This window comes from Eurosta solidaginis, chromosome 1 (genome assembly GCF_040869045.1).
Source record: "Eurosta solidaginis isolate ZX-2024a chromosome 1, ASM4086904v1, whole genome shotgun sequence".
Taxonomy (NCBI): Eukaryota; Metazoa; Arthropoda; class Insecta; order Diptera; family Tephritidae; genus Eurosta; species Eurosta solidaginis.
Window position 1 is genome coordinate 273,718,351 of NC_090319.1, and position 121,896 is coordinate 273,840,246.

Genomic DNA, 121,896 nt, shown 5'->3' on the forward strand with positions numbered 1-121,896 from the left:
AGGCTTCACCATGGCTATAGCATTGCCAGCACAATTCAAACATAAAGTATCACGTTTTTGTTAACGTTTTTAACGTTAACGAAATCTTTTCGTTTCGGTTAAAAACGAGATACATTTTATCTTGATAATTTCTTTATCGATAATATTTCGAAGTGTTTCAACGGAAACGGTGGAAATTTTTTAATAAACGATTTGCTTAACGTTAAGGTGCATCCCTGATGTGATTTTTTATATTTATAAACTATATAAATACATTAACGTCTATTCATAGTCGTGCCCTTTCCGAAACTTTGCTTTGAAGTTCTTATTTTTCCTGCGCTGGTAATGTTGCTCATCAGTTTGCAGTCATATTAGTTTGGTAGGTATAGTAACATCAGACGTAGGGAAATTAGGAAGCATGTCAGGAGTATCACCAGAATCCAAAGAAGCATGGTGATTCATTTCGTCACCTCCGTTTTCTTCCATATCCGGATTCATTCCATACTAGTCATTATAAATAGCTTGTAGATGCCACATAGGTGTAACCATACCCTCAAGATATTTCCGTTCAAATCTTGTGGTGTACACGTAAACTTGTATTTGTTCTAAATTATTCACCACATTCTAAACATAGAAAAGATGTATTAAGTGTTTGCGTAAATACCATTGTGATTACAATATGGACAAACATTCAATTCTAAACTATTCGTTGTTACATCAATTGTTTCAGCGTGTTGTACACGTAAATGAAAATTCATACTTGAATGTATTTTTGTCTTCCAATCGCATAATTTACATTTTAAATAATGACTATTAGGCATATGAGAAATCTCATGGTCCAATAATTTGTTGAAGCTTGGTGTAGCTGCTTGAATATCACAAAATTTACATTTTGCACCACGTTCGTTATATTTAAATTGTAAATGTTCTGGTTTCTCTACACGATGCATAAAGTTTAGATGCTTTTTCCAACAATGTGCTGAATTTAATTGAAATACATACATTGGGCATTTTCTCATTATAAATTTTCCATAAATATACTGAGCCTCTTTATGTAGGCTCTTTTCTTAACATCTAATTCTGGCCGTACCGGATATGACAGTTTTGCTTCAGGTTATAATCCACACTCATACTATTTTCAGATTCTGTTTCATAATTTTCATCATTTTCAACATTGGACTTTGCATCAACATCATTATCATCATCGTCATTTTTTGATAACTCTGTTTTAAGCTTCATATTTATCAAAGGTTCATCTTCCTTAGTATTAGAATTAGAAACATTGTCATCTTCGGTTAAGTTTTTATCAAGTTTAGCTTTTTTCTTAGGTTTAAATTCTTTACTATCCGTACTAGAATTAATACCATCAACATTTTTCGTGGTCTGTTTGAGTTTTTAAATTTGCCAATGGTTCGCCTTTATCAGAGTTAGAATCAGAATGCCCTTGGCCATCTTCACCGTGTTGCAAAGTAGGCGACACATGTTGGTGTTGATGTTTGCGCATATTGCGGATATGTTGGTGGTTCACTAGTCATTAATTGTTTAGAAGTTTCAACTTGTTGCGTTTGTTGTTGTTGTTGCTGGCTGATGATGTGGTGTTAACGTTTGTTGTACAATTTATTCGGGTGATTGCACATATTGTTGGTGTGTTATAGTGCTGGAAAACCTTTCGATATTGAAAGTCCTTGATTAGTGTAATCCCCACGTAGTGAACTACTCCTGTGACCGCGTCCGCGGTAACTATTACATCTGAAGGCGCTTAAGTTACAGGCATAGCTGACATCGCTTATATAACAGGTTGACTCTAAAGTAAAAACCAAAACAAAATATTAGAATCAGTGTTTATGAATAACATATTTAAAATAAGCTCTTACAACAACGTGATCGGTGGCTACATCCCCGTGAAAGTAATGTGGGTGTTCCTCCTTGTATAAACGTAGATACTGGATGTGCTCAACCGTGCAGTTTTCTTCTAATTTGAGCAAATGTATGTTCTTACAGCCACAGCTGGAATATTTCGGATATTTCTATCCTCACATCATCAAAATCAAATTACCTAGAATGAAAAAGAAACTCATATCAGTAAGAATAGATTAAAAGTTTTTAATATAAGCCGAAAAGTGTTATGGAACAGGGCTCCACACAAAGCTCTTTTCCAAAGGCACAAGAGAAATTTCAGATAACTAGAATCAGGACCTGGTAAATAACTTCAAAGGCGATTTAGTCGCCACTACTTCGTATGCGCATTTCTCTACGCTCCCTTTCGGCATGCATCATCAATTTCGTCATTACCATAAAGGCCATCTTGCTCACAGCAATCCAACAATCTATTTGTCCGCAAATTCGGGGAACTAAATTCCTAATGGAAGGTTCCTCTCCAAAAACTCTGTTTACAGACAGTCTTTCGCCGTGAAAACGAGGGCAGTGAAATATTACATGTTCTGCGCTTTCCAATTCGGACGGACAGCTTGGACAGAAAGGATCCTCCTCTATCCCACGCTTATGTAGATATTCCTTCAAGCCACCGTGCCCGCTCAATATCTGTGTGAGATGGTAATTTAGTTTGCCGTGTTTTCGCTCGTACCATTCCGCTATATTCCGGACTAGCATGAAGGTTCAGCGCTCTTTTCTCGAATCTTCCCGCCGTTCTTGCCACCTAACTATTGTTCGTGACCTTGCGCTTTTCTTAGCATCTTCAGATGGTCGGCTGAACCCAATGCCATACAGATCGGCCATTTCACCTGAGAGTAGATCTACTGGGATTTTCCTGGATAAAACATGGATCGCGTCGTCGGAACAGCACATGCTATTCGTATAGCAGTAATGCGGTAGGCTGCTAGTATATCTTTTTGGTGGACCATTTTAGATCTGTGCCATACTGGTGCTGCATATAATATTATAGAGCTGGTTACGTTGGATAATCGCTGACGGGTAGCTTCGCTTGGGCCGCCGATGTTGGGCACTATTCGCGTTAGGGTTCCACTAACTCTAGAAACTTTGTCCCCCACCGCCCTGAAGTGCTCCCTAAAAGTTAGTTTTGAGTCAATGATTACTCCTAGATATTTCAAGGAGGGCTTTGAATTTATTTGAAAATCTCCTATGGTTAGGACCAACTCATCCACACTCCGCTTTGAGCTCGTCAGAACCACTTCTGTCTTATTGCTAGCCATCTCCAGCCCCGTGTTCGTCAACCATTCCGTTATTCTTCCCATGGCGTCATTACATAATGCTTGGAGCAGATCAAGTTTCTTGGCCACTGCTACTACGACAATATCACCTGCATAGCCGACAATTTCCGTGCCTCCGGGAAGGTCGATTTGTAGCACCCCGCCATACACCGCATTCCAAAGAGTTGGACCTAGAACAGATCCCTATCTAATCTATCTATCTATCAAATTATTCGGAGCAGGTACGGAACTTGTCTTGGGACACCCAAAGTGCACCCACGCTTCTCATGGCTCCAGGGGGTTAGCGGCTTCCTAGAACTTAAGCCACTTGCTGCTTCTAGATCTGACATCTGTCAGCTGGAGTCTTAGCCCGGCAAGCGCAGGGCACGAGCACAGAATGAAATCGATCGTTTCCTCCTCCAACTCGCACTTCCTACATCTGCTATCACTCACCAAGCCTAATTTAAAGGCATGTGACGCCAGAAGGCAGTGTCCAGTAAGAATACCCGTCATGAGTCTAGTCTACAGTTTAATGATAATAAAAATATAAGAATCAGTGTTTATGAATAACATATTTTAATTAATCTCTTACAACAACCTGATCGGTGGCTACATCGCCATGTAGGTAGTGTGGTGTTCCACCTTGTATAAACGTAGGTACTGTATGTGCTCAACCGTGCAAATTGACATTAGCAGTAACATTATTTACATAAACATAGCTTGGTATTTGTGCAGGCCTCAATATAGCATACATTGGTCCAGTTCGGTGTGCACCAGCCACTGGTACAAACACTTTTGTATGCATAGCTTTCATATAGGATGTATGTCCAGCAGTGCTCCGGTTGTGCCAATATGTAATGGGCTGCTCCGTCTCTTGGTACGGCTGTATAGGTATAGGCGGGGGGATTGGAGCCAGAGTTTTCGGACCCAGAACAAAAATATCAGTAACTCTAAAAGCACATCCGAGCATTTTCGAGCGGAAGTATTCGCCATAAGTTAGTGTGCAAAGCTGCTGGAATGCTATCCAGTGCTACCACGGTTAGGGAATTTAACATCTACTCTGATAGCCAATCGGCTATCAAGGCCTTGAGCTCAACTACAGTGCGATCGAGGGTGGTCTGGGAGTGCCTGACCTCGCTTGCGATTGCATCGAATTATTTTACAATTAAGATTATCTGGGTCCCGGGCCATAGTGATATCCCGGGTAACTGTCAAGCGGATCTCTTAGCCCGCATCGGTACAACTGAACCGGATGAAGATGGCTGTAGGGACTTCGGGATCCCGCTGGCCACCTGTGGATTGCTCCTCCATAGCTGGGCCTCGAATCAGCTCAGCAAACGTTGGGCGGATACCACGTCTTGCAGGGTAGCAAGATCTTTCTGGCCGAAAGTGGATGGCAGGAGGTCTGCTGAAATAATTGGGTTCACTAAGGCTCACCTATCAATGGTCATTGGGGTTTTGACAGGGCACTGTCCCATGGGTATCCATGCGGTACGTCTCAATATACTGGAAACTCCATCCTGCTGCAGCTGTATGGAGGATGATGAGGTGGAATCACCAAATCACTTTATGCTTGATTGTCCAGCTTTTGCCAGAATTAGGCGAAAGTACTTCGGTCGCGACTCACTTGGATCTCCCGAGGATATATCCAAAGTTGAGATCGGTATCATTCGGAGCTTTATCGTTGCTACCCAACGATTCTCTAAGTAGCTGGATCTAGGTCACCGTTATTTTTGGTGTATGTGGTATCACAACGGACCTTCGTGTTGTCCAAGTGAGCTATCCTTATCAGGGCAGCTACCACCTAACCTATCCTATCCTAGTGTGCAAAGCTGAACCTTCAGCGCTGATACCCCAATGAAACAATTGCCATACTCAGTCAGGCAGTCAGGTTCCACTAAAGGCACTTGCGGCGTTCGAAATAAAGTCAGCACTTGTCCTTCAGTGCGTAGAAAAGCTGAATCAATTAGGAGCACACAACGTAGTACTGTTGGCCTGGGTCCTAGGCCACAGGGGAGTGGAGGGCAATGAGCAGGCGGACTCCATGTTTAATTTGTTGCGTCTCTCCCACAAATTGTCAACCCCCCAGCAGATCCTTGCAGCGGGTCTGCGCCATACTCTCCTCTTCCGGGAAGGTATCGACCCCAATCCGGGTCCTTCTCCTGACCCCAGTACTGAGAAATGGGTTTGCTGCGTTTGCCGGAAAAGAATCTTTTTAGGACGGTCATATATATAAGGGCCTGAAATATTTGAATGAACTTCCTAATCATATAAAAAGTAGTAATAACTTCAATACTTTTAAAAAAAGTTTATTGGAGCATTGTAAAAACCTTCCAATAAGATAGTTTTTTTTCTTTTATTTTTTTACATGATATACCGATACTGGAGCGCGAAAAGGGAATGGTAATAATGGTAGCAGCAAAATACAATGCATCCGGCCCTAAGGAAAAGAAAATCGGACGCCACCTGTAACTCCAGACAGTTCCAACAACTAATTTCGCTGGAATTCGGTATTTCCAGCTGATATTTACTGTTGCTGATCGGAATCATTCGCATTCCGACAGCATAAATATAACAATAAAATTATATAATGTGTAACAAAAATAACGAAAATAAGGCCAAATAAAAGTTGGAGCAAGGGGGATTGGAAACACGTCCTTTTCAACCTCCCGTTATATGTTGAGCTGTGCTAATCGGAATCTTCATGCATTCCGACAGCGTCTTTACTAAACAAAGATGAGGGGTGATTGGATACACTTATTTTCAATTTCCAACATCCAAAGACATGTTTAGCTGCATTGATCGGAGACTAATACATTCCGAAAGCTTAAAATACACATATAATTGAAAAATATAAGTTCCAAATTTTGTTGCCTTAAGCTGGGAGCACTGGAGGATTGGAAACGCGTCCTTTCCGACCTTCCTTAAATGACTGGCTCCCAGACTCGTCCCTTTGTCACGCTAGTAAATATGCTGATCGGAATCACATGGCATTCCAACAGCATATTCAATAGTAATAAGTGATTATAACAATGAATTGCACTTAGTAGTTTAAGTTTTAGGCCTAAACAGCCGTAATAATAAATAAATTAAATTAAAAAAATAAATACTCTTGTCAGTGTTTCACGTGCAAGGGATGGTTGCATCGGACAGGTTGCTCTGGGCTAGATTCCTCGTAACGTTTATAAATCTTTTGTGGCTCTTGTTGTTCACGGCCTCATTACATTGAGGAAATACGGCACCTGAGAAAACAGCCGTATGAAGCTAAAAATCACAAGCATGTCTTCAGTGAACTCCACAAACAGGCGTCGGACCTCTATGCCGGTGATTCCTGTACTCAAAGAACAAAACTAGCAGAGGAGGAACGCACTCTCCCTAGGGAAACGAGAGTAGTCACTCTAGCTCAACTTCGAGCTGGATAACGTAACAGGTTAAACTCTTACCTATCCAGAATCAACCCCGACATACAAAATATTGTCCTGCTTGTAATGTGTCCCCACATGTCACCAACCATCTCTTTAACTGTATTGTGCAACCAACGCCTCTAACACTCCTCTCATTATGGCCCACCCCTGTTGAAACAGAAAGTTTCTTTGGACTCCCGTTAGAGGACATTGATGACAATTTGTGATCGGTCGCACCTATTGGATGGGGCGAAGCACTGCTACTACAACAACAGCAGGCGGACAACACGGAAAGAGAGGCAGCAACTGCATGGCCCATCGATCCCGAGCTGTTCCTGCCAGTTGGCCCACAGGGGCATTTATTAGCAGAAGGGAGGGAAAAGAGAGAACACTGGCGCAATATGCTTGGCCTATGTCAATCTAAGTTAATGTTAGGGGGTTACAGCACAACTCGATATAGGGCATTAATAGGCCTCTCAAAAAGATAACCTAAAAACCCCAACGGCTATTCTTACAAGACACTGTAGACTGAACAGTCACATGCAAAAACTGGGTATAGTATCGAACAACACATACCGATTTTGTGATGGATCAGCAGACGGTGGACCATATCCTTCTAGATTGCGGCGCAATTTCAAGACGTAGGGCTAAGTTTATGGGCTCACCATGGCCAGAGCATTCCCACATTTAATCCCTCAAGCAAAGAACACTGCTGGGGTTCATCAAGGAAGTCGGCTAGGATGAGGTGCTGTGAAGGAGATGTGCAAGTCACTGTGCAATCCTCAATAAATGATCTATCTATCTACGTTCCGGTAACGAGCACCATTGTGGTACTAGCCCCTCCATCTCGGGAACTATTGATATGACTACATTAAACCTTCTAGGGATTGAATATTAATAATGCCGGCAATGCGAAAGTCTGCTAAAATGCACCATTCTCCATGGAATGCTCGATATATAACTTTCCACGTTTTGAAACAGTGATGAAAAGAGCAAAATTTACAATAATTTTAACTGGCTGTGGGTAGTAAGGTGTTGATGTCCTCTCTTAACGCAATGTAATGACAACTGCGATGCAGGGAAAATGACAAAAATCTTGCAAATCTACTGATAGTAATTAATTTTTCCTCCCCTTCTATGCAGTTATATGCATACATACATATGTATTTTTCTCTCCAAATGCTAATTAAAAAAATTAATTGGTTTGCACATGAACTTCGAACTCTGTCGTATTTGCATTCTTCAGATGATTATCAACAAAAGCATGACAAATTATCACTAAAAAATTCATACATGTTGCTTATATATTTAATATGGTAGCCAATTTACTTACCCTTTCTGGTGCGATGATTTCTGAACAATCGGGCCTGACTAGACGCGATTTTTTTTGCCTTAAGAGAGCGTGCTTAACGCGAACCCTATCATGTTTTGGCACAACTTTGGTGATGCAAAAAATCAAAGACATTTCTGCTTCTAATGCTTCTAGGATAGCAGCAGCAGCTCCCGGTGGCACCACATAAATAACAGTTGCATGCCGATCAGTTGCCTTTTTTGCTCCGGCTACCTATTCAATTTTTATTCACATTACATTATCTACTATTGCAAATTTTAATCACTACAAATCAATATAAATTACCGAAGCAAATACTGGCAAACCAAGATGCGTAGTTCCACCCTTTTTTAGGGAAATACATCCAACCAGTTTGGTACCGTATTCCAAAGCATGTTGCTTGTAAAGTACCTTGTTTTTGTAGATTTCCTTTGATTTTGGCATATTCTGAGCTGAACCGCAACCCGGCGGAGATGCTATCTATTAGAATAATATAACATTTTTTTTATTATTTAAAAATGCACATACGTATGAATGAAAATCAGAAAGTAAATAATGTTGTTGTTGTTGTAGCGATAAGGACACTCCCCGTTATCGACTTTGGTGGTCTTTTGCCGGATGCAGATCGGGTACGTTCCGGGAACCATTAAGGTAGTAGCCCGACCATATCGGGAGCGATTTAGTTGACATAAAACCTTGTAGGCCATCCCGCCGATTCTATACAAGTTAATATGGTAACGATTTAAAAGACGATGCACCACCCAATTTTTATCAAAAATTATCAAACGTGGAATCAAAAGGCGGTCCTCGAGCTCCGTTTTTATTATTATTTGATATTTTTAAATTAGGTGGTGTACCGTCTTGTAAAACTTTACCCTTAATATTATTTTGGGCGAAGGCCGCCAACGCAAAAAGATGGTCTCTGCAGCAATATTCTTAATTTCCGTCACATGTCACTACTCAAATTAACTTAATGTTATTTTGGGTGAAGGTCGCCAACGCAAAAAGGTGTTCTCTGCAACAAAATTTTTAATTTCCGTCACATGTCACAACTAAAAGCACAAGATATTTTTCGTTGTAAATAATTTATATTTTTTTTGCGTTTCAATGTTTTCCGGAATAATTAATGAACTGTCATTTCGATGACAGCATGAAACGTCGATGTGTTAGTGGAGAGCGAAAAAAGCTTTGAATGTGTGGGTGAACTGGTTACCTCCGTCTTGTAGGGCAGCGTTTCTTGTAGGGCATTTAGTTTTTGGTTTCTCGCCAAATCCATAACCTAAAAATATTTGAATTGGCGAATTTAATAACATTTTGTAGATTTTATTCATTGTTTTGGATACGTTATGACTAAGAGACTTTTTTTGTGGAATATGTTTGTAATTTTTTGGGGTTTTCTTTATTTTTATGAAATATTCACGATTTTTAGGATAAGGCACCATTAATCATCACATTGGAAATGGTTATGTATATGGCTATGGTTACGACTCTGGCGTTAGGGTTAAGGAAGTTTAATTGGCCCTTTAACCCTGGCGTTAGGGTTAAGGCAGTTTAATTGGCTCTTTAACCCTAACGCCATAGTCGTAACCATACCCATATCCATATACATCTCCAATGTGATCGATTAATGGTGCCTTAATCTAAAATCGTGAAAATTTCATAAAAATAAAGAAAACGCAAAAAATTACAACGTATTCCACAAAAAATAAGTCTTTTAGTCATAACGTATCCAAAACAATGGATAAGATCCACAAAAAGTTATTAAATTCACCAACCAAAATATTTTTAGGTTACGGATATGGCGAGAAACCAAAAACCAATTGGTTGGCTATGACATGGTTATGGCGTTAGCGTTATGGTATGGCACCATTAATTGATTACATTGATTTCCATAAGGTAGGTTCTATCAGCTGTTTTATCTGGTTATGGTTTTATGGTTATAAGTCACCATTAATTGGCCCTTTAATCGATTACAATGATTTCCATAAAGTAGGTTCTATCAGCTGTTATATCTGGTTATGGTTTTATGGTTATAAGTCACCATTAAATGGCCCTTTAATCGATTACATTGGTTTCCATAAGGTAGGTTCGATCAGCTGTTTTATCTGGTTATGGTTTTATGGTTATAAGTCACCATTAATTACACCTTTAAATGACGCATATGCCGAAAATACACAAAATGTTTTGGTCTTCGCTTCGCTTTGTTCCACTCTGCAATACGAGTAATGTCTGGTTTTTCAGTGCGAGTTTAAACTACAGTTAAAGTTGACTAGAGTTTAACCATGTCACTTCGTTTGATAACTTAAAATTTTGCTATTCATCTCAGCTTAAGCGGTCGAAGTGGCAGGGTTAAATTCTAGTCAATTTTAACTCTAGTTTAAGCTCGCACTGAGAAACGGGAAATTTAACATTGAAAATGAGATACTGTGAGCTAATGCGAGTGAAACCTTCAAAATATCAGCGAAGCAGCAAGCGCTCTATGCTAAGCGAAGCAACACGGGAGAGTGCTCATCATGTATTCCGCATTACATAGAACGCTTTTGCTAAATCTTAAGCTTTGACAAATCATGTGTTAAAAATTTCATTGCTTTTTTCTTTGCTTTACTTTCCTCCAACTGAACAAAGCGGTGTATGTAAACTCGAAATTATCAACAAGGTTTTGCCAGGAGGTTCGACTTTGATAGTACATTTCAATTCTCACACTTACTGAATACCACTCTAGAATCCGTAAGAACTATTTCTCCAACAAAATTATGAAATTTGAAATTAGAAATTTTAAATGTTGAGTTACGTTTACATAAAATTGAATCTTTGATTGTACATAACGCAAAATTTGTTTGTGCTTTTATCACGTCATGATATGTTTAAAATAAATTAACTTTCTGGTTCGCTTAACATTCCACAAACTATGTGCAGCGAGATAGACCGTAGAAAATTATATAAAAAAGCTGTAACTATATTTCACTATGACTATGCGCCAATGTGTGAAAGTAGGAGCACTGGGTAAAAGCTTTCTATGTAAAGTCGACCTAAGATCACGTTTACGCATGCACCAACCAATAATGAATCCTCAATAGACAATCTACGCGTGAACACATGTTCCATCCCCAGGAACTAGATAGAACAAGAAATCAGCCTTAAATAGAACCATGGCTCAATTATATGGTTGGCTCATCAACGTTTTCCGGTATTGTCTTTACGTGTGAGTGGACGTGCGGTATCATCCCCGACTCAACGTCAATTTGTTCGGGCTTTTTTGCGTTGAGTGGAAAAGTAAAATAGGCCTCAAAGTTGGCTGCTTTGCTTCCCTCGTGCATTTTGGCGGAGTTAGGAGATGCAATGCCTCCCTGACCTGGAGTTAGGGCGGTTTTATGCACTCCTAATAGGAATCAGTGACATTTGGAAACTGTCGTAGTGCCAATGAAAAACATAACCTTATTTTTATATACTAAACAAAATGTTACGGGATATTGTATAAAATTTCCAAATTTATGAATATTCAACCTAGATTATGAAGGATATTATTCCTTTCTTAAATGAAAGACGTGTTACTTTATTAAATGTTCAACCGGAAGTGACTCTTCCTCTTTTCTTTTATTGCTCATCCTCATCATTTGTCAAGTTGGCTGTGGTTATCGATACTTATTACCTATGAATGTAATACAATATTAGCTTTTGTTAGAGCTACCATATGTTTATAGTACGTTTACAATTTGCTATCTTTACAACTTGGCCAATCCTGTTGACGGATCGACCTCGATCAAAGAAGATTTTAAGAAACTAGTCAATCCGCAGGGGATCATGCGCTGGTTTGTCAGTACACCCTCCGGGTACTTGCCGCTATCGCCTTATACGGTGAGCTTCAATCACCCCGTCGTAAGGTAGTTGAGTTAGCTGGCAATTATTTATGTCTCTAATGACATATCTATCGTTTCCTAATATTTTATGGACCACATAGGGGCCCTTATATTGTGGTATAAGTTTCTTATTACTCCGGACTGTTGTATCGACATTACTCATGACAACGTAGTCACCTATACTGTAGTCCCGGAATGGCCATTGCCGAAGCGTTTGTTATCATATTCCTGCTTAGCTTGGATGGAATTCGATGCGTTTTTGCGTATCTTTTCTAAATCCCGTCCGTCATCTGGACAGATTTTGTTCTGAAAGAATTCAGTGAATTCGTCTACGATGACTCCTCTCTGCTCAACACCGAACAAAAGTCGACTGGGTGTATCCCGGCAGGTGCTATGGGTTGAGTTGCTTATAGCATACTCAACTTCAAGTAGTCTTTTAACCCAGTCATCGTGGCTTATTTCGTTTGTTAACTTCCCTAACATGGATTTTAATATTCTGTTTACTTTTTTTTTAGCGTCAACTACTACTAAAATATGTTTTTGTTTTGATCTAATCGACGGTAGTGGTGCGAAATGGTCTTTGTGGATAGTGTCGAATGGTAGTGGAGTTTTAGGGGTGGTATGTAAGGTTCTTTCCCTAGCTTGCGGAGGTGTAGCCTACATGATGCATTTTAGGCAGTTTCTGATGAATTTTTCTGTTTTCGTTCGCATGTTCGGAAACTAGTAATATAGGCATAGTTTATTGAGGGTTTTCTCAATTGATATATGACCCAACTTCTCATGTATCAGTTGTATAACATTATTCTCCATTTCGTAAGGTACGTACAGTGTTCTCTTGCCATCTGAATTTTTCTTATATATAAGTCCGTCCACTAAATCGTAGTCTTTCAAATCTTCAATTTCTATGCGACTTCTTATTGATTAAATTACTTTGTCGCGCTCTTGGGCAATCTGTAGTTGGAACTCAACGTCGTCTGCATTTATAGCATGGGCAATTTTTCGTCTGCTAAGCGCGTCAACATGGCTCATGGAAAATCCCCGTCTATGCTTTATCTTGTAATTATAATTTTCAAGCTCAAGAGCACATCTAGCGATTCGTGGGTTTAGTTGTTTTTTTTTCCAGAGTCATTGTCAGTGAACTGCAGTCGGTAACGATTGTGAAGGGTATACCCTCCAAGTATCGTCTAAATCTTCTTAGTGCGTATATTATAGATAAGGTTTCCAGCTCGAACCTATGGTACTTTTATTTGGCGCTAGAAGCAATCTTGGAAAAGTATGAAATAGGGTGAAACTTCTTGTCATCTTGATGTTGCAGCAAGACAGAGCCAAAACCTACGCTGTTAGCATCACAATGAAGTTCTGTTTCCCATTCTGGATGATATATAGCCAGGACTGTGCTTTTTACTAACCTAGATTTAAGCTCGTCAAAGGCATCGATGCATTTTTTGTCAAAGTCAAAGTTTGAATTTCTTCTAAGCAGGTTTTTCAATGGTTTGACAATCTGAGAGAAGGACGGCACAAAGCGACGGAAGTATGAAAATAAGCCAATACATGATTGCAGTTGTTTTGGATTTGTAAGTATTGGGAAATTCTGTATGCTTCTTATATGGGAGCCATTTGGTAATATTCCCGTACGAGTCACAGTATACCCTAAGTAGTACATTTCATGGTACCCGAATTTGCATTTCTCTACATTGAGTTTCAAATTCCGTAGAGCGTGTCGTTCTAGTACAGAATTCAATAAGTCTTTGTGCTCTTCGAATTTTTCAGTTGCAAGAAGAATATCGTCCATGTAGATGATGATCTTTTTATCGTCAATCATATCTCGAAAAATGCTATTTATGAAACGTTGGAATACTGCGAGCGAGTTTTTCAGGCCAAAAGGCATTTTTAGATACTCGTATTGGCCATTTGGAGTCACGAATGCGGTGAGCTTGATTGACTCAGGGGCCATCTGCACCTGGTGGAATCCGCTCTTCAGATCGAGTAGCGAGAAGAACTTCTTTTTCTCCAAGTAGTCGATGCAGTCGTCTATCAGGGGTAATGGGTAGTTATCCCTCACGGTTACTTTATTTAATGCACGATAGTCCACACACACCCGTATTTTGCCGTTCTTCTTTTTGACTAGAACAATAGTCGATGCGTACGGCGAGTCACTGGGTCTTATTATCCCCTCGGGATAATGAAAGGGAACATCACTAGTCAAATGTATCTTCATTTCATAGTTCAGTGGCTCAGGTATTAAGTTATTGTTAAGGTAAATATCGTCAATGATTCGTATTAACTCATCCCGCTGACATTTGGGCAGCTTGGTGTCTATGTCAACGTCTTTAGCATCGTGAGAAATGTCGATGTTGAAAATACCGGGCACTTCAAAAGCAGTGGAGTCAGTTGGCTCCTGAGGTTTATACGAATTTTGTTTACTTTGGTGGAGTTCGTCGACAGGATGTATCGGTATAACGGCAGAGTGTACATCGGAACTAATTGTGGGTTGAGCTATCAGACTTTACTAGGTTCATAAATACCTCTTATTTCTAATTTAATATTGAAAGTATACAGACAGTCACGTCCCAAAATAACTTGTACGTTCATATTCTCATTTGGTATAATATTTAATTCAATTTCGTTTAATTTATTTAAAAACCGTATTTTACATTTCACTTTTTTTATAATTAAATTATTTCCTTCAATGCCTTTATAATTGGATATTACTCCATCGGAATGCTCTCCTACCAACTCTTTTGGGACAAGTGACGCCTTTATAAATCTAACCGGACTGCCGGTGTCAAATAAAGAAAGTGCCTTATCACATATTGTTTCCTTAGCCAACTTAAATGTTATACTTACAAAATTAAATGCACTAATTGCGTCTCCCTCTAGGTCTGCTTCGTCTGCAACAAATGCCACGTCATCCCGTGGTTTCAAAACTTTAGCCGGGTTCGGACAAAAACGATGTTCATGGCCCATGTGCCAACAGCGGAAACATGCTCCATCTGGGCGTAATGGATACGGGCAGTTGGGCTTTATGTGCCCACGTCGCGAGCAATTAAAACATAGCGTCGAATCTACCTTCGGTTTCGTTGTTCGTTGTCCAGTGTATATTGTTGATTGTTGTTTTAAGTTTGCTGTGATGGGCTGCTTGGAAGTAATTCCAATGACGTTGGTCGCAGTAAATTTTTGTTGGTAGCGACTACCAATGTCTTCAATTCGTCAAGGGTGCGTGCCGTCATCAAGAGTTGAATGTTCGGAACCGAGTTCCCCATACCGTCGATGATGAAATCTATTAGCTCAGTTTCGGCAATATTCGCACGCTTTGCCAAAGCCTGTATGTGTAGTATATAGCAGTGAATTGGCTCGTCTTTTCTCTTCCACTTCCTATAAATTTCCTGCCGGGTGATTGCTTTGTCAAATTCGGCAGTCAGCGCCTTCTTTAGGGTGTCGTAATTTAGTGCAGTTGTTGTTGATAGAAAGACTCGTGCTGTCCCTGTTAGCGAACTGCGGAGAGCCAGAAGCTTGAACCTATCGTCCGCTCCTAAGGAATCCATAATTTCCTCGAAATAACGTAAGAAATTAAGTACTGAGGATGACACGTCATCTCCGTTGAATTTAGGGAGAGCGTGCTCGTTATCTCCAAAGTCTAGAATTTGCTTATTCTTGATAGGGACCCGACCTTCAAGATCTTCGATTCTCTTGATTAGTGTCAAAATTTCAAGCCTCTTCTTTAATGCTACGACCTCTTTGTCTAGGTCGCCAATGCTTGGTATGGCTCGTTGGCCTCTAGCACTGTTGATGGTAGTGCCTGTAGCTGCTGTAGCGGCATTTTCGGGGGTATTATTGATATTGGCGGCATCGGCAGTAAGAGTGGCGTTGGTAATACTAGAGTCGGCAATGGCAGTATTAACATCTGCTATATTGGTGGCATCGGCAGCATTAGCGTCTACTATATTCCCGGCATCGGCAGTGAGAGTGGCGTTAGTAATACTAGGATCGGCAACGGCGGTATTGGCACCTGATATATTGGCGGCATCGGCAGCATTATTGGCATCAACATCGAAGGCATCGCTAGTTTCGTCAGAATCTGTAGCGTTTCCAGGGGCAGAGGCTATTATATTTGCTCCAACTCCCACTACGCTCTGCAATAAGTTGCGCAACTGTTGCGTCGTGGCTGATGGGGGAAATTCCACCCCGGCTTCTTGTAATGCATTCGTCAATTTTTGTTTTGGGTTGCCCATTTTAGTTGTACAATAAATATAAATTTTTCCAAATGGGTATGTGGTTGAACCACACACCTGAGTTATAAAATTTCCAAATTTATGAATATTCAACGTGGATTATGAGGGATATTATTCCTTTCTTAAATGAAAGACGTGTTACTCTGTTAAATGTCATCCGGAAGTGACTCTTCCTCTTTTCTTTTATTGCTCATGCTCTTCATTTGTCAAGTTGGCTGTGGTTATCGATACTTATTATCTATGAATGTAATACAATATTTAGCTTTTGTTAGAGCTACCATATGTTTATAGTACGTTTACAATTTGCTATCTTTACAATTGTAACATAAACTTACGGAATATCTGGCGTGGCGCCATAAAAATCAAACGTGTTTTAGAGCCTTCCGCGATTTACAACCAGATTGACTGAATTTTGTGTGTGTTAGTGCAGTCGGGTGGCTTCGCGACACACGTATTTGTTGTCAGCTACACGTTAATGAAAATCAAAAATTTTTGATTTTTTCATTTGACGCTTGCTTATTTGATAGTCGCGGGGTGTGATTGACAAAACGCAGTGTTGTATTTAGTTTGTGTCGACATTCAAAATGAACAAGTGCGCGGAAGAACAGCAATTCATATTAAAATTTATTGAAAATGATCAATGTTTAACAGCTTTATGCAATGTAAAGCTTTTATTATTATTTAATAAAATTTTTATTAATTTTTTTATTATTTAATAAAACTGCTGTAGTTGCAAGTAAAAAAAATTCGTCATCCGATGACGGCATATTCACGTCCGAACGCTACGGTTTCTCAATGCAAATGTTGATTGATGGCTTTTTATTTGATAGTCGCAGGGCAAGCGTCAAATACCCGACACGCACACATACAAAAATTCAGTCAATCTGGTTGTAAATCGCGGAAGGCTTTTACATACGAACTTGACTTTTACCCATAACGGGATAGTGGAAAAAACATGGCAACAATCCATATATTGGATTTTCAAATATATATTAATAATTTTATGCCTGGCGTGGTGCCAGGAGAAAAAAAAAAACAAAAAATTAACATTTCTGCAAATAACGGAATTGAATAAGTGAATTTGGACAACCTGGGAGTATAAGGGGCTCTTTTAAGCACCTTGCCATACGACGCTTGCGAATGCAGTGTCAATTAAAACCAAAAAAGAAAACGAAACGAACAGAACTGCTTTACGGATCAGAAATTGAACCAGATAAATATCAGGATCACAACGTTGTTGTTGCATTTGTATGTTAAATTTCTATCCGTATCTGGTTCACGCGTCATTGGAACGTCACTGAACACATAACTTAACTGAACACATAACTAATGAAATTTTCAACAATTTTCCCTCTCTAATTTTGTTGTCGAAAAATTAATTGAGAATAATCGAAATCGGTCTGCAAACTGCATTACCGGTGTGGCAGTTTGTTTTAACCCAACACACCCTGACAAAGTTGAGATAGTCATAACGCCTCAGTCATAGGCATATATTTTCTTAACCATATGTTGGCATTAGTTATTGGTGAATTAACGTACAAAATTTGACGATTTCATTAAAAAAAAATTCAAAAAATATTATGAAATTGCGCAATTAATAAGTCTTTGATACAATGAACTAAAGAAACAATAAAGTATTTAAGAAATTATGGAGAGCGAAAAACCAAAGTCCAATTGTTTGGTTCTGGTTTCGTTATGGCGCGTGAAATATCTAATGTGAGGCGTAGCATAACCTTATTAAGGTTCAGTTGGTCTTATATATGACTATAAATATAAGTTTGAAGCGTCCAACGCTTTTATTTAATTGTTTGAACGCCCTAGATTGATGAAAAGTGCGAGGCTTGTACCTAAGACCTACCTAATTATTTTCTAGCTTTTAGTATTACTATTACTTCATGTAAGTATTGTTTTCAATAAAACCGTTCAACTAAAAAAATTTGTTTAAATTATTTTATTTTCAAGTTTTTAGTCTATTTAATTGCCTATTATTTCACATTCTATTTAGTTCATTTAGTGACTCATTCTAACATTGACTCTTTCCTGACAATTTCTTACAATCTAAGTCCTCAATACATAATCCTTCCAAAGACCTTACACGACTCTGTGCCACGTATGCTTGTACCTCCTCGAACTCCAAAATATTTTAATGTCACATCTACCGGACTATATGTAATCTTTTTTTGAATATCTCGATCCTTGTGCCACCTAGCGGCGATTTTTTCATAGGTTTCTTTTATTCTTGTATGTATTATGTGTTCCAAATATGAGCCCAATCCGACCACAAATACGATTTTTTTGAATATCTGGATCCTTGAGACACCTAGCGGCGGTTTTTTCATAGGTCACTTTCTATTCATGTGTGTATTATGTGTTCCAAATATGAATGTATACGATTTTTTTAAATATTTCGATCCATGCGCCACCTATCCGAGTTTTTATCTTATTATTGCATTGTCATCGGGTTCTGAACCATATTTCAAGTTTCAAGCTTGTAGCTTATCGGGAAGTTACTTAAATTTCAATTACAAAATTCAGCCAGCCAGCCAGCCAGCCAGCCTGTCATGTCAAGCTAAATAAAACCGTTTAAAAAGTTTTTCTCGACAGTGATTTGGCAAACACTCTGAGTGTAGTTCTGCCATGAAAAGCTCCTCAGCGAAAGCTCTTCTACAACAAAAAATAGAGAAGACGGTAAACTTCAAAGAAGACGTAAATAATATTGTAACGAATTTGCTTCCAAATCCTCTTATTTGCAATCCTCTGCTAAGTTCGAATCACTAAACTGTTGAATAAATAACTCCAATTTGTAATAATGCAAAATGGCCTTTATTAAAGTACTTCACAATAACACTCAAACTGTGCAACGAATAGCTTGCATAATAACCAAAGTGATTGATAGCTCAAATGAAACTCTACTATTCAAAATAATACTGCTCTTTCTCGCTAGATAGCGCCTTAGTCGAAACTGCTTGACAACTCAAATCAAACTGAATTCCAGCGCCTCTACAATTGCCGCCTTTTATACTCTTGGATTTCAACGTTCGCATCTTCTAGGCGCTTCCAGAATCTACTAGTCCAGCAGCTCTCAAACTTCTCAGCTGTAACTACAATTGCACAATTTTATAGCTTTTCTCATTGCATACTTTCAGGAGTATCTCAGATATATGCATGTGTTTGTGCATTGACACTCCGCTGCTCGTATTCGTACATGGTACATATGTGTAGACGCAATTATTGTTTCGTTTATGTAGATACATAGTGATTGATCTATGGATGTGAATTCACGTCACTGCTTAGCATCGGCTTAGAGACGATAGCATCGATCAGTGCTGCTAACATTCGTTACACTGCCCCCCACCTAAGTCTGATCGTCCCGATCAGACAAATCTCCCGATCTAAACGTCGCTTGCAACTCCAAATGTACCACTCTTCTACTCCGTTGTTTCTCAATGATTTGTATGCGGTAGATGGTATCACTGATCTTCTTCACAACCTTGTACGGGCCTTCCCAACTGCACCGAAATTTGGCTGGAACACCTTTCCGCCGGTGAGGGTTGTTTAACAGTACCAAATCTCCCGCCAAGAAACCTTCCGAATTAAAGTTCTTGTCATGCCAGTGTTTCATCTTACTACTCATTACCCTGGGCCGTTCCTTCACACTCTGTTGTTTGGCCAATGAACTACTTCGTAGAGCTTGCGCTTGACGGATTTGCTTTGCATAATCAGTATCGTTCCGACGCTTCACAACAGTAGTGTTCCTTGGCTTGAAACCACCCTTGCATTCTTTCTGCGAAATCCTTTCTTTCGTTTTAGTACGTCCGTTAGGACTTTTAAATGCCAGTGTTTCTCTCACAGGTACCTTCGGTTTTGATTTGTTGGCCCATTTGTTCCATCAACCTTTACCTTTGAATTTCGTGGCCTTCGTCGAGTCTTCTCCACCAGTACCCGATTACTGCTGAACCTTTTTTCCAAACTAAAGTTAAGTGGTATGTCCTGGTTCTTATAGCGCATAATTTTTCTCTGCATATCGATCCTGATGTCATGGTCAACCAAGAAGTCCACTCCCAATATGACTTCATCAACGATCTCCGCCACAACGAATTTGTGTAAAACCATGACCTTCCCAATTAGGACTTCACATATCACTTCTCCCTGGACTTGGTTATACTCGCCTGTGACCGTACGCAACCTTGCTCCACGTAATGACTTTACTCTCCTGTAGACCAAATCAGATTGAATCAAGGAATGAGATGCGCCCGTATCTACAGTCAGTACATGTTCTTTGCCATCCACATTCCCTCTGACGGTAAGACTGCTCGATTTTCTACCAATTTGCAACACAGATATCACAGGGCAATCAATAGCTGGATCTAGCTCTCGATCTCTACCTCTTACTCGCTCTTGCTCATCTCCTCCAGCTTTGCGTTTACGGCCACCCACATTGTTGGAACTACTAGGATCAAGATCGCAATGACGGGCAATGTGACCGGACTTCACGCATTTGAAATATTTGATAACTTTTTCACTCCGCTTTTGCGATCCTTTCAGCGCCTCCAATATTGCGTCTACCCACTCTGGCCTTTCTACCTCCACACGGCGTGCTTTGTAAACTGGCTTACACAGAAGCAATGCTGTTTCTTGAGTCAGTGCATGGGATACCGTTTCTGCGAATGTAGGTTTTGGGTTTGCATATGTCGCTCGCTTCGTTTCTACGTCCCGTATGCCATTTATAAAACTCTGGATTTTTACCCTCTCGGTGTACTCCACGGGTGCGTCCGCATTTGCCAAATAGCCAACCTTTCAACATCCGAGGCAAACTCCTACAAAGTCTCATTCGCTCTTTGTTGACGGTTTTGCAACTCAATTTGGAATATCTGTTTTCTATGCTCGCTTCCATAACATCTCTCGACAGCGGCCATCAATGCTTCATAACTGTTCCGTTCGTACTCTGGAATCGTCAGTAAGATTTCCGCTGCAGTTCAGCAACTTTATCTTCCACATTCCAGTTGTTCACTGATGCGGTCTTCTCAAACTGCAGCTTGAAGACCTGGAAAGGAACAGAACCGTCAAATGATGGTGTTTTTACCTGAAAGAGCTGGGCGGTTTAGTTGTAACTGCTCCATACGACCTTTTAATGCTTCTATTTCGGCATAAATTTTGTCCTCGAGTTGTAAAATTTTTGCATCCTGCTCTTCCAGTTTCACAAAGAGCTGCGATGATACCTGTTCCGAAATTTGTGCCGACATTTCAGATATACGAGCCTCTTGCGCTTCCAGTTGAGATGCCAAATATGTCTTCTGTTCTTCCAATTGTGATGTTATACGGGTTTCCTGCGATTCCAGTTGGGATACCATATACGTCTTCTGTTCTTCTAGTTGAGATGTTATATCTGTCTTTTGCGATTCCAGTTGAGAAGCCACTGTCGATGTTTGAGCAGATATTGCAGCCAAAATCATGTTCAAGTCTGTGCTCGTAACTGTCTGCGTAACTGTCTCTTCCATTTTTGTTGTTTCCTCGCCTTCAAGATGAAAGTCATACTCTTCCACGTCAATTCCTTCTAATTCATTGCCTGTCGTAGTCGTGCCTGAAGTTCGAGTTTAATTCCGGTTGTATTCAATCCACGGCTCTCCAACTCCTTCTTCAGTTGCTGGATCTTCAATTCACTGAACTTTGCCATGACCTTGTTGTCCTCTGGAATTTATTCAACAATTCCTCTTCTGACACCCATTGTAACGAATTTGCTTGCAAATCCTCTTATTTGCAATCCTCTGCTAAGTTCGAAGCACTAAACTGTTGAATAAATAACTCCAATTTGTAATAATGCAAAATGGCCTTTATTAAAGTACTTCACAATAACACTCAAACTGTGCAACGAATATCTAGCTTAATAACCAAACTGATTGATAGCTCAAATGAAACTCTACTCTTCCAAATAATACTGCTCTTGCTCGCTAGATAGCGTCTTAGTCGAAACTGCTTGACAACTCAAATCAAACTGAATTCCAGCGCCTCTACAATTGCCGCCTTTTATACTCTTGGATTTCAACATTCGCATCTTCTAGGCGCTTCCAGAATCTACTAGTCCAGCAGCTCTCAAACTTCTCAGCTGTAACTACAATTGCACAATTTTATAGCTTTTCTCATTGCATACTTTCAGGAGTATCTCAGATATATGCATGGGTTTGTGCATTGACTCTCCGCTGCTCGTATACGTACATGGTACATATGTGTATACGCAATTATTGTTTCGTTTATGTAGATACATAGTGATTGATCTATGGATGTGAATTCACGTCACTGCTTAGCATCGGCTTAGAGACGATAGCATCGCTCAGTGCTGCTAACATTCCTTACAATATAAACGGCGCATACACAACTGCTATCAAATGCAATGGACGCAGTCGAAAATTTTAATTGAACTAGTTTGTATATGTATTTATGTTGTTGAATGAACGTTTTTGTTAATAAATGTTACATGTAAAAAGGAAACATTTTATGTTAAAAGTAAACGTTTTATGTTAAATGTTCCCAGCCAGCATTTTTTGAAAATTTTGATCAAAAAATATTCAAATATCATACCCTAAGATGATTAAAAACGTTCAAATTTAAAAGCATTTTCTGTTCGAATATTAGCGTATCGTCGGGAGAAAAATGTACCATAAATGTGATTATTCTTGAATAATCATTTATGATTCATGTTTCGAAACGCTTTTTATTCATATTTGATTTCATTGTAAAATTGAGCTTTAATTGTTTTAGAGTAATATTTGACTGCTTTTCACAGCCATTTTCTGATCATATTCGTGAATATATTTCAATCGTTTTGGTTTAGATTTTTGACTCATTTTTGAATGCGATTATGATGCATTTATTCTTCATATCTCATTCAAAATAAGATACTACATAATAATCTTATTTCATCAGGGGAATAAAGCATGCGGAAGTGAGCTATTTGAACCACAGGTCACTCGCAAACAAACTTGACCGATATTCACCTGCGACTACAACATCCAACATCAGCTATGATCGTCAATATCTTAAAATACGATACGGTACGGGATGTTGAAGACATATCCAGGTACATATGTATGTCAAGAGAGTTTCACTTACCTGGTCAAATAGCTCACAACTTTTGTATTGTCCAACTATTATGTATTATCTGGGAAGCCGAAGGTGAGAAATGGTTGGAGAAATCTTCGGGCATGAGCAGCATTTGCATTAAATTGTCTTAATAATAAAAATTTAATATACATACATATTTTTTCTGAACTTCATGATTGAAAAAATGTGTGTATGTGAAAAAAATAAGTTTTTCAATGAAAAGTAAAATTTTAACAAGTATAAAACTCATTATTCAGTTAACAAATATAGTCAGAAAAGATTCAGAAAGGTGAATTAAAAATGATTATAAATGTTTGATCACCTAAAGTAAATACATTTGATTCAAATATGATTCCAAAATGTGATTGAAAAACTATATTCAGTTTTTGTTCATCGAAAGGTAAGCATATTTGATTATTCTTTTTGTTGACTTTTATGAAATATTAAAATTTAATCATCAAAGGACTTCAAAAATGATTCCAAAACGTGATCGAAAAATGATTTTCAGTTTTTGCTCATCAAAGGTATTCATATTTGATTATTTCTTTTGTTCAATTGTATGATAACTCATTATTTAGTCAGAAAGAAGAATCAAATTGTATTTATATGTAGGGAAATTGAAAATTTAATCATCTAAATGCCGTGTGGGTTACATCTAAAAGCCTTCCGCGACTTACAACCGGATTGACTGAATTTTGTGTGTGTTAGTGCAGTCGGGTGGCTTCGTGACACACGTATTTGTTGTCGGCTACACGTTGATGAAAATGAAAAATTTTTGATTTTTGCATTTGACGCTAGCTTATTTATAGTCGCGGGGTGTGATTGACAAAACGCAGTGTTGTATTTAGTTTGTGTCGATATTCAAAATGAACAAGTGCGCGGATGAACAGCAATTCATATTAAAATTTATTGCAAATTATCAATGTTTAGCAGCTTTATGGAATGTAAAGCTTTTATTATTATTTAATAAAATTTTTATTAATTTTTTTATTATTTAATAAAACTGCTGTAGTTGCAAGTAAAAAATAGTCGTCATCCAATGACGGCATATTCACGTCCGAACGCTACGGTTTCTCAATGCAAATGTTGATTGATGGCTTTTTATTTGATAGTCGCGGCGCAGGCGTCAAATACTTGACACGCACACATACAAAAATTCAGTCAATCTGGTTGTAAATCGCGGAAGGCTTTAAAGACAAAATTGCAGTTCAAATGTTATTGTATTATGTTAAATTTAAGTGAACTTTTGGAAAATATGTTATTGCTTGATGTTAGTTATTAATAACTTTTTAATGTTTGTTTTTTCGTTTTATGTTTTATTAGAATAAACCAGACTCCCTGATGAAGATGTTATAAAAAACATCGAAACGCGTAGGAAAATAAGAAAAAACAAAAGTTTTTGTCTTTTTATTTATCGGCCGAAAAGCTCCTTTTGGAAAAATTAATGAAAGCTCTTCTGCCTTGCCGTTCGGAGTCGGCATAACATTTTTAAGAAAAATTAAAACGAGCACGATGCAAATTAGAAGAGAAGCTCGGCCCAAATATTTTTGGAGGTATATCGCGCTTTGCATATATATTTTCTTTTGCTTTAACCGGCTCTATAATATAAGAACCTATCCAAAAAGATATACTAGCAGCCTACCGAAGTACTGCTGTACAAATAGCAGGTGCTCATCGAACAGTCTCCGACGACGCGATCCTTGTTCCATCTCGGAAAATCCCAGTAGATCCGCTGTCAACGGAAAAGGCCGATCTGTATGGCTTTTGGAATCGGGCGACTATCTGAAGACGGCAAGAAAAACGCAAGATCACCATCAATAGCTAGGTGGGAAGAATCGAAGAGCGGGCGCGAGACCTTAACGTTAGTTCGCAATATAAAGTAATGGTATGAGCGGAAGCAAGTTGTACTAAACTAGTAGTACTTTGTTTTTGGTGAAATTGTCATTGTCCCCCCAAAAGTCAAGTGGCTAACTAACGTCACACTAAATGGAACTGCCTCGATTTTTTGTATCATGATGTCAAGGACATTTTGGTATGGCAACATTGACCAGTTACATTGATTTCCATAAGGTTGGTGGATAGCTGTTTTATATAGTTTTGAAAGTTTGCCAGGTGTGCAAAGTTACGAGTTGCGCAGTAATGTTGGAAACAAATTAAGAAGAAATTATTTATATGATTTAATATTATTCGTTTTTATGGAATACTTTATTGAAACGATGTTGTTCAATAGACAGTTTCAATAAGAAAAAAATAAAAAAAGAATTACAAAATAATCTACAAAAGGAATGTGTGTGTTCAGTGTTACTCCGTTCACAAAAACAGTGCTGCCGAATGTTTTGATTCCTTTGTTTGTTACAATGTATTTTTCAACACTCCCACTCATTGTTGCAAACAAAATGAAAGTTATGATGTTAACTCTATTGAGCTACAGAGATATTTATGTCGATTCTTGTTCAACGGCTTAGTTGGAATGTCTGCTACTTGTTCATGGGTGCTAACATATTCTAAGCCGAAGTGACCACCTTGATACTTTTCTATGATGAAATGGTATTGCACGTCAATATGTTTAGTTCGTTTGTGGAACACCGGATTCTTAACTTAATCCGATTTTAATAACAATTCAGTCAAGAGTCCTTTTAACCAAACTAATTCTTTCACAGCTTGACATGCCGCGACATACTCGGACTCTGTCGAAGAAGTTGAAACATATTGTTGTCTCATTGATGCCCAACTAATGACACCAGAACCAATCTTAAAAACATAACCACTAGTTGACCTTCTTGTTTCACGATCTCCAGCATATTCAGCATCACTATATCCGATTAGATTTAACTGACTATCACTTTTTTAAAGGATACCAACTTGAATTGTTCCCTTTACATACTTCAGGATGCGCTTGACTGCATTTAAATGGGCCAAAGTTGGTTTGTCGAGGTAACGACTTACAACCCCAATAGCATAGCTTATATCCGGCCGCGTTCCAGTTGCCAGATACATCAGGCTTCCTACTGCTTCTCGATATGGATATTCTATGTCTCGTTCATCATTGACGAAGTCGCCAAGATTCTGATTATGATCTATCGGTGTTGACACAGGATTACATTCCATCATACCGAAACGATTTAGAATTTTCTTGGCATGGGCACCTTGATGTATGTATATTGATCCGTCTTGCAGCCGTTGAACCTCTAGCCCCAAAAAACGATTGACATCCGATACTTTTATCTTAAAATTTTCTTGTAAATGTAAAATGATTGCGTCGATTTCACCATTGTCGTTGGTAACTATCAGCCCATCGTCCACATAAATTGCAATAATTGTCATTGAAGAGTTTTTGCAACGAGTAAATACACATGCATCGAAATTGCTAACCTTGAAGTTGTATTTACGAAGAAAGGACGTAAATTCCCCATTCCAGCACCGTGACTTGCATACGCGGTCACTGCCGTCGTTATAACCAACCGGTTGTTTCATAAAAATATTTTCTTTTAGGTTTCCGTACAAAAATGCAGTTTTAACGTCAAACTGTTTTAATTGCATTTTGTTCATTGCTGCCAGAGATAAGATTGTGCGAATCGATGTGTATTTGGCTATAGGGCTGAATGTCTCCTCATAGTCTACACCATATTGTTGGGTAAAGCCACGAATTACCAAACGAGCTTTAAACCTTTCAATCGAACCATCTGTTTTCTCTTTAACTTTAAGTACCCATCGATTGTCGATAACCCTTTGATTTTCGGGTGGGTCGACTAAATCCCAAGTATTATTCTTGATTAGCGAATTGTATTCTTCATCCATGGCATGCTTCCACTGCTCTACATTTGATGATTTCACAGCATCTTCATATGTTACTGGCTCAATTACGGTCGCACAACATGCAGTCTCAATCAAACGATCTGGGCGCTTGACTCCTAGTTGCAAATCACACCGTTCGTTGTTTCTTTGGCCTACGCTTTCCTCTCACGCATCTTCAAAATGCTCTTCATCGCTTGCAACAGTTTTACTGCTCGATTTTTGATGCTGAACAATTACCTCGTCTTCACTATTGGAGCTGTCCTGAATAATGAAATTTTTGGACTCAACTTCTTTAAAACGAACATTGCAGCTGAGAAAAATCTTCTGGTTTTCTCGATCATATAACCGAAAATTCTTGATAGTGGGCTCAAACCCAACCAAATGAACCTTCTTTGCCTTTGGATCCCACTTTTTACGACCTTTTTGCACCGGGATTTGGACAAAACATTCAGATCCAAAAACTTTAATGTGGCCCAAGTGTGGTTTTCGACCAAACCACTTTTCGTATGGCGTACTTGCCAATACACTTACTATTTGTTGCACGATTCAACAAATATGTTGCAGTTCGTACTGTCTCAGGCCATAAAACTTAGGCAAACCGCTAGCAATCAGCATGGTTCTCGCACTTTCTTGAATGGTTCTATTTTCTCGCTCAACTCGACCAGTCTGTTCTGGCGTATATTGTGTGATATATTCAATTTGGATACCTTCATCGCTGAATAATCTTTTGAATTTTTTATTAATAAATTCCGTCCCATTGTCAAAACGAACGAATTTAATCTGAGCACCATTCATATTGCGTACCATGGGAATAAAAGATTTCAGGCACTCGTAGACCTCATCTTTGGTCTTCAACAAATACGTAAAGCGAAATGTTGTTGCCTTATCCTTGGTCAAAAGAAAATAATTATACACACCGATTCCACTCACTTCCATGGGACCGCACACGTCCATGTGTAAATACTCGCCAGCAACTAAAGAACACGCCCTTTGAGTTAGCCTTTTATGTGTTGACCTGGTCATTTTTCCAAATTGACAATCTTCACAGAAAGAATTTGCATTGTCCGACAACTTCATACCGATTACTAAATCGTCTCTACACATCCTTTTGATTGATTCAGCATTTATGTGACCCATACGACGATGCCAATGTTCAACTGATACAGCCGCTACATTAGCATATTCATCTATGCGCAAACGAGAATCCACTCGGAGCTTATTCATTTCGTTAAGCTTAACAGTTGCAACAATTCTCTTTGCTTTATCGATTATTTTGCAACCATATTTGTCGATTATTACACTTGAACCCTTCTCAGTCAACAATGCAGTTGAAAATAAATTTTCTTTTAGCTTTGGTACGTATAAAACATTTTCCAGGCGACGCGGCTCCCACTGATTGTTTACTCTTGCATCAAGTAAGATGGTACCAATTCCGCGAATTTCTAAACTAAAACGATCGGCCAACTTGACCGTTTTCTTTCCGGTATATTTTTTTAACTCCGTTAACCATTCACGACGAGAAGTCATATGACTTGATGCTCCGCAATCTTATTTACTTACTTAATTGGCGCTTAACCGTCTAAACGGTTATGTCCGTCCAACAAGGCGGCCAGTCGCTCCTTCGCTCCGCCAACCGGCGCCAACTGGTCACACCAAGGGAGTTTAAAACGTTTTCCACCTGGTCGTTCTAACGGAGTGGGGGCCGCCCTCTACCTCTGCTTCCATAGGCGGGTTCCGATAGAAACACTTTCTTGGCCGGAGCGTCATCTTTCATTTGTATAAGATGGCCTAGCCAGCGCAGCCGCTGCGTTTTAATTCGCTGGACTATGTTGATGTCTGCGTATAGCTCGTACAGCTCATCATTAAATCTTCTTCGGTACTCGCCATCGCCAACGCGTAGAGGTCCATAAATCTTTCGAAAAACTTTTCTCTCGAACACTCCCAAAGCCGCTTCATCTGCTGTTGTCATGGTCCATGCTTCTGCCCCATATAGCAGGACGGGTACGATAAGTGAGTTGTAGAGTATGATTTTCTTTCGCCGAGAGAGGACTTTACTTTTCAATTGCCTACCTAGTCCAAAGTAGCATTTATTGGCAAGATCGATTCCTCGCTGGATTTCAGTGCCGATGTTGTTCATAGTGCTGATGCTGGTTCCCAAATAAACGAAGTCGTTTACTATTTCGAAATTATGGCTGCCAACAGTAGCGTGGTTTGTCCTCATTCACCATCAAACCCATCTTTACCGCTTCTTTTTCCAGTTTGGAGTAAGCAGAACTAACAGCGCGGGTGTTTAGGCCGATGATATCAATGTCATCAGCATATGCCAGTGATTGCACGCTTTTATAGTATATTGTTCCAGTGCGGTTAAGTTCTGCAGCTAGTATAATTTTCTCCAGCATCAAATTAAAGAAATCGCACGATAGGGGTCACCCTGTCTGAAACCTGGTTTAGATTCGAACGGCTCGGAGAGGTACTTCCCAATTCTGACTGACTGATGGTGTTCCTCAACGTCATTTTGCACAGCCGTGTAAGTTTTGCGGGGAAACCAAATCCAGACATAGCGGCATATAGGCAGTTCCTTTTCGTGCTGCCGAAGGCGGCTTTAAAGTCGACGAAGAGGTGATGTGTGTCTATTCTTTTTTCACGGGTTGTTTCCAAGATTTGACGCATTGTGAAAATCTGGTCGATGGTAGATTTACCAGGTCTGAAGCAGCACTGATAAGGTTCAATCAGCCGGTTCACGGTGGGCTTCAATCTTTCGCACAATACACTTGAAAGGACCTTATATGGGATATTGAGAAGGCTGATTCTACGATAGTTGGTGCATTTTTCAGTATCCCCTTCTTGTGGACTGGGCAAAGAACACTTGGATTCCAACCGTCGGGCATGCACTCTTCCGCCCATATTTTGCTAAGAAGCTGCTGCATGCGCCCTATCAACTCCTCGCCGCCGTACTTGAATAGCTCCGCAGGCAATCCATCAGCGCCAACGGCCTTGTTGTTTTCAATCTGGTTATTGCTATTCTAACTTCGTCATAATCGGGCGGGGGGACATATATTCCATCATCATCATGTCACAAATGCTGCATCTGATTTGTTTTGTTCACCACTTATTCGGTTTAAATTGTCTTCTTCTAATTGTAATGATGACATTAACGTATCGCGTGTGCGTGTGTGTTTAGTATTATACCAAACAGTTTATAATTGTTAAATTTTACCGGAAGACTACTAATTATACGCACCATTTTTAACGTATCAGACAATTTTTCACCTTGCTGCTCAATTTCAGATGACAATTGATTAACTTTGGCAATGTACCCGACGACTCTTTCATCATCCGCCATTTCGAGTGAAAAGTATTCCTCATAAAGTGTCATTACACGAATCTCGGAGTTCTTTTCATAGACACTGCTTAACTTTTCCATCATTTCCTTAGCTGTGCTGCATGCCAAAACAAGATTTGCACGCTCTGTGTCTATGGATTGAATTATCGCGTTCATTGATTTCCCTTCGTTTCGTTCATATTGATCCTTTAGTTGGGCGGAGGCACCTTGCGCCTTGCGGTTAGTTGAAATTTCCATAGCCTATAATTAGAACCATTTAACTTGTGACCAATGAAATTATTTCCTTCTTTTTGATCTGAAAACAAGTCCATTTTAAAATGAGAAATTCAAATATGAGTACTTTCAAATATAAGACGATAAAGATAATTTTACTTGCAATCCACCATTTCTTTTAATTTAATCGCGGCGATCGAATGTTCTTTGTTGTTGTACCATACACTATAACGGGAAACTGCGACAGGCGATATTGCATAAAAATTGTGAAATATCCCTTGAGCAATAACGAAGTTGACCTCGAATTGACTTTCAACTAGATTTGGTGTGATCTTTTGGTTATACGCCTCTCAAACATTAAATAAATGAAACTTCTTATTATTCCTATTCCCATTTTTTTTGTACGCTACGACGAGACGAATTGATAAAAAAATTATGCACACGTCCAACACTTTTTCGACAACGTGATCTCTATTTACTTAAAGAAATCTTCCTGGGCCCATAACCTGTGCAAAGTTACGAGTTGCGCAGTAATTTTGGACACAAAATAAGAATAAATTATCTATATGATTTAATTATATTCGCTTTTATGGAATACTTTATTGAAACGATGTTGTTCAATAGACAGTTTGAATATGAAAAAAATAAAAAAATAATTACAAAATAATGTACAAAAGGAATGTGTGTGTTCAGTGTTACTCCGTTCACAAAAACAGTGCTGCCGAATGTTTTGATTCCTTTGTTTGTTACAATGTATTTTTCAACGCCAGGTCCTTAAGCTATAAAAAAGCACAGTTTCACTTACTTTCCCGTAGCTCGCACAAATGAACCATTGGAAATGCTTTAACATATAAGCTGTGTTTGTGTAAAAGTCCATCAATAATTATTTATTAATTATCGCGCTACACATTTAATCAGGTCAAATATAATTAGGGATTTACTGTAGAGAAGCATACACAGTGAACGAAATTCATACTATCGAATTATAATTTTATTATTATTTGTTTGAAGTCGACGACCAACATAAATGGTCGACCACATGATATAAAAATATATACATATATATAACTCAAATATATATATACTCAAGAGTTAAAATTTTAATACATTGAAATTTATCCAGCAACATTTTCCATACATTTTTACTCTCAATTAAAGATGATTGTAAGTTTTTACTCGATCTGAAACCAACAAAAACCTGCCAGCTAACTGAAGTGTGTTCTGACTTACTAATTTTTTTGTTAAAACGTTAATATTGTGACGAATATTAGCATCACTAAGCTGTTAGTAAATAATCACACAACAATAAAAACATGAACCAGCCACTCTTATGTACGTGTATACATTAAAGCTAGCAACACTTATGTAGCAGGCGACGAAGAGCTATCTCACACACACAGATGTAGTCATCAGCCGCAGTAGTTACTCACAGATACACACGCATATGGCTATAAACTACAAATATACATGTACTTATATAGCTGGTAACAACCAATCATGAGCTACAACTGTTCGGGTTACTAGACCTTTGGAGAAATATGCAGACGAGGCAACAGAGAGTATAAAAGCAGCGCAAGCTGAGGAATCAGTAATCAGTTTTGATTTAAACATGTTATTGGTTGTGGAGTACAATTGTGAAGTACTACTCTCAAAGTAATCTAAATAAATACCAGTTTACAATACTGAATATTGTGAGTGATTTATTCAACAGTTTAGTGATTGGAACATTAGAAGAAGGTGCATAATATCCAGGATTTCTCTAAAATTCGTTACAATATATATATATTTAGAGATAAAATAATTATTGCGACACATTTTTTTTCTCGATCACATGTCAAAAAAGTAGCACATTCAGCTGAATTCCTACTAGCGAATTTTTATTAGTTGATGAAGTTATAAAAGTTTTAATTTAAATGAAGACAATTTACTTCGAAATTTATTTTGTTGATTTTCTATTCCTCTCCATTTGCAATATATATTGCCAGCGCAGTATATAGCTTTTCTATCCCAATTGTCAACCTCACCTATCCGTGGCGAATCCTGTTTCATTAATGGCCGATGCTCTGTCGACTCCGTACTCCTGATGGATCTACGGGGTGGCAGGGCGGTATGGCCTAGAAGGTTTCATGTGGTCATACCAAATCGTTCCCGAGATGGTCGGGCTAGTACCTTTATGGTGCTTGGTACCGGATATGCATCCGGCAAAGGACCTCGATCCCCAAGGCCTTCGGGGAGTAAACTTATCGCTACAACAACAATAGGAGACCTTGTAAACTGCTAAAATATTTAAAATTTCTACATTACGATTTGTTGTGTTTTTGACCATCCGTTTAAACTCTTTTTGAGTTTTATGAGCTCACAGACCTATTTTAAATAAAAACAAGTAAGGAAGGCTAAGCTCGGGTGTAACCGAATATTCAATTGTACATTTCATTTTATATAAATTACTCTTCTACATAACACGTGGTACCGCCCGTTAAAAAAAATGTCTCCCCATTTTCTCTAACAATAAAACTTGATAAGTGAAATATCATTGATTCAAAACTATTTTTTGCTAAGTTATAGCTTATTATTCTAGTCTACGACACTTTTAAACTTGTTTTATATAAAAGTGGGCGTGGTCTTCAACCGATCGCGTCCATTTTTACTAGAAATATTTTCTGCTATAAGGAAAATATGTGTACCCAATTTTGTTACGATCCGTTAATTTCTCTTCGAGTTATGGCTCCCGAAACATAGAAAATTGCTTAGGCGTAAAAGGGGCGGAGCCACACCCATTTTCAAAAATTTTTGTGTTTTGAAATTTAATGTTATAATTCAATTTAGAAAGTAAATTTCTATTGATACAAAGCTCTTTTTCGCTAAGATATAGCTTATTATTTTCGTCTACGACCCTTTTAAAAATATTTTATATAAAAGTGGGCGTGGCCTTTAACCGATCTCGTCCATTATTTCTAGAAATATTTCCTGCTATAGGGAAAATTTGTTTACCCAATTTTATTACGATCCGTTAAATTTTCTTCGAGTTATGGCTCCCGAAACACAGAAAATTGCTTAGTCGTAAAAGGGGCGATGCCACGCCCATTTTTTTAAATTTGAAGTTTTTCCTATTTATTGTTATAAATCCACTTGGGAAATAAAATACCATTGATATAGAGCTCTTTTTTGCAAAGATATAGCTTATTTTATTCGTCCACGACCCTCTTAAATATCTTTTATATAAAAATGGGCGTGGTCCTTAACCGATTTCGTAAATTTTTCTTCAAAGCATTCCTTATGGTAATCGCAACCTCTCTGCCGAATTTGGTTACGATAGGTTTAACGGTTTTTGATTTATGATTAATATTATTTGTAAAATTGATTTTATCACAAATGGGCGGTGCCACGCCCACAAATTTTTATCAAGAGTCTCAATGTCAGTCCACATGCCAAATTTCAACATTATAGGTGTATTATTTACTAAATTATCAGGTTTTTTGTGTTTTCCAAAGTTTTATATATATAAAAAGTGGGCGTGGTTATCATCCGATATCGCTCATTTTCAATACCAATCTATTCTGGGTCCACATAAGCTAGTGTACCAAATTTGGTGAATATATCTCAATATTTACTCAAGTTATCGTGCTAACGGACGAACGGACGGACGGACGGACATGGCTCAATCAAATTTTTTTTCGATACTGATAATTTTGATACATTAAAGTATATATCTATCTCGAATCCTTTATACCTGTACAAGCAACCGTTATCCAATCAAAGTTAATATACTCTGTGTGCCAGGGCATTTTTTAAGTAATACGAACGTGGCCAAATGGCCACGTAGTAGTCCGCCGTGGCCACGTAGTAATCATAATCTGGCCACAACTAAATTTCGAAAATGCGTGAACAACACCTAACTGAAATAATGTCAGAAATTTTCTGAACATACATGATTTCCCCAAAATGTCAAAAAATATATAACTTGCTAATTCTAATGAAGTTTTTGGTACTAATCGAAGAAATTTATCAACGAATGAATGATAGTTAGAGATGGGAAAGGGGTAAATACCCAAATGGTAAATACACGGTAAATTGGTTATACATGGTAAAAATGGGTAAAGTCCCAAATATTTACCCAAAATAAATACCCACGACGGCCACCGTGGTCTGATGGTAGCGTGCTCCGCCTACCACACCGGATGCCCTGGGTTCAAACCCCGGGCAAAGCAACATCAAACATTTTAGAAATAAGGTTTTTCAATTAGAAGAAATTTTCTCTAAGCGGGGTCGCCCCTCGGCAGTGTTTGGCAAGCGCTCCGGGTGTATTTCTGCCATGAAAAGCTCTCAGTGAAAACTCATCTGCCTTGCAGATGCCGCTCGGAGTCGGCATAAAATCATGTAGGTCCCGTCCGGCCAATTTGTAGGGAAAATCAAGAGGAGCACGACGCAAATTGGAAGAGAAGCTCGGCCTTAGATCTCTTCGGAGGTTATCGCGCCTTACATTTATTTATTTACATATTTTTAAGGGTAAAAATAATCTTTTGGAAAATATGGGAAACCAACACACAAATTCATTCCAAAATGTATCCAATTTGTCCTATATATTTTTGGGTAGTTATCCATTATGCTATCGGTTGAATTAGTTTTAATCTGTAATCCAGCGTTTTTCAAACATTTTGAGTCGAAAAAGGGTCGGAAAAATATCTAAATTGGAGCCTTTACAGCCGGTATGTGCTCATTTGGGAGGCCGAAACCAATGTATTTCCTTCTTGCAATGGTCGTCCTATATGAGCCTATTAACGTAAATCATTTGAGCCTAAAAAAGATGCTTATACAATAGGGCGGGTCGATTTAAAAATCGCTCATTGCTCTGTGAAAATCGTATTCTAGGGATCAAAATAAGGAACTTTGACGAAGGAACCATACCTCTAAAACGAATTCTGATGTCCCCCCTTTGGGTCGAACTTTTGGGTAGGGGCAATTTTAATTCTACCTGCTGTGTCTTGTGGTGGCTTAAAAACAACAACACAAGTAATTTTACGATCTGCAATTGTGTCACAGTGATACCTTCATTTTTTAAAATGGTTGAATAAAAAACCCACACAACTATGTTTACGACATGCAAATGCATCACAGTGATGCCTTGCTTTTAAAAGGGGGTTGTAAAAAAGCTAATAATTTTTTAATTTCTTTTCTATTACTAAGTTAAATTCATTTTTTCATTTACATATGTTCTGACTAAATAAATTTCTAAAGAGAAAAATAAACTCCAAAAAGAAAAAAAAACATAGGCATTTCAAATTGGGATTTTTCAAAATTTGCAAGTTCGGCCCAAAGGGGGGCATCAGAATTCGTTTTAGAGGTATGGTTCCTTCGGCAAAGTTTCTTATTTTGATCCCTAGAATATGATTTTCACAGACCAATGGGCGATTTTTTGCCTCCCCATAAATCGACCCGGCCTATTATACAATAAAAGAATAGGAAGGGTAAAAATAATGTACAAATGTAATTCATTTTGTATTAAAATGAACAGTGATCGTAACAAAGTTTCAAAATTTGTTCCAAACTCGCTGTGACGAACATAAATAGTTGATAAATGATAATTTTTGCATGCAAGATTAGGAGCTTTTAGGCCGTTAAATAAAAGGCAAAAATTAAATTTTCTTTTACCCTCCTACGCGTTTCGACGCTTTTCTGATTCCTATATTGCCCACTTATTTTGGATTCGTTTCGGATTCTTAAATTATGAGCGCCGTGAGCCTGTTTGTTTGGGTAAATATGTGTCCCTTATAAATATTCTCTTACAGTTCTGGAGTTTAATATGGTTAAAAAGCTTCAAAAATGTTATCACCTTAGAGTCTTTTATGACTCCGATTTGATGAAATTATAAACAAACGAAAAATATTAGAATTAGTAAACTAGGCAGCTCCGGAAAAAAACTCTGAAATTTTTCTGCGACAATTTATTCTAAATAAATAATTAACTCAACTAATACTTATTTCATTTCTATCTTATCCTCATGTGAGTTTTATCACATTCTCCCCTATGTTTTCCGCTTCGGATATATGTCAAAAATTCTTCCTAAAAGCCCTGAAGTAGTGTCATTAAAAGGCTCAAAATTAGCAGTATATGACGCCAATAAGGCTCATATATGATATCGGAAGAAGGTCTGTATAAGACTTATGTTAGAGGCAAAATATAAGCATATAGCATTCGCTTCAGGTTCCTAAATGAGTTCCTAACGAGTGCAAACGATCCAAAGTTTGGACTCCTTTCAGACTAATTGTTGACTCCGAGTGTTTGCTGGGTTGTTTGTTTAAAATAAAAACGAAATTTTTTTAATTTCAAATGGCGTATAAATTTAATTGCTGAATTGTAATTCCAAGCAGCCTCGATTCAAACGATTTTTAAATACGCAAAAAAAGATACAAAAAAGGAATATTCCGGGTATTTTCCCGGTATTTACCCATAAAAATGGTAAATACCCGGTAGAATCCCAACTCTAATGATAGTTCATCAAATATACTATCAATGAGGATTTATATGGAAAAGAACATAGGTACTCACGACTTCCGTGACATATATAAATTCTACAAATTCTGCACGTGCTCGAGGGTTTTTTGTCAGCATATAATAAAAAAATTTTGGCCAAGTATGTAATAAGTTGGATATGAAAAATAACTATTCTTGGGATTACTTGTTTTATTGCAAATGTTTTGGTATGAGTGAGTCACAACCACGGTTGCCACAGCATGTTTTTTTTTTTGACCAAAAATGGCAATATTCAAAAGCTGACCGGTATGGTCAGTCATGTCGAGGAGATATTTTTTTTTTGGCCACCTAGTGAAAAATCCTTAAAAAATGCCCTGCTGTGTGCAAAGCACGCTTGAGTATAACAATATATCTTCTGTTTTTAATTTATTTATTCGATATATCGACTTCAGTCTGAATTCATCATCAGGAACCTTCAGCTATATTGCGAAGACATTCGAGCAACATTATCAAGTGGTGGAACGGGCCATCAGTGAATTTCTTAACCAAAAAACAACCATCTTACGTGTTTGACGTTGTGCTCATTTATTTTATTATATCTAATATCTTCAGAAAAGTGATTTTTTACCAAAAAGCATTCATTTATTCGAATTTCTCAAATAATTCGAGGCTTTGAATAATTCGACATTTCGAATATTCGCACACCCCTAATATAAAATTTGGTGGTAAGTAATTCTATACGACAGCATGACATTGTTAATACGCGTCCAAAAATATCGAGAGAGATGCCAAAAGACGCGTATTGACCTCGACAACAATAATGCGAAGGCGGATAAGAAAAAATTTATCTCTGTCCGGAGATATGTATGTGCAGTTGAAGTTGGTGATTATGTGGTGAACATAAGTGTTTTTCGCGGATATAGTGTTGGTCTCCAACCCGGTGTTGGACCCACCCAGGGTAATTTTTTATAAGCGCGGCCAAAGGCCGCCAATACAGAAAGGTGTTCTGCGCAAAAATACTATGGATCCCATCCCCGGTTTCGGAGGGACCCGCGGGCCATTTTTCGGTTTTTCGTTAATATCCTTTGAAAGAGTTAAACTTTTTATTTTCCGCCTTCGGATTATTAATACTGATGTCAAGGCGCGTCTTTTTACACCTCTCTCGATATTTTTGGTAGCGTATTAGCAGTCGACCCCTCAACTACACCATTTTCAGATTAAAATGAGAAACCTTCAATTAAAAATCAGGTTATTCATTTTAAAATGGGAAAATTTCAATTCAAAATCAGGCTTTTCAACTTAAAATGAGAAAGCTTCATTTAAAAACGAGAATTCTCCATTTTAAAATTGGATTGATCACTTGAAAATGAGAAAATATCGAGTCAAAATAAGAAAAACTCAATTAAAAATCAGATTAAGCAATTCAAAATAGGAAACCTTCATTTTAAAATAGGAAATATTCATTTGAACATAGGAATAGTCATTTTAAAATGAGAAAAGAACACTTAAAATTGAGAAACTTTAATTTAAAAATAAGAAAGTTATGTTTTAAAATGAAAATATAATATCGCATGTGCTTAAGTTTTAAATAAAAGCAACTATGCACAACAGCACCTCTTTAATGAAAAATACATAAGGTAGGCAACGAAAAATCAGAGTTACTATGCGAAATATGACAGGAAACGAAAATAATAATATTATTAATCGAGTAAAAGAGGGCAGCAGTAATAACGCAGTTCCAGGACAAGTGTGCTATTTGCGTTGAAAAAATCGATAGAAGAGCAATTTCGCGTATTCTACCATGTAAGCATCTATTTCACGAACATTGCATCCGTTCTCTATTGAACAGGGATGACAAAATGTGCCCAGTTTGTCGCCAAGAAATAGACGGTATGGTCAAAAGCAGACAAGCTAAAATCTTTGTATACCTATATCTATATACATATAATTTTTGAGATACCGAAGAATGTTAGAGAAAAGTTTATAAGAAAAACTCAAAGGAAGACCGAAACAGAGTTGAGACCACTTCTGCACGTGGGGAAGACTGGGTATCCCTCGCAGCACAATTAGGTGTCTCGTACAAAACTGCTGGGGCTGCATAAAGTTTGGACTCACCGAACATGAGACAAGAGATGGCTCCAAACCCAAACTTCTTTCTCGGGAACAAGTCGATGTCATAGTTTCGTGGTTAGGGCAGAACTGCAGAAGTACCCTTACTGCAATTCAGACACGAGTTTCCGCAGAGTTCAACGTGTCCCTCGCTCTTTCTACGATTAGCAATTACCTTGACGGTGAATTGTACACACGAAAAGCTGTACACACAGAGCCAATAACCACGAACAGCAACATTAATAAAGAGAAGCGTGCAGCATTCGTCATTTCATTGAATGGGCATATACAAACAGGGAAGCAGATAGTTTTCATCGACGAAACGAATTTTAATTTATTTTGTCGTCATACCAGAGGCCGCTCAAAAGTAGCACACCGGGCAATTCAGCAACTTCCTGCAGCTAGAGGGCCAAATATTCATCTCGTTGGAGCTATTTCTGCATCTGGTGTTGTTGCAATGGATAGGCAGCGGGGTCCGTTTAGGAAAGAGACTTGCGGCGCATGGATAGCTAATTTCTTACAACGATGGGAAAGGCAGGGCAACAACTTAGCAGACTTATAGCGTTTTCTTTTCTGAAATAAATTGTTGCCTAAGTAAATGGTAAAGCGTTAATAGAGTTACCCCTACCCCAGAAAATTTTCAACATTTATAGTGCATACAAAGAACATTTCAACTCACCATATTCACTCATATCAACAGAGTATATGTGGAACTTAAGAGCGAATTGAGAGTTTCGCAGAGTTGCACTGCCACACCGCCATTTTATACAGGGTAAAAGTGTAACGCTTTTGCGTTGCGAGCCGGCAACAATTTTCACAAAAGAACGAAATACCCCGTAAAGGCGTTGCCTGTTTTTTAGAATAGAACAACAACCTGTAAGGATAAACTAACCTTCACCTCCGTTTAAAATAATATAAGCTATGTGCATGCAGCTTTAGTTGCATTTGACAGGCGCGGGCAGTTGGCAACGCGAATGTCAAATGCAGCTGCGGCTCACGTCACTGACAGAAAAAGACATTTTTGAATAAATTTGCAACCAAAGTGGACGGACGTGTCCGAAGAAAATAAGTGTTTTGGATTTTAATTGCTGTTCAAAAAATATTAAAAAATGTGGCGAAGGTGACCATTCAGGTGCTAACGTTTTCCCAGCACCATCAGTTGAAAAAGGCAACCGTTTGGAGGCGGCGCCCTCCAAGGTGGATATTTGGGCAGGCACACAGCAGTAACAACCTTGTGGGTAAGCAACGCAAGCTAACCAATTTTGAGGTTAGCACACATGGCGACCGTGAGGCTGGAGCCCGGTGTTTCTTTTTTTTTTAATTTTGGCATCGTGGCGAAGCGGCAGTAGTGGTGAGTGGGAAATTTTTTTTTTGGTGTGCGAAGTCAAGTGCGTGGTGTTCTACATAATATTTAATAAAGTAAATAAATTTAATAAAAATTTCTAAATCTACGATTCCTAAAACAAATTTAATAATTTTCTAAATAAAATTTAATAAAAGTACAATATATAATTTTCAAAATAAAATTTTACTAAACTACCATCGATTTTCTAACTAAAATTCAACAAAACTTCAATATAAAATTTTCTAAATAAATTTCTACAAAGCTACGATATAATTTTCTACATTAAAATTTAACTTACAACACAACTTTCTAAACTAAAATCTAACAAATTACGACATATTTCTTTCTAATTAAAATCTAAAAAATTTACTCAAAATTTAACAAATTCTGAAAAACCAACGGGCCTGTACATAACGGCACTCGCACCACGCCACGCATAACGGCACCCAAAAACATATACATACACAATTAAACGTAATTTTCCACCACCACCAACTTTAACACGCAAAGAAGAAAATCAGCAACAACACCAGCAGCGATTCAGGTCTGCCAGCGCAGTGACCAGAAGAAGAAAATAAGTATACATATATGTATTTAAGATGTTGCCTACGGGTGTTTTTCTTACGCTTTATGTATGTATATTAAAACATTTATAAAACTTATAAAATTCGGTGCTTTCGCATTTAAATCAAAAATTTAAAATTTCAAAATTAAAGGAAAAATTAATTTCGCATTTCATATAAATTTTGGATTTTTTTTGATATAACGGTGGTTTGTGAAAAACGAATTGAATTTTTTTATAAGCGGTGGTTCGTTAAAAACCAATTAAAATTTTTTTGATACATGCGGTGGTTCCGTTAAAAACCAATTAAAATTTTTTAAACATGCGGTGGTTCCGTGAAAAACCAAATTGAGATTTTTTGAATAAAGCGGTGCGTCCGTGATTATCCCATTTTTGAGATTTTTTTAACAATTCATACCTATATACTTTTGTGACATTTTAAATTCAATTACTTTTTACAGATTTTTCATACAAATACTGCAGTTTTAATTAATTCTTCCAATAAATAGTTAAATACTCCTTAAGTGACTATTCACCTGCAAATCAGTTCCCTTTTATAAAATTTTTTTCTTCTCTCTTTTTCCTCAACAATTCAACTTCAAATATAAATTCAGACATTCAAATAAGTACTTCATTAATTTCATAGTTTGAACTGAATTATTCGTGCTATTCTGATAACTACATATGTACAACCTTAGAAGTGGCAAGCAGGTGCAAAAAACTTCAGATTCAGAATCCGATTCCGATAAATCAGCCTCAAGCTACGAAAGTTTAACTTCATCCTCGACCGAAAAAGTCACCAAACAGGAAAATAAATTATCGTTGTCAGCAGATTTTCCAGGCTTCGAAAATTCTTCCATTAAAAATTCAACTTCTAATATAGATTCAAATCTTAACGATTCAAATAGTGCAAAACTAACTTCAACTTCTTTTATTTTAAAATCAGATCTTAACGATCCAAATAGTATAAACGTGGCCTCACCTTCTGCTAATTCAGCTCCAGATTTTAACGATCAAATCATGGCAACACTTGAGGAAAAGAAAATTATCATTAACACATGTGCTAATTTTATTAGAGAAAACTACAGTGGTGATCCGCTAGCACTTGATTCTTTTATAGACAAAATTGCATTACTTGAACAATTCGCTACTGCAGATTTAACTGATACTTTTAGAGCGTTCTTAAAATCAAAATTAGAGGGTAAAGCTCGTGAAGCAATACCAACACAAGTAACTTCAGTCAATGAAATTAAAACAGCTCTACGAAATAGGATCAAACCAGACAACTCGAAAGTTGTAGCACGGAGAATTGCAGCGTTGCACGTTAACGGTAACAATTATACAGATTTTGCCAAAAAAGTTGAAGATTTAACTGACTCACTTGAGCGGTCTCTTATTATTGAAGGGATCATTCAAGCGAAAGCTCATGAAATGGCAGTCGAACAAACTGTTAACGTGTGTCGTCTAAATGCAAAATCAAATTTAGTAAAAACCATTTTAGCCTCAACAGTATTTACTGATCCGAAAGACGTAGTAGCAAAATTAATTGTAGAACAAAACAACGAAGTAACTGAACATCAGGTTCTAGCTTTTCGATCACGTGGTAACAGTACATTCAGAAATTCACGTGGTAGTTATCGAGGTTTTTACCCAAACCGCGGTTATACTGCTTATAGAAACAATAATTCATTTGCATACAACAGCAACTATAACGGAAATATATACCAGAATAACAACAGTAATAATACGCGTCCAAATACAAATTCCAATTCAAATAGAAATAATAGTAACAATAGAAGCAACAATTCAAGATCTTCAAACGGTAGAGGTCGAAACGCAAACGTTCGCGCTTTAAACGCCAGCGCTCCCCCGGAGCGAACACTGGGGGAGGACGAACTAAGCCCGTAAGCGAACTTCCCTCAACAATAGGCATCCATTGTTTAAATTTAAATTACTCTGATTTCATAGAATTACAACTTAACGAGTCACAAAATTTTTTTTCTTTCCTAGTAGACACTCAAGCGGACATTTCTTTAATAAAGATATCATGTTTAGACAGAAATATTTCCTTAAATACGAACGACATTATTAACATTACCGGTGTCACTTCTAATTCAGTTTCGACTTTAGGTAAAATTACCGCAAATTTAAATTTTTCAAACTTTTCTATTAAACATACTTTACATGTAGTAAATGAAGACTTTAATATTCCATCCGATGGCATACTGGGTAAAGATTTTCTGAAAATTAACAAATGCATTGTTAATTATGAAAGAAATAGTATTTCCTTTTGGGTAGCTAATGAAAAAGTCGCGATACCAATCCTGCACGGAACAGAAAGCGACAGTTGCATCATTCCTCCAAGATGCGAAATATTCAGACTTTTTGATTTAGGAAATTCGCACGAGCCACTGTTCGTTGACTCGCAGGAAATTGAAAAAGGTGTTTTCACAGCTAGGTGCATTGTTAATTCCAGTAACCCAATAATTAAAGTCATAAATACCACGGATGATATAAAGTATGTGAAGAGAAAAAGTATTCGGACAGAAAACTTTCAAATTATAATGTTTATACAATTAACAAGACAGAAACAGAAGACAAACGTACGAAAAAACTAATTTCGATTTTAAAAAATCAAATACCTCAACATGCTCATAGTAAATTAATTGACCTTTGCATAGATTATGCCAACATTTTCGCTCTTGACACGGACAAAATGACTTTAAATAATTTTTACGAGCAAAAATTAAGACTGACAGACAACGAACCGGTATATGTTAAGAACTATCTATTGCCATACTCTCAACGCGAAGAAATAAATCGCCAAGTAAATAAATTATTAGACAATGATTTGATTGAACCCAGTTATTCCAATTACAATAGTCCTTTGATTGTAGTCCCAAAGAAAGATACTATTGGTCAAAAAGCATATCGTATGTCGTATGTGCGTAGATTTTCGCGCAGTAAAAAAAAACTCATTGCTGATAAATTCCCACTAGCTAGAGTTGACGATATTTTAGACAATCTCGGTAGAGCAAAGTATTTTTCCATATTAGATCTTGTTTCAGGATTTCAGCAAATCCCCTAGCATCCTGACTCTCGTGACATTACGTCTTTCAACACTGACCGTGGCGCATTTAGATGGAATGCTTCCATTCGGTTTAAATATAGCAGGCATGCTTAACCAACGAACCGATATCATTTCGTTACGATAATTAACGTTAATAAACGAAACAAAGTCATTTCGTTTCGTTTATTAACGTTAAAAACGTCAAATTAACGAAATGATTTCGTTTCGTTTTCTGCCATATCAAAACGGAATCAAATCGTTTATGTTCATTATTAATTTCAAACTATACTGGCAAAGCTGATTGATGGCGGAGTCATTAAAGGTGAAAGCAATAGCCAAGCTGATTGCAACTTTTCTCATGAATTTTGACAGTACGAACATTTCTCAGAGTGTTTTTGACATTACCACCAACGAATTACACAAACAAATTATATGGAGTTTGTGTGTGTATGTGCGCTCGTTGTTACCATCTTACGGCTTCACCATGGCTATAGCATTGCCAGCACAATTCAAACATAAAGTATCACGTTTTTGTTAACGTTTTTAACGTTAACGAAAGCTTTTCGTTTCGGTTAAAAACGAGATACAATTTATCTTGATAATTTCTTTATCGATAGTATTTCGAAGTGTTTCAACGGAAACGGAGGAAATTTTTTGATAAACGATTAGCTTAACGTTAAGGTGCATCCCTGAAATATAGCACCAAATTCATTCTCACGAATGATGACTATAGCTTTTTCGGGTATACCACCCAACGTCGCATTTTTGTACGTCGACGATATTATCGTCATAGGTTGTAGTGAAGCACACCACATTAAAAATCTTTCAAAAGTTTTCGATACTTGTAGGTCTTTTAATCTCAAACTTAACCCAAATAAATGCAACTTTTTACGACCAGAAGTTACATTTTTAGGTTACAAATGTTCAGCCAAAGGTTTGTTGCCAGACGAATCTAAAATAAACGCAATTAAAAAGTATACAAAACCCACTGACAAAGACGCGGTACGACGATTCGTCGCGTTTGCAAACTATTACAGACGGTTTATACCTAATTTTGCGTCTCTGGCAGCGCCTCTAAATCGATTAAGCAGAAAAAGAGTTGAATTTGAATGGGATGTAGAGTGCGAAAGAGCATTTTTATATTTGAAAGCAGCGTTACTTTCACCAAAATTACTTCAATACCCAGATTTTACTAAACAATTCATTATTACAGTTGATGTTTCCACAACTGGATGTGGCGCTATTTTAAGTCAAGAACAGCAAGGTAGTGATTTACCAATTTGTTTCGCTTCTGAAGCATTTAATAAAGCAGAGCAGAAAAAACCAATTATAGAGTTGGAACTCTTAGCTATTTATTTCGCAATAAAGCAATTTCGAGTATATGTGTATGTTACCCATTTTATTGTAAAGTCAGATCATAGACCTCTAGTATACTTATTTAATATGAAAGACCCATCTTCAAAACTTTCAAGAATAAGATTAGAGTTGGCAGAATATAACTTTACTATAGTTTACATAAAGGGTAAATCAAACGTTGGTGCTGATGCACTATCGCGCATTACAATCGATGAGATTAAAGAATCGAACAAACAAATTTTAGCAGTACAGGCAAGATCAATGACAAAACGGCAAATCGACAATAACCATCCTATTAAAACAGACAAAAACGACGAAAAACAAGTTACTTTACACGTCTACGACAAATTTTCATTTAATTTTTCGAAAAAAGTTCCACGAATAAGATCTGAAATTACGTACGATAAAAATAATAAAACAAGTTTAAGAATTTTTGCGCATATTAAACATAAGAAACTCGAGTTACTTAGTTTTGAGCTTGTTAACGAAATAATGACTTTAGAGAAATTACTTTCGAGGCTTGAATCAGAAGCCGGAAAACACAAGATTAAGCAGATAGAATGGCCTAAAAACGATATTTTGTTCGAACATTATACTATTACAAATTTCAAAAATATTGGAAATAAAATTTTAAAATCATTAGAAATTATTTTAACAGATCCAGTGGAGACAGTAACAGATGAGGATACATAATTAAAACTTATGAAAATTTACCATAATGATCCCATTTCTGGTTGACATTGCGGAATGAAAAGACTTTACGCAAAATTGCGAACAAAATTTTATTGGAAGAATATGACTCGTGATATATCGAAAAATATCAAAAGTTGTAAGGATTGTCTTTTAAACAAGGTTAAACCTAAAACAAAACAAAAGGAAAACTTGTTTTAACACCAACTCCTTGTAAACAATTTTATATACTAGTAATTGGCACAATAGGACCCCTACCTATGGTAACAAGTTCGCACTTACCATGATTTGCGAAATGACTAAATACCTGGTAACAGTCGCTGTGCCAGACAAATCGGCAAAAACAATCGCTTCAGCAATCTTTGAAGGCTTAATTTTGACATACGACACAATGAATGCCATAAAATCAGATTTAGGTACAGAATTTAAAAATTAATTATTTGAAGAATTAACTAAACTTCTAAATATTGAAAATAATTTTTCAACGGCATACCATCACGAAACTCTTGACACGATTGAACGTAATCATAGAGTTTTTAATGAATACTTACGTGCATATTTGAAAGATACTTTTTCTGTTTGGGATGTTTATTTAAAATACTTTACTTTCCTACACAATACTACGAGTAGCACAGTTTTCGACAACCAATTTTCGCCTTACGAGTTAGTCTTTGGGAAAAAGGCAACTTTGCCTAATGAATTAGGTAAAGAAAAAATTGACCCGATCTATAATGTCGAAAACTTTGCCAAAGAAGTTAAGTTTAGGATGCAGAAAACGCACAAAATGGCACAAAATCTAATTAATAAAAATAAATTACAAAGTAAAAATCTGTATGATAAAACGGCACGACCTTTAATTGTAAAAACCGGAGATAAAGTACTTTTACAGAAAGAACCACAGCATAAACACGAAAATATTTATCTAGGTCCGTTTACTATAACGAAAATTAACGAACCTAACGTAACCATTTTCGATGAAGTTACAAAAAAAGAAAAAGAAGTACACAAAAATCGACTTATAAAAGTAGTGTAACATTTTATACCAACGTAGAAAAATCCAAAATTATATTTTTATTGCTAACATAAATAGCAAGAATTGTTAAATAGCCAAAAAGGCATAACAACTATTAAAACAAAAAAAAAAAAAACCCCCAAACACTAATGCAATGTAATGTTAACGACAATAAATGTATAGAATAATGTCTATGCATTCCAGTAAATTGATTTATGTACAAAATAAAAAAAAAGAAAGAAACATGCATACAGCCAATAAGGCAGAACAAAAATCTATATTTAAAACCATTTTTTAACATGTACTTTATTTTTTCAATATAAATTTAAGAAAATGAAAATTAATAAACAAACTGTATTATATGAGCCCTTGATTTTGAAAGTGGTCTAAGTCATATTTTCCTTGTTTCGAGATAATTAGAGTTTTGCGTTATAAAGGATTGAAAAATATTTTTGCACTATGGAAAATGATTTTTCGACAGTAAAGTAGTGCCAACAAACAAGAATTTATTATGGTTGTGAAATTTATTACCATTTTTAACTGGAAATGTGCTTTTGAAAGGTTGGAAATGACTTAGACCACTTTCAAAATTAACAGAATGACTTTATAAATGACTTATACCAAGGAAACATTTTAATTAGTAATTAACATTTTATTCAAACTCATTTCATTATAACAAAGTAAATTATTTATTATGACATATTTAGGGAAGTGAAGTGTTTGTGAAAAATTGGTGGGATATAGGGTAGTAAATCCATCATATCTTTATGTTTTTCTTTTGTTATTGGTCTAATAGTTGTGTATAATGGAGGCAAATCAATATTTGCATATATTCTAGGTCTTCCTTTTTTAGGTGAGGGGTCTAATATTTTGAATTCGGAATTGTCATCCAAGGAAGTTTTATAAAACATCTTATATGGAGATTTTTTTAGAAATCTGATCCATTGAATTTTAAGCCAAGACACAGCTTCTCCATTGGTGTTTTTCTTTCTATTATTCGTTGAATCTTTAAGTTTTTTTGTCGAAATAAAATTTCTCTGAGCCATTTGTACCACCAAAAATGGGTTTTTCTTTTTACATACTTCTATTAAACTATAATAATGCTCAGGTATGTATAAATAATTTGATTTTTTAATTTTAGTTTCTATTAAACCAAAATCCCGATCATTTGGCAAAAAAGAATGGCCGGATACCATAAATTTATGATCAACAGTTTCAACATTATTATCAGATGACTGAACAATTTTTAACCAAATTAAAGCTATGTTGATGTTACGATTTTGTCCTGTGCAGGCATCACTGTAAGCTATGACATGCTTTTGAGTGGTAATGTCCTGAATGTGCTTTAAGATGCAAGACGCAACTTCCTGTGATCCCCTTGAAGCGATTTTTTCATCCCATACATACATTTTAGCATTTTCATTGTGGAAATTATGAAACCCTAAATTGTATACATACATGTTGCGCTTATAATAAGCTACCGAGACAGAAAGTTTTGGGTAAGAAAGTGCTTTCTGTAGATCAAATGTGAAACCGTAATATTCACTCGGGTTATCTTTTGCTCTTTGTATGTCTTCTGTCAAACTTTTTCTAGCCTGTTCGGCACTGTTAAGATGGGAATCATGAATTTCCATAAGATGCAACTTCTCGTCTTCGTTACTGGATGCTTCTATTTTTAGTTTTAGTGAATCACACTTTTGGCAAGTGTCTTTGCGAGGAGTATGAAAATTTAAGTTGAACTCCGTATTGAAAATTTTCCTGTAAGTCCACTCCTTCACACGTGGTGTATTATTTTCATCACATTTTTCTACATACAGCTCATACATTTTTCGAATATCTAAGTCAGCACTTAAATACTTTCGACCTGAAGTGTGATGTGATCTCGTGTAATGGCTCTCACATGCTGGAAAACTCAGAATATGTTCTCGTACCACTTTAATTTTTTCTTCATCTGTTTTTCTCCATGAACCAGTCATTTTGCCACGTAAATCCATTCCAGGGGATTTAGCATTTAAGGCACGGCTTAATCTTCCGTAAGATATTTTAAAAGTATCCAAAAAAAAAGTTCTACAAACAGAAACTTCTGACATCCGTAAATTTATATGAAACTTATAACTACATTTTCTTATGTATCCTTTGTTATTTCTGGGTCGCCTTTGCTTTATTAACAGTTTTCCAAACAAACCATGCAGAAACAAATTCTGTTTTTCGAAACTTGCTAATTTCCAAAATGCATCAAAATTAGCTTTCCTGTCTTCATATCCAATTGCATTTATACATTGTTTGGAACAAAGGCAATATTTATTTTCGAAAAGTTTGCCACTCACAAGCTTAGACTTTTTTGTTTCATATTCCTCTCCCCTATTTCTCTTAATTTTTCTTAAATTTTGTGCATAATTATGTTGATTTCGGCTCCTCTTTCTTGATTTCATGTTAATTTCTTCCATTTGTAGGGGTTCCGAATTCACTTTTAAAGTATCAGTTGATTCATCTGAAGACGATATTACTCTTATTCGTTTCCATTTCTTGGGAGCATTACTTACACTTCTTCGCAGGATAATGTCTACAATTAACTATATATAGAACATTTTTACATTTTAAGGATTACTTGATCATACCTGAATCGTTATCTGAAGGCATTACAAAATTACTATTTATTTTCCAAAATTTCTCAACAGACTGACTTAGACCACTTTCAAAATAAACAGTTTCTATATTTTGTTTAACAACCAAAAAATTCATTCAATTTTACGAGTTAATTTTCATGGCATACCGCCAATCTCTTCAGATTATGTTATTTTATTATGGTTAGATAACAAGTAGCTGATAAACTCGATTTTTAAAAATTTTGACTTAGACCACTTTCAAAATCAAGGGCTCATATATAAAGAAAACAGACATAAAACAAAACAAAAGAAAAAACCACAAGCAACAATGTAATGTTAGATACTAAAAGTAAGTTTACTTAGCCATAAAATTGGTCCGAACTAACGAATTACTAAAAAGGAAAGTGCACCCTAATATTCGTTCGTTCAGGCGGACGAGAGCTCTTCACAGAACTCGTCCTCCGGGGTCCTAGGGTTCCCCTTTGTGACCTCTTCTAATTCCCAAAAGCATTGTAGCTGCTGATCTATTGTATTGCCCTCTCCTATTGATACCTTCGTAGTAAGGCAAGACACTTTGAGGTGGAAGCTGCCCCAGTGACAATCCACCCAAACACCGTTTCTTGTAACAATAGATTGTTTTGAATACTACGTCTCACTCCTTCCATCATAATTTTGGGGTACACTTCCCCTCCAATTAAAACATATATCGGACCACTTCGCAAAAAGTTCGGATCCGCCAGAGGAACTCTCGGAATCTCATCCAAAATAGATGTAGTTATTGTAGTGGACGGTAAGTTGCCCGTAATTTGTGGTAACACAAGGGCTGTTGCTTCCATAAGTAAATTTGAATCGCGTGGGGAACCTAAGCCAAATGAGCACAACTTCGAGGCACTTGAAGATACCTTTTTGTTTAATCCGGAGATAGTCGCGTTTGTTCTAGAGAAGGGAAGCTTCAGGAGATTTCGTATTCTTTCCGAAATAAAGGACGCTTCTGAAGCTGAGTCAGCTAGGGCTCGTGCACTATACGTAGATCCTAAGTGGTAAATGTGCACCATTGCTGTGCCCAGAAGAGCCGACCCGAAATTTGTTGTCTTGTCTGAAGGTGTCTTGTTTGGAGGTACTTGGGTATCAGGACAAGTGGACTGTATATGAAAGGTTTGGGCAGAAGTGCCCTGATTTGCAACGTTATTGGTTGCCGGGGTAATTTGGTTCACTCTATGAAGAAGGGTGTGGTATCTGCTGTTGCATGTTATGCATGCATGAGTGCTTTTGCAATCTTTTACGGAGTGTCCCCTAGTAAGACAATTGAGGCAATAGCTATGCTTCTTCACGGTGAAATACATGTCATTAACCGACAGTTTCAAACATTTTTTACACTGTCGAAGAACGTGTGCCTGTTTGGGACATAAAACACACTTCGAATGATATACCTTGGTAGCATGCGAATATTTCTTCTGACTATTCGTGGTCTGAGGTGTCGTAGATGTTCGCTGAAGCTGTTGTGCTGACGTTGATGTTGCTGCACCTTTAACGTCCATAATGGATTTAAGAGACCTATGTCGTTGGGTGAGGAAAGCGTCCATTTAACACCACCCCGGTAGTGCTGATTTGTCCAGATGCATTTGTTCCCATAAATTTAGTGTGTTTTCCGGTAGTCGGTTTGAGCACAGGAACACTATCATTGGATCCCAATTTATCACGTTAACCTCGTAAATTTTCAAGGCAGCTAGACACCCGTTGATGCTTCGTTGTAGATCCTTCAAAGCTGCAACACTTTCGCTCCGAATGATTGGTAACGAGAAAAGAAGCTTGATATGGCTGTTTACTAACACGCGTTTATTTTCATATGTTGCCTTGAGGTTAGCCCATGCTAAGTCAAAGCCTTCATTTGTGCGTGGTGATTTTTCCACGATTTCTTTTGCTTCGCCACTGGTCTTTCGAAGTAAATGGCAAAGTTTTTCAACTTTGCTCAAGCGGGGATGGTCTATGTAAATAGCCGTAAATAGATCGCGGAAGCTCGGCCAAGAAACATATTCTCCTTTAAAAACTTCAGTATCGCATGGGGGCTGCAATTGCTTACTGGTGGGATGGTACGAATCTGCCTGATGGCATTTGGTTGACTGAGGTTCTTCCTTAAAATTTTTCATGCATTCCATGATGCGTGTGACACACGAAAGATAGTCTTTAAATGTAGTCGAGTGTTTGGACTTTACTGATCCAATGTCAGCTTCCTCTTTTAGAGATACTAGACATTTTTCATATGCCGCTTTAGCTTTTGCCCATAGGTCTTCAAGTTCATTTTTCATTATTTCCAATTAAGTTTTTGAATGTTCTGCTAACGTGGATGCGTCCCAACTAGCATTGAACTCAACGACTTGATCGGAACACCGAGTGAAAAGATTAAGAGTTGTCGACATGTTTACACAGCCAATATAATTTAATCAACACTGAATAAACCAAATATTTCAGGTAGAGAGATGTGCATACAAATGTTCGCTTATATTCGCAGGGTCTAATCACTTGATGTTGACTAAGGTGTGCATAAGAAGGGTGACCTCAAACTATGTAAATAGTTATGTATACTTGTAGGTATATTTATTTGGTTGCCGAAAAGCGATCGCCACCCCAAGTATATATAAAGATTAGTGGAAAAACATCAAAATATTTCTGTTCAAATTGTCAAAATCTGTGTATTGGTGTTGGTGCGAATGGTATGGAATGGAAACATAAAACTCAGCAGTTTTTGTATGTGTAAGTAAAATGTTGCCAATGTGTTGGTTTCATTTTGAGTTTGCCATCTCCTTTTGACAATCCCTTCAACCATGCAATGACATAAATAAAATCAGCTGATGAGATGAGCCAACCTGTACATAATTACACCATGGGTTGGAATATAGGGAAGTTATGTATCTACCTGGAAGGTTTGCGACCACTTTAAACGAACGCAGTCTCTTTGTATGCAAATTTATATGACTAACCTTTTAAAGCCACCATTGCCCGTGCTAGTTTTTATTGTTTGTTTATTACAGCTACAGTATCTATCACGGCTTAGATTAGGATTTGGGTGATTTAAAAATTCTTGCCGATATTTTTGAAGCTACTTTGCTTGCCTTTTGCACAAATTTTTTTCACTATCTACCTCACAAATAGTTTCACACGCACCTGCTAATAAATTCCGGTATGATTTGGTTGTAATTTTTCATTTTGCTCCTTTTATTTTCGCACGCAATCTCTATAGTCAATGATGATAGATATATCCGTACTCTTCTTGTAGCTCGACGGCTAGCTGGACCAAAATGTGAAGGCGAGACAAAGAAAACTTTCGGTATATGCCGGTTCGAACTCTCAAGAAAAATTATGCTCGATATGCATGGAGAATAGAAAAAAACAAGAAATAACACCGAATTAGTATGATAAAAATTCAATTTCATTTATTCGTGAGACTTGTGTGGTAACGTAGATTACTTGTTTTATAAGAAACAATATAACTCTAACAACGCACTTAAATGGTGTTAAATTGTGATACTAACTTAGATGACCGACACTTCGTTTCAACAATCGCGACGAATGAACCAGTGAGCAAATACTAAACGTAACAGTATATGCCTCATGGCCTTTTATTAGTTCTAATATCGTAAGAGGGACACCGCTTGACTTTCCATAGTTCTGCATCTTTGCAGCGGATAGCTGTGCCAACCGTGAAGCAGCGTTTCCCAAACGTTGAAGGCATTTTGGCTTCAACAGTGGGCGTGGTCCTTAACCGATTTCGTTAAGTTTTCTCCGAAGCATTCCCTATAGTAAAGGCAACCTCTCTGCCGAATTTTGTTACGATAGGTTTAACGATTTTTGATTTATGATTAATAATATATGTAAAATTTATTTTACCACAAGTGGGCGGTGCATGCCCATTTCAAAAATGTTTTTCAAATTTTTATCAAGAGTTTCAATATCAGTCCACACGTCTAATTTCAGCATTCTAGGTTTACTAAATAATCAAGTTTTTTGTGTTTTCCAAAATGTTATATATATAAAAAGTGGGCGTGGTTGTCATCCGATTTCACTCAATATCAAGATATCTCAATATTTACTCAAGCTATCGTGTTAACGGACAGACGGACGGACATGGCTCAAACAAATTTTTTTCGATACTGATGATTTTGATATATTGAAGTCTTAATCTATCTCGATTCATTTATACCTGTACTACCAACCGTTATCCAATCAAAGTTAATATACTCTGTGTGCAAAGCACGCTGAGTATAAAAACAAAGCCCGTAAACAGCATAAAGTATAGTGCCTAGCGCGCAAGAAAACCTCATTACGCCACTTTACTTACTGTAACGTTTACCATTGTATAGAGGATGCATACGAGTATGTGGAGAAACAGTGAATCAGCCAAAGCTAAGAAGTATAACCGCGCTACTGTAATAGTCAAACAATTTTTGGGGTAAACGATAACGAAACCACAAGACGATAATATGCGAAACCGAGAATAATTAAATTATTCGGCAGCCCAAATACTTATTTTTGGATAATATAAAAGAGTGTTCTTGCTAGTGCAAATTATCAGTTCCAAACTTCGGCACAGTTGTGTACATTCAAAATAAACATACAATTTCTATAAAGAAATTCCTAATTTATGCATACAAATAAATACAATGGCTGATAAAAGTAATTTGCTGTTACTCTTCGATCGTCCTACCGAGCCTGTTTTCATGGAGAAAGGACATGCGTCTGTATTCGATGTGCCTGACAAATTTCTCATCGAACGATATCAACCCATCGGTAATGAAGTGCAAAACCGTTTTGGCGAAAAAGCAGAACAACGTATTCCTGTTCGTGATATAGCCATTCCAGATCTTCGCATACCCATGTCACTACCTAGAGATGCTCAATTTTCACTTTTCATACCGGCTCATCGTCGTATTGCAGGACGTTTGATTGATATCTTCATGGGCTTACGTTCCATTGATGATCTACAGAGTGTGGCTGTGTATGCTCGCGATCGGCTGAATCCCTACTTGTTCAATTATGCACTTTCAGTAGCATTGCTGCATCGACGAGATACTAAAGGACTTGATCTGCCATCGTTTGCACAAAACTTTCCCGACAAATTTGTGGACTCGCAAGTCTTCCGCAAAGTACGCGAAGAAGTTACAGTGGTTCCGGAAGGCTCACGTATGCCAATAACTATTCCACGCGATTATACTGCTTCTGATCTGGATCCTGAACATCGTTTATGGTATTTCCGAGAAGATCTTGGTATTAATCTTCACCATTGGCATTGGCATTTGGTGTATCCCTTTGAAGCTGGTGACCGGGCTATTGTGAACAAGGATCGCCGTGGTGAATTATTTTATTATATGCATCAACAAGTGGTCGCCCGGTATAATATGGAACGTTTTAGTAACAACTTGGCTAGAGTTGTTCGGTTTAATAATTTTCGTGAAACCATTCAGGAAGGCTACTTCCCTAAAATGGACTCGTTGGTATCGAGTCGTGCTTGGCCTCCACGATTCGATGATACAAAACTATCAGATTTAAATCGAGAGTTGGATCAAATTAATCTGGATGTGGCGGATTTAGAACGATGGAGGGATCGCATCTTTGAAGCCATATCGCAAGGCTTTGCGACTGATGTAAGTTCAAATGAGACCCGCTTCATAATTTCAGCAAAAAGAGGATTGGTTTTATATCCAAATGCTCATATCTCTCCATCCTTTTTTTTAATTTCAGGAAAGTGGTAATCGTGTTCAACTAGATGCAGTGCGCGGCATAGATGTTTTGGGAAACATGATTGAGTCTTCCATTCTTTCCCCAAACAGAAGCTTATACGGTGATTTCCATAATATGGGACATGTATTCATTTCATACTCTCATGATCCTCAACATCGTCATTTAGAGTCTTTTGGTGTAATGGGTGACTCAGCTACTGCCATGCGTGATCCTGTTTTCTACAGATGGCATGCGTACATTGATGATATATTTCAGGAGCACAAGAGTCGTATCCCACCATACACTTTGCCGGAGCTAAGTTATGAAGGTGTTTCTATAACTGGTGTACAAGTGAGTGCCGAAGGCGGACGCCCGAACGTTCTTAATACCTTCTGGCAACAATCAGATGTAGATCTGTCGCGTGGAATGGACTTTGTGCCACGTGGCAGTGTGTTTGCTCGATTCACCCATCTCCAACATATACCATTCACATACACTATCAACATCAATAACGATGGCGGTGCCCAACGATTTGGTACCGTGCGTATCTTTTTAGGGCCAAAAACAGACGAACGTGGACAAGGAATGCTATTTAAAGATCAACGTTTGATGATGATTGAATTGGACAAGTTCGTAGTGTCTCGTAAGTATTGCTAAATTATTTATGGTATAACTATTATAGCAAAATAAATGTATAGTAAATCCGGGACCAAACACCATTCGACGCCGTTCCACTGAGTCCAGTGTGACAATCCCATTCGAACGCACCTTCCGCAATTTGGATTTCAATCGCCCAGCAGCAGGTAGTCCTAATGAATTAGAGTTCAACTTCTGCGGCTGTGGATGGCCAAATCATATGCTAATTCCGAAAGGCTTGCCTGAAGGTCTTGGCTGTGAATTGTTTGTTATGGTGTCCAACTATGATCAAGATAGGGTAAGCAAAATATTTGTCCTCGGTTTGACTGTATACATAAGTAGTTTTGAATTTGTATCTTATTCTATAGATTGAACAACAATTGGTGGGTAGCTGCAGTGACGCGGCATCTTATTGTGGGGTGCGCGATCGTCTTTATCCTGACCGTCGTCCCATGGGATTCCCATTCGATCGTCTTTCTAGGGCAGGAGCAGACCGGCTTATTAATTTCTTGACTCCAAATATGAGTATCGTTGATGTGGATGTACGTCACGAAAATCGCGTGTTACCAAGAAGTGTCTAATCCGTTTATAAAAGCTGTTGCAATTTTATCCCTCTTTATGAAATATGCATGAGTTCATGCATGCATACATACATACATATATACGCACATATGCATAGCCAAAATAATAAATAAAAATGTGTTTAAAAAAGCATTAACTTTTACTTACTTAATTGGCGCATAATCGTTCAAACAAAGCATAACATGGCCTAGGTAGCCGCTGCTGGACTTTGTTGATATCTGCGTTAAGCTCGTATAGCTCATGGTTAAATATTCTTCGATACTTATTGTGGCCAACACTCCCAGAGCCACAGATGAATAATATATTCAAAAATTTGGCTTTTATTTGGATCGCCGCAAGACATTCGTCCCCAGGCAGGAACGTCAGCACTTGACGACAAAGCCTCTTTCCCACCACGAATCCAACGCCAAAACTGCGCTTATTTCCATGGCCGCTGAAGTAAATGTCACAATTTTTAACTTTTTTCTTCCTTGCTTCGTCCATTACATACTTTGATGAGGACATCCACCAGCCGGGCGCCTGTGCACGAGCGTTTCAAAACTCATCCTCCTTCCATACAAATGCTGTAGCTTTAGAAAATAGGCAATTAGTTATAATCAAATTGTTATAAATTTTTTTTCTCATTTTCAATTGGCGGATTCTCGTTTTCAAATAAAAATGTCTGTTTTTGAAATGTTAGATTCTTATTTTTAAATGGTATATTCTCGTTTTAAAGTGGCTTGTCTTATTTTCAAATAGAGGTTTCCTATTTTCAAATGAAACATTCTTATTTTGAAGTTACTATTCTGATTTTCAAATGAAATTTTCTCACATTAAACTTAAGCTTTCTCATTTTAATTTGTCTATTCTGATTTTCAAATTGAGTTTTCTTATTTCAAGTTGAAGTTTTCTCATTTTAATATGAAAATGGTGTAGGCGTTCCCCGAAACGTTTAAGGGGTGTCGCACATTGGTTAAAATTCACATTTTAATAAACTGAGTCTTCATAGGGGTGGAACCCCTAAGTATTACTACTTTTGGAGCTATGGCTCAAAATTGCGGATTGTGGAATATAGGTTGCAGTCCCTAAAAACTTAAGCTACAGTTACCCACCGACTTATGTAATGCACGTATACGTATGCCGTACGTACACACATTTGAACGAAATTTATGCCCGTAGTGGCAATGAAAAAAATGTTGTCATTGACCTGTTTGAATGCATGCTTATGGAAACATTAACTTTTTCTATTTTAATTTTTGATGTTGTAAAAGGCTGGAATTAGTATTAAATAAGTATAAATAGATTACATATTTATAATCTGCACTTTTACATAATTATTTCGAATTATTTTTACAATTTTTCAAACTTTAATTAGGTGTTTTTGCATAAAACTGCAAACGGTTAAAAATTAGCGCACAAAAGTTTACTAGGCAACTCTGTCTAGTCAGAGAGCGATCAGCTGACACGTTCTTACGGAAAAAATGTTCCGTGCTGCGTAAGATAAGTCGTGTCAGCTGACACGTTTTTTGTACTTACGTTCGTGGGTAACTGCAGCTTAATTTTCGCTCAAACGTGTGTACGTACGGCATACGTATACGTACGTTACACACGTCGGTGCATAACTGCGGCTTTACTCTTTTGACCGAAAATTTGGAGCGATCTAATAATTGTTGGACGAAGGCAAATTACTTGAGAAAAGGTGATCTTATTGTATTTCGGTTCCTTTCAGTTCTGACAGTCTGCTTTGTTGAGTGCAGATTTTATTGTTCAGTCGTTCGCCAGGGCGTATGAGTAACCGGCTTAAAACGAATATTAGCCATCATACAGTGAGTTCTCTAGCTCCGTATCAGCAAATTGAACCAGACTTCTATCTGGATTTATCTGGCTTAAATCGTTGTTGCATTTACATGCAAAATTATTTATCTGGCCCAGGATCTTTGCGACAGGATGATGGCTATTTTTTTTATCTTTGTTATGTCCTAACAGGCCAACCTAATAAAAACGCAATGCGGCAGTTTTTTGTCAAAAATGTCCCATGCACATACAAATTGTATGAGAGCAATCGAAATGAATTGCCTGCGTAAAAAGCTAACTCGATTTCCAATTTTTGTTTTGCGTGACATATCAGTTTGACGTTCTCATACATGTTTCACATTTTCGCAACGCATGCTTATTTCAGTTGAGACAAAAAAAGTCGTTTATGTGCGTGCGTTAAAAAACCGCAGTGCGTTTTTATTAGGTTAGGATGTATAATAAAGCGATTACACCCAAAGAAAACCTCAAACGTAGTGGACTCTATTGGAAGCATCGCAAGGTGAAATATTTGCTTGTGTTTATTAGGGTTTTCGCTTTTTGACCCTTTTTTGTTGTTTTTGTAGCTATAAAGTATAGGTATCGAAAAATCTAAAGTAATTGCCTTTTCGCATATACAAAGAGAGCACAATTGTGCTATGAAGTGCAGACCCCTGCTATAAAGAAGCAAAAACAACAATATCAACCCTTTTTCGTGTCTTCTTGCTTTAACGATTTTGTTGCACGCCATCAACCTAACCCCATGGTGCTACCGGGACGAATGGCAGGGTGCTTTTGACGTTACCTATCTTTTGCTTATACATAAGTGCTATCCGTTGTTGGCATTCCGTCGTTTATATTTCCCCTCATTCCGACCTGCAGTTTTGAAGATACTTGCTTTTTCGCTATTGGGGCCGTTTGTGCTACAGCATCAGACCTACATGTTTTGTCGGTGCGGTTGAGTTACCCAACGGCTCGGGCTCCTTTCGACCTCTTATGAGTGGGCTTATAGTCTTCAGCCGATAGTTGGCTCTTTGTTTCGTCCGAAGCCTCTTCTCGCTCATACCGCTTACAGTAGAGAGGTTTTCTCGATGCAAAGCTCCGACTTTGTCTTCGACTTATTTCCACGGTCTCGCGGGCTCAACCCTAGCGCCTACTCTTCCGATCAACAACGGCTATAAGCGCTTACTGTTACAGAGCTTTCTTACTCATTTTACTTCGTACCCCAGTATTCCAGCATTCTTCTCTGTCCGCAATCGCCTGCAGATCTTTATATATCTTACTTCGGGGAAAGAAGCATCCAATACCCGTAAGAAACAGCATACAAAACTCGTAGGATAACAACAGGGAGCTGTTAGGTAAATTTGTATAAACATATGTACTACGCTTTTAGATAATGATTATATTTTATTATGATGCGATCAAACCCGATCCAACCAGATCCAAAACCTCTGTGTATAGAGAGCCTTTCGCCGAGACAACGAGGACAATGAAATATTACGTGTTCCGCATTTTTCAATTCGGTGGTGCAATGTGGACAGAAAGGACCCTTCTTTATCATATGCGTTTGTAAATACGCCTTGAAGCCACCGCGCCCACTCATTATCTTCGCTGCTAGTATTTCTTTTTGGTTGGTAATTTTGGATAGGTTTTTATATTATAGAGCTGGTTAAAGGAAAAAAATATATAAACAAAGCGCGATATCCTCCAAAAATATTTGGGCCAAGCTTCTCTTCTAATTTGCGTCGTGCTCGTTTTAATTTTTCTTAAAAATTTTTATGCCGACTACGAACGGCGAGGCAGAAGAGCTATCGCTGAGGAGCTTTTCATGGCAGAAATACACTCAGGGTGTTTGCCAAATCACTGCCGAGAAAAACTTTTTAAACGGTTTTATTTAGCTTGACTTGACAGGCTGTTTGGCTGGCTGGCTGGCTGAATTTTTTAATTGAAATTTAAGTAACCTCCCGATAAGCTACAAGCTTGAAACTTGAAATATAGTTCAGAACCCGATGACAATGCAAGATTAAGAAAAAACCCCGATAGGTGGCGCAAGGATCGAGATATTAAAAAAAACCGTATTTGGTTCATATTTGGAACACATAATACACACATGAATAGAAAGTGACCTATGAAAAAAATCGCCGCTAGATGGCGAAAGGATCGAGATATTAAAAAAAATTGTATTTGTGGTCCGATTTGGCTCATATCTGGAACAAATATTACATACAGTCCGGTCGAAGCGACATCAAAATATGTTTTAGTAGACGAGGAGGGACAAGCATACGTGGCGCAGAGTCGAGTAAAGTCTTTGGAAGAATTATGTATTGAGGACTTAGATTGTAACAAATTGTCACGAAAGGGTCCTTGTAATAATGAGTTACTAAATGAACTAAATAGAATGAGAAATAATAGGCTATTAAATAACTCAAAAACTTGAAAAGAAAATATTAAAAAAAAAAATGTTTATGTTAAACGGTTTTATTGAAAACAATACTTACATGGAGTAATAATAATACTAAAAGCTAGGTAGGTAGGCCAGTCATCACACTCCTCATCAATCTATGGCGTTGATCAAACAATTAATAAAAGCGTTGGGCTCGTGAAATTTATAAAAATGTGAGGCGTATCATAACCTTATTAAGGTTCATTTGGTCTTATATATGACTATCAATAGAAATTTGATGCATCCAACGCTTTTATTTAATTGTTTGATCAACGCCATGGATTGATGAGAAGTGTGATGACTAGTACCTAGGACCTACCTAATTATTTTGTACCTAATTGTAAATGTACAAATCTTCTTCTTCGTGGTTTCCAAATGGTTTGTATGCGGTATATGGTATCATTGATCTTCTTCACAACTTTGTACGGGCCTTCCCAACTGCACCGAATTTTGGATGGAACACCTTTCCGCCGGGGAGGGTTGTATAGCAGTACCAAATCTCCCTCCAAGAAACCTTCCGAATTATAGTTCTTGCCGTACTTGTGTTTCATCCTACTACTCATTACTTTGGACCGTTCCCTCACACTCTGTTCTTTGGCCAATGAACTATTTCGCAGAGCTTGCGCTTGACGGATTGGCTTCGCATAACCAGTATCGTTCCCACGTTTCACAACAGTAATGCGCCCTGGCTTGAAACTACCCTCGCATTTCTTCTGGGAAATTCTTTCCTTCGTTTTCGTGCGCCCCTTTGGTTTTGTCAATGCCAGTGTTTCTCTCGCAGGTACTTTTGATTTCGCTTTATTTGGCCCATTCGATCCATTAAAATTTTCCTTTGACTTTCGTGGTCTTTGTCGAGTCTTCTCCACCAGTACTCGATTACTGCTGAACCCTTTCTCCAAACTAAAGTTAAGTGGTATATCCTGGTTCTTATAGCACATATTCCTTCTTTGCATGTCGATCCTGATGTCATGGTCAACTAAGAAGTCCACTCCCAATATGACTTCATCAACGATCTCTGCCACAACGAATTTGTGTAGAACCATGACCTTCCCAATTAAGACTTCACAGATCACTTCTCCCCGAACTTGGTTATACTTGCCACTGACCGTACGCAATCTTGCTCCAGGTAATGGTTTTACTCTCCTGTTGACTAAATCAGATCGGATTAAGGAGTGAGATGCACCCGTATCTACAGTCAGTACATGCTCCTTGCCATCCACCTTTCTGTTGTCGACAACACTGCTCGATTTTCTTCCAATTTGCGAGATAGATATCACAGGACATTCAACAGCTGGAGATATCTCTCGATCTTTACATCTGGCACGCTCTTGCTCATCTCCTCCAGCTTTTCGTTTACGACCACTGAAGTTGGAACTACCAGGACCAAGATCGTGTAAAACGCATTATTTTGTACAGACAAATATGTTTATTTAAATATGTAAATTATTGAAAATGAATATATAGATGATCGAATATTGAAATGTATGCAATTGAGCGTGAATGTATGTATGTATAAGTACAGATGTTGCTGGAAGTGAACGTTGACTATATTTTACGAATTACGGAGCGACGCGTGCTTATGCTTTCGTAGCTAATTACCAACTGACTTGCTAACTGTCTGTGACAGCTCGGCCTTTCCTGATCCCTCGTCCTCACAGGACGATTCATCTTCGTCTTCATCCACGTCTAGCTCCGGACTTGATACACACCAGGGTTTTATATGGTCTGATGATGACATAACGTTGGAATAGCGCCTTTGCGTAACCGTGACATCTGGTAAGTCTTCGACAATATAGCGGTCGTGAGTGAGCACTTTTGATACCATGTATGGGCCCTTGTATGCCGGGTCCAATTTATGCGACTCGCCTGTTGCTGATGGAACGTGATCAATTACTACCAGGTCGCCGACCTCATATTTCGTTGGAGTTGTGTGCTTTTTGTCGTATCTCTCTTTCCACTTATTCCGCTCGGGCATGATTCTATCGACTGCCATATCGCGCTTCACATCTATATCCGACATATCGACCTCGTCATGTATCGCTTGTATCAGTCGGTTGCATGTAACATCTCTAGGATTGAAATAAAATACTAATTCGTTAGGAGTATAGCCGGTTACCTCGTTTTTTTGTGAGTTCAAGCTCCATTGTATCGTTGTGAGATGCGCGTCCCAATTTTTGTTATCCTCGACTGTACATTTGAGTGCTTGCGTTTTGTTGACCCGCTCGGCTTGACCGTTGGCTCTTGGTGTCCTAACCGCCGTCTTAATATGCTGTATGCCTCGCTTATCCACGAATGCTTGGAATTTCGCAGAAGTAAACGCGGTTCCTCGATCGGACGTTAGCTTAATAGGTTGACCGAATATGCCGATTATCTCTTCTAATGCCTTGATGACTGGTTCGGTCTTCGTATTCCGTGTTGGTTTGAGTACGACATACTTGCTGAATCCGCAGACCACTACTAGCACGTACACGAATCCAGATCGACTTTTTGGGAATGGGCCCACATGATCGACGTAAACGTGCCTAAAAGGAATTGGCAAAACATTCGTAATGTGGAGCTGACTCTCCTTTCGTCCACCCTTGACTTTATTGAAACAGCATTCCTCGCATGAAGCTATATACGACTTCACGTATCGTCTCATTCGTTCGAACCAAAAATGTTTTGATATTCGTGCTAGCGTTTTCTCGGGAGCGAAATGTCCAACATCGTCGTGGCTGGCCTTTGTAATGCGCCAACTAACCGCTCGTGGCACCACTAACTTGTATTCCTGACCTACCTTACGGAAAAGTCGATTGTTGCGTATCTCGTAGTCTACCTCGATTTGTTTAGCCACCGATGTATCCACATTTTTAACGCCTTTGAGAACGTCACATATTTGCTGTAACTTTGGATCTTGTGTTTGCATCGCGTATACCCAGTCGTCGCATTTCATATGGGTTACTTGTAAGACTCGTTCGGCTACTGTATCCGGTTTTGATGGAGGCTCGACCGGTGCCCGGCTTAAAGCATCGACGTGTTGAATTTGCGTTCGTGAGCGATGGACGCAATCGAAGTCGAACTTTTGTAAACGAAGCCACCATCTGGCTACGCGTGGACGCAGTGACGTAATACTCTTCGTCGTTGCTACCGCGTTGCAGTCTGTTCGCACCACAAAGTGTGTACCCAGCAGAAATACGCGAAACCTCTCAAGAGACTCGACGATAGCGAGCATCTCCAGCTCGTGGTTCGAATACTGTGCTTCAACGGAACTACACTGTCGGCTGTAGTACTGGACTGGTTTCCACCCGTTGCCTTCTAGCTGTAGCATAACACCAGACAAACCAATTGCGCTGGCATCCGTATGCACTTCATGTTGTTTCGTTATATCAAACATGACCAGTACTGGTTGCGTTGTAAGTGCTTCTTTTAGTTTACAAAATGCCTTTTCGTGATCCATAGTCCACTCGAACGTGATACCCTTTCGTAGAAGTGTAGCTAGTGGTTTAGCAATTACGCCGTAACTCTCAACAAATTTCCGGAAAAATCCGGTGAGTCCCAGAAACTGTCGTACTTCTGTTGGTGTGCATGGTTGTGGGAACTCAGCAATGCATTTTACTTTTTCTTCACCTGGTTTAATGCCCGACGCATCCACCACGTGACCCAGAAACTTTATTTTTGTTGCTAAAAATGTACATTTTGACGGCCTTAACGTGAGCCCTGCTGCTCTGACCGCTCGCAAAAATTCCGAAAGTACTTCAATGCTCTCGTCGACGGCTTTAGTGGCAATGACTACTTCATCCACATAGCTAATGATATGTTTACGGTGCTTTAAATTCCGAATCAGTTTCACAACCATTTCCTGAAATACCATGGGAGCGTTGCGTAGCCGGCGTAAGGAAAGCCGTGTACGGTTTGCTTTCTTCCGTTAGTGGTATCTGATAATACCCGGATGTCATATCGAGCGACGTAAATAAATTATTACCTGCAAGCTTTGAAAGCTGCTCCTCCACCACAGGCATAGGAAAATGTTTTTTCAGTGCCACCGCGTTAAGAGCCCTGTAGTCGACGCACATTCGGTCTTCGCCGTTAGATTTTTGCACCAGGATTACAGGAGCTGCATGTACCGATGAACTGCACCGTATAATACCGTGTTTGAGCAGATTGTCAATAATTTTCGTTAACGTTGAGCGTTGCGACAAGGGCACTTGTTACTTTTTGCCCACTACCGGCTGATCCGTCGAAATAGCTATATCCATCTCTGTTGTTTTGCATCTGCCTAACTTTGCCAAGTCTTCAGCAAAGCAATCGCTATACTCATGCAACAAATTTCCGACTTTCGCGACGATTTCATGAAATTCCCGTCTTCTTATGAACTTGCATCACACCGGCATCAATGCTCAACCTGTAATCGTTTTGTCAAAGTACATCTCTACCCAAAAGAATATCAAATGTCATAAACTTATCTGGAACGATCTGACAGGTGGTCAAGATCGTAATTCCATTGACGATAATCTCTGCGTTGATAGCCTCTGTGCTGCTGATAACCGCACCTCCGAAACCTGTAAGCCGTTTTGCTGAAGTTGTACGCTGCACCCCAGGTGGAACTTTGGACAGTGCAATTAGTGACACATCACTACCTGTGTCGATGGACGCCTTGTATCGGTTGCCAATCCACTCGACCGTTTTTATGACAGGGTTTGGTACACCTTTCGCTTCACTTTGCACCTCTGCTACTGTTGCTTTGTCAACCTTCCATGATTTTGCGTCGTGACCACTTTTGTTTTATTTAATCTTTCGTGAAATTCGATACGAATTCCTGCCAAGACTGAAACACCTGTTGCGAATCCAACCATGTTTTCGCAACGCCTTTGAGGTTGAGCTGTGCCGCCATAAGAATTTCTTTCTCAGACCATCCGTAAATATTTTGCAGTTGCTCTACCTTTTGCACAAATGCCTCTGAATTTATGCTGCCTTTTAGTGGATCGAACGTTGGTAAAATTCCACTTATTTCGAGCACACTGACTGGTCGTTGTAGTGCCGCCGTTGCCTGACGTGGCGCTGCAGTCACTAGTTGTTCCGTAGCTGGTGTCGTTGCCGTCACTGGTTGTTCCGTAGCTGGTGTCGTTGCAGCCCCTAGCTGTTCCGTAGCTGGTGTCGTTGTTCGTTGTGCCTTTTGTGTGGTGGCCAATTCCGTTACCGTTTTCGTGAGTTCCATGAGCATTTGACGTATGTAGCTCATCCACTTGCTGCTGCGTTGCATCTTCGTCGTTAGTTTCCTCCAATTCGTCGGATTCAACTTCATCGGTTCCATATATCTCCCACAATTTGTTGACTTTTGCCGCTTTGTTTCCCGTGATGACTACGCCATGAGTTTGCAGCAATTTATTTAGCTGGTCAATTTTCAGCGAATTTAACTTTACCATCACCATGGCTTTAATTTACGCGTCTGTCCGCTTTCAATGTCACCTTTCAACTTTCCTTATTTTAAAATCTGTACTTTTCTGTTTCAACGTACTTTGTTTTTCTCGAAAAATCTACCACTAGGATGGCGTTCCCGTTTCTATAAATTTAATTTTTTTCATTCGTATCGTTTCCTATTTACTTTATTTTACTCTGCAAAATTAATTGTTTAGCGGCCGATTGCAATGCTAAACCGCTGTGTATTTATTTGCGACTCCGTTCGCTCAAGTTGTTGACACTCACAGTAAAATTTTTATTTTTTTTGTATGTACGTACATATAATTCGTTTTGTCTGCTATCGAGCGTTCACATATGTGCCGGTATGTATGCCGTGTGTATTACATACATATTCGCACAAGCCACTGCTTTAACGGGGGTTGAAAATATTTTCTGCGCTATATACTTTGCGCTGTCGCTATGCATTTATTTATTTCTTTGTTCGTTTGTAGGCGGAATGAATCCTCCTTCTGAACTGTAAAACGCATTATTTTGTACAGACAAATATGTTTATTTAAATATGTAAATTATTGAAAATGAATATATGGATGATCGAATATTGAAATGTAAGCAAATGAGCGTGAATGTATGTATGTATAAGTACAGATGTTGCTGGAAGTTAACGTTGACTATATTTTACGAATTACGGAGCGACGGGTGCTTATGCTTTCGTAGCTAATTACCAACTGACTTGCTAACTGTCTGTGACAATTGCAATGACGTGCAATGTGACCGGGCTTCCCGCATTTGAAGCATTTGATAACTCTTTTACTCCGCTTTTGCGATCCTTTCAGCGCCGCCAATATTGCGTCTACCCACTCTGGCCTTTCTACTTCCACACGGCGTGCTTTGAAAACTGGCTTACACAGAAGCGAAACTGTTTCCTGAATCAGAGCATGTGATACCGTTTCTGTGAATATGGATTTTGGGTTTGCGTATGTCGCTCGCTTCGTTTCCACGTCCGTATGCCATTTATAAAGCTCTGGATTTTTACCCTTTCGGTGTATTCCACGGGTGCGTCCACATTCTCTAAATGTGCCAGCCTTTCAACATCCGACGCAAACTCTTGCAATGTTTCACTAGGCCTCTGGAAGCGGTTCAGTAACTCCATTTGGTATATCTGTCTCCTATGCTCAGTTCTGTATCGTCTCTCTTGAGCGCCCATCAATGCTTCATAACAGTTCCGTTCGCCCTCTGGAATGGTTTGTAAAATCTCAGCAGCAGGCCCTTTCAATGCCATGAGCAGTGTAGCAACTTTATCTTCCGCATTCCAGTTGTTCACTGCTGCGGTCTTCTCACCCTGTAGCTTAAATACCTGGAAAGGAACAGAACAATAAAACGTTGGGGATTTTACCTTCAAAGTAGACGTTGAAGTTATTGGACGGTTCAATTGTAACTCCTGAATACGATATTTTAAAGCATCTATCTCGGCCTCCATTTTATCTTGTCGACCGCGGAACCCTTCCTGAAACTGCGTTAGTTTCTCTTCCATACGTGCTTCCAGTTGTGCAGAGATCTGCGATGATACCTGTGCTGAAATTTGTGTCGACATTTCTGATATACGTGCCTCTTGTGCTTAAATTTTAGATGTTATTTCTGACGACATTTCTGAGATACGTGTCTCCTGTGATTCCAGTTGGGATGCCATATATGTCTTTTGCTCTTCCAGTTGTGATGACATATTTGTGGATATTTGTGACGACATTTCTGAAATGCGTGCCTCCTGTGCTTCCATCTTGGATGTTAAACGTGTCTCCTGTGATTCTACGCCAAAAAAAAAAAGTATCACTATTAATTTAATACACGATGTGCAAAAATGAAACTATAAACGGTATCATTTTTGTGGTATCAATGCAACGATAAATATTATAAAAAGTGTAATTAAAAGTATCAATTTTGTATCTTGACTATTGATTTGCCCAAGGAAAATATTGGTTGTGCGTTGGCATGTATCAAAATGATACCTGTATAAATTTCCTAGTTTCATTATGATAACATTTAATACTAGATTGATTTTAAAACGCATTGCATTTGTATGTAGTCTATTAATTTGACAAATACAAGTATCAAACTAATATTTCGAAAATGTCAATAACATAAGATCATTGATGACGAAAAAAAGATAAGCAAAAATTGCATATTGATGCCTAGATGGCATCGCCTTGATAATAACTTTTTTTTGAGTGTAATTGTGATGACATTTGGTTCAACACTGCTAGTATCGAACTAGTGTCAACACTTGCCAATAGATTCGGAGTCTCTATCTTCTCTTCCACATCAGGATAAAAGACATACTCGTTTACATTAATTCCTTCCAACTCTAATACCTCTCGTAGCCGTGCTTGAAGTTCGATCTTATTGCCTGTTATATTCAATCCACGGTTCTCCAACTCCTTTTTCAGTTGCTGGATCCTTAATTCTCTTAACTTCGCCATGTCCTTGTTGTGCTCTGCAACTCTGGAATTTATTCAACAATTCCTCTTCTGACACCAATTGTAACGAATTTAATGCAAAATGGTCTTTATTAGACTACTTTCAAAATAACACTTCTATTGCTCGACAGATAGCGTGCTTAAATCAAACTGACTTTCGTGCCTCAACTGTTGCTGCTTTTATAGTGTTTGGTTTCCTCGTTGACATATTTCTAGGCGGTTGTATTCTAGAATGTACTAGTTAGTTAGCAGCTATAAAATTACCAACTATAACTACGTTTATAGCTGCTCAAATGCGGGTGTTGTTGTGAGTGTTACTTGCACAAATTATTGCCTACTTTTGAACGCATCTCAGATAAGATATATGCATGTGTTTGTGCGTTTTCTCTCCGCTGCGTGTACGTACATATGTGTAGACAAAATGATTGATTCGTTTATGCAGGTACAAGTGACTGCCTGCTTTATTGTTGTTGTGGCTTCATTTACTAAAAAACATCAGACTAGTGATGTGAGTATCACTTAGTGTCACTAATATTCGTCACAGTATTATTATTACTTCATGTAAGTATTGTTTTCAATAAAACCGTTTAACTTAAACATTTTTTTTTAATTATTATATTTCTACATATATGTAATATTGCTAATAGGAAATGCTCGCACGCAGCTTCAAATCATTTATAATTGAAGTATCAGGTTAAGTGGCCTGCTTCATAGCGGCAAATTAAAAGTGTTCTTCAAAATAATGTACTCCCGTTCAACATATTTGACATTTGCTTAGTTCTAGCTTTGAAAGCTTTTATCTTTTTGCTTTGAAAGCTTTATGTAAAAATTGACAGTAAAAACTGTTGTGGTAAAGATGATGGCAACCAAAGTGTTTCATACTTTCAGGCAGTACGGACGTGTTTACTTAAGCGTGTTTATTTAAAAGTGAAAAGGAAATAACTTAAATAGAAAGGATATACCTAAATATAAGTAAACAAAGTACAGACTTACTTACAAGTTCCGTTTATGTATTCTCGATTTTAAGATATACATTGATACAAACATAAGAACAATACAAGTTAGTAGGGCTTACAAAAATAAAGGCGGATATTCATGCATGTATGTAGCATGTATGCATGTGTGCATGAAGTTGAATAAAACCTTACAAATATATAAAAAACTAACGCAATAATCATCTAATGATGAAAATATTCCTTCAGTTAATGAAAATTACTTAATTTGTGATAAACAAATGTTTATGATTATATCAATTAAAAAAAATATATATATACATCTCAGCTTCAACTTAGCATATTGCAACCAAAAAAAGTTGGTAAAATGTAAATGTATGCATGTAGGTATGTAGTTGGATTAACTCCCCATTCAGGATTTCACATTTGTTGTTTATATATATATATATAAACATGTGCATATTAACATGCATACGAAGGACTGCGGTATATGGGTTTGACTAAAAAATCGCCTTGAACCCTTGCATATGACCTGCAATGCATTTCAAAGAAATATAGTGAAATCGATACTTAAAATTAATATAGCATTATATAAATGTAAATAATAAAGAAATCAATTGATTAGAAATTAAGTACAAAGCTAAGATTAGTAAAACTGCATTACAAAATTAGAAAACAGGCAATTGTTTTCATTCCTTCAATTGCGCAATGATTTCCTTAATTAAAACATTGCTTTTCTGTCTGGTTGCCTTGTATTATTTACCACCATTTCATCCGCCTAAGTCACGTTGCACTATTCGAACAGCTGAAAGATCAATAGATTGCGAGGCAATGCACTGCGACCTATAGGTCGATTTTGCCCTTATCCTCTTCAGAGCACCTCATCCAAGCCAGTCTCACTGAGGATGGTGCTCGGTTTGAAAAGTGTATGTAATTACTTTTTAATTTTAGCGCTCCAAGAATTCTTAGTCTGCCTCTCTCGAAGGAATCGTATTGGAGAGGGATGTGTTCTGCAGTCTGACCATCTCAGTACCTAGTTTGTGAATGTGCCACAATTTAAATTCTAAAGTTGTTTTTTGAGAGGTTAATTTTGGCTGTATTAGTGCCTTTGCCTGCCGGAGTTCTGGAATTCCACGCCAGTGTCATTCCAACAATTTTGTGTGAGAACCTATCGCCATAATATAATGGACTTCGGCCGCTGCCTTCCTGGTCAGCCCGCTCGCTTCCTCGTTTCCATCCACCCCTCTGTGGTGTTATTAGGCCTTAAACGTTTCAAACTCTCCACGCACTGAAGGGTTGTTGATGATGTAATCTCAAATGCCGATAATGCCTCGAGCGCAGCGGTGCACCTCCATTGGCACCGTTAGGCAAGGCCAAGAAAATATAAATATTTGCAATGGTTTGAAATGTTGTTGCTGAAAAGATATTAGGTTGATAATTTTTTTCTCGACTATTTTTGTTGTAAGGGGAAAAAGCTTTATTAACGCTCAAAAGAAAATGCATCAAATTAACGTAAATGATCTCAAGAAATGAATTTTTATTTCAAAGACTGCGTTATTTTTCATGGTTTCATCATTGTCTATTGATTCAAGTAATTATCTTCTCCAGAAAATCTTATTTCGGCTTTACAATGTTACACAATAAATACAACTAAAAGAAGTCAGCATTCATAAATGTATTCATATATTTTTAGCACCAAAAGTCCTTTTGTTGACCCACAGTGCGTTGTTGCTACTAGAGTCCGAACGAAGCTGGGTTTTGAACCGAAACCAAATGTTCGATTTGATCAAACGGCCGACATGTGATGAAAGGAAACCAGCTATGGAATCGTAATATCGAAAACTATTTTCAGCCAAGCGATAAAAATTAGGCTATCGAACTATTTAATAAAATAATATTATATTTTGGATCTAGTGCGTACGCGTTGTCCATAGTTCGCATATTTCATTAATTCGATACACCCTTCCGGAGCTAATGTGATTTAAAAAACAGCATTCGATTACGGAACGTATGTTACGATTCGACCCCAGCTTATTGGTACTTTTTTAATCTGATTTGACACGTCAATTTCTGGCGCAGTAGGACGTTGATATTAAACTACAGAATTATAAAATCAAAATACATTGAGTGTGTGTGTTTGCTTGTATGTATGTCATACTGGCGCCTCTTTGTATTGTTTCGCCATGTTTGAAAACTTTCTTCGAAATTGACGTAAAATTTACCAGCTGATGAATGACAATTAAACATAGTAATAAGAAATAGAAGGTTGTATTGAACCGTTTAATAGAGATGATTTTTCAGTATTATGTACAATCTTTAAACACTTTAATTAGTAATTACAGTAAAACACAGCCAGCTGATTTCTAAGCAAGGGCTGTCAAATAATCGCCATATGCATTTGTCAGAATGACATTTTTTGAGTACATTTGAATATAGAAGGAAACAATATCTTTTGACAAAAAATTAGTTAAAAATTAAATAATGCCCCACTTCGGCGTTTTTGCGGACGAAGACGATTATTTAGCCGAACAAGAAAATACTGCCGCTTAAACGACAACCCGAAATCGAAACCAAACGTTCGAATGGCCTCTAGTTGCTGCTGTTTTTCTTATTTCAAAAATTTTGCTTTAGTTGGAGGAATATCGATTTGTTGTTTGAAAGCTATTTTTAGCTGCCAAAGCGCATAATGTGTTTTAGAGTGTCAATGTGAATGCATGCATGAACTGTAACTACGACGTATTCATATTAGGGTGGGTCATATATTTTTCGACTAAAAGCTATAGTGAAGTTTGTTGTTGTTGTAACTATGAAAACACCCACCACAAAACGCTATTGGTTTAGTTTCAAAGTCAATTTAAGATTTAACAATTTTTCTTAACGTTTATATTTTTCGCATTGACTGACAATTGTTTATGCTTTATGTGCTTATTTATAGCTGAATTCTGTATATAAATACCACCTCAAGTCTTTAAATTTGAGATTTTCCTTTGGAAATTATTTTTGTGACTAAAGCGAAAATCACAAAGAACTCAACAAATCAACAAATTGTATATACTAGCTGAGACAATATATTCATAAGATGAGTAACTTTTATTTGCTATTTCCACGCAATATCAAATTTGCAATTTATATATACTCTGAACCGCCTTTGTATATGTGTATATATTTTTTTAATTTTTTATTTTCTTGTTTTAAATTTAGGGAATGAAATAATAATTTATAAAGTGTATTGGCAAATAATTTTTATACTTTTCAGTAATAGTTTTTGTATGTCTCAAAACTGATTTTCACCCCAAAATGTCTCTAATACTGACTGACACGGCTTACTGAAATGAGCTTTAAAAATATATGCTCACGTCATTTTTAAGCTTTGATTTTATAAGGTCAATGTGTAACATCAGAAACGGCCTTATGCTTGGTTTTCACTAGGTCAAATCCGCGCTAGGCATTTGACGCTGGTGTTATTATGTCAAATAACTGACTTCATTTGAAATGTTTATGTCAAATTTGCCAGGTAATTGCTGTTTTTACTTATTTGTTAATTTAATTGTCACCCTCTATTTGAAACGGATGGTAAACGCATTTGACGTTGTTTGACAAGCCGTTTTGCTTGATATGATCATGCTAGTGAAGACCGAGCATTAAAAATTCGCATGCGTATTCCTTATTAATAGCAACATATTTTCAGGAAAGGATTATTTTTTTCGACTGTAATAAAAGTCATTGCCAAAGGGTTTGTACATCCGAATGTTCGACATAATTAATTAAAAAAAATTTCATTTAAATGACGACCCATCCTAATGATCATACATAGAAACTTATACAATTTTACATAGGGAAGTGTGTATGAGCCTTTATGTGTGTTGTGTATGTGAATGTATTATTGTGCTTTTCAATTGCTGACGTTGGTTATATCCTTTTTTAAACCGTTTATTGCAAGCGCGTAATATGATAATTTTACCTCATCTTAATTGTAAGTGCCATAGTAAGTGCTCTTTGTAGCTTTTGTTAGTCTTGCATATTTGCATAAAGTAGGTAGGTATATGTATATTTGATTTTATTGGGTTAGTTTGCTCATAACTTACGATAAGAAAAGAATAGGAAGTTGTCTGCATATATCTTTGATTTAAATTGATCTCAGTCCACTTTTGGAAAATTTAGTTTTAAAAGTAATTTTGATGAGATTAATGCTCATTTTCATTAAGAAACCTTTACCTTTTTTTAAAGTAAACTTACACTACTCTAAAAAACTAGTTTTGTTAATGATATTTTTTATTTATTTTTATGCAGCCTACTTAGGTCTAAGAAAAGGTGGTTAAAATGATTTTCAATCGTCTGCAAGCAGTTATTTGGTTATTTAGTTGTATTATTGGGCTTAACGCGTATCCAACAATCAATTTGCCGTATTTTTTCGGTAAGTAATATTTTGCACAGTTTTTCGAGGAATTTTTAATTCTTTTTAAATCTTTTTGCACTTAAACTAAATTTTTTTAGTTTTAAACTATTAAAACAAGTTTCGCGAAACAACTTAAAGAAAAACTGATTTTTTGTACAGATTTTCCAGCCAGATTTCATGTTTAAACCACTGTAACTGTGAGGAAGCAGTAGACGCTTTCATAAAACACAACTGTTGATTAGTCGTAGAGTGATAACTTTCTGAACGCACCCCTGAGTAGTAACGATCCATTTGGAATTTTACATCAAATTACTGAGCATACATTTTTTTCACTTTTTATTAAGAATTCATGAGCTTAACACCAGCTTATAATAATTGAATATTCAATTATTATGTTTTTCTAAGAGAAACTGAAACGAAGGAAAGAAACATTTGCTGGCATATTGCGATGGTACCATTTTGAAAACCGCCACTTAATCATCATCAGGCAATTTCGTAATGTTATCAGTGGTTTCACCGAGTTTCTCTTAGAAACACATAATGATTGAATATTCAATTACTATAAACCGGTGTTAGGTTAGGTTGAACTGGCCGATCCATGAGGACCGTAGTGTTACCAGAAGTTTGTTTTAACGACCAAACTAAAAAACCCTATCAAAAACCAAGACCTATGTTATAAAATAACTCCGTCCTGTTGGCAAATACTAGAAGCTTCCTAGGACTTAAGCCCCTTGCTGCTTCTATATCTGACAGCTGTATCACTCCTAATAGCTGGAGTCTTAGCCAGGCAAGCGTGGGGCACGAGCACAGAATGTGCTCGATCGTTTCCTCCTCCAGCCCGCACTTCCTACATCTGCTATCACTGGCCAAGCCTAATTTAAAGGCATGTGACGCCAGAAGGCAGTGTCCAGTCAGAATACCCGTCATGAGTCTACAATCCTCTCTTTTTAATGATACAAGCAACTTTGTTAGTCTAAGGTTGTTAGACCTACACATAACCTTCGACACTTTACAGCCCCGCGCTTGAACCCACGCTTTTCCTGCTTGGTGGATCATGTGCACCTCTCGCCTTCTCTTAATTTCGCCCAGTCTAATTGGGACGTCTACGGAACAAGCTTCAAGGGATGCGCCCTTTTTAGCTAATTCATCCGCTTTTTGATTCCCATCTATTTCCATATGCTCTGGGACCCAATATAGATGTATGCTTCTTCCTGTCCCGATTCTTTCCAAAGGCTGCTTACACTCTAACATGAATTTAGATGCTGTGCTATGCGAGATTATTGCCTTAATTGCTGCTTGACTGTCAATATAATAGTTAACACGATTGCAGCTTGGGCTATTTTCTTTCAGGGTTTCTACTGCTTTGGTTACGGCTACTATTTCCGCTTGGAAAACGCTACAGTAATCCGGCAGCCTGTAGGATCTGTTTATATCCGGATCAGCACAGTATACCGCAGCCCTACTCTTCCACTACTTTGGAACCATCTCTGTACACATGTATCGCCTCGCCCACTATTTGAGCACACTTGCGCCAACCGTCCACCTCTATTGTGGCCTTAATATCGCCTCCAAAGCGCAGTTAGGGAATCAGGTAGTCTGTTCGTCTTGTGGGGTGTGTGTGTAACCCCATTTCGTCTTGTGATTGGTGACGCTGTACTACTATGGCCGGTGTTAAGCTCATAAATTATTATTAATAAGTTTAAATTGAACACACCATTAAAACAAACAAACATAAATATGTAAAACTGAGCCCGAGTTTACAAGGCTTCTCATTCGTAACGAAAAAGAAACTTTACAAAAATAAATCTACATAACACGTAAATTAATAGAGACAAAATGTCTCAATTGTGTTAGTGTAGAAATGAGATAAACTGAACTAAGCAAGGAAACAAATACAAGCAGGATAGCCTAGTGGTTAAGGCAACTGCAATTTCACCGTGTGATTCGCGGTTCGAATCTCGGTGAAACCTTTGATAACATTACGAAATTGCCTGATGATGATTAAGTGGCGGTTTTCGAAATGGTACCATCGCAATATACCAGTAAATGTTTCTTTGCTTCTTTTCAGTTTCTCTTAGAAAAACATAATAATTGAATATTCAATTATTATAAGCCGGTGTAAAGCTCATGAATTCTTAATAATAAGTATAAATTGAACACACCATTAAAACAAACCGACATAAATTGTTTTCTCTACATTCGCTCAACGTATTTATTCGGCTATTTGACAGTTCATTGACATTTTAGGGTGTTGGTTATGAATACAATTTTTCCTCTTATTATTATGGTGAAGTGTTAAAAATAGTTCAAGAAGTCCTTTTTCTTAAAATTCAAGGATAATTGTTTCATTGAACAATAGTAGACAGGCTGGATCATTCGTTCAATTACTGTTCGATTGCTTGAATCATTTGCTCCAAATTTTATTCAAATATTTTGTAAATTGCATTATTTACATATTTCAAAATATGTGACCCGGCCTATGAAAAGGTGGCTTATGACTAAAAAAAAAAAAACGGCTGTTAACAGCTGTTTCTCGCAATTTCTTTTTTGAGTCATAAGCCACCTTTTCATAGGCCGGGCCACATATATGCTTAATTGAGTGCTCGTGTTTTATCCATTACCTAGATTTTAAAAATGTCTAATAATATGTCGTTTGATTTTTTTATAGACTCATTTAAAAAGATTAGGTGGGGCAATCCAATGGCGCGTAATCATAGTCAAAATAAAATAGATTTTAAATTTAGTTGCAGCTTTTTGACATAATTTTCTATGAGCTATCTGTCAAAAAAGCTGAAACTAAATTTAAAACCTATTTTATTTTGACTATGATTATGCGCCAATAAGTTTAAATCGATTTGATTTTCTATGTAAGTTCTAAGTAGCGTCGGCATTTTTGGATGCCATTTATGCTTTCAAACGTTTTTTGGTATGTTGCCATTTATTTGAAAGTAAATACATTTATTTACTTTTTAAATTTTGGAGAAAATCAAGTACGATGCAGATTTTATGTGTAAAGTGAAGCAAAATTAAAGCTAAGTTCATAAGTAAAGCTAATACTATTTTCACACAGACGGCTTATTGAATAATAAAGGCAATTTTCTACATTAAGACGCTTATTGAGCTCAATCTTCCCTACAAAATTCGAATCTATTATTATTTCATTAGTAGCTAATCGAATGCCTAATGAAGTCAAAAGCACAATGCAACTCTGTTGGCAGCGTTCCGCTTCCGTTTCCGCTTCTTAGTTTTAGGTGTGTTCAGTGCTTAAAAATGTCATTTGTCAAAGCAAATGTCATTGTCTGCATGGCGGAACAATACAAGGTGGCCGCATCGAACAGCTGATTATAACCTTTTTTATTTGATTTGATACATCAACTATCGGCGCAGTTCGAAAACAGTATTATACTGTTTTCACACAGAAACTTAATGATCTCATTTCACCTGCTAATGAAATCGTAAATTTTTTGCTTTCACACAGGAGTAACTGCTCGATTAGTATGAAGGATGAGGCAGACAATCATGGCGGAACGATACAAAGTGGGAGCATGGTGACATACCTACAAACAAACAAAATTCCATGTACTTGTAAATTCGATGGACAAATGTCAAAATCGTACTGCGCCGGTAGTTGATGTATCAAATCAAATAAAAAAGGTTATAATCAGCTGTTCGATGCGGCCAACTTGTATTGTTCCGCCATGCAGACAATGACATTTGCTTTGAAAACTAAGAAGCGGAAACGGAAGCGGAACGCTGCCAACAGAGTTGCATTGTGCTTTTGACTTCATTAGGCATTCGATTAGCTACTAATGAAATAATAATAGATTCGAATTTTGTAGGGAAGATTGAGCTCAATAAGCGTCTTAATGTAGAAAACTGCCTTTATTATTCAATAAGCCGTCTGTGTGAAAACAGTATAAGTCAAGTCAATGCTAAGTATGAGTAATGAAAGCTGTAGTTGTGGCAGTGGATGAATGAAAAAATTCTTCACTTGTAGGAATTCACAACGGTTGTAGGTCTGCACGTTTTTCGGATGTATTTGAGAAATCATAAATTGTTGTTTCGAAACAGTAAAATGTACTTCAGCATAATCAATTGTAATTCAGAAGGAATAAATTTAAGTTTTCTTAAGTACTATTGACTATTCTGAAAAACATTTTAATTTCCAAAATCACAATTGTTTATTTTGAAGTGTATTTTACGGTTCTGAACTTCAACAGACTATTCTGAAGTACAATTTACGTTTTTTTGAAATACGCATGAAAAATATGCAGTTCAACATACAAAAACAATCATTTTTTTGAATAAAATTCTGGAAATAGGCTGACGACAGAGTGCTTGCTAAAAGCTATTTTTAAGCGAGAGCAATTTTAATTTTCATGTATTTCAAAAGCTTGGAACGTTTCTGGCACAGTGACAACTTTTAAAATTTTTCATAAGAAATCATTTTTCATAATATATTATTTGCATACCTTTCTATCTTTGTATTATAGCAACGCTTCTCGCCTTCACTCTGCCGCCAGCATTACGCACAAAATTTTTTTGCAAATTTTTAATTACTAATTTTCAGTTTTTAACCTCCTAGCTTTAAATATACATGATTTATGTTAAGTATATGTACATAAACTTGTTAAATTAAAATATTCATATTTTAAGGTCCGTCCATATATGGCGAAGGTGCTTATAGGGCTAAGAAGAGCGGTTTAGAAATTCAAGTGAGTTATTCAATAAAGCTCAATTATTTTATTTACGTTAATTCGTTATCAACTTTTTGTGTACTGTGTAAAAAGACAACCACATAAGCAGATAAGATGTTGAGTAGAGTCAAGTCAAACCCCCAAATTTTATATATATTTTTGGTCAACTTTTTACTTTTTTTGATACTAAAACATACTATGTGCACTCATATTTGACTCATACACTTGACTCATTTATAAGACATACTCGTTAAAAATGCATTTACTTGGATGAACACCACTAAAATTTCTCTATTTTCATAACGTTTTCGAGCACTATTTTTATACTCAGTTGTGCTTAGCTTTGTAGGGGAATAAATGAAATGAGATAGTTATAAAGTTTTTGAACTCCTAGTACAAAAATGCTGAGCCGTCTGTACATGCTATAGATAGCTGTTTTTTTTTTACATCTATAGACGTTTACGCTTAAACTCTATATGGACTGCTAAGCGTTAAATTTTATCACTCTTCTGAAATTGCCGCGCATAAAATTAGTACTACTAAATTTCAATACGCATTATACTCAGATTCAACTGAAATATGTGTCCATGTTTCACCTCTACACTAATTCTATGTATCACCTCTTAAAATGGTGCGTGTCCACAATTAATCGCAAATGATTCAGCTATATGTTATACACTATGGCCATCAGAGGGTTGTGTCTCCGTTTTTCGGTACACCCTGTGCTGTTGCTAGTTATTTAACCATTGCCGCTATACCTACTCCTAAGCATTATCTAAGCGAGGATAAGAGTTTTTTTACGCGCAAACGTAAACGTAAACGTAAAACGTGTAAAAAAACACGGCTAATATTAAGTTATCACAGCCAAGTTCGGCAAATAGATAAAATCGGCAAATCTTTTACTCCCTTAGGACCACTTGCAGAGTTGGAGGTTATCTTTCTAACTCAGGGCATGGCCTAGAACTTTTTTTTACTTGTTTTTCTTAGAAAATTTTGAATAGCACATTTTGGAAAGACTGTGGCAGTGCGTATACCTTAGCTTCGATTGTGGACTAAGGAACCTAGAATCTGCCGAACTAATCCTTGTTGAAACTCGCCGGTCCTCAGAAATAATAATGATATGACATACAACTTTAAGAAGATCTCGTCTACTTTTTTGCTATGCAACTCCATAGGCTACTAATAATCTGGCACACTCTCACAATCTCTATAAATTTGATTACACAACTATCGAAAAAAAATATCGCTATCTGGCACCCTAGCGGATTAGGGGGGTTAAATATACCCGCGGTAGGTATGCCTGTCGTAAGAGGCGACTAAAATACCGCATTCAAGGGGTTTGTGTAGCGCAGCCCTTTCAGGTTGCCAGCGCAATACATAGCTTCTTCAAACCCAATTTTCAACCTCACCTATCCTTGGCGAATCCTGTTTCATTGACATCGGAGGCTCTGGCGACCCCGAACTCCTCATGGAGCTAGGGGGCGGGATGGCCTAGAGAGTCGCATGTCGTCATAACTAATCGTTTCCGAGGTGGGTGGGCTTGGTACCGGTACGTACCGGATCTGCATCTGGCAAAGGGACATCAACTCGATAACACTCCCCAACGCCTTCGGGGAGTGCCCTTATCGCTACAACAACAACAACATCGTTATCTGGCGGCAAGAGTGTCGATAAGGATTTTGGAGGATGTACGTGATTTTATACGGGGATCGGGTCGTGATGCACATGATTCGTAAGCGTTATTATGAATGAAAAGCTGATGCCATCACAGTCAGTCAAATACGGCGATTTATTTGAAGATTTTGCTGCCAAATACTGTCATCGTAACGTAGCTGTGACAAAATTACAGGTACATGAATGTATGCCAACTCTATTCCTATCGGATATGTGAGCCACCATTTTGTGGTAGTGTGCAGATCTAAATAACCAAGGGTCCCCGGACTCAGTGACGGGAAAACGATCATAAAAATACTTTTGAAAATTTACCTAGAATGATGTCGCCCCTCGACAATGGTTTGGCAGGCCCATTAAGGAAAGCAAAAACAGCAGCGCAACACAAATTAAAAGAGAAGATCGGTTTTAATCTCTTTGGAGGTATATCTCGCTAAGTTACTATTGTTATTATTACCCTATCGTATAGAAATTTGTGTCGCTATCCCTTTCTGATATTCTATTCTATAAAGCGCAGACTCTTGCAACATTAGAAATAGTTCAGTTATACTTACTGCTCTCCATTTAAAGAGAAAGATCTAAATAAAACTAACTAAATCGGTCGCGGCCACCGCGGTGTGATGGTAGCGTGCTCCGCCTACCACACCGTATGCGCTGGGTTCGCACCCCGGGCAAAGCAACATCAAAATTTTAGAAATAAGGTTTTTAAATTAGAAGAAGATTTTTCTAAGCGGTGTCGCCCCTCGGCAGTGTTTGGCAAGCGCTCCGGGTGTATTTCTGCCATGAAAAGCTCTCAGTGAAAACTCATCTGCCTCAAGAGGAGCACGACGCAAATTGGAAGAGAAGCTCGGCCTTAGATCTCTTCGGAGGTTACCGCGCCTCACATTTATTTTTATTTTTAAATCAAGACATACGAGTATCTTAAAATATTAAATGAAATCAAAAAAATTATAGAAATAGCGAAAAAATCACTTCCATATTGTTACCCAAACGCACAACTGATTATAATATTATCAACTTAACTCCAACTTTGACTTCCCTATTTGTTTCCATTAATAACATCATACCCATTTTTAGTCTAATACCGACGTCGTAGAATTGGAAAATCTAAAAGACCACTTCGGCTTTGAAAATGCGGATGCAACAGAGCAAATGCCCACATATCCAGATCAACCTTTTGAATCCAACGTTCCCGTTAAGTCCGTTAGTGCGGAGCCGTTAAGTGAATCAAAAGAATTAGAACATCAATTGGAACAAGTGCCTGTGATTACCACAAAACTAGAGAAAACTACAACAACAGAGCTACCATCAGCGCCAGTTGAGCCAGATAATAAGGGCGAACAGCAATTGCCGGTTGAAGGTATTGGCATGCACCGACCACCCACACTTCAGCATGATAATGGTGGTAAAATGCCAGCAGAGATTGGTGGAGCCGCAGCATCCGGTCAAGAAAATGGCGGCGTTATAACATCTGGTGGTAGTCCACCTGCACCATCGGCAATCAAGGTAAATGCTTTACTGAGTAAAATTGTCAATTCAATTAAAGATACAAATTTGCAAATTTAACAAATATATGTATGTATGTGAATTCATAAATATATTGACATGACTATTTACCCTTGAATATGTTTATTTGGATTTGTATATATTGTTGTAGCCGTTCTATGGTGCGGCACGCTTGGCATTCGGTCAAAATCCTGAGGTGCTTCCAACAACCACAACTACAACAGTTGCAAAAGCAACATCGTCCGCCTCTCCTACAACATCAGCTGCTACAACAACAACTGCAAGTTCACCATCATCCGTTCTTAATAATAATGATGGCAAAGATGCAATTGTGGGTGAAACAGCCGCACTTGCGCTTGATGTCGAAACTAACAGTTCCGGTTCGAATAATGGCCAAGAATTTGCGAGAACAAATCCTTTAGATAAAATAACTGAACAAATTAAATCAGCAGCAAAAAGGCGCTCAGTGTCCTCAATGCCACAACAGGTTCTTATGATTTGCCTACTCAACAAATTTGAACAATTAAGCCACTCATATTAATTCATACAGGCGTAGATTAGGGTGGTCCTTGATAATCAAAGGCACGATTTTTTTAGTTTCACCATTCAAAAGAAAATCCCTCTGATTTCACATATACATTTTGGTTCTGATTAGAAAACTTTATGGCGTGTTGGACAGAGGTAAAAGTTCAGACTATGCATACACATCATAAAGATCCTACATTGGGATCAATATGGATATATTAGATCTTTGGAGGCCGCCATGGTATGGTGGTAGCGTGCAAAGTCCCGTGTAAAGCAGCGTCAAAAGTTTAGAATAAAATTTTTATCCGATATTCCTATCATTAAAAGTTTCTCAGTGAAAATTCATTGGCTTGCAGCCACCGTTAGGAGTCGGCATAAAACATGTTGGAACTATGGTATGAAATGTTACATACTTTTCTGCTCACTTGATACGGCTTTAGATATTTATGGCAATGGAGTGTTAGCGAAAGCAGGAAAGCAGGTGGCTGGACAGCCAAAAATATCTTAAATTATTTAAACCAAAGTTTTAAAAAGGGAAAAACAGAAAATCGTTCCAATATATATATAAATTGATTCCTAAAATATTGCAATGAATTTCCCTCCACCCAAGCTCGGCGATCATGTGTAGCTCTTACAATCTTATCATTAACAAGTAAACGTGTCTAATTTCGGGTGTAACCGAACATTATATACTCAGCGTGAGCTTCATTTGTACATTTCCTTTCAGATAAATTACTTCTCTACATAACACGTGGCACCGCCCATTTAAAAAAAATGTCTCCCCATATCCTCTTACAAAACTTGATAAGTGAAATATCATTGATTCAAAACTATTGTTTGCTTAGTTATGGCTTATTATTCTAGTCTACGATCCTTTTAAATTTGTTTTATATCTAAGTTGCCGTGATCTTTAACCGATGCCGTTCATTTTTACTAGAAATATTTTCTGCTACAAGGAAAATATGTGTACCCAATTTTGTTACGATCCGTTAATTTCTCTTCGAGTTATGGTTCCAGAAACATAGAAAATTGCTTAGTCATAAAAGGGGCGGTGCCATACCCATTTTCAAAAATTTTAGTGTTTTCCAATTTAATGTTATAATTACCAGGCTCGGTGCCTCGGGGCAGCTTGAGCGCCGACCATATGGCCATAGTAGTATAGCGTCATCCAAGACGAACATACTACCTGGTTCCCTATCTGCGCTTCGAGGGAGATCTTAAGGCCGCAATAGAGGTGGACGGTTGGCGCCAGGGTGCGCAAATGGCCGACGAAGCAATACATGTGTACACAGATGGCTCCCAAATAGTGGAAGGAGTAGGGTCTGCGGTTTATATTGACAGTCAAGCAACAATTAAGGCAATAATCTAGCATAGCACAACATCTAAATGCGTGTTCGAGTGTAAGCAGTCTCTGGAGAGAATCGGGACAGGGAGAAGCATACATCTATATTGGGTCCCAGGGCATATGGGAATAGATGGGAATGAAAAAGCGGATGAACTAGCTAAAAAGGGCGCACCCTTGAAGCTTGCTCCGTAGAGGTCCCAATTAGACTGGGCGAGATTAAGTAGGCGAGAGGTGCACATGATCGACAAAGCGGGAAAGGCGTGAGTTCAAGCGCGGGGCTGTAAAGTGTCGAAGATTATGTGTAGGTCTTACAGCCTTAGGCTAAAGCAAAGTTCCTTCTATCATTAAAAAGAGAGGACTGTATACTCATGACGGTTTATTCCAAGCTATACCCCTATCCTATGGGCGTAGCAGAAATCGTGAATACTGAAATTCGCGATTTACTGAAGAACGGTATCATCAGACCGTCTCGGTCACCATATAACAACCCAATCTGGGTTGTTGATAAAAAAGGAACGGACGCACAAGGAAATGTAAAAAAATGACTTGTCATAGACTTCAGAAAACTGAACAAAAAACTATCGACGACAAATATCCCATCTCGAACGTAACGGTTATACTATCAAATCTAGGAAAGGCCAGGTATTTTACAACGCTTGACCTAAAATCAGGATTTCATCAAATAACGTTGGCGGAATCCGATAGGGAATAGACCGCTTTCTCAGTAAGTAATGGGAAATATGAGTTGTGCAGGCTTCCCTTCGGTCTGAAGAATGCACCCAGCATTTTTCAAAGGGCGATCGACGACGTACTAAGGGAACAAATAGGGAAATACTCCTACGTTTACGTCGATGACGTTATTATATTTTCAGAAACCGAAGAGGAGCATGTCGAACATATTGAGTGGGTCTTAAAAAGGTTATATGAGGCTAATATGAGGATTTTTCGCGAAAAATCGCAATTTTTTAAAGAGGACGTTGAATACTTGGGCTTCGTAGTATCTAGAGGAGGCATTAAAACAAGCCCTAGCAAGATAGATGCTATTCACAAATATGAGAAACCCTCCACTCTTTTCAACGTTAGATCATTTCTGGGTCTGGCAAGCGTTGCTTTATAAAGGATTCTGCTTCAATAGCGAAACCACTAACGGATATGCTGAAAGGAGACAATGGCAAGATTAGTGTCACCCAATCAAAAAAAATAAAAGTGGAATTAGACGAAAAACAATCACAAGCTTTTAATAAATTAAAAGAGGTCCTTACATCAGAGGACGTCATGTTACTCTACCCATATTTCAGGAGGACATTTGATCTAACGACGGATGCCTCGTCTTTGGGTTTGGGGGCAGTGCTCTCACAGGACGGTAAGCCAATTACCTTTATTTCACGAACTCTGAAAGATCGTGAACAAAACTTCGCAACTAACGAGCGCGAGCTACTCGCGATAGTCTGGGCCTTAAAAAGTCTTAGAAATTATCTCTATGGCGTAAAGAATTTAAATATTTTTACAGATCATCAGCCACTGACATTTGCGGTTTCAGACCGAAACCCAAATGCGAAAATTAAACGATGGAAAGCGTTTATCGACGAGCGCAACGCTCAAATCTGTTACAAACCCGGTAGAGAAAACCATGTTGCCGATGCTCTGTCACGACAGAACATCCACACTCTAGAAGAGGAAGGTCAATCAGATTTAGCTACAGTTCATAGCGAAATATCGCTATCTTATACGGTGAAAGCATCCGAAAAACCGCTAAATTGTTTCCGAAACCAAATTGTTTTAGAGGAAGCCAACTTGAACCTAAAAAGGAATTTTATATATTTCGGCGAGAAAACTCGTCATGTTATTCAATTCATAAATAAAGATAATCTCATTGAAGAAATTAAAATAGCTGTGAACCCAAATGTGGTAAACGCCATACATTGCGCTTTGCCAATACTGGCCAGCATACAACATGAACTTATAAGGTGCTTTCCGGCAACAAAGTTCTGGCACTGTAAAAATATGGTGACCGACATTGTAAATAAAGACGAACAGAGGGAGATTGTTGTTGCCGAACATAATCGAGCTCACAGAGCTGCCCAGGAGAATGTCAAGCAAATCCTTCGTGATTATTACTTCCCAAAAATGACCAAACTGGCAAACGAAGTGGTCGCTAATTGTAGGATCTGCAGTAAGGCCAAATACGATAGGCACCCACGAAAGCAGGAGTATGGTGTAACGCCGGTCCCATCGTATACCGGAGAAATTTTGCACATTGACATATTCTCAACAGATAAAAAATACTTTTTGACCTGTCTCGACAAGTTTTCGAAATTTGCTGTGGTACAGCCTATACCATCTCGAACAATCTCAGATATAAAATACCCAATTATTCAACTAATGAATATATTCCCAGGGACAAAGACTGTTTATTGTGAAAACGAGGCCTCTTTAAATTCTGAAACGATTACCTCGTTACTAAAAAATAGCTTCAATGTTGACATCGTCAACGCGCCACCTCTTCATAGCAACTCGAATGGGCAGGTTGAACGCCTCCATGGTACACTTTTGGAGATAGCCAGATGTCTGAAATTGGACAGAAAAATCTGCGAGACGACAGACCTTATATTACTGGCAACAATTGAATACAACCGAAAGATTCATTCGGTGACCAATGAAAAACCGATTGATATAGTTCACGCTACACCAACCGACATGAGAAATGAGATAACCATGAAAATAACGAAAGCACAACAGGCACAATTGGAAAGAAATAACCCTTCCAGACAGAATAGGGTGTTCGACGTAGGGGAACGCGTATTAGTAAAGACGAATAGACGACTGGGAAATAAACTGTCCCCTTTATATGTCGAAGAAAGGGTTCAGGCAGATCTAGGAACCACGGTTCTCATAAAAGGGAGGGTGGTCCATAAGGACAACCTGAGATAAAAACCGTGGAATATCTTTCAATATTATAAGGTAAATTAAAAGAAGGTTATTTTCCCCCATCTTCCAGGATCCCCATTATGATGCTCTCCATCCAAACGGCAATAGCAAAATTGACGGACTAGTCGACTTCCGATTATATACCGATCCAGGATGGCGACGTAACAGTTTGGACACACTTCGGCTATCTTAAGCATAGCACCAATCTTACGGTATATAAAGAAATAGCAGAAGAAACGAAAGGACTAACAACGCATTTCCCCTTATCCCATATGAGAATGCTACTCGACTCAGACATTTCACACATAAAAAGGACACTGTTTTTTGGAGTCACATGCCTTTAAATTAGGCTTGGTCAGTGATAGGATATGTAAGAAGTGCGGATTGGAGGAGGAAACGATCGAGCATGTTCTGTGCTCGTGCCCTGCACTTGTCATGTTAAGACTTCAGCTATTAGGAATAATACAGCTGTCAGATCTAGAAGCAGCAAGTGGCTTAAGTTCTAGGAAGCTTCTAGTATTTGCCAAGAGGACGGAGTTATTTTATAACATAGGTCCTGGTTTTTGATAGGGGTTTTCAGTTTAGTCGTTAAAACAAACTTCTGGTAACACTACGGACTCAATCAATCTATGTGAAGTCCTCATGGACTGGCCAGTTCAACCTAAATCCACTTTGGAAATGAAACACCATTGATATAAAGCTCTTTTTTGCAAAGATATAGCTTATTTTATTCGTCTACGACCCTTTTAAAAATATTTTATATAAAAGTGGGGGTGGTCCTTAACCGATTTCGTTTATTTTTCTTCAAAGCATTCCTTATAGTAAAGGTAACCTCTCTGCCGAATTTTGTTACGATAGGTATAACGATTTTTGAGTTATGATTAATAATATTTGTAAAAGTGATTTTATCACAAGTGGGCGGTGCCACACCCATTTTAATAATTTTTTTCAAATTTTTATTAAGAGTCTCAATATCTGTCCACATGTCAAATTTCAACGTTCTAGGTGTATTATTTACTAGATAATCATGTTTTTTGTGTTTTCCAAAATGTTATATATATAAAAAGTGGGCATGGTTATCATCCGATTTCGCTAATTTTTAACACCAATCTATTCTGGGTCTAGATAAGCTCGTGTACCAAATTTGGTCAAGATATCTCAATATTTACTCAAGTTATCGTGTTAACGGACGGACGGACATGGCTCAATCACATTTTTTTTCGATACTGATGATTTTGATATATGGAAGCCTATATCTATCTCGATTCCTTTATACCTGCACAACCTATCGTTATCCAATCAAAGTTAATATACTCTGTGTGCAAAGCATGCTGAGTATAAAAAGGAAATACTGCAGGCTCATGACGCATATTCTGACTGGACACTGCTTTATCATATGCTTTTAAATTATGCAGAAGTAGAAAGTGCGGGTTTGAGGAGGAAACGATCGAGCACGTTTGGTGCTTGTGTCCTGCGTTTGCGAGGGTAATAGTCCAGCTATTAGGAGCTATACAGCTATCTGATCTAGAAGCAGCAAGTGGCATAGTTCTAGAAAGCTTATAGTATTTGCGGAGAAAAAAAGTTATTTGAAACATAGGTCCTAGTTTTCCAAAAGGTTCTTCAGTTTTGCATTAAACAAACTTTTGTTAACATTATGTGCTCATCCAGTTTTTGTGAGGGCCTCACGAACCGGTGAGTTCAACCTAACCTAACCTATCCACTTCTGAACTTTACTTGCTCCTTTACTTAAACAAATTTCTAAAAGGCGTATGTATCACATAACTCTTTCAGCTAGGGAGATAAATTCATGAAATTTTGCTAACAGTGCTTTTGTTGTAAATAGCCAACAAGCCTTTTTATTCCAGCTCAATTTGAGAACTAACCTTATACCTTAATCTCAATTGAGAAGCTGCGTACAAAAAAGGTCATTGATTCGAACTGCTTTCCAACTTGATTTTTAGACGCACCGTTTGGCCGGTACGTAAGAAATATAATCTTTTGTTTGTAAAATACGAGGTCCTTGTATGGATAACTAATAAGCTGACAAGTCAGGCTTGGGTCTTTTACTAGTTGTTATGCAGTCAACAAATAGTTTGACTGCAGGGTACTTTAGGGTCGTTACTTCTTTGCAAATATGCATGTATGTTGTGGATAGCAAATTGGCCACTATCCATATCAATATCATTCCTTCATTCATATACATGCATAACTGTTGCCACTTGCGCTTATATACATTCATGCAACAAATCTTAGAAAATAAATTATCCTTGAAATAGTTGGCAGCCTTATAAGTGCAACTGAATCCAAATTATTAACTGGCAGCAATATATGAATAATATTGTAACGAACTTAGTGCAATTCCTCTTATTTGCAACCTTCTACTAACGTTCGTATCGCTAAACTGTTGAATAAATAACTCCAATATTCAATAATGCAAATTGGTCTTTATTAGACTACTTTGAAAATACTTCACAATAACACTTATACTTCGCAACTGATAGCGTGCTTAAATCAAACTGATTACTGCCTACTCAGCTTTCGCTCGTTTTATACTGTCTGTCTCGTTCGCATACCTCTAAGCGTCTTTTCTGCTAGAATTTTCTACTTGGTTACCAGCTATACGCGTCGCGTGTGTATCTGTAGTTTATAGCCTCTCGCATAGCCATATGCGCGTGTATATGTGAGTAATGATGATTGCATACTTTTGTGAGTACCTCAGATATATGCATGTGTTTGTGCGTATCTCTCCGCTGCTTGTATGTACATTTGTGTAGACATAATGATTGATTTGTTTATGTACATACAAGTGACTGCTTAGTATCGGCTTAGAGATGATAGTATCCCTTAGTGTAGCTAATATTCGTCACAATATATAAAAAGACGGCGCTGAAAAAAGTATTTATTTTAAGAGTGAATTAAAGCGAAATTTATAAATATATCCATAAAACTGCAATAAAGAAACGATAAGTAAGTGACTTTTTCGGGAAATATTGAGCTAAGTACCACCTATGTTCATACGTATAAGATTGACAGACTTCGATAAAATTTTGAAGACGATGGAACTGTATTGTATATTGTTGTACCATTTTGGGACTACTTCGGCACCTTTTCAGCAACATTTCGGGATAACCACAATAGTCTAAGAGCCCGTGACTGCCAGACCTTTGTCATTTTATAAAAGTTGAAATTTCGTCAGTGCATACTTCGGTGGCCAACGTGGTGTGATGGTAGCGTGCTCCGCCTGCCACACCGTATGCCTTGGGTTCGCACCCCGGGCAAAGCAACATCAAAATTTTAGAAATAAGGTTTTTCAATTAGAAGAAAACGACGACGCAAATTGGAAGAGAAGCTCGGCCTTAGATCTCTTCGGAGGTTATCGCGCCTTACATACTTCCAACTGAAGCAGGATCGTTGGTAAAATGACAAAGGCCTGGCCGTCACTGGCTCTTACTCTACAAAATTCTTTCGAGACTATATTGGAACCAATTCGGAACGAGTTCAGGATTGCTTTCGGATTTGCATGTTTATAAGTTTAGATTTATTCACTCTTAAAATAAATACATTTTTCATCATGGAAATGAACTTTACTTATCAATAGTCCATTTTAAGAGATGGTTACATAAATTTTCTAAAGGACGATACTTTCAAACTAAGTAAAGATACTTAAGCTTCATCAGCTCTCTATGCAATTTCTCTTGCAGAATTAGGATGAAGTAAAGCTTTTCTTTTATTTGTCATACATTGTTAATATAGCAATCCGATTTCGTTAGACTCTATAGCTGGTTGATAGGTCAGCTAAAAACTTCAATGCTTATTATTGTTTTATTATATTGTATCTTATACAGACAGTCAACACACTCCTAAATCGTTATAATGGTCAAATATCACCATTCGACATGGCTCAGTATATATTTTGGACTGGTGATGAGGCGGGTGTTGCAAGAGCTGTTGAAGAGCTCATCGATCGAGGAATGGTAAATCTATTTTAGAAATTCAAAATTCAATCAACTTGAAACGTACTAAAATTAATATTTTTTTCGATAGATGTCGCGCGAAAATGCCTTAGAATTTTTACGAGAAGTTCGTCTTGGTATTGAATATTTGCAACAATCATATACAAATCGCATCTTCCCTGAAGCTGGTCTTAATAATAATATCGATAAGGTAAGGAAATAAAATAAATGAATTTTATAGTGAAGAAACCAATTCAGTGATATATCATAGAAATATTTTTGAGTCTGTTCCACTATATGGGTTCCGAAAGCTAAGCTTATTCCGCTTAGCGTGTATGATGGCTTCAAAGGCATTTTAAACTTAATCTCGCTTAAGCAAAAATAGAGAATTTCCTACCACTATCAATAAACTCTTACTTTAACAGCCTGTAGGAAAGAAAATTCCTTGAAGGATAAAATTTGAATATTTTTAGTATCCATGAAATATGCTCAAACTGTTTTTGATATTCCAAAAAACTGAGTAATGCTAAAAATGCAAATTCAAAACAATATCTGTCAGGATATAAGACTATGGTCGCATACTGTACCGTAATTTATTTTACACTTCCACGGGTGAGGGCAATATCACCTTATTTCGGCTGAAAGTTTGAAAACACGCAAGAGGAATTCTCTCTGTCAAGACATATAAAACGTAGGAAGTTTTCCGTTTTACAACCCCCCAACAACAAAAGACATTTATGAAAAATTGTCTAAACAATAAACAAAAAAAATACCACCCAAGTTTGCAATGCAATGCTGCTAAACCATTTGCACCAAGTCCTGAGCTCCCTAACTTAGGGAGTATAAGAGTACTTTTTGGTAATTTTACTCATTATGCATGAAATTATGAGTTTAACTTTTAAATTATGTATTTAACTTTTAGCGCTTTTGTATTTAACTTTTGCCGCTGAATGTTAGGTCAGATCGAAAAGATATTACCTGTTTAAGTGGTGCGTTCTTCAAGTATTCTGGAAAACGTTGAATTTTTTTAGAATTGTTTCAAACATTTTTATTAGAAAAAGCTCCATCTCAGAATTTTTTCTAAAACAACCTGTATCACAATATAGTTTATAGAAAGTCCTGACAGAATTTTTTCATAGTCGCCCTCAGCTCAAAATGTATATAATTTATGGTGGGATAGGGCGTTTATGAAACAATTTTTGATGTACGGGGTTTTTCGAACAAATGCTGATATAAAGCATTTGCGAAATAGCACCCGGGAAAGGAGTTTCTTCTATTCAGGCGTCAACTTTATGCCTAATAATTTATATATCCATATTTGATTTCAGAAAAATGTTGACTTCCAACAGAAGAAAGCAGTAACGCCGCAAACTTTGCCAATTACAAATGAAAGTCACTTACTTCCTTATAACCGATTAGAACGATTATTACACACTGGCAATCAAAATCCAATTAAAGCAGCACAAAAAAAATCAGTTTGGCATAAATTACAAGCTTTGAGCAATGATGGTAAGCAAGGTAATATAATGATTTAAGCAGTGGTGGGCAAACCATTACGGCCATATTTGATAGTAGTATTAGTGCGTCACTGTCGCTTGTTGACTTTCCTTTCTTTACGGAGCAATTTACATACTATCGAGTGAAAATATGAAAATGAATTTTTTTTTGTTCCGAAAGGAACATAGTGGCTCAAAACCATTTATTGTGCACTACGACGTAGTACAACTTTCACACTTTTTTTTTTACAGATTTAAATGATTATGACGAGACCGGTGAAAGAGCTAAAATATCACAATTTTTATACAATGAATACACTTTGGAAGATATTTTGTATAAATTGGCGAAGGTGTGCAATTTTTCAGTGATAATTGAAAAGAACATAGGCATGTCATTAATTTTTACGGGTTTATCCTTACAGATTATGTTCACACAATCGTTGTCGCATGGATCCGACGAAGCACAGCTTGAACTGAAAAAATTAACAGATTTCTTAGAGCGAGAAGGCAATAGTGGTGTTATACCGATTGATTTGCAGAAAAAAGTGTTACGTATGTAAATTAGTATAGCTTTATTATAAAGGGATCGAAAATAATCGTGTTTGGTGTTTTGGAAATATCACATTTAACTATGCACCGCTTTTATGACTTCATTTTACGATATATATATTTTTTATCACATTCATAAACAGAGCTGCTCAACCCCACTTACATATAGCACTTTTGTTTTTGTTTTGCCCTGCAGAATAGGCACAGATACAAATTCACACTTTGAATATAAAAAACATTTTCATAGCACTCCCATATGCCCTCACATATAAATTCTATTGATATAAAAGTGCCTGAATTTCATATGAAAGTGCATGGAAAAAACACTTCCATATGAAGACAAGGTATGATATTCAAAATTACACTAACAAATTGACAACAAACAATTTTTCAAAAATATTGCAGCACTGGGAAAAATTTTAATTCAAAATTATTCGTTAAGGGGACCATCAAAATTCGCACCATTTTTATAAAAAATAAATCTTGATTTATACTTTTCTCATTAAAAATTAAATTTTTTTATGTTTGAAATTTTTTATCAAAAGCTATTGCCATGTTTCAGATCATCATGCATTATAGCTTTTTATACTCAGCTGAGCAGAGCTCACATAGTATATTAATTTTGTTCGCATAACGGTAATCCGTAACGGCATAAACTAATCGAGATATATATAGACTTCTATATGTCAAAATGATCTGGAAGAAAAAAGAAATTCATTTCGCTATGTCCGTCCGTCCGTCCGTAAACACGATAACTTGAGTAAATTTTTGAGGTATCTTGATGAAATTTGGTATGTAGGTTCCTGGGCACTCGTCTCAGATCGCTATTTAAAATGAACAAAATCGTACCATAACCACGCCCACTTTTTCGATATCGATAATTTGGAAAAACCGGAAAAGTGCGATAATTCATTACCAAAGACGGTTAAAGCGATGAAACTTGGTAGGTAGGTTGACCTTATAAAGCAGAATATAAAATTGGGAAAATTTTGGACAATGGGCGTGGCACCGCCCACTTTTAAAAGAAGGTAATTTCAAAGTTTTGCAAGATGTAATTTGGCAGTCGTTGAAGATATCATGATGAAGTTTGGTAGGAACTTTACTCCTATTACTATATGTGTGCTAAATAAAAATTAGAAAATGGGGATACGAACACGCCCACTTTTTAAATTTTTTTTTTTTAAAGTGAAATTTTAACAAAAAATTTAATATCTTTACAGTATATAAGTAAATTATGTCAACATTCAACTCCAGTAATGATATGGTGCAACAAAATACAAAAATAAAAGAAAAAAATGAAAATGGGCGTGGCTCCGCAATTTTTCGTTTAATTTGTCTAGAAGACTTTTAATGCCATAAATCGAGCAAAAATGTACCAATCCTTGTGAAATTTAGTAGGAGCATAGATGCTGTGACGATAACTGTTTCTCGTGAAAATGGGCGAAATCGGTTGAAGCCACGCCCAGTTTTTATACACAGTCGACCATCTGTTCTTCCGATCGGCCTTTAACACGATAACTTGAGAAAAAATCGATATATCTCTACTAAACTTAGTTCACGTACTTATCTGAACTGCCCTTATCTTGGTATAAAAAATGGCCGGAATCCGACTATGACCGCGCCCACTTTTTCGATATCGAAAATTACGAAAAATTAAAAAAATGCGATAATTCTATACCAAATACGAAAAAAGGGATGAAACATGGTAATTGGATTGGTTTATTGACGCAAAACATAACTTTGGAAAAAACTTTGTAAAATGGGTGTCACACCTACCATATTAAGTAGAAGAAAATGAAAAAGTTCTGCAGGGTGAAATCAAAAGCCCTTGGAATAATGGCAGGAACAATATCGTGGTATTACATATATAAATAAATTAGCGGTACCCGACAGATGATGTTCTGGGTCACCCTGGTGCACATATAGGTCGATATCTCGAAAACGCCTTCACATATACAACTAAGGGCCGCTCCCTTTTAAAACCCTCACTAGTACCTTTAATTTGATACCCATATTGTACAAACACGTTATAGAGTCACCCCTGGTCCATCTTTATGGCGATATCTCGAAAAGGCGTCCACCTATAGAACTAAGGCCCATTCCCTTTTAAATAATCATTAACACCTTTCATTTGATACTCATATCGCACAAACGCATTCTAGAGTCACCCCTGGTCTACATTTGTGTCGATATCTCGAAAAGGCGTCCACCTATAATACAATGGCCCACTCCCTTTTAAAATACCCTTTATCACCTTTCATTATTTGATACCCATATCGTACAAACTAATTCTAGAGTCACCCCTGGTCCACCTTTATGGCGATATCTCGAAAAGGCGTCCACCTATAGAACTAAGGCCCACTCTCTTTTAAAAAACTCAATACCACCTTCCATTTGATACCCATATCGTACAAACGCATTCTAGAGTCACCCCTGGGCCACCTTTATGGCAATATCTCGAAAAGGCGTTCACCTATAGAACTAAGGATCACTCCCTTTTAAAGTACTCATTAACACCTTTCCTTTGATACCCATATCGTACAAACACATTCTAGAGTCACCCCTGGTCCACCTTTATTGATATATCTCGAAAGGCGTCCACCTAAAGAACTAAGGCTCACTTCCTTTTAAAATACTTATTAACACCTTTCATTTGATACCCATATCGTACAAACACATTCTGGAGTCACTCCTAGTCCACCTTTATGGCTATATCTCGAAAAGGCGTCCACCTATAAAACTAAGGCCAACTCCCTTTTAAAATACTCATTAACACCTTTCATTTGATAACCATATCGTACAAACGCATTCTAAACCCTGGTCCACCTTTATGGCGATATCTCGAAAATGCGTCCACCTATGGAACTAAGGATCACTCCCTTTTAAAATACTCATTACCACCTTTCATTTGATACCCATATCGTACAAACACATTTTAGAGTCACACCTGGTCCACCTTTATGGCGATATCCCGAAATGGCATCCATCTATAGAACTATGGCCCACTCCCTTTTAAAATACTTTTTAATACCTTCTATTTGATACCCATGTCATACAAACACATTAGAGGGTTACCCTAGGTTCATTTTCCTACATGGTGATTTTCCCTTATTTTGTCTCCAAATCTCTCAGCTGAGTATGCAATGTTCGGTTACACCCGAACTTAGCCTTCCTTACTTGCTTTGATTGTAATTTTTCGATCATCTAAACAATTTGTTTAATAAAATCAATTGTTACGATCCCTGTTATTTTTATTTGAAAAGTTTAGTAAACCAATTTTATTTTCTACTTTTCAGACATTCTCTACCATGCCCTTTCTGACACGTTAGCCGAGAGACCGGAGTTGCTGTCAGTTGCCAATATAAATCTTGCTAATCCCTATAATCGTCTTCCTCTACGCACCTTAGAGCCATAAAATAGTGAATATGAAACAAGTCATTCCATAACATAATTATACTCAACAAACAATAAATAGATTTCGGATTTTGTGCAAAAAAATGGGACTTAAAATATGTTCTATCATATTTATAAGAAAGATCAGTGTTGTTTTTATAGGAGGGTATGGTTTTCGGGTTTAAATCATCCTTAAATAGCGGTATCCACACATAAGAAAATCTAAAGAAAAATTTCGTATATATTTCTTGTGGGAAAAAAGTAGCAGCCAAGTTATTTTGACATTCCTTTATATTTATGTTCCCTATTAAGCGGCGTCATTTCCGTGAAAGTGTGAAAGTGAATATTGAGTTTGGTTTGTATATTTATAAAACAAAGACAAATCAAGATATACTTTGAACAAGGGCTTTTGCCAAATGTTATAGGGCTCTATAAATATTTAGTTTAAAAGTTTTTCTTTATTTTGCTTCAATTTTGTCCTTCGGTAGATCTTACCCTTCATCGTCCTAAAGTAAAAAAAAATCGTAATAAATTTCTATTGTTCAGCGATACTTTGCGCAGATGCACACCCCGACTTCCCCTATATACGAGTTAAGCTCACAAGACCATGCGACTCACAAAAACAAAAATGCTGAACCACTTTTAAGGCATTCTTGCAGAACGGCAAGTTAAATTTTTAACTCAAATATTCAATTAACCCTAGAAATTTGATTTTGAGACAAATTCTTTTTATAACGCTCATTTCGTTGTGCATAGTCTTCAATAAGATCAGTCCCATAGATTTATAAAAGCACATCGATTGATTTTTAAATCAATTTCTGATAATTGAATGGTGTTAACGGGGTGCGATAATTGCATGCAACAAAGTTTGTATGCAGCCAGCTTTTGAATGAACTAAATATTTCAAATTCAGTTTATTGCATTTGTAATTGGCATTATAGGTACAAATATATTCATAAATGTTTGTGCTGTGTGTACTAATTCAGCCTTTTCTTTCAAATGCAATTTAAAATTTAATTTTTTCTGGGTGAACTGGTATCGTTTATAAAATTGAACAATGTCAGTGTTGAACTTCTTTCAAAAGTTAAGATAGTACATATTTTCAGGCAACATTTTTTTCCATATAAATCTGATATTTACAAATAACACATACATACACATACATGCGTACATGGATGCAATATTTATTTGTTCGAAAATAATAATTGGATAAGGCCCGGTTTATCAGTGGTTGGTTAAGCTAAGCTTAAATTAAGTTTGCTTAAACTCTAGTCAAATTTAAACTCCAGTTAAACTACTGAGTAGTTTTTCAGTCACAGTTTAAGGCCACCTTTGGGGTATGCTGTTTTGTGCGGCAACATTGGATTTTTTATTATTTAGATAATTTGTAGATACGGCAACAGCTGGATTTTGTTAACTCAACAAACATTGAAAAAAATCTGCTGTGAAATATATATGTATCTAGTTCTGGAAGTGATAACCAAAATCAATATTTAATTATTCTTAAACCATATAGTTCGAGTTGGCATCCAACTTCATTCTCCAGTCACTATCCACCCTTTGAGAAATTTTGTAAAATTAAAAGTTTTCCAGCTGATCTCCAACGTCATTAATATTTTCCAATTATTATCCTAATTTCGAGAGATTTTGAGAAATGTACAACTCTCAAATGAATATTCAACCCTTTTTTCCAGTTGAAATCTTACATTATATATCGAGTTGAGGCTGACTGGAAAAAAATATCCAAGGTGGTACCACCAAAACCAACAGCTGTTTATTGTGAGAAATAAACACCTGGTTGATAGCAGGCGGTGTGATGGTAGCGTGCTCGGCCTGCCACACCGAAGATCCTACATCAACATCATTGAATCATACATTTGAGTCCAGTTAGAGAACCGCAAGTTGTAAATTACATTTTTTCAACTTAATTAATAGCATATTTTGCTTTATAAAAGGTTTCCTCTTTTGCTGAGTGGCTATGATTCTCGAGGTGAGCCCCTGTTTCGAAACAACTTTTGAGATTTTAGAAGTATGCTTAGTTATCAACATGAGCACTAATGGTACTCAAGCCCAAATGCTTGTTGGGTATATTCGATGCCATTTCGTACGAACGCAAATAACTGATAGGTTAGCTAGAGTTAAACCCTGGCAAATCGGCCGCTTAAGCTTAGCTTAATCTTCGGTTAAAGTAGACTGAAAAACTGCAGAATAAGTTTAAGCGTAGTTTAACTGACAAACTGAGTTGAACTTGTACTGAAAAACCGGGCCTAAGTAATGAAAGCCTTTAGCTTTGGCGGCATCCAAACTACCTTAAATCAGGGTACTCCCATTCAAAAGGCAGTTTAGAATTTGCTACATGCAATATTTATGCATAAATACATGTGTATAAACATAAATACCTATGTATATCTAAAGTGCTTTAAAGTTAGCGATAAATACATATTTTTATTATTTATTATACATTTCGTCGCTGCGCTAACGAAAATAGTTATGTGTGTTTTTTTTCAAATTTTTATTTATTGCATATTTTATTATCACTATATAGAGCCCACTGCATATGCCGTTTTATTATATCTCTTTTGGTTTAGAAGTGATCGAAAACAGCTATGTGCTCGCAGTACTAGAAGAACTCTGAAAAACGGTTATGTTTTTACTTTCTTATAATTTTTTTTAATCGCTAGCGAAAGTGCTTTGATTTCAATGTAAAAATAATTACAAACCATCTCGCTTCCCAAGGCAGCCGGTTCTATAAACCGGAGCGACTCGGAATATTTCCAGACCAATGGCTGTCATTTCAGTGTAACCCCATTTAATTTGTTGCGTCCTTCCCACCCCATTTAATTTGTTCATCCTCCCAGCAGATCCTTGCAGCGGGACTGCGCCATATTCTCCTGCTCCGAGAAGGTATCGAATTCAATCCGGGACCTGTACCTGACCCCGGTCCAGAGAAATGGTTTTGCTGCATTTGCCGGAAAATAATCTTTTTAGGACGGTCACACTCTTGTCAGAGTGTCACGTGCAAGTGATGGTTGTATCGGACAGGATGTTCTGGGCTAGACCCCAAAACCCGACGTCCTCGTATCTTTTATAAATCTTTCGTGGCTCCTTGCTGTTCACGCCCAAGGGTGTTCCGTAGTCTGCGCCTTAGCGCCACCACTACCTTCTAGCAGCCCCACTGCTCAGCAAGTCACAACAATTGCCCGCTGCTGCTCACGCCCCACGGAGCCACCAGCTCATACGACCGCTCCTACTCATAAGTACAATCTCCGTAGTAGAGTCAGTAGCAATGCGGAGCATCAGCCGCCGTCCCGTTTTCTTCTCACCCGCTGCTCGACACTAGCATTAGAGTAGGTCAGGAAAACAGACTCCTAGTCCCTACCACCATTTGCCAGCACAGAATATATATGTTTGTGACATCTGATAATGCGGCTCCAGCCTTGGACGGTGCCACTTTCCTAGATGTTCTTGTCTCAGAGACAGCAGCCCCCAAGGGTTTCATCGCGCCATGCTGTCAGGCCGCAAACCCAACTACAACGGATACCCAAATGCTTACCCAGGGACGTCCAGTGCCAAGGCCACAACAGAAATTGCGTCTTGGCCTTCCTCAACTCAGGCGTAGTCACATATCACTTACCCGTTACACTTCATAATTCTGCAGTTAAACTGTAATGGGTTAACTGGGAAGATCACGGAGATAGTTGATTTAATGAAACGGCATAACATCCGCATTACAGCGATCCAAGAGACCAAACACACAGCAATATCTGCTCTGCAGACCTGTTCTGGACATAGAGTCTAGATCGCGAGAGCGGAAATGGAGGCGGTTTCGCGTTTATCACCCACCACTCAGTGCAATATAATCTATTTGATCCCGACATCGGCATCACGCTACCGACTGCCTTACACCCTAAAATCTTGGGTGTGACGTTAGATGAGGCTCTACATTTTGGAGAGCATGCAACCGCAATTGTATCGAAAATCCAGAGCCGTAATAAAATCCTCAAATCTCTTGCCGGCAGCACTTGGGGTAAAGAGAAACAAACGCTCATTACTACTTACAAAGCAATTGGCCGGCCGATTGCATGCTACGCGTCCCCGATATGGTCGCCAAGCCTAAAGGTTATACTCATTGGAAGAAAATAGAGGGCCTGCCAAAATTCTGCCCTCAGAACCGCTACGGACTGTCTTCTTATGTCCCCAGAACACAACGTACACAATGAGGCGAGAGTACTCCCTATTAGGGAGAGAAATGAAATGCTAAACAAACAGTTTCTGTTGAATACCCAGAAACCTGGGCACCCCAACAGACATCTGATTGATGAAGCTGCACCTCCCAGTGGCTTAGGGGGTCATCTCCGTAAGCATTATGAGGAAATACGGCAAACATTTCATACATTTCCCTACCGCCAGAAGCAAATTTGAATCGTGTTTGAAAGCAGCTATGTGCTATAAAACGGCGCAAATATTTATCACGTCGTATTGGGTTAAAAAATATGATTTTTCCCTTCACACATCAATAACATACTTTCAATAAAATATTTCAAAAATACGACATTTGCAAAGTTTTGCAAATGGACACCAGAAATAAGTTTTTTTGATCTCCTGAAAAGTTACTGAAAAACACATAACTATTTTTGTGAGCGCAGCGACGATTTTTTGTTGTTTATTTTTTTTTTTTGCCTTTAAAAAGAAGTAAATTTTGAATACTGCAAAGCAGCATAACCGAATTTAACTCGTAACAAATAACAAAAAAAAAAAAAAACTGCGATAATAATAGAATTTAAACGCGTTATTGTTTTAAGAAAAAAGTCATTAGATGCGAATAACTGGAATGAAATTGTACTAAATTTCAATGGGTTGTTATAAAAAATTACGCCCCAACAAAAAAAAAAAAAACATAAAAATAAAGATCAAATTACAATAGCTTGATTTGTATTAATGCATGAAAATTTTAATTTAAAATCAGATTTTGTTGTGATAAGAAAAATTCTGTGAACTTTTTTGACGGATTTAACGGTATATTTTACATATATGCAAGTTGCCCTATACCCTATACGATAAATAATCAGGTGGTATACATACTTACATATAAATATAAAAATTGGTACTTTTAAAAAATGTGTTGTAGTTCAGCTGAGCTGGTTTATGATTTTGGATTTTAAAAAAATTTTTGATTTAAAATATATACTAACTAAATAAATATGAAATATTTATTAGTGGAATCATTTTGTTTTAATGTGATTGTGATCTATCGAGTGAGGGCCATGGACTTTGTTCATATCATCTCGAACGAAATTTTGTAAGGTAAATAAAACAAAAACTTTAAAATTGACTTAAAAGGATAAAATTAAAGAAATTTCTTAAATATTTTCTAATGATCACTAAAAGCATCAAATTAATAATTCCATACAAAAAACGTTTATGAAATGATCAAGAAAAAATGTCAGTTGTCAAGTGTTCGCGAAACGGTGGTCCAAAGAATTTAGTGAGCCTTACGTAGTTTAGGTTAGATTGAAGTGGCTGCCTCCGCTGTCCAAGCGGCGACTCACGTAGGCCGTTGTGGTCCGTTGGGCTACCACGCGCAAGGGCGGGGCCCTATTACCTATTTCCCTACTTCCAGCGCGTTTGTCTGATGAAACGAAAGATGTCGTTTGTGTTTGCAGATTCAAGCTCCACAAGGCACCCAAAGGAGTGTCTGTTGAGGCAACGGTACCTGGTTTTCAACAGTGCGGGACAGTGACACAGATAGTGCTCTACGCTTTCTATCTCCTCTTCGTCCCTACAGCTGCGGCAGAAGTCATTTGTCTGAAGGCCCATATAAGCACCGTGAGTGCCCATGAGACAGTGACCTGTAAGAAGGCGCACTAGTGGGCTTATAGAGATACGGCTTAACAATGTCACCGATTGCGATCTATTTTCATCCAGCTTAGGCCAGATTTGCTTGTATGTAGGTTCCATGGCCCATTTGGCGTTTGCTTGATCCGTGAAAAGAGATCGCAGGTAGTGTTTGCAGGTGTTTAGAGAAGGGCTGGCCCAACCAGCGGAGGTTATTGTTTGCAGGTTGGTGCCTTCCTAGCTAGCTTATCCGCAGCGCAGCTTCCTGAGATGTCACAGTGGCCAGGAACCCATATTATGTTTAGGTTGCAATTTTCAGCTAGTTTGTTGAGGGGTTCTCTGCACTTCAATGCGAGGTGTTAATGCATTGCAGGGATTTTATGGCAGCTTCGCTGTCCGAGAAAATTGAAATAGAATTGGTCACCTGCAGGTTAGCAAGATAGAGGGCTGCTTCCCTGATAGCTATAAGTTCAGCCTGAAAAATACTGCAGTGGTCGGGTAAGCGAAAGATTGTGTTGATACTTACCGCGTTGCAGGAGGCACAGTATTTACCATATAGATCAGTGGAGAGAAGGAATAGAAGTATATTTTCAAAGGCTTTGGTGGGAGTGAAGGGAAGGGCACCGCTAGTAAGCATTGGCGCCATCCTCTGCACTCTCGTTACTTTGCTCTTATTAGATTCGATATCGAGTGCCGTCCACCATACGCTGACGGCGTAGAAGAGTATGGGTCTCACCACTGCCGTGTAGATCCAATGGACGATGCGGGGCTGGAGACCCCACCTTTTTCCTATTGCCGACTTACAAGCGTAGAGATCCATTGTGGCTTTTCTGGATCGTTCCTCTACATTTCGCATCCATTCACCCTGCAGTGTAGATCCAATGCACGATGCGGGGCTGGAGACCCCACCTTTCTCCTATTGCCGACTTACGAGCGTAGAGAGCCACTGTGGTTTTCCTGGATCGTTCCTCCACATTTCGCTTCCAGTCTAGCTTCTTGTCTAGAATAACTCCGAGATATTTAACCTCGGTAGAGAGTTTGATTTTTGCGAATGTTCCGCTGGTTGCGTGGCGAAATAGGGGTTCGCTTTGCCTTGGAACCCTCAAGGTATTCAGCCGGCTTGCGAGATAGCTTTGCAGCGGTAGAGGCAGTACTTTTGTCCGTATAGGACTTAGTGCTGTTTCCAGCCATCTGCTGAGGAGAGGTGCCCGGTACGGGCGTGGGACGGGCCTCCTGTGCTTGCTCAGTCGGACGCTGTTTTCCCTATTTTGGGCTAGCTTTGCTGGCTGCCGCGGGATTGGGCTTGCTCTCAAGGGGTTTAGTCCTTCCGCTAGTTTGCACATGTGGCCGAAGAATATGTTGGTGCCGTGAAGGCCTAGTCGCCGCCGTCTGTGCGGTTCCCGACGGATTGGGTACTTTTTTAACGCCTAGTCCAAGGGCGGCATCTTTACCCGTGCAGGAATCCGAGGCTTGGGTTTTTTCTGTGTTCATAATTATTGGTTCGTCGGCTGCCTACTGAGATGACACCATTCGGCAGCCTGAAAACGAAGGGAAAGGGGAAACAATGCGGTCGACTGCGGTAGAGCCCCATACCGCAGCAAGTCGCCGTTACTCCCGGAGGCTCCGTAAGAACAGAGTCGGATGCCCCTGACTGCAAACCATCCAATGGGCACAGAAACGCATAACACCCTGGATTAGAGGTGGACCACCTTTTCAACTGGGCGTGGTCCGGTTCCCACCTTGAGGCCACGTTTAAAAACCATTTCCATATGCCTGAGCTATTAAGGAGCTGGGCACTAATGGAAATGATTCCTAAACTTAGCTAGCACTCCCCTGGAAGGGGAAAACTGTTGTGCATATTACCAGCCGGCACCCTCTGGGAGGGTTCAGCCCAAGGATTTTTGCCAGCCTTACGTAACTAAAGCACTTTTCACCACTTTACTTAGACCAATACTAGAATACAGATCAATGGTCTGGAATCAACTTACTTTTCTCTTTAAGGAATTTTCAGTTGGACTCTGCGTATAATCTTTCACCTTATACAAGTCGGTGGAAGCTTATCAATTTTCCAACTCCTGCAAATCGTAGAGAAATGCTAGGCGTTATTTTTATGGCTAAACTACTGAATGGATTGATTTCTAGCCAAAGTCTTTTGAACGAAGTAAACTTTAAGGTCCCATGAATAAGAAATTTGTATCACTAGTTAGTGCACTTCTCAAAAAAACTTTTTGTTACCAATTTCCAAAGACTTTTTAGCAAATGGGCACAGGGGTGTCCTGGTTTCGCCAAGAAATATATTGTCAGCTTAATGTGAAAATGTGCTAAGTCACTTTTTTTGAAAAATTGTATTTTAATGCAGTTTTAAAACTGAATTCAAAATACATCGATCACAAAAAAAAAAAAAATATTTAAATTTTTCATTTTTACGTGCTGTGGGCAATGATGTGTAAATGTGCTAAGTCAACCTGTCAATAATATCAATCTGAATTACTAGTCATTTCTTTGTGCGCGCATTTTATTTATTTATTTAATTCATTCAGTCTAAAAGTACATGCTTTGTTGTTGTTATTGTATTAACGATAACAACACTCCCCGAAGGCTTTGGGGAGTGTTACCGATGTTGATGGCCCTTCGCCGGATATAGATCCAGTACGTTCCGGTAACGAAGCACTATTAAGGTACTACTAGCTCGACCATCTCGGGAACGATTTATATGATCACATTAAACCTTCTAGGCCATCCCGCCCTCCCCACCCCCTAGTTCCATGAGGAAATTGGGGTCGCCAGAGCCTCGGCTGTCAAAGATACAGGATTCGCCACGGTTAGGTGAGTTGACAATTAGGTTGGAGAAGCTATATATTGCGCTGAAAACCCCTTGAGAGGGTTGCGAACACAACCCCTTGAAATTGGATTTACTCAATTGAGACATGCCTTTTAGAGTTGTGCTTTTTCGTTCATTTCAGAGATTCGAATCTTTCGTTCATTTTCTGATGAACGAACAAGTTGTTCTTTTTGTTCATCTGTTCTTTTTTTCAAGCAAATTTGATCACTGCTGCTTGCACCCGCGAAAAAAGGCAACAAGGTATAGATGGGGGTGTGTATGCAGCAATGCTTTGTGTACGTATATTTAAATGAGTAATGAATAAATAAGTTTATATATGTATATGTATAATTAACTTCAAAAAAAGTTACAAATTTTTGAAGATTCAGGAAATTGAAAGAGTACAGACACAAATTGTACATAAATATGAACTTTTCAAGTTTAATAAATGTAATAATTAGATTTTTACAAAACATGTTTTTCATAAATAGTCCATACATACATTGTTTTAGCAGTGCCACACACAAAGATGGCCACACATATCTTTAGTGTAAGTGGCATCGTCGACATTCGTGCTCACTGTGAATTTCTGCGTATATATGTATGAATTTACAATGTTCGCGAACAAGAAGAGAGAAAGAATAACATTAGATAAAACGAACTAAAAGAACAAATGAACTAAAAGAACAAAAAGAACCGAAATCGAAGATCTAGTTCACTTGTTCAGTTGAGAGACCCGGTCAATTGAACAAGTTCAGAACGAAACGACCCAACTCTAATGCCTTTGGTGTATGATAAATGCTTTGCGCTGACCATAATCTACTTCAATTCTTACATGTCGATAACTACATGCTTTCTTATAGACTAGTAAAAAATAGAAAACAATTCAAGCTTAAACTTATTTAAGCTGTTATTAAATTTAATAACACTACTGAATCGATTTGCTAGATGTATATTCCTAGTTATAGGTTCATTCATTCGTTTTATGAGTTATTTCGATACATAATCTATTATGCCGAAGATCACGCAGTGGAATATATGGAATGAACAAAGTAGATAAATCAGAGCAATTCGTGCTAAAGTTTATTACATCATAGGCAAGCATGAGTAAGATAAAAGTTCTTCTGTCATGCAAAGCCTGAAGGCCAAGCAACTTGCGCTGGTGGTATGTGATGGGAGCCCGTCTGGCCAGTGAGGCATACGTAAAGCAATATGTGTAAACATTTTTTGAACTCCCTCAATTTTATAGGAGTTAGATTCATAGAAAGGGTTCCATATTATTGAGCAATATTCAAGACCACTTCTGACCAAGGATATATAAAGTGCCTTTAACGTCATAGGATTCTTAAAGTCACTGGTGTTACGTCTACTGAACCCAACAATTGCAACAAATTTTGAAAGAACGAAATCAATGTGACTAGAAAAAGAGGTTTAGAGTCAAAAATTACACCAAAGTATTTACTCTCTTGACAACAATTAAGAGATTTAGCATTTAGTTTGTAGATAAAGTATGTGGCAGTTGTCTTTATGGAATAAGACACAACACAGCATTTGTTTGAATTTAAAAATAAGTTATTGTCTGCGCACCATCCGGCAAAAGATTCCAGATCAGAACCGTTAGAAATAAAATAAATAAATAAATGTAAGGCGCGATAACCTCCGAAGAGATTTTAGGCCGAGCTTCTTTTCCAATATGCGTCGTGCTCCTCTTGATTTTCCCTACAAATTGGCCGGACGGGACCTACTTCTTTTATGACGACTCCGAACGGCATTTGCGAAGCAGATGAGTTTTCACTGAGAGCTTTTCAGGGCAGAAATACACTCGGAGTGCTTGCCAAACACTGCCGAGGGGCGACCCCGCTTAGAAAAATTTTCTTCTAATTGAAAGGCTGTTACGTAACTGCCTGATGCGGAGAGGAGGAGTGGCGGTGTGGCATGGTAGTAGCCCGACTGAGGCTCGTCGGCTTTGAGGCGCGGTTCTTGCCACTTCTCGTTCCCCAACAGTTACATAGCAAAATTGAGTTCATGCCTGAGGGAAAGTATCTAAACAAACTAAAGAATAATAAATATAGGAAAGCGGGAGAAAACCTGTCCGAGTCAGGTGGAGCCTTCCCACCCCTCCTGTTCACGAGATGTGAACAGCCTTTGGACTCTACTATGGCTCCGCTTCCCGAGTAGAGTCCCCTTATACCTGACTAATGTCCGTCTTTAGGTACCTACGTACCTTCCATCTTTCCCCTCAACTGCCCCAACTTACCATCAGTTGCCGCAAGGGCAACACCTACACCAACAAAGAATTGCCTTTAGCCAGACATGTTGTTGCTGAAATTACCTATGTATGAAAAATAATTCTCCTCAACCCATACAACACAATATAAAGACGCTGATTCCAAGGAATTCCAACTTCAAATTAATAAACAATATTTATTAAAATAACTTATAAATGACTCCTTACAGCTAATCAAAAATTATAACTCCTGTTTCATTACTTCTCCCCTAATCCAAATCTCAAACTTTTAATTTTTGTTTGAAAGGAAAATTTACAAAGGAGTATTAATAATTATTATTACAAAGAAACATTAAAAATTCAACAACGGCCTAATGTCTATCTAATCATTTATTCACAAGTACACGTATAATCATATATAAAAATGCACGTACGTGTGTCTTTCACTCTCAAAAATATGTCAACAGCAATATCTGTATAGGAATATGTGCCCTTACTCAGAGAACCACTCTACATAAATAAAGGTATGTGCATATGTTTTCTTCAAAAAAAAAACTTACCTCGCTTATCCGTATGATTTTGGTACCAAAAACAACACCCAAGCTGGAAGTAAAGAAAGAAAACAAACAACATGTGTAGATCAATGAGTTATCCCTGATACCAAAGAGGATTATCTATCCTCTTTGATCTGGTGTCTCTTATTATCTATCCTCTTTGCTACAACTACTGCATTGCCCGCGCACACATAACGTGGTTTGTGTTTTTGCTAAACGTCATTCATTTTTTCCGTGCTGCCAGTCAGTAAGAAACTGTTTCTATTGTAAAATTTTTGGATAGTTTCTTTTTTGGTCCTTATTGAAAATGGCTCTGACCTCCACTAAGCGTCGCGGTGAAGCAATGAATAATGAGATGGAAGTTATCAAAGCTCCTCGCATCAGTGAATCCTCCCCGAAGCACTGATCAGCGCATCCTTAAAAATAACGAGTTTATAACGAAACAAATTCTAGACTCTGAAAAAAGACTTATTGAGTTTGTCTGTAAAAAGATAGAAGACAAATTTGAAAGCTTAAAGTTAGAGGACAAATTTGTGGGCTTAAAGCAGGATTTAAATGAGCTGAACGATAAAGTATCTCGTCTGGATGCTGTATTTGATCGTTTAGGACATCTCGAGGAAGAAGTTTCTCGTCTGGAGACAGCACTCGTGCGCATTGGGCTTCTGGAGGATGAAATATCTGCCCTAAAGGTAAAGCTGACCACACAAGAGAGCGAAAGAGAAAACCAAGTAGCTGCTTGCGACGTCCGGGTTCATGGTATCCCAGCTGAGGAAGGGGAAAATCTCCGAAGCATTTTCCACCACATCTGTTTCACATTGAACTTGCAGCCACCCCATAAACAGCAACTTTCGGTCTCGGAAATTATGCGACAGTGTCACTGATCCAACCATCGTCATAAGGTTCAAGTCTCCATCCGATAGAAATACCCTCCTAAAAACAATTTCGAGCTTCAGGCGTCCGAACCCTGAAAATAAAAGTAAACGAGGGCTCCGTCTAGTAGATGTGGGTATAAACTCCGAAGCTCCGTTTTACGTAAACGCATCGCTGACGAAACGGAATTATGAAATATTTAAGGCAGCGATCCGCCTTAAAAGAAGGAAAAAAGTAGCCGCTGTCTTCACAATCAGAGGCATAGTTCACATAAAGCGTAAATCCAACGATAACCCCGAAAAAATCCCTAGCTTGGAGTCACTCAAGGACTGAGAATTCAAGCCCAGATGATGGTAGCTCCTTTCGAGACGAATCTATTAATCGATCTACTAATGCACAGAACGATCTTCCACTTATTTAGTGTAATAAGTATATTACGTATAAGTGTCATTTCTTTCCTTTCTGTTTCTTTTCCTCTTTCACCTTCATATGCCCTAGCAAATTGCATTTAACCAAAAGCAGTGCAAAACTTATTGCCAAACCTTTTTATATCTCTGGTGCTAAATTATTATAAGTCCCCAAGTTTCAAAGACTGCTCTCGAATGTTGCTGCGCATACTTAGCAGGCGTGCGAAAGGCATAAATATCAAACACATCAACGCGCAAAGCCTCTATAGAAAACTTGATGAGTTAAGATATCTTTGTGAGGCCTCCGATATAGATATTATCTGCATCTCCGAGACCTGGTTTTCTTCACGCCATAACGATGAGATAGTGAAACTAAATGGCTATCGACTTTTCAGAGCTGACAGAAGTGGTCACGGTGGTGGTGTCGCTATATATGTTAAAAGTAGTTTGTCCTGTAAATAACGTTGTAGTTCTTGTACCGGTGATTCTGTAGAATTTGTGTTCGTTGATGTTTTTTCATCAAAGGGTGATAAGCTCCTTGTCGGCTGTGCATACAGACCTAATCGCCAAGTAAATTTTGCTGACTTTACTGATTTTCTGCAACCTCTACTCTTAAGTTACGAAAATATAGTCCTAGCTGGTGACTTCAATAGCAACCTGCTCACAGATTCAAGTCTTAAGCTAAGTATGGAATCTCTGGGACTCTTCTCGGCTAACATTACCATACCAACACATTTTACCAACACTAGTTCCTCGCTGCTAGACCTCTTCTTTGTAAACGACTCAGAGAAAGTACTTCTTTACGATCAGCTGTCTGCTCCCAATTTTTCTAAACACGACCTCCTATTCATTACTTACAACTTTCAAACGTTGTTTACGCCGAGCTCGTTTACATACCGTGACTTTAAAAGTATAAATTATAGTGCACTTGCTGAAGCAGTGGAGTCTGTCGACTGGAGATTGATTCGAACGATGGCATCGGTGAATGGGCAAACTAAATTCCTTCAAGACAGTATAAATAAGCTTTTCGACGACCACGTTCCTACGAAACTTAAGGTGACGAAACACAATAGCAATCCATGGTTTGACGCCAGTATTATGCATCTAATTCACTTGCGTAATCTAGCTTATTCCCGGTGGAAAAGATACAGAACTGTGGAAATGCACATGCGCTTCAAAGCTGCACGAGTCACTGCCAATAAAGCCATAAGATCGGCTAAAGTACATTTCTACGAAAATAAGTTCAGCACCGCTTTAAATTCATAAGAAACTTGGAATAGGATCAAGAAAATTGGAATTGGCAAATCCAAGGCCGATCTCTCTGTCCCCCCTGATGTAGATGTTAACGATATCAATGATAGTTTTTTAAAGTTACCTCCCTCGGCTGCTAATGTATGTATTGACAACTACGGTGATCGTGTAAATGTTGATGCTAGTCCCCTCGAGTTTGTTCGTGTCGATGACTGTGATGTTGTGAAAGCTATACCTTCTGTGAAGTCCACCACTATAGGCTTAGACGGAATATGTGCAAAATTTGTGAAAATTATTCTACCCGTAATCCTGCCCCATATAACCTATTTAATAAACTCTATCCTAACCACCTCTGTCTTTCCAAAATGTTGGAAAGCTGTTAAAGTTATCCGCATTCCCAAACAAAACAAAGAGTACAGGCCAATAGCCATACTGCCTTTTCTTTCGAAGGTCGTTGAGCGCATCCTACATGGGCAGATTGCCACATATGTGCATGTAAATAAACTTTTAACGGACCATCAGTCCGGTTTCAGACCAAAAAGGAGCTGTACTACGGCACTTATTTCTGTGGTAGAAGATATACGGGAGCGCATAGATGATAACTTTACGGCTTTCCTAACCCTTCTTGACCACTCTAAAGCCTTTGACTCTGTTGACCATACCCTACTATGTAAAAAGCTGGAAAACATGTTTAATTTTTCCAGTCATGCAACCAACCTAATCAGATCTTATCTAGACGGCAGAACGCAGGCAGTATGTGTAGATAATAGAAAGTCAAACTTGTTAGACGTTTCGCGTGGTGTACCCCAAGGGTCAATCCTTGGTCCTTTGTTGTTTGTATTGTACATTAATGACCTGCCTCGTGTTCTTAAGTATTGTGACGTCCACATCTATGCTGACGATGTTCAATTGTATACGTGCTGTCCTGTGGATTGTATGAGTTTATGTATAAGTAACTTGAATCAAGACCTTAGTCAAATAGGTGTATGGGCTTCCATGAATGGTTTATGTCTAAATCTTAGAAAGTCGAAGTGCATTGTTATCCGTAGAAAGCCGCTAGCTACAAATGGCTTAAACCATATTATGTTTGAAAATTCTGTTATAGAATATGTTGACACGGCAAGAAATCCTGGCATAGTTTTTAACAAAACATTGTCCTGGAGAGACCATATCTTTAGAACCGTAGGAAAAGTGCACGGTATGCTCCGTACACTGTGGTTGACACAGTATTTCACTACGCTACATATTAGACTACTTTTATCCAAAGCGTACTTAATACCTACGCTCCTCTACGGCTGTGAGATTTTTTCTAACTGTGACGATGTGAGTAAAAAGAAGCTTAATGTTGCCTACAATAACATTGCTAGATACGTTTACGGGCTAAATAGACTTGATCACGTTTCCTGTTATTCTGCAAAGCTGCTAGAAATTTCTTTTGACAATTTTTTAAAGTTTAGAACACTTATTACCTTGCATAAGATAATCTACACGAAGGAGCCTTATTACCTATATCGAAGGCTTCAATTTCTTCATTCTATGAGGACAATGGTTCTTGCACATGTTAAACACCGTAAGCTAATTTCTGAACGCCAATTCTTCGTTACTTCGATCCGTCTTTGGAACTCCCTTCCAGCCAGAATAAGACAAATAAGTAATGCACTGCATTTCAAAAAATAATTATTCTTGTTCTTTAATTGACTCACCTCTCCTTCTTCAACTGACTCTCTTTACTGATCTTCTATCCGTTTTTCTTGCCACCTCCTATTTCCTCAAAGGATAGAACCTAATATTATTACTGTACTACCTACCCTTGCAATGTCCCCTTTATTCTTATTTCTGTTCTGTGCCCCTAGGCTAAGCTCTTTAAAATTTATTGTAACCATTTAGTCTTATTTTATTCTAAGTTATTGAAACATTTTTTGAATTTTCGCCTTTGTTCTGTCACTGTTCTGGCTAGCACTATAAAATAATTTTGTCAAATTGTTGTGTTAGGAAAAAATTTAATAAAATACAAAAGTATTGCAACTAAGGTATCCTCATTCAGAGTTTTGAAAAAAAAAAGTTTAGTTCAAAAATTATTCAGTTTTTTTCGTCTCCTGTAAAATTTGTAAAAAGTGACTTAGCACATTTTCACATTAAGCTAACGATATGTGCGTCCAGTTCATTACCAGGTAAACGCATCAGAGTTGCATTTTACATGTTTTTTCATTCGAAGGTGGTCATAAAATGTCAAACTTTGTTTATGTTTACATTTTTTTGTTTATATACGTTTGATGTGAAAATTTCTTATTACGCAGTGGTTTTTCAATGTTTTGCAAATTTTTGTAAGAAAAGAAAAAAGAATTTACTTGTGTTTTGTGTATATTTAAATATGGGAAAGTATTTTGTGCAATATTAGAAAGGAGAAAGCGGGTGTGAAGCTTTTCACAATCACGCAAGATCCAAGGAAGAGGAAAAATTGGGAAAAAGCTTGTGGCGTTAAGTTTCCGCAAAATGGCTTCATTTGCTCGCTCCATTTTCAAGCCCCTGACCTTATTGTGGGAGCGAAGAGAGTAAATTTGATGCCCAACTCCACTCCGTCGCTATATTTACCGGCTTTTATGTAAGTATTCACTTTCTCGATTGGTGCAAGATATAAAATGAAATATAATTTTATTTATGACTTAGGAGTACTAATCAAGAGTTGGTTAAAAACGAAAGTTGTCTCGTCGTCCCCAACCGTAATTCCTAGGGTGATCTACCAAAATTTCGGACAATACTTTCGCCGCTACAAAGTGAACCTTTAATCTCTAACATGAAAGAAAAGTAAGTTAATATATGCAAGTTATTTGATAAAGTCCCTTCTACATGTTTGGTTTTTTTTTCTTTAAAGTGACACCTTTGGAGCGAAAAGCCAATACTTGGCACGGAAAAACTGCAGCGCATAAACGGATATACATAATGTTCAACAAATAAGCTGTGAAACCCAGACGCAGTAAGTTCCCATAGTTTATTCACTTTACATTTTAGTCTTTCTAATACCTCATATAAATTTAAATTATTTAGTGAAATATTACTCCAGTGCGCAATGGAGTCAGAAATTACCCGCTTGAGGGTGGAAAATCTTAAGCTACGTGAGGAGAATGAAGAATTGAAAAGAAAAATTGCCAACACCGCCATCGTAATATCTGCCGTGGAGTCTGTTTTTACAGAAGGACAGATGCAGAAGATGTTGCTACGTGGTAAGTGTTTTCCGTTACCTTGTATTGTATATATACTAATTCGCATGCGTAGAACTTAGGAGTAAACTACCATAACTTTTATTTGTGCATAGAACTTGGGATTGGGCTTAAAACCAATTATGTATTCAACATTACAAAATAAAACAAAATAGTTCCCAGCCAGTATTTTTTGAAAGTTTTGATCAAAAATTATTTAAATATCATACCCCAAGATAATTAAAAACGTTCAAATTTAAAAGCATTTTCTGTTCGAAAATTAACGTATCGTCGAGAGAAAAATGTACCATAAATGTGATTATTCTTGAATAATCATTTATGATTCCTATTTCGAAACGCTCTTTATTCATATTTGATATCATTGTAATTGAGCTCTTATAGTTTTAGAGTAATATTTGACTGCTTTTCACAGTCATTTTCTGATCATATTCGTGAATATATTTTAATCGTTTTGGTTGAGATTTTTGAATTATTTTTGAATGCCATTATAATGCATTTATTCTTCATATCTCATTAAAAATAGGATACTACATAATAATCTTATTTCATCAGGGAATAAAGCATGCGAAAGTGAGCTATTCGAACCACAGCTAAGTCGCGAACAAACTTGACCGATATACACCTGCGACTACAACATCCAACATCAGCATTATCGTCTGCATCTTAAAATACGTATACGATACGGGATGTTGAAGCCGTATCCAGGTATGTCAAGATAGTTTCAGTTACCTGGGGTTCAAATAGCTCACAGCCTATGTATTGTCCAATCATTAAGTATTTTCTGGGAAGCTGAAGGAGAGAAATGGTTGGGGAAATCTTCGTTCACGAGCAGCATTACATTATTTTTGTCTTGAAGAATATCTTTTTTTATATATTTTTTCTTAGCTTCATGAAAAAATATGTGTATGCGAAAAAAATAAGATTTTTAATGAAAAGTAAAATTTCAATAAGTATAAAATTCATTATTCGGTCAACAAATATATTCATAAAAGATTCAGAAAGCTGAATGAAAAATGATTATAAATTTTTGATCACCTAAAGTAAACACATTTGATTCAAATATGATTCCAAAATGTGATGGAAAAACTATATTCAGTTTTTGATCATCAAAGGTAAGCATATTTGATTATTCTTATTGTTGGGTTGATGGTGAATAAGGACAAAACGAAGTACCTGCTGTCATCCAGCAAAGAGTCAGCACATACGTGCCTTGGCAACCACGCTACTGTTGGCAGCCATAATTTCGAAATAGTAAAAGACTTCGTTTATTTGGGAACCAGCATCAACACTAGCAACAACATCAGCACCGAAATCCAGCGAGGAATCAATCTTGCCTATAAATGCCACTTTGGACTAGGTAGGCAATTGAAAAGTAAAGTCCTCTCTCGGCGAACGATAATCATAATCTACAAGTCACTTATCGTACCCGTCCTGCTATATGGGGCAGAAGTATGGACCATGACAACAGCAGATGAATCGGCTTTGGGAGTGTTCGAGAGAAAAGTTCTTCGAAAGATTTATGGACCTCTACGCATTGGCGATGGCGAGTACAGAAGAAGATTTAATGAAGAGCTGTACGAGCTATACGCAAACATCAACATAGTTCAGCGAATTAAAACGAAGCGGCTGCGCTGGCTAGGCTATGTTATGCGAATGAAAGATGATGCTCCGGCCAAGAAAGTGTTTCTATCGGAACCTGCCTATGGAAGCAGAGGTAGAGGGCGGCCCCCACTCCATTGGAAGGACCAGGTGGAAAACGATTTAAACTCCCTTGGTGTGACCAATTGGCGCCGGTTGGCGGAGCGAAGAAGCGACTGGCGCCTTGTTGGACGGCCATAACCGTTTAGATGGTTAAGCGCCAATTAAGTAAGTTTTGTTGGTTTTTATGAAATATTAAAATTTAGTCATTAAAGGACTTCAAAAATGATTCCAAAAATTGATCGAAAAATGCTTTTTAGTTTTTCATCACCAAAGGTTTTCATATTTGATTATTTCTTTTGTTCAATTGTATGATAACTCATTGTTTAGTCAGAAAGAGTAATCAAATTGTATTGATATGTAGGGAAATTCAAAATTGAATCACCTAAATCAAACATTTTACGAATTATTACATTAAAAATTCTTTCTATGAAATGAAATTGTGATATTTTAAATTTATTGTGAAATCAAAAAGTATGTAAACATATTAATAATAAATATCAATCTAATGTTTACACGGAAATGAGTTTTAGTCTCAGAAAAACATTTTGTGAGGAAGCCCTCCTACATAGGAAGCTTGCATTTTCATTAATCTTCATACTACATGCATATTATACATATGTATGTACATATTTTTGTTGCATTAAAATACATCGAACAATTTGTTAAAGATCTTTGATTTAATATTCATATATATACTAAAATAATTAAATGATAAATTTTTTAAGAAGTAATCCCTAAAATATCAAGAAACTAAAAATAAAAGCGTGTATATAATATCCCAAATGCTTCACGTTGCCTCATTGCCGCATATAGACCCGGTAACAAGCACCATTTACCATAATTCAACGCATTTATATTAATGAATAGTAAAATTAGATACAGGCATACATATACATACAAACATATTGTATAGGCAATAATATATACATACATAGTAGCATTAAAAATTCGAGTTTTTAAAAAGTAAATTCAGCGTTTACATTTGAGACATTTAAAATAAACATTTTGTACTATTTAATTTTTTTATATAAGATGAATTTCTTATCAAAGGCTGAAAAAAACGAACATTTTGAACCCGACACCCTCAGAATTTGAAGAAATTTTGCATGGGGTTACATCTTACCCACCCAAACACAACCTCATTTTTAGAAATTGCATAGAAAATTGTGGGCAATGTGTGTGTGGCAAGGTATCGAAATATCCGAAAATATTAGAAAAATGACGATAATAGGTACTTTTAAAGTGTGATTACTACGGAATGGCATTACCGATTTCAAAGATCTTCATACCATTAGAAAGGTATTGAAATAAGCTTTCAAAAAAATACACTGTAAAAATTTTTTAGTACACTGAAAAAAAAATTTTTTTAAATAAAATTTAAAACTGAAAAAACACTTCAAAGATCAAGCGATTTTGAAAAATAAAATTTTATTTTAGAAAGGTCTATTTAATATATATAACATATCTGAAAACTAAAATGGGGTTTTTTTTTGTTTTTTAATTTATTTAAGTAAATGCATTTCTTGGTTACTTTCTGATATTTTGATATCACGCGTAAACTAATCAACCGATTTCAAAAATTTTTATACTGTTAGAAAGGTATCAAAATCACCTTTTGAAAAAATACACTGTAAAAAATTTTTATTCCAGTGGGGTGCACCCCAGCTAACATCAAAACAACGGCTCGAATACTTCACGTACAAGGAAAAGGTCGGCGGCTCAATGTACTTGAGAACATGAAGATATACAAGTTAAAAACATTTGACGGCAGGATAATAAACGAACAAACCAACACTATCTCTGACGAAATATTTGAACCCTTAAAACTTGTTTACAAAAAACAGCACAAGCCAGAAGGTACAGCAACCAAACACGTAACAATGAACAAGCAAAAACGAAAAATTTACCAAACGGCAAAAATCACCGATTTCTACCTACCTCAACCTACCGCTTAGCTAACAAGCGGTATGTCTAGATACCTACAAAAACAACCCTTGGAAAAGGTAACAATTCGGACGTATCAATACCCCGCACACACACACACGCATATTAACGTTACCTACCACGGACACATAGATTGACATTACCTGCCACATCACCCATGGACTATAAAAAACAACACAACGGATAGACGCAGACCAGAACGAAACTAGGCATTGATATGGAATCAACTAATAAATACAGATGTGTGCAGCTATCAAGAAAATGTTCCTCTCAACTTCGAAACATTAGCTTAAACGAAGCAGCGCTGATATCTGACCATTTTTCAGCAGTCTCCGACATTCATCGTTGCCGTATTTGTGAAAGTTGTCGCTTTAAACTTAAGGATGCTATCAAGATTGCTGATAATCAGCGTTCTACTGAAACGGAAAGTGAAGAGGCACAAGAAATCTTGACTAGCGGTGAATTGTATCAAGAATATAAGGAAGTTCCAACATGCAGCAGCTATACTAAATCACTCGAACGCAACGAACTCGTCGACAATATAAATAAGCATGTTATTCCTCATCTTGGAAGCCATCCATCGCCAATGAAGCGAAAATATTTAGAAAGGGATTCATACTGCAAAAAAAACACAGCAAATTGCGCAAAGTATTTCGGATTCACTTGGAGGTGGTTCACTGTCAACTTTATCAGAAGACCTAAAGAAGATCAAGCTTACTACGAACAAATTTTGGAGAACATGAAATATCAAATCGAAAACTGCTCAAATAATTTGGATAAGCAAAAAATATTATCTCTATTACCAAACACCATGACATCTAAGGAAATTAAAGACATTTTTGGGCATGATTTATCTTACGAATTGATAAAAATTAGTAAAGATATACAAAAAAATAAAACAAAGTTTTCGGACGTCAAACGCTCTAGCATGGACAGCCGTAGTTTACCTGAACAAACTTTAAACACAGTAAAATTGTTTTATGAAGATGATGAAATCAGCCGAATCATGCCTTGGTCACAGGACTCAATTGTAGTAAGACAAGGAAACATACGCGAGAAAGTTCAAAAAAATGCTGTCATCGCTTCGTGAAACTTACTATGAATTTAGAAAAATACATCCTTCACTTCAATTAGGATTTACAAAATTTACCATGTTGCGACTAGAGAATTGTATCAAACTTGGGGTTGGAAACCAGCAAAATGTTTGTGTGTGCACATTGCATCAGAATGTAAAACTGATGTTCGAAAAATCCGGTTTGAAATCGATGGAAGGTCAACATAATTTCAGAAGCTATAAAGATGTTATTAAATTCGTTGTCTGTAATGGTAATATAGAAAACAGCGAGTGTTGCGTATCAATGTGTGGTTGGTGCTACGATAATTTAACGAACCTTAGAACGATGATGTTGGAATATTACGAAAAAAATTCGATTCAAGAAGTCATTTACAAAAAATGGAACACAACACTCAGATGTAATCTCGAAACCATTTCCTCTACTACAAACACATTTGTTGACGATTTTGTACAACACATCAATAAGCTGGTGTCACATAATTTCACAGCTAAGCGCCAGTCCCGCTTCGTAAATGAACGAAAAATGACACTGCTGCCAGGAGAACTGCTAATTCAAATGGATTTCGCTGAAAACTATGCGTTTGTTATACAAGATGCCATTCAAGGATATCATTGGAATAATAATCAAGCCACCATACATCCGTTCGTTATTTATTACAAAGATAACGATAATTTAATTCATAGAACCTTTGCCATAATATCCGATTGTAATATCCATGATAGCATAGCAGTTCATCTATATATTTCAAAAATGATTAATTTTGTTAAGACTAATAATATAAGCAATTCAATTACGAAAATTATCTACGTGTCAGATGGTGCAGGAGCACAGTACAAAAACAAATACAACTTGATTAATTTATGTCATCATAAAATTGATTTCGAAATATTCGCTGAGTGGCAATTTTACGCAACTAGCCATGGAAAATTTGCATGTGATGGTATAGGTGGCACATTAAAAAGAGGCGCTCGGAATTATAGCATGGCAAATAAAAATCAAATTCAAACGGCGAAGGACCTTTATCATTGGGCTTCACAAACGTATAACACCTCCATAGAAGTTGCTTACGCAGACGCTGATGAATACAACAAAACAAAAGAAGAGCTACTTTCAAGATACAAAAATGCCAAAACTATTACGGGAACTCAAAGCTTCCATTCTTTTGTACCTTTAGATGAAACATCACTAAAAGTAAGCAAATATTCCGAAAGTCAGCAGTATGAGCTGCGCAAAGTTGTATATTAAATCTAAATAAATAAAAATAAAAAATTAACTTTATTAAGTGTATGTCTATTTATTGTGCGTATCTGAAAAATTTGATAATTTCTTGTTCGAATCTATTAGAATACTTAGTCATAGTATCTGTATCTGTATAACTTCCAAAGTATAGCTAGGTACCTTTTTGTCACACAATAATAGCAAAATAAAAAAAAGTTAACAAGAGATGGTTTTACTTATAAATTTCTTTAAAAGAAAAAAAAAACACCATTCTAGCTTTTATATTAAATCGACCTTTCTAAAAAAAATTTTTTTAAATCGCTTGGTCTTTGAAGTGTTTTCCCAGTTTGAAAAAAAAAAATGTAGAAAAAAATTAAAAAATTTTTTTTCTTTCAGTGTAATATAGAATCTTTACAGTATATGTTTTCAAAGGTGATTTTAATACCTTTCTAACGGTATAAAAAATTTTCAAATTGGTTGATTAATTTACGCGTGATATCCAAATATGGGAAAGTAACCAAGAGATGCATTTACTTAAATAAATTAAAAAAAAAAAAACCCCCATTTTAGTTTTCAGATATGTTATATATATTAAATAGACCTTTCTAAAATAAAATTTTATTTTTCAAAATCGCTTGATCCTTGAAGTGTTTTTTCAGTTTTAAATTTTATTTAAAAAAAAAAATTTTTCAGTGTACTAAAAAATGTTTACAGTGTATTTTTTGAAAGCTTATTTCAATACCTTTCTAATGGTATGAAGATCTTTGAAATCGGTAAAGCCATTCCGTAGTAATGAGACTTTAAAAGTACCTATTATTGTCATTTTTCTAATATTTTCGGATATTTCGATACCTTGCCACGCCCACAATTTTTCGAAAATGCAATTTCTAAAAATGAGGTTGTATTTGGGTGGGTAAGATGTAACCCCATGCAAAATTTCATCAAATTCTGAGGGGGTCGGGTTCAACGCATATTGGATTTGATATGAATGAAATTCATCATAAGTGGGTCGATAAATAGTCCATTTTTGCTTGGCGAAATAAAGTTTAACGTTCCAATTAGGCCATCTAGACATTTTCTTTAAATTTTTGTAGCTACATGCAGATCGAATTATGAAATGCATAAACTACTTCGCTGTTTATGTCACGATTTTAACAAACACTGCAAAAATTTTGGAGCCTGTGACTCGTTTCTCAGTTTTAAAAAATGCCATTTAACTACATTAAATTTGTAATTTGAAATGAAGCAAAGAACGCTAAACCGTGGTAATACTGTTTAACCCTCTATTTTAAATATGAAAGTACTAGTTATTGGAAACTTGTTTGCAAAGTTGTGATTTGATCATTGTCTTTATATGTACATATTTACTCAAATTTATTCTGTATAAATTTTATTCTGTATAAATTTTGTCTACTATTAATTTCCTCTATTGTTGTCAATTTCATTAATTCACGTGTGCCCTCTACTGGGCAAACAGCTCCCTCATGAGTACTTTGAGCGAGGTCGTTTGGAGATACTTACAAGAATTCATTTACAACATTTTAAACTTCTGCTTACTTCTAAGTTTTGAATTCGAAATTATCAAGCAAGTAATTGCACCATGGTCCAGTTTTTTCCTTGAGCAACCACCCTGTAAGAACCCAGTCAGTTAAATGCCGGGGATATGAGTGACTGTATTATTGAGTTTAATGAATGGGCTTTGTATTCACAAGTATTATTTTTGCCAAATATTCTATTTAACTGACGTGCATTTTCAATTCGAATATAGTTATTTAAACAAATTTTCTTCTAACGCATTGCTGAATCGTCAGGCCCAAACACATTCGACTTTTGCATCATCTTGGAGCTGACGTTGAGTCAAAAGCTGACTTTGAACACACACGTTTTCATCGCAATGTTCATTATCCATAGGCAAATGCAACGCCAACGCCAAAGTAACGCAAAAGAAATTCAGTCAGAAAATTGTTTTTAATTTTTCATAATGACAATAATCAACATGTGATATTTTTTTGCGTTAATTGTGGAAGGGAAACTTTCAACAGCGATCGACTGGTAATACGCGATCGACTAAAAATATCGGGAGTGATGTCCATTTTAATCCCAGTGTCAATAATCCGAAGAGGAAAAAAAATTTTGCGTCGTTCAAAAGACATTCACGTAAAACTGAAAAATGTCCCGAAACTCTCCGAAGCCGGGGATGGGACCCATTTTTGCGCAGAGCACCTTTTTGTGTTGGTGGCCTTCAGCTGCGATTATAAAAAATTATCCCGGACGGTCCACCAATTGTGTGGGATCAAAAGTAAATCCGTGCAAAATCCCTTTGTACAAAAACAACATTAACATCAACTCCAAATATCTTTGGGCAAAGATAATACTTCCTGTCCCGCCTACGGATATTTCTTGTCGAGGTCAATACGTATGTTTGCCACCTCTTCCGATATTTTTGGATGCATATTAGCAGCCAACCGCTGTTCTAGACTTTTAGCAAATTTAGTTGGCTGCTACTATTTTTCACACAATACGAGTATATTTATACGAAATATATCTTGAGGCTTCTTATACTCAGCTGAGCAGAGCTCACAGAGTATATTAATTTTGTTCGCATAACGGTACCCGGTAACGGCATAAACTAATCGACATAGATATAAAAAGGAAATTCATTTAGCAATGTCCGTCCGTCTGTCCGTGAACACGACAACTTGAGTAAAT

General features: G+C 37.4%; 3 protein-coding genes and 1 long non-coding RNA gene across 9 annotated transcripts; 3 read left to right on the plus strand and 1 right to left on the minus strand.

The window, feature by feature from the left end:
* Positions 1-14,260: 14,260 nt before the first annotated feature.
* Positions 14,261-16,101, minus strand: LOC137243166 (uncharacterized). Its single transcript, XM_067770522.1, has 2 exons — positions 14,585-16,101; positions 14,261-14,513 (listed from the first exon to the last, which is right to left on the minus strand). Exon 1 carries the CDS (start codon positions 15,967-15,969, stop codon positions 14,854-14,856), a length of 1,116 nt encoding a protein of 371 aa, XP_067626623.1. The 5' UTR covers positions 15,970-16,101; the 3' UTR covers positions 14,261-14,513; positions 14,585-14,853.
* Positions 16,102-54,258: 38,157 nt separating this feature from the next.
* LOC137237322 (phenoloxidase 2-like) lies at positions 54,259-56,925 on the plus strand. The gene is made up of 4 exons (XM_067760818.1): positions 54,259-55,278; positions 55,376-55,997; positions 56,053-56,288; positions 56,359-56,925. The coding sequence occupies exons 1-4, from the start codon at positions 54,298-54,300 to the stop codon at positions 56,569-56,571; spliced, it is 2,052 nt and encodes a 683-aa protein (XP_067616919.1). The 5' UTR covers positions 54,259-54,297; the 3' UTR covers positions 56,572-56,925.
* Positions 56,926-69,514: 12,589 nt separating this feature from the next.
* On the plus strand, positions 69,515-101,287 carry LOC137237323 (uncharacterized). 6 transcript variants are annotated; one of them, XM_067760819.1, is made up of 11 exons: positions 69,515-69,634; positions 73,897-74,020; positions 78,659-78,717; positions 81,448-81,876; positions 82,028-82,363; positions 90,520-90,648; positions 90,719-90,838; positions 91,956-92,145; positions 92,376-92,473; positions 92,546-92,675; positions 95,969-101,287. In XM_067760819.1, the coding sequence occupies exons 2-11, from the start codon at positions 73,927-73,929 to the stop codon at positions 96,085-96,087; spliced, it is 1,704 nt and encodes a 567-aa protein (XP_067616920.1). In that variant the 5' UTR covers positions 69,515-69,634; positions 73,897-73,926; the 3' UTR covers positions 96,088-101,287. The 6 variants fall into 6 exon arrangements, with proteins under 6 accessions (XP_067616920.1, XP_067616924.1, XP_067616925.1 ...); XM_067760823.1 differs by having other exon boundaries at positions 91,956-92,136; XM_067760820.1 differs by having other exon boundaries at positions 69,521-69,625.
* An 11,046-nt stretch (positions 101,288-112,333) lies between these two features.
* On the plus strand, positions 112,334-113,397 carry LOC137237326 (uncharacterized). Its single transcript, XR_010948907.1, has 4 exons — positions 112,334-112,632; positions 112,698-112,835; positions 112,903-113,004; positions 113,076-113,397. It is a non-coding gene; the product is annotated as an uncharacterized lncRNA (long non-coding RNA).
* The last annotated feature ends 8,499 nt before the right edge of the window (positions 113,398-121,896 follow it).

Excerpts from the sequence above, each read along its gene's own strand:
- LOC137237322 (XM_067760818.1), top strand. The coding sequence starts at position 54,298 with ATGGCTGATAAAAGTAATTTGCTGTTACTCTTCGATCGTCCTACCGAG. Across the intron at positions 55,279-55,375 it reads CGCAAGGCTTTGCGACTGAT|GAAAGTGGTAATCGTGTTCA; the intron begins GTAAGTTCAAAT and ends TTTTAATTTCAG. Across the intron at positions 56,289-56,358 it reads CCAACTATGATCAAGATAGG|ATTGAACAACAATTGGTGGG; the intron begins GTAAGCAAAATA and ends CTTATTCTATAG.
- LOC137237323 (XM_067760819.1), top strand. The coding sequence starts at position 73,927 with ATGATTTTCAATCGTCTGCAAGCAGTTATTTGGTTATTTAGTTGTATT. Across the intron at positions 92,146-92,375 it reads GAGCAATGATGGTAAGCAAG|ATTTAAATGATTATGACGAG; the intron begins GTAATATAATGA and ends TTTTTTTTACAG. Across the intron at positions 92,676-95,968 it reads TTTGCAGAAAAAAGTGTTAC|ACATTCTCTACCATGCCCTT; the intron begins GTATGTAAATTA and ends TCTACTTTTCAG.
- LOC137243166 (XM_067770522.1), bottom strand. The coding sequence starts at position 15,969 with ATGGGCAACCCAAAACAAAAATTGACGAATGCATTACAAGAAGCCGGG.